Genomic DNA, 141,292 nt, shown 5'->3' on the forward strand with positions numbered 1-141,292 from the left:
ATATTTATTCTACAATCACTCCCCCCTCACACTCACTTTAAAAGGTTTTGTTCAACCCGGAACTCTGTGAATCATGATAAAAAATGGTATCAATGCTGATCAGTTCAAAATCCTTCCTGCTTCCCTTGAGCTAGGGACACTGTCTATGCAAAACATGAAAAACACTCCATGCCAATACATTTAGTAATACTAAAACTCTTTAGGAGTAAAAAGTATTTTGACAAAGAGATCAAGGCCTTTGTCAAATTATTTCTGTATTTCTATAACTCAGGACAGCAAATATGACAGCCACCACCCCACACCCCACACACACAGACAGACAAAGCCCTGCGTGCAATGTGGCAGAAACAAACAGGAAGTTGAGAAAGACCTCAACTCCACACAACAAAACTTCCTGTTCTTTCATTCAGCTCAGTCTGGACTGCCTGTTCATTTTATAACCTGCGGTAGACTTCATTTTAGTTGTATGTTTTTTGTTTTGTTTGCATTTAAAGCGTCGCACTCCTATGATTTCACGCTGAACCGAATGAGATTGCTACAAGACTGAAATAAAATGCTAAAACACAAACATCTGGGATCAGCAGCAGACCATGTGGAAATAGACACTGGGTAATAAAATCGTTAACCCAATCCATTTGTTCAAGAGCTGCAGCTGAACAAGACACGTACAGTAATTACTCTACGCAGGCTGTGATGGTTAGTAGATACATTAAGACCTGTAGCTTCCAAACAGCTTAGATTACATCACCCCTCAGGAAAGCAACAGGAAGACCTCCAGCCAATTACAGTGAGGCAGATGGATGTCCGAGATACCCAATCAAATCCCTTGCTTAGATCAGAGAGGAAGTTTAATCATTGAGCATGCTAGCCGTATCGCATTTAGTTAGCAGCAAACTCAAAAGCCACTAAGAAATGAACACCCTGTCTGTACACTGATTAGAAGAGAAACAAACATTTTGAATGATGAGACTGAAGGCTAGAATAAAGTTAATATTACTTTTGTGGCTGGAATTTACATGCAACAATTGAAGTATTTAACCGCTCACACACAGTTAATCAATTATCTTGTAACCTACCATGCAAGTTACAGATGAAAATCATTACAGATATTCAAATAGGCACCGACAGCCTTCCAAACATATACCACTCTGGATTCACGGCTTCCAAAAAAATGTCTTCTGCATCCATTTAAAAGATGTATTTTAAAACACAAACTCCTTATTACTTTTCGCTGAGGAGGGTTTGTATTAAAACTGTCCCACACATGTTCTAGACCAGAGAACTACTTTCCCGCAGTTCTGCTCAATATGCCACCCAAAGTAATACATCTTTTTTTTACCCTCAAGCATTTCATTCTGGCAAGAACATCCAAGTGACTAGAATATCCACTCACAAACTCACGTCCACTTTCCTACATGTGACACTAATGAAAATAGTTAGTCAAAGAATCCCTAGCATTACACCTAATCCTGATTCTTGCAAGAAATAAAAAAACAAGCAAAATCAGCATCGCTGTTCAATTAATTGGCATTAAAACCCAGACAGCAATGGGGCCTTCCACTTCACGGATCTATCCAACATAATTAAATTTACTGTAACTTACCAAATGGCACTGTTTTGGTAATCACAAATGGAATTGAAACTCCTGGAGAACTTTATTTTTTATTTATTTAATTTTTTACAGGCGGTTTTACAGATGAGCATAAATACTAAACATTTGTCTCCCACTGCTTGGAATAGAAACAGGCTTTCTGTTCACCAGAACTTTAATACACGTCACAGGTGTGCTTCTAGACACTATTCCCTTAGTGTTGAGTGGAGGGACGCATGCCAAAAACACATTTAAAAACACGTTCATTATAATGAGTTAAGTTGTTTGTACTCGTCAGTTCATGGAAACGTGTGGAACTTTCCGAAATGATTCGCTATTTTCAGAGTGACCGGTGCCTTGCTCCATCAAGTATGTAGGGGACTGCCACTCCAAATCTCACAGGAAATACAGGAACCGAAGTAAAAGGACCCACAGGGGAGGTATTTCAGCTTCCAAGAGTCATGCACTGCTTCTCATTCTGAAAGCTCCTCACCCCAACATCAGTGTGGTGTTTTCTGTTTTGCTTCTATAGTAATTTCAGTGTAATATGACATGTATTAAAACAACTGATTTGCAATTTTCTAGTAAAATAAAATAAAAAAAACTTTGTGTGCATGTGTAATTATATGTACAGGCAGCTGGCTCTTTGAGCTAAAACATAAAACCCTGAATACGTTTACACACACACACACACACACACACACACACACACACACACATATACACACATGCACATATATATCACACATGCATATTTGAAAGTGTTAAGGATAGCAAGACATTTTACAAGCCACAGTAGCTATTTTATCCCTAAAGCTGCATGGACTCATGAGTTTTGTGCATGCTGGCACGCTACCTTTCTGTATGTTAATTAAGGGCTGTTTCACAGCTGCTGTTAATTTCTGCATAAAAATGCTTTCAATTCAAGGTCACTGCTGTAGACCCACACAGTCACTGATGTGACTTGCTTTCACAGGATCACGTCCCTGGTTTTGTGTATATTTAAATCACGTACCAATTAATCATGTACCCTGTGCACAAACATGCAGTTATGGGTTAAAATGCTGTCGAGTCAACAAGATCGAGAAATTAATTTTTGAAGAACTGCCTGGTTTAAAACACTAAAATGCTATAAATGAATACAGACTTGTAGCAACCACAAACATTCAGCACTTAAACTTCAATCTACCCGTTGCCCGTGATGTGCTTTACATTTTTCAAAGTTTTAAGTTCTTCCCATCTATGCTGTGAACATTTATCAAGTTAAACTTAAATGCTACAAATGTATGCATGTGCAGAGACAGAAATAAGACTCCCGTTGCATTGCAGTTTGATCCATTCCTGGTTTTACTATGAGTCCAGTAAGGAACACCTAAGCTTATTACCCACACACCGGGGCTAATCAAGTTTGTATTAATCTGGAATGGATGAAAATGCTATGTAAATAAGAATCTCTACTGTGTGTTTGGGGTGAGGCTTAAAATGGAACAATACACAAAACTAATAGTGCAAATCATTAAAAAAAGAAAACAGATGTAGCAGCAAATTCTCATCTCGTTTCCCCTCAAGTCAACACTGCAGTGGTCTACTACTGGATAAAGAAGCAGGGCTATGTCTCGCTCTCAGGGCCAGCACGGAGACGCATGCCTGGGATTGTCTGGGAGGGGAAATGGACAGTCACTTTAAACAGTGTGTGAAAGTGCTGGTGGCCTCAACTGCGTGCAGGACATTACTGCGATTTAAATTTAGATCGGCAAACACTTGCCAGCAACTCAGACAGAACAGCAAGCGCTGCTTGCTGAATGACAAACAGAAAAACAGGCTTTAAAAATCGAGGTGATTACATTATCCAAGCCTCCAGTTCATGCACAAACGCATTTAAATAGTAATGATCTGTAAATCTCAAACACTACAACCAAGGTTAACTGGAAGTCTGGAGATTTTAAAAGATAACATTAAAACCAGAAGGCAAGCTGAAATAAAGTCGGAATCTGCCACAAAAAAAAAAAAAACTGCAAGAAAGCATAAGACAACTAGCATTAGATTAGATAGACAGGGCTCTATAGCGAATTAGAAGAGTGACGAATCCCTGCACATAGGTTCCAATGTCTCAAAGGACAGATCTAAATGCAGAATTGTGGCGTAAGGAATAAAAATATTCAAAATCAAAAAGCAAAATTAAGCTGTCTCAAAATTATCTTTAACACTTAAAATTGGTCTGTCTCTCTCTACAAAAGACAGCACAATACCTGTCTGGAACGATCACAAACCTTTTCAGAAATCGAATGTGCGCAGTAGATGGAAAATGTACTGGGCTGTATATTTTTTTCCAGTAAAGAATAGTAAAAAAAAAAGTAGAAAGGCATTGGTTGTGGAACCCAATTTTACCAAAAGTGAATGCTGCAGGCTGGCAGTGCTCGCATCATACTGAAAGATACACACATTCTGTAAAAGCACATTTCAGAGAGGGGGAGATAAACTACAAACAATGCCATTACAGGAATGACTCTGCGTGTGCTATAGCACATCCTGAATCTTTGCAATCTTGGGCCGAAACAGAAAATCTGACATGCGAAGTCATCTGACATGCAGAAGTTTCTTTCAGCCAATAAATGAAGCATTTCATAATGCTGGGAGAGATATTTATAAGCAAAGGTCATAGAACTAAAAACACATTGATTCCTTTATTTCTGTTTGTTTTATTACCAGTGAACAGTATTTCATGTTTTGTAACATCACGTTTCCTTAATGTAACTCTACAACTTGAAAAATTAAGTGCTTTAAACCAAATGAAATATTTCTAATGGTGACCTACATTTCAAAACCATGGGTTTTACATTTACAATGTCAAAAGGTGCTTGGCAGAAGACAAGCAGGAAATTCCACTCAACTCGCCCGTGATGGGATGTTTAAATAATAAAAAAACAACAGTGTAATCTTATTGTCTGTGGTTAAATAACCCGTATCCAGCCTACAGTCTGGGTGGAGTTCCGATGCCAGCATCATGCCAGTGACAGGAGAGAACACAATTTCAATAGAAAGCTAATTCAAGGAAAGAAAAGGGTACGACATTTATTTGGGCTTATTTTTTTTTCCTTTATGCTCAATTTGGTGACCAACAGATGTGAACCCACATGCAGGAGACCCATAAAAGAACTTCCCTTCACCAGTCAAAACACCAACCTTCTTCCTAAAGGTGCCACAACTGAGCCACTGGCAAGAGCAACATGTATGAACACCCATCCCAGATTCTCAAGTGGTGGCAAAAAATGTCCAAAGTATAATCACAACTGGACAAGCAGATCAAGAACAAATGCGATAAAAAAATAAGCAGACTCCTCTTAATAACTTGCATCCAAGCAAATCCTAACCAAGACTTAAAGCTGGAAAAGCACTCCCTCCTGATAAATGCGTAATTCTGAAGTGCACTTTTTTTTTTTTTCCTAACAGCCAAAAAAAGTAGACAATGGTTGTATTGTTTGGTACAACAGGCAGTTTCAGATCAGCACCTTAGTTGAAACCCTGATAAAATTTGAACAGTTTTCAATATGAAATTTGGAAAATTAAAACCAAACAAAACCGACATCAGGCGTTGTAACACGCTTTGTGATCATAATCTTGAAATAAGCCTATAATTTAAGCAACCCCCCCAGTGACTGACTTTGTACTCAGCAAGGATTATCAATGTTTAACATGACAAAAGAAATCGGATGTATATTTCATCTCAGTAAGCTTTGTCACTAAATTAACTGTTACTGTCTTCACGAATACATTTTAGGATGCCTATCAACTACCTGTTGGCAATACAAACTGTGTTGTGAGATGGGGCTATTGCAGGCATAACACTTATATATATATATATAATTGCAGGCCGATAACGTATATTGTGAATATATATATATAATATAAAAAACACACACACACACACACACACACACACACGTATACACACATGACACTACCAAATGTGTAGTGATTAACTCCACCAGTCTAGCTGGTGTACTTACAGTGAGATGTGTCGCTGCTCAATGTCCACTTTGGTCAGTTCTTCCTCTTCAATGTCAGACTCGCCCCCGGAGCTGCTGTCTGTTATGTCCGAGTCGAAGGCCTGCTCTGTTGCCCTCAGGTTAGCCGTCCCGCTCAGAGAGAGCCTCTCCAGTTCCGTGGGCACAGAGCCGCTCTTCAGGAAGTGGCTCAGTCCGTCGGAAGTGCTGCTTTCGCTGGCCGCTCGACGAAGGGCAGCCTCAGCTTTGCGGGTGAGCACGGCGGGGCTGCGCTGGCGAAGGGAGTCCAGACTGGGCAGCTTGCTGAAGCTAGTCTGCAGGAACCCACCCAGCTGCTGCTGAACGTGTCTCTCCACCTGCTTGGCCTGCACCACCTGCAGGCGTTTGCGCAGCCGCTGGACCCTGTTCTCGATCTCGCTTTGCCGGCTTTGGTTCAGCAGGGTCCTAGCGCGGATCTCAGCGTCCAAAGTGCTGAAGGGACTGGGGTCAGATGCAGGAATGGGTTTTACCTGGCTGTTGCCACTGCAACCCGCACTTTCCAAATCAACAGAACTCACTGTGGGGTCTGTGGATATCCCATTTCCCACATCTTCTACTTGCCCTACTGCGAGGTCCAATTGGTTTGCTGCAGCAGACTGATCAGAGTTATTTGCAGGCAAGTTCCCAGGTGGCTGCTCATCTGCAATACACCCTTTCAGAAGAGTGCAACTGGATGAACTGGCTTTGAAATCCCCAGAATCGGTCTCCTTGGAGGGACAGGCCTCAGTGTCGGGGGTAGCCGAGGGTCCGGGCTTGCTTCCATTGACCACAGCTGGAGCTGCAGGGCCCCGATCAGAGGTACTCATGGATCTGGCAAGTTTCTTAGCAAGACCATTCACTGGCCCTGGCTGGCTGCTGCCGCTCATCATTTTAAGGTTCTCTCCAGTAAACTCCAAAGCTTGGTGCTGCCTGGCGAGCAGCTCAGCCCGGATATCACTGCTGTTGAAGATGGTGGGCGGGGTCAGAAGAGAATGCGATTTAAGGACCTTCTGTTTAATAATGACTCCTTGCAGTATCCTAGACTCCTTGGTTGTGGCGACTGAAGTCACATCAGAACAGAGGTAAGAGGCCACCAGCGGCTGCAGTTTGCCCCGCTGCTGCTCCTCCTTCTTGGGGTTGCCCCGGAAGTCGAGGGCGCGCTCTTCCGCAGAAGAGACGATGGCCTTGTGCTTGCTGGTGCCGTTGCTGGAGATCAGGATGTTGCTGGCGTTGCTGTTGTTTTCCACGCTGCCCGGGGAGAAGGTGGAGGACGGGGAAGCCAGTTTGAAGCGGATGTGGTGAGCTTCGGCTGGCGCGTCGGTAAGAGCGGGAGCCATTGCAGCCATGCAGTGCAGAGAGACGGGCGCTGTGGCCTTTCCCAGTGCCGAGGCCAGCTCCACACCACTCACTCACTGCCTCAGCAGAGGACAGCCTGCAGATACAAAAACAAAAAAAAAATGAAGATTTAAAAAATGGCATTGTAATCGGCAATGTTTTTTTTTTTTTTTTTACCTACAAAAGATAAGTTAACAGATTTCTAGAGCAAAGCATGACAGTTCCCAACCTGGGAATGTTTTCACCTTAAAAATTAACAGTGCAAGCACTTTTGTAAAACTCCACATTGTTCACTGAAAAACATTTTTTGTTAAGCTATAATATCAACACACTGGTTTGCTTTTATAACTCACCATTTTAAAAACAATACAAATACTGCCAACTTGACTGAACAGTTTTCTAACCAAGGTTTAAACCCTCTGCAGATTTTCCACATCTCTGTGCGTAACTCTGTAGAGCCTCAAAGCAGCAGGTCGACAAAGCCTGTTTTCACAACAGCTAAAACAAACTGAACCTTTGTTCTTTGTGTTTGGTGTTATCTATGGCACCTGTTACCAACCTAACTGTATTTGTAAGTATTACCCTGGCCTTTAAAATCAACACCAAGACAATTAATTTTATTACAGGGGAAAGCTAAAAGAAATAATTCTGCAAATGTTGGTGCGTCTTAACAGGAACTCTTCAAATAAAAAAAAGTGGCCTGCTACACAATAAAGGCAGGGACATTGCTTATCAAACGCAGACGATAAGCCGATTCATTTGCATCGCACACTCACAGCGTTTGTGCTCTTTCTACTGCACAGCCTCCTCCTTCCATGCTGCTCTTTAAAGCTGGATTATTGTTTTCACATCCTGGCTGGACGGACTCCAGAAGTAACCAGTTTAAAAAAATAAAATAAAATACAACCAATACAGTAACCGCCCACTAGGCATTAAGCTGTACAAAACTACTGCAGGACCTGTAACGTGTGACAAAGCATTTTGCATTCCTGGGTCTCGTCTCAAAGCTCTTCAAGCACGGAGCAGGTTGCTAGCTAGCAACCCACCTATTTTTCTTTTGGTAGAAATCAGCTAGTTTAAATGATTAGGGCATAAACAATTCACCTTTATTTCCATTTTTTTTTCTATAGAATTAAAGAGTTTATCAGACAGCTTCTCAGAGTGCTTTGTCAAACTGGCCACTTTACTGCCATACCTGCAGGTACAGGTGTTTCCACTGACCCCCACCCGTCCGCAGTTGACACTACAGCTTCACCCACCTTAATCCCAGTGTACAAAGACTAAAGTCTAATGGGAAGTTCAGGTTTTCAGACAAAGGTGGGGTTATGTGTAATGAAACACAACCAGCTTCACAAACTGGAATTTGAGCAAGCACGACAGCCAACCTCACTGCTGACTGGCTAAAGCATTCTGTCTTGGCGAAAAAGAATAGTGCTCTATTGTTCCAAGGCACCGGGGGGGGGTCCAGTAATCTTCAGTGCACATGATAAAATATAAGGCTTGTCTTCTACTAGACAAAAAAAAAAAAAATGATCTAAAAGCTGGGTTTTGGGTGTTGAGTTGTCCCCATCCCATTACCCAAGATAACTCGTAACATCAATATATTTTCATTAGTGAAAACAATGCCTTTGCAGAACAGAGCGAAAATATAAAATTGGCCTGGATAGCGCATGCAGCATCTGACTTGTCTATCTTGAACATGCAATTCTGAAGCCTGACAAGTACAACAAAAACCATTCATAAACCCAGAAGCTGGCATTTTAAAAAACTCAGGCCTTAAACTAGGAAATACTTGCCTCTGTTAGAAGCGAATATGTATGAGACAGTCTTCTTGTTTGCACATTAGCAAGAGATATTACTGACTTTCTGAAATTAGAAAATTAGACTGAAGACCTAATATCAAACTGAAGACTAGGCCTACCTTTTCCACCAAAGCTAAAAATACGGTTAGATTACAAAACCAGTAATAATAAAAACACAACTGGACGCAATGCATTCATGCATAATTCTGAAACTTTATATACTTTAGTTTAGGTGCAAAAACTTAACAGGACCTTCAATGTTAATGCAGAACTTTATCTTTAATCAGAATGAGAATGAGCAGGTTATTCTTTCAAATGCAAGAAAGCAAGTGCTCCTGGAAAGCAACTTTTCCAAGCAGAAGGAACAAATAATCAGAGACTCATGTAAAATGAGCATTTCAAACCGTTACCTTGAAACCAAAAGACAAAGACAAAGGTGAACGTACCTCCTACATCCTCCTACCACAAATCTGTGACTGGGAAGCCATTTACAATACTTGCAGCCTTGTGTTTACCAAGCTAGCTACATTTAGTCATCCTTTATAAATGACTCAAGATTCATACTTTGGAAACTACGACAGTGTCCCTGCAAAGGGAGAAGGAAGGGCCTGATTTCTCAAAAAGCACTGCAAAAGTAAACAGCACATTGTAAACAGGATATTGAAGACTGCGCAAATCTTTACCTATCTGCAAATCTTTAATACAGAATATCAAGAAATCTAGGTAAAAAAAAATTGCTGGTTTTATTTTCATTACCAAGAACAATGAAAAAAAAAAAAAAGCAGATGCTTTATTTACAGCATTTATCTCTATATCAAATTCACAGAAGTTGAATTCTCATTGTAGTTTGGTGGTAACAGACTAGTCTACAAGCAAAGGTTCCTTGGTACTAAATAGCTCTGGCCTGGTGTTTATACTTGACTAGATCAAAGAGAACCTGGTATTCTTGATCAAGTTTTTGGCAGTGGAAGCCTGCCAGACACACACTGTTGTTGTGCTCTTTAGGCATGGTCACAACCTATTAGAGGGAACTGACTGACTGACCCCCCCCCCCCCACCCACTGACCCCCCCCCCCCCCCCCCCCCAAAATAACACATGCAGACCACTCTGGTATTGGGGCCTGATGAACTAAACCTCACTATTCCAACTGCCTCAGCCATAACAGGATTAAATAATGCCTAACAGTGATTCCATACAGAATATGACATTATCAGAGGGAAGGCCCAGTGGACTAGCAATCTCCAATGGAACTATACAGACTCAGCTGGAACGCTGTGCACCATGCAAATCGCCTGCCTTGGCTTATGTTTGTAGCACCATACCATGCAACATACAAGCACACATTTGCATGCCGCAGACACGTGGGGAACCATGTCTCCAGGCCTATTAGCAGGCGTGTTCAAATCTACCCACCCAGTGGCCTTGCTACTTCACTGGCAAAGAGGCTAGCATACCAGGGCCCATTGCTGGCAAAATTATGATACTGACTGGAAACCTAAATGTCTACATACAAAGCCTGAAGTGGCTGCTGCTCTTTAATTTCTGGTAGAAACCCCCACTATATTGCACCCTAATCAAGGGGCTTTATGCTATGTACTACTACTCTCCAGTGGAAGCTGATATTGTTTTTGCCTTAATAAAATCAGAACAGTTATATAAAAAAAAAAGGGGGCGAGCTGCATTGTTACACTTGTTTTATGTCCTACTACAATAATTTTATTTTATTTTTTCCTCTGCTGTATCAATTTGAGTCTTGGTCACTGGCTTTCACTGCAAATTGTCACAAGACCTACACACTAAATATGGTGGGCAATTCTGTTATTTTTTTACAAAAATAGGCAAATGTTTCACTTAGAAATTGTAGGTGCATAAACACAAACATGTATCATAATATTTCATAGGTATATTCAGTAAAGCATTATCTTGTCATGTGACCAGGGCAGGATTATTTGTATTGGGCTCCTAAATCTAGCTTCTAACTATGTAGGCCAGGAAATTATCTCTTCTGCAACAGACAACCACCCCAAAGCTAAACTAGTGGCAACAGCCAGCAGATTACACATCCAAAACAACGAGCCTGAACGCGTTTTTAAACAGTACTGTATATTAATACCACCAACTACTAAATGCACCCAAACTATTAAAATTCGTAGAGACTTTTATGGCTACTTTCAGACAATTGCATCACCCCACTGTTGAGATCACATGCCATGATGCAAGCATTTGTAATAAAAATAAGACTTTTTAAAAAGCACATTTTATGCCAGTTTTAATATGATTAAAAATAACACGTGTACCGAAAGAAACTCTATTCTACTCTATTATCTGTATACGTTTACTGCATAGCGTGCTTATATCGCCTCCACTTATACCCCGCCGAGATATATATTTTAGTAAATAAAAACATTAAACCCACACAAGGCGATTTCGTTGGCCGAAACCCTCAAATTGCGATTATGTAACTCATCTAGTTATGGAAAACGACAGTCGCCTCCACCCCCCCAAAATAAATCTGATTAGCCTTTATTTTTCCTAGATGTCAAAGTTAGATTCTTAAATGTCTCGATTCCAAACGTGCTCAGGAAACCGCGCTCGGGAAACAGTTTTGTTTCATTGTTACACACGGAGAGTCTTTCTGGACCAGGTAAATCACTTCGAAACTCCCACGTTATAATTCAGTTCAAAAAATGGCTCTATATCTGAATACACGCCTGCGGACCATTAAATATATGTTTGTATATCAATTTGAGGAAAAAGTGGCGCCGGAAAGGGACTGCGCCATTATGACAACCAAACCAACATTACACAATAGTAGAATTAAATGTTACAAGAAATAAAACAAAAACAAGTAAATAGGAATGCCTGTACATTTTAGCAAGTTAAATGATTCACCCTTTTTAGTGTTTCGGTATCCCTGGAGTTTGTTGAAAACAAACAATAGAAAAATAAACCACGCATAAGATTGCTTTAACTGCAATAGCATTAATTTAAATACCACACAAATGATTAGCGCTCCCGTCTGCCACAGCCCTATTACAATGTATTTAAATGTCACTGTTTACATACTGCCCTTTGACACAAATCTAAATAAATTGTTGAATACTTGATTTCAAAAGTAATCAATACAAAAAGCGCAAATATCTGCATGCTTTTTTAGTACACTGTATATAATATTATCCCTCGTTTTAAGAACCTGACAAGTTGCACCAACAATTTACAATTTTTGCATTTTACACTAAAATTACGCTAATCTTAAGGCCCACTCTGTCACCGTGAAGCTAAAACTACCAAAACAATTGCGACTATACAAAGACACACGTTTCATTTATTTCTATTTCATTTTAAATGTACTATTTTCTGCTGAGTTTAAAGTAACAAAGAAAAAGGAGGAACCTACCACGTGACGGGCGCAGAGTCCGGGAGAATTTCAGCAACAAATCCCCGCCGTTTGGAGAAAAATGAAAAGCAATAAGCCAAAATATGAGCAAATAAATCAATTTCAGGGTGAACACCCTTTTAACGGAATCCGGTTCGGGTGGGATCCGGTTTCCGGCGAACCCGGTCCGGGTTTTATCAGCCCCGTGTTTCTCTCGGAATCGCGAAATGGGCGAAACAACAACGAGACAGAAACGGGCTTAAATTATTTAGAACAATAAAGCGGGTCCTTTCTGCTCCGGCTCTGTCCGGGTTTCAATATTCTTAAACTCGCGTCTTTCTTTCTTTCTTTCCAGTAGGTTCCCGTCCGGCTCCGGTTGGCTTTTCCCGGTTAAACTGGTGTATTATTATTTTTTTTTTGTTGTTGTTTCAGAGAGAGCGACGCTCGGAAAATGGCGGCTCGTTCCTCTCCCTCCGATTTCTCTAGTCTGACAAAACAGGCAAGAAGAGTTGTAGAGCCGCGGCGGGAGACATTCCTCCCTCTCACCGCCAGAGCTGAGCTGAGGAGCCGCCAGTCCGAGCAATATCCACTAGAGGGGGCTTCGCGGCTGTGTGAAGCAAGGTTAGTGGAGGAGAGGTAGCGAGGAAACGGTGTGCTCTATGTTCGCCATGTTGGCTCTACTTGCACTGTAGTTTTATAGGCACTTCCAGCGAGTGCTAAACCAAAACGGCTTTAGTTTCACGACTCGGATCACCCTTCAGATTCCCACCACTAGAGGCAAAACTAATGATCTACTATAAAATAGTAAGGCATCGCCATTAAATGAAACAGCCCTCAACTACCATGTTGCAATGCAACTATTTCGCAGCGTGAGAGGTAGTTAAATAGTTTCCAGGCCTGACGTACAATCTCAGGACTGTAGTCTCACACTATAGGGCCGGGGAAAGCAAAACACCAACACTGCATCGTGACAATCGGAACACACAATGTTGAGGAGATAAAACTGAAGCAACAATGCGCCTTTCACACGACTGTATTTGGGAACTTGCACGAAACGTAAAGAACATTCTGGCAAACTCCCGCCAGAGGGAACTCGCTATCAGTACCGCAGTGTCACGTTGAGCCAAAGATATCAAGCAGATCAAGGAAAAATGGGAGTTGCTAGTTCATAGTAACCGAGCATGCTCGTAATACGCATTTATGTTGGTGTAAAGTAATCCACTCCTCCTTGTAGGACGGCAAACGTGTTTTGTCTGTCAGTCTATACTACGTACATGGAACTAATTATATTATTAACATACACCAGCATTCTCTTTTGTACAAATACCACCATGTGTACAACAAAAAATATGATATATGAAGAACGCTGGAGGGCAGAGTCGAGTAGATCATTTTTATGCGCTGCACGTTAGCCATTGCTCTGTGGCGTGCAATTTGTATGTGTTTGTCAAGGGTTTCCACCCTTCATTTTGTGTGGCGCAGTGCTTACATTACAGGCTCTTGAGCCTCCTCTAGCGGCGAGATACAGAACAAAGCTCCAGTAGAGAAAACACGTCGAGCTAACTGATATGTTACACAACTAGTGGTTACAATGAACAATTTAAACGCTCTTGTCTCCAACAACAGAAAAACAACTACGACTACAGTAGATTTGCATGCATTTAATTTAAGAGGTACACAGTAACATTTCCATGTTGTATTGTCTCAGCTATACATCTATGTACAATTTTAACAGTAGGTGATTTGTTGTTTGTATTTAAACGTTTTCAATTCCAGTACAGAAGTGATAACTGTCTGGTAACTTTACATCTTCAGGAAAGTTTGTTCTCTTGAATTAATCATAGAGAAACCAGCAACTTTAATTTGTGTAGTTGTAGACATGGACGCACCTGCCAACTGAACAACTCCCATCAGCCCGCTAACAAAACTGCCTTCTTGCCAATTGTGACTGGGACTCTCTCTCTCTCTCTCTCTCTCTCTCTCTCCTTTTTTTATTCCCCCCATTTGGAATTTCCAATTATGTTTTTTCTCCTCACCCCAGCGAGTCCCCACACAGCACAGACGTTCTGAAGGCGTGTGAGCATCCTCCGATCTCACAAGCCTAAAGCCAGAGCAGAGGTGGGCGGGCTACCGATCCCAGAGAACAGAGACCAACCCTGCCTCTTATCCACTCTGAATGTGCTCTGTGTCTGGCCAGTAGGGTTCGCTGTTGAGTGATGAGGAGAAACAATCCCTGCCGGTTTCACACCCCCCTCCCTGGGAGCGTCAGAGCCAGTGTGACGCCCCCCCTCAGGGGTCCCCAGCAAAGTTCAGCCTCTTTGCACAGCCTGAACGCGAACTGGCATCATCCAAGCTGTGCGACATCCTGCGCCCCCGCGGCAGCGCTGTAACTGGATGAGCCACTCAGGGACACTCTATTTGCAGAATTTATCTTGCAATTGGCAGTGGGTTTCAATTTTTTGTCCAATCCTTGTAACTGACCACAGCTGTATTCCTGCTGCACTAGCACACCGATGGTGCCTTTTTAGATGCCCCTCACTAACTGCCTCACTGGGGGGGGGGGGGGGGGGGGGGGGGGGGGGGGTGTTTGGGGGGGGGGGGGGGGGGGGGGGGGGGGGGGGGGGGGTCTGTTGTTGAACTAATTTCTAATAGCACAGGACTCAAGACCCTCTGTGTGGTACTTTTCCACTCCATACTAGAATCATATTTGAATCTGACAGCTCTTTCTGCCAAGAGACAGGGTGATCAAGGGTCATAATCACGCTATATAACCGATGTAAGAAAGCAGACTTATCCTGGCCAGTGAGTAATACCCACCACCAGTTAGCCTAGCTGGAGGAAGTTGAAGGTAGCGATGTGTGATAATGGCCTTCTTGCTTATCTTATGCAAGCCCTCAGAGTGAGCACTGACAGGAATTCTCTGTTCTTTAACCTTGATGCGCAGCGAGCGTGTACAGATGGGCCCCCTGCCTATTCATAGCTGGTTTGACTGAAGCACGGCTTCTATTCTGGTGTTGGTGCCAAACTGTGCTTAAGCAGTCAGTGTTTTGCAATGCATCCTACTGCAGTAATTACCGAGCAGCTAAAACCACAGCACCCCCTGGTGTTTTCAGGCTGCACAAACAGGCTGTATCATCTTGTCTAAAATTCATTCCCTAACTATTAGCATCTCAGGAGGGGGAATCCATACAGACACTTTAGACTACATTAGAAATTAAATGCATTTTTGTCCCCTTAATTGAGAAATTCGGTGATGCAAGCTGATATCCACCCCACGAGAGACCAGTGTGGCTGTGTACGAGAAGAGGAGGAATTAAAAATGACATCATTTCTATCCAATACAAGCTACCCAATACATGACACAAACCCATCAAACACAAAGACATTTCAGATGGCTGTAGAATCTACAGTGCTGTATAATATACTGACTATAATGCTGCATCAGATCTTACAGCACTGTATACTGACTAGAATGAAAATTCCACAGCTCTGCTTTTTATCCCTCTTACGATACTGGCTCTACCGAGACCTGTCCTGTATTTGTATCATTGCTAAATTAAAATTAAACTCTTGAATAGAACACTATGCAAGCTACTGTAGATTTGCCACACAGTTTTACCTCAGTGATCGGATGTTAACAACAGTGAAAAGCAGACAGATTACTGTTAACAATAACCTTTTACTTAAAAGCCATAACACTCAATCTATAGGTTTACTGCTTTTTAGACAGTTTTGTAGTACACATTATCACAAAATCTCACTCATTATTTGTAAATCCGGATTGTTTGGTCGGCTCTTACCTTCCCCTGATCAGCCTCTTTATTTAACTAGCCCGTCTAAGGGACTCAGGATTAAAATGAATTTAACTTAAGAAAAGGAAAATATGAATATAAAAGAAGTGAGGTTATTTTCACCTCATTAAAAGAAGTCATGCCTTGTGATTTCAACACAGTGGAAAATAGGAAAGAGATTTAGCATTCAAGAAATGTTTGAGTAGATTTATGAAAGTTGAGTAAGTTCCACTGATCCAATGTCAGTATATTCTTACCTAGGAACACAAGAGCGAACAGAGCCAGCACCTCCCCAGTTCAGGATCTTTTCCCACATATCCAGCTGCAGTAACCCCATTCTGTCAACTAATAATTCCTGGGGGGGGAAAAAAGGGGCACATTTTTACAAGCTATTATTAAATATCATTCAAATACAGCTGGTGCTCAATATATTGATGGAGGCTGTTTAACAAAAAGCAAGTCTCATCCAGCACAGTCACAGAGTTTGAGTGCTGTGCCAATCGAAGTTTATTTTCACAGTAATAAAGCCTTTAAATTAACACCTGTGTTTGCTTCACTAACTGAATCATGAGTTGAAATCCTGGTGGCTGATAGTAAGTGCTCAGTTGGCAGGTGCTTAAGTATCCAAGACGCCCATTTCCAACTAGTGCTGGGACTGATATTCAAATAAATACTGCTTGAAGTTTCATCTGTTCTGTGAATGACCAGGTTCGTATTCCGTCATAAAAGTGAATTTCTTAATGAGTCAATGATATCATGCAAAAAAAAAAAAAAACCAATGCTGAAATCAAAAATCTGAAATAAATAAACAAACACTCTACAGTAGAGCACTGTCTTTTTTAATTTAATAGGTCATTTTATGGGATAGAAGCTTTATTTTTATTACGGAGTCATTTGTTTTTACTGCAATACGATACAGATTATACTTTTGTTTTCCCCAATCAGATTTAAAATTAAATAACATCCAAACACCTCAATTTTGAAAGAATGTTCCTAAGTTGGTCCCAGCTCTATTTCCAAATCTCTCATAAATACTTACTGAACTTTTCATTTCCCTTCCATTTTCTGGATGCACCACTACAGAGCTCCCTTCTCATTGCTGGCCTGTCTGTTGGATACCCTCACACTTTCCTATCTGCTGTACTCCGTTAACATGTGCTGTGCTATCCTGCTGTAGGGCTGGTAAACAAGCGAGTAAAGAGATCTCCCAAAACCATGTAAACCGAATGCGATCAGGCTTGTATTCTTTCACTTCGATACCTAAAAACAGTTGTTTGTTTTTTTTTTAGGTGGAATAGTACAGAGAATTGTTATGGGTTCCTGTAGAAGCAATAAACCACCTGCTACAACAGCTGACATGCCAATTTGTTTTCAGCGGCAGTCTGATTTTCAAGACCTGCCTACCTGCTTTATAAACGATTGTATGTGTACATATGCAGCCACTGTAGTAAAGCTACATGTCTTTTTACAGTTTTATCTAGGGACCCTAATAATTTGTTTTCCTCCCTCACTAATATTTTACTTTAGTATCCTAGCTAGAGCAATTATTTTCCAGGGTTAAACACAAACATTACCTGGTGTCTTTTTGCATAATTCATTGAGAAGTGCTGACTACACACTCTGTTGCAACATTCAGGTTAGTTGACATTCCCTATAGGTAGTTTTAGCTTTAGAAACAAGCTTTACCCTTCATTAATTATGCCACAGTGAAGCATATAGGTAGGTTAATGGTATTTCCAGCAATAGGGTAACAAAAAATGACACCTTTTAAAAGGTGTGTAACAGCTCATTCAGTAAAAAGAAAACTTAAAAAGGGGTATTTCCTTGCCAATCATACCCTCCTCTCTTAAAAAGGCCTCTAAGGCTTAACATTTATTTGGAGTTGTCTCACTACAGAAGTTATAAATATGGTGCAAACTGTAAACAGCTTTGATAAACAAGCTCCCATTTTGTACAGTTAACAAAGATACAGTAGTATTCAGATATGTTAAAATCCTTACAACAGAACCAACAGAAACAATTAAATGCATATACAGTGTCTAAAAACACTTGTATAGCAATGCTAGCGAAACTTTTTAGCGAAAATCTTTGGAAGAAAACAGATGTACTGGTATATGATACTGTTGTTACTCCGATTAGCATTATGGAGCATTACGATTATTGATAAATACATTATTTTTCGACAATACTTTAAGGATTGAATCTATTTGAAAACCGCAGATTTGGGCTTTAGTTTTACAAAAAAAAAAAAAAAAAAAAAAAAAAAAAGCCATGTTTTCAGAACGGATATATTTGTAATAAAGCGTGAACTGTACACATACACTTAGGAGGTTTTAGATCTTGTCATTTTACTTTGGATTTTTCCTTGTAATTTCACATTGCACATTCATCGATACTGTAACTGCACTGTAAATAAAGGCGCGTTATGCGTTTTATCGAGCAGTCAAAACAGTAACTTGACTCTCCATTTACATTGTTTTGTAGTATTATTACGTAAACTGTATGTTACTAACCTGCAGTTATATTTACAAAGTGTGAATAATTCCTTTAAACCCCAGCCCCTTCTTTATTATACTGAATTTGAATGAATATACGCAACGGTAAACCACTCAGTTTCTCATAAGGGTTACAGTAACCAGGCACAGTATTTGGTCCACTGCCTCTATTTTTAAGTTCTAATAAACACAATTTTCATTTTTCGAATTCCATTTCAGAAATGCAATATTCACGTCTTACTTAATTTCCAACCTCGTTTCTAGCACTGAGAAGTTCAATTTCCCCAAGTTTTGACCGTTCATTCTTTCACTGTACTCTGCCTGTAAGATTGCCACTGGTGTGTCTGGCCTGTACATTGATATGCTTTCCTCAGTAATGCCTTCTAAACAACACGATGTATTTTGCATTTCAATGTAAATCACCATGCATATAATTCACCTGGTTTCTCTTGTTTACTTATTTATTCCTTATCAAAGTTTGTCTTCTTTGTGCACTGAGACCTTTATTTCCCCACTAGACTGAAAACCACTATTTTGGCCTGTTGAGTCTAATCAAAGCAAAGTGCCCAGTTTACAATGCCATGCAAATTCTACCTATTCAATTCAAAATAAACCCCATCTCTTCTACAGGTCTATCCATATGTTTAGTCGTATCACTTGTTTTTTTTTTTTTTTTTTTTTTTTTTTCTTCTCCCCAATATTTCTAATAAAACCTTATAATATCTAGGATTCTGCTGCCCATGTTTCAGACTTACCTGCACAACTCAACCAGCCTTGAATCGCAATCTCCCGCCCACTGCCCTTTGTGATTGGATAAGGAGGTGAATGGAGGCTATTTATTAGCTTGTACGGTTGTCAGTCGGTGCAGATGGGCGTGCAGCGGAAAGTGTATTCAATGGAAGTTTGCAGGACTTTACAGTTCTTTTTGTAAATAACCAGTCCCCAGAGGTACCGTTCGAAGCACTTGATTAGTAGCAGGCGTGGCTGCCTTTTAGGTTATGGCATCAGCATGACCTATTGTTGTTAAATATGTAAATATCCCATAAAGACGATCGTTATAATTAAGCTCAACTCCGATACAAGAACACAAAGCTTTGGTTGGTCCTAATATGTTATTGTCTGGCATTGTTTTTGTCATTGTAGAAACCATTTTCTGCAGAATGTTTTACATTTAACACTGATTTAAGATAAGCAATTATATATATATATATATATATATATATATATATATATATAGATAGATAGATAGATAGATAGATACACACAACATGTAAGAGATCATTTAATCTAGACAGTACATTTCTGATTACTTAACAATATTAGAATGCTTGACATTATTTTGCTACATCCTTTTTATTATTAATACGTAAATACATTTAAAGAAACATGATTTTTTTCAGAATGTAGCAAATATTATTTCTAGTGCTTATGAAGTCCCTTTGACTAAAAGATTAATTTAGAAAGGTAGTCTATAATAAAAAGTAAACACTAAAGTAATACATATATTTTACTTGACAACACCAGATCGTTTCGATTTTCTGTCCTGTTCCAATTTAGCTGTTTAATAGTTTAGCCTTCCCTCTTGGAAATCTATTTACCAGTCCATCAGTGTACCAGCTTGAAACACCCCTGCTACTACATGCAGCAGTAGGGGGTTATAAACCACATATAAACACATGCAGTTTAAGTATTATTACATTACATGAAGAATCTCAACAGACAGATTTGTGCATTAGTCATTTATTGGTAATACATTGGGAGCTTGCTTTCAGCATTTACTGCAGTCTTTAATTACTTTTTTTTTTTTTTAAATGAGCAATGGTAATGTTAGAAAAATAAGAACCAGACAACTTGAGAGTGCTTCAGAGACTCTGGATTGCATGAGTTAGTCGTGGCTTTCTAAAGTTAACAGGCATTTCCATAAAAAAAACAAACAGGAGTAAAGTACACCAGGATTAAACACTTGGAAACATCTTTCCTAGGTACACCTAACTAGATGCATTTATTGATTACAGATTCAAGCTAGAAACTTTACACACAACCCATAAGAATACATTCCAGTGAGAAGACAAATGCTTCTTCAAATGCCTTTGCCAGGTTCCAATAGTTTACTAATACTTACAGGTACAAAGTTCAATAGGAACCTTGGCTTGGACCGATGTCTTCTAGATTGTTTTTGCAATCTGTTAAGAGGAAGACAGCTGTGCCGACTACAGGATCTGTTGTACTGTGTGTACAAACCATATGTTCATTCGCAGCCCTCATTCCACTGTATATTATTGTCAATAGCGATTTTAAACAGAGGATAATAAATCACCCCTGGGGATAAATCTACAGTTTTGAAGGTATGGATATATAACCTTTTTAAGTCATTTTACAGGAGCTAATGAGTCAAAAACAAGAAACCACAACCTGCAGAAATCTAGGTTTTAACTACCAATGTTTTTTTTTTTTTTTAAATATAACCTTTTAATTAATTAAAATGCATATTTAATATTACACAATGGGGAGTATTTGAGTTACAGCAGTGAAACAGTAAGTGAAACATGGGAATATTATGTAACTTTTTTTTTTTTTTTACAGTACCAGAACTGGTCTTATAAATGTTTCCCGTAGTAAAAGCCTGGTAAAGTGCAATAAATTATAGTGAAAGCTAGGTAAAGCATATGCAAACCTTGTAAAGCCCAGATAACTATGATAAAGCATATTTAAAAACATTACAAACCACGGGAAGCTATGGTAAGTGTGCAGAATAACTCGTAAAGCAGAAAAAAATGCAAAATGACTGTAGAAGACTTTAATAACAGTGAGTGTACAATACAAGCTTTCTAGAATTTAGAAACAGTGAAAAGCTGCTTTTTCCCTTTGAAAGACAGTTTTCAATCTAAAAACTCAGCAGACTTTGATACAGGGCTTACAGAACTTAACCCCCTTGCAGACTCAAATCAGTGACCCGTTTACAAACACCTATCAGCTCCAGTACAGACCTGGTATTAAGTTGAAATCACAGAACACTAAAACAGCTATTTTATTCACTGCTTTCAATGGCTGTCCAATCCCCAAATTTATAAGCACCATGCGGTGTTGTACTTATTGTAGTTTTTGCAATACTGAAAGGGACACACCTTCATCTGGGCTGTATTACAATGTTTTTATTGCACGTACATATTGCATCAGTGTTCTCAGATGATCAACCACAATTAGTTGAGTTTTTCAGGGAAAACAAATATTTGCAGTGGCTTGACAGACATTGTAAAATGCAAAATAATGAATTGCCCCGTGATCGATGGTCAGGGAATCTTCCAAACAGTCTGTCTTCCAAAACTGTCCAACCTTTTTGTCCCAAAGAGCCATGCAGACAAGCAACTAGCTCATAGGAACCATTTCCATATGCCACTGGGACATGAAAGAGATTTCAAATCTGACTGATTTCTGTCAGCAGCAGATTGAGACCAAATCGATTCAAATTAGGACTCCCTCAGCCCGTTAGGATTGTGGGCTGGCAGAATTCCGTCTCTCCAACACGCACAGCTGGTGGAAATGACCTAATGAGTGTCCAAAGTGAAGGGTACATAGATCAGGGGTTGTGAATAAAGTATATTGTCAGGAAAATGTACATGCCTATACATGCATCTTTGACTTTTGTAGACTGAAGATGGACCCAACTTGTGCAGTCTGGTTTCATATATATCACAAACTAAAAAAATTATAAAATTTGAACACATCACACTGTAACCTTAAATAGGGTTTGTTTACTAAAAATAAAAGCAGACTACAGTAGAATAGAAAAAGTTTACTGGATAATTTTTTTTGCAAAGCATTTTAGTTTTATTGTATTTGAACGTTACTCTTTCAAGGATAACCATTTGTCCTAGGAATCTTTTCTATTAACAGCTTTACATAAGAGACTACATCTCGAATTGAATTTTGCCTGGTCCAATAGTTAGGTTGTCCTTGGCCATAGAGGAAGCCGTTTCCCAGACAGAATCTACTTTGATTACTGTACTAACCTTTTAAATGATGAATTCTTAGCTTTTATACGATCACAACTAACTAGTTACTGTAAATGTGTTTTCAAAGTTATACAAGATTTTGTTTCGACAACACAAATTAAGTGGTTAGACCATTTAATGTTGTGGTTCCAAGATTCGTTTTTAATAATGCTTCCTTTCTTCAAGTTACAGGACTTACTTAGTTTGGACAATTTTCTGCTAGCGCTCATTTGTTTGGTGCGCTGACATGTTTTATTGAATTTGACCAACATCAAGCAAAACAACAAGGCAGCTTAATTCTTGTTTTTGTGTCGGTGCGACTAGGCGCACCGCTTTTTGATGATCTATCAGTCTACTAATCTTTCTTTTATTTGCAGAGGGGTAGGGGTCCTTGCTTGAGAACTCTGTTGAATTAAAAGGTCTTCAGGAATGGCAAAACAGGGAAAACTAAAACTGGAAACAAAACTTTGCTGATTTTTTGCTTGAGAGAGAAATGGTGCAAACTGCACGCATCCTTGAGCCACGAGGAAGGAACGCAGTCAAAAATAAACTGCACAACAATTAAGAAAATGGTACTGAAGGCAATGAAACCTATTAAGAAATGCTTGCGTGTACATTGCTCATAGGTTAGCATTTAGAGTACTGCTGGTAATGCATATAGGAGTCAAACTGCCTTTTTACAATATTGAATACTAATGAAAAAGATCATCATGACAATACATCTTCACAACACAGATGTGAACTGTTCCAAACAATTTTTATTTGAAGCCTTTGTTCAAAGTAGTTTATTCTGTATTTTCACATCCTTAAAACAAATTGCAAATATATATTAAAAGAAATATTTTTCCTAAAGACTGTACAATTTTCAAAATAAGAAAAAAAAAAAGACACCACGTTACACTTGTAAAATCCAAACAGAGTTGTACATATCACATTCACACTGCACTTTCCATCCACTCACAGTTTGCCTTACACAGGAACCTTGCATTACATGAATGTCTTTACCATGTTCCAGCCACTTACAATGCTTGCATGGTTTCAAAACAGGACATTTGTTTTAAATACTGGCAGTTACGCAGAATTAAGCCTGGATTAAAAAACAAACAGCAGCACAATTTCAATGTGGGGAAAATGATCAGCAGACAAGTGAATGTAGGAAGAAAGATTATGGTTGCCTTTATATCGTTTTTAGAAATAGCAAACATTTTCATAACCTATAGCCACAATTTAAATAGTCTTCAAAACCTACGCAATTTTTAAGAGTGTAATCGTTAGCTTTGCGTTATAACAGTCTAATCCAAAAACCTTTTCTTTTGTCACATGCCGAATTTCAATTGATAAATCAGGCCATGAAGTGTTTCTGAAAGATGTAGAAATCCTCTTCAGTGCTGCATAACAATCAATGCGGCTCTCAAGACTACAATACAGAATAAAAATCTACCCAACAAGAAATCCTCAGCAAAATTATAACTTTCTTTCAACATCTCTCCTCCATTCCAACCGGTCCCTCAGCTGAAGATCAATAAAATATTGGACCAAGTATTGCAACCGAATGGATTGGAGGGGCCAATCCCAGCACTACATATAAGCATGTACATATGGAAGCATGCTGTTTGATATAAAAAAATTGTCACAAATGGCAAAGTTGTCATTCTGTGGATGAACCAACTGAGTATCACCAGATTTTGTTTGTAAATGCACCAGTGGTAATTATATATTAAGACACAGAAGTCATGTCCCATTAAGGAAGATCTGTTCGTCCAGCAGAAAAGCATAATAATTATATATATATATATATATATATATATATATATATATATATATATATATATATATATATATATATATATATACTAAGATTCTGAAGAGTTGGACAGCGTAAGATATAAATCGCAAGGCAAAATGCATACAAGTGTGTATGTAAGAGTATTGCCACATACAAAAAGGGATACTATTTTTACAGTGAACAGACAGCTTTACTGATTTAACTTTCTCTTGGAAAATGATGGCAATAGCTTAAATTAATTTTCTTGTTTTGTTTTTTTGGTCAACTCAAGTACTTGTAATGAAACAGAACAGAAGAGCCTTTTCCAGAAACAGTAGGTGACAACTACTTTGAAATTCACATCCTGTACCTTTTTATTTCTTATTAACTTCTTCCTGGTAAATAGATTGCCTGCATCCCTCTTTAGCCTTTTCTTTATTTCACTTCAGTAAGTGCAGTTTTAAAACAGCTTGGAAAAATAAGCAGCCTTTTTATTTCAACACATTGCTTTTTTGTAACAAACTACCTGATCACTTTATGATAAAGAAAAGTGGACTTCTAACAAATACTGGGTTTTTATTACCCCCCAAACCAGAAATTAATATATATATATATATATATATATATATATATGTGTGTGTACACACGCGTAAGCGCATATCAACTCTTGTTGCTTGAAACATTCAAATAATTATTTTTGAATCACATTAATAAAACCATCAATTTTAATTAAAGATTTTCAACAGATCAGGAGTAGGGGGGGGGGTGGTACGGTGGGTGACCATGTATCAAAGACAAAGTGGTCAGTTGCTTTGTATTGAAAAATTAATTAAAAAGGTACCCCTGTGTATGTATGTGTGTGTGTATAGTATTATATATATATATATATATAATATATATATATATATATATATATATATATATATTTCTCCCAATCAAAAGTACTCACTTTATGATGTGATTCAATAATAATGCGTTTTGATACAAAGTTGAAAAAGAGAATGAACATGTCTGTGTTACAAGCTTGTTGAAGCTAGCTCTCGAAGCCGGGGGGCCGGGGGGGGGGGAATAAAATAAATAAATAAATAAATAAAGGTGCAAGTGGGGGAGGGACAGGTGGTTCTGTATCAGCAGCAGTTTAAATTCTGAAATCACGCTGACTTAATACACCTCTTCACTTTCCAATGCGTGAAGCTGAGTGTTGTCTGCGTCGGTCATACTGCTTTCCTGCGACTCTTCAGCTTCAACTAGAAAAGACAAACAGATGACATCACTAGATGAGTCAGCAACATACAGACCCCCCCCCCCCTCCACAGACTAACAGTATAGCAAGTGAGCGTCAGGGTTTGAACACTGGACATGTCTAATTACAGTGCAGGACTGAAGAAATACAGAATTCCAACTGGAAGAGTGAAAAATGAATGTTGCATTTATTAAATGCAGGAGCATGAGACCCCCTTTTTAAACCGGAACCCTAGTGTCCTTGTAATGACTGTACACTTTTGAAGACATCTGCAATGAATGAAACTGGACAGTTGCCCAGGTATTATTGCTTCTTGAAAAAGCTGTTCATCAAGTGAATGTTAAAAATCAAGCTTATAAGTGTAATTCTTTATCAGTTTATTTTTAAAAGCAAGATGCGTTTGTGATATCAGTTATGTTTTATTGATCATATATTCCATGTGTTTGCCTATAAATCACTGCAGTCCAAACAAAAACAGGCTGTTTTGCAACATGCGTCTAAATGAAAGAGCACTCTATCACCGGTATGCACCAGATGTACTTACCCGACTCAAATGGGTAGGAATCCTCTTGAGTTACCGGTTCCTCGTCATCAGGAAGGTATCTTTTATCAATGGCCTCTTTGATTTGATTGTTTGCACCTTTCGGATCCAAATCCATGGCCCAGGAGAAATTCATCAGGGCCAAGTGTGTCTGACCCAGTTTCTTATAAACCTGAAAATATTGCAAACGGAAACATTCGAGAAGCACAGGACAAATCATTTGTATTTATACACTAAAACTTAGGTCGACCAAGTGTGTTTGTTCGGTGTTCTGGCCAATGTTTTATTTGTTTATTATTATTAAAATGTGCGCCTGAACTACTGCGTCTGTCTCCTTCCTGGTCTAATCACCATTGCTAATGACGCTGTCCTGTCAATTTCTCACAGCAACATTTCTTACCTTGCCTATTAAAAAGTAAACCAGTGATTCTTTTGGGACAATTTGTTTCAGTTCTTCGAGTTCTTGTAAAGCAGCCTGGAAAAAAAGAATATCATTTAGTGTACAAAGTGAAAGGCGCTAACATCAACATAAAATAACTCTAGTTCCAAAAGCTTCTCTTACCTTGTACTTTTCATTAGCAAACAGAATTGAGGCCCGGTGGAATTTGCATAGCGGGTTTTTAGGGTCAATACTAACGGCTTTGTTCAGAGTTTCTAAAGCATGTTCGGACTTCTTTAAAGCATGCTGCACCTGATAACACACAAACACACACACACAAAGCAAGTTATACAAACAGATTTAAAAGACAGTATTCAAAGATCATTTGCGACATATAGAGAAAATGAGCACGGTGGTTTGGAGTGTGGATCTGTATAGTACTAGTACAATCTAAGCTATCATTTTTGCTACGTTGGTGAAACCCAATAGTTTTTTAAAGCCTCAAATGTAGTCTCTCACAAGAATACTTGATGTCACAAAGTTAGGGTCTTCAATCCTTCTACTTTCATTGAATGCGTGGGTCAACATTTCCTTTGCCTTTTCTATTTTCAGTATATAAATGTAGCTTGCATTCTGAAGTATAAATGCTCGTGAAACTGTTATCTAAATGCATGTGGGCTTCATAAAAGGCATGCGGTCTGCATTTAATTAAATTACTTACCATTCCGAAATGACATAGCAGGACTGAACTTTGAGGGTTGATATCGAGCGCTTTTTTGAAATGAATTTCTGCCAGACTGAACTTTTCTTGCTTATAATAGATCATTCCCAGGCCATACCTATGGCAAAAAAAATAAAATGAGAAAATCAATAAATCTGGAAGCATTGCTTTAACATAACCTTCATCAGCTGAAAGCTAATTCTGATACCTCAAGCATGCACTTTAAGGTACAACTCAAAATATAAGCTGTATAACAGGCTAAAAAAACAGCTGTATGTTTAAACACAGTATCAGGCAAGCGGAAAAAATAAAATAAATACGCATTTACAAAGATACAACCTCAATTACGCACATGGAGGCTGCTTGCGATCGTCTGCAATCACAGAGCAATAGTTATGCGTGGCTTCTAATTTCCAGTTGTGATTACTCGCACCTGTTTTTCTCCCAATTTGTGAAATGTGGTATTGCTTGGCATGTTGAAAAATAGGGGGGGTCTGATCAGCATGTCTGATCTATCCCAGCTGGTACTGTTTGTTAGAATTGCTGAAACTGTAAAAGCTTCTCTTGGTATTCCTCAGGAAGCGAATGACGCTTCTTTGTATATGGCTGCCTGTATAACATGGACGATTCTATACCGGGCAGTAACGTTTTGGTTTGTCTTTTCTCGACAGTCAGTCGCGTTGCTGTTTGTGTATTCGGGCAGAGACTTCTTTTGTTGGTGATTAATACACGCATCACTATACTGTACTCTAACTGAAGATGCAGGCTATTTTTGAGAAGAAAAAGAGGAATACGGTATGTCCTTACCATGCATTATAGTGCCGCGAGTTAACACGAATGGCATTCCTGAAACAAGCCAAAGCCTTTTCTAGTTCTTCTGTGAGTACAAACTCGTGCCCAAGTAGTGTGTATGAGTATGCAAAGCCTGGGTCCACCTGGATTGCCCTCTGAAAGAACTTGATCGCAATATCATGCTCTCTCTGCAAACTGAAACAGTTACCAGCAACACACCAGGCCTAGAGAGAGACAGAGACAGAGAGAGAGAGAGATTAAAATTAAAACAAAACTGTCTACACAAATCCACACCTTTTCAGGGACACAAATCAAGCACATTTATTGGAATCGATCTGAACCAAACTGGTGACAAATTTCAACACCGAAAAAGATCCAGTGCGATCCGATTAAACTCAACATTGAGACTCATGTACTACTGATCTACAAATAAACAATGAGTCTTTTTAGATTGAAGGTGTTAACCCTTTTGCTTCAAGTTGCGTGGGAATAATACCTCTGGACAGTTTTTATCCATGTCTGTAAGGTCTTTAGACAGAGCTGACAAAGCAACATCTTTCTGAAGGTGCCAAAGTGTTGTTGAGTAAATCTCTATTCCTTCCACTCGGTAACTTTCTATGCGACGTACTTCTGAAAATATCCTCTCTGCCTTTAAGAAAAAATTGAATGGTTTTAAAAAAAAGAGGTTGTTCATTTTTCTTTATGCAAAATAAAGATTACTAATAATGTACAGAATTTACTGCATCTTTCATTGTATGCTGACATTATCATAATCTTACACCAACATGCAAATTCAGACCAGTAGAGAATCAACCGCTTCACACATGAAAATGGACAGATATGAGCGATTAACGAAACATTTTGTAGATGACATTTGATTTTAGCAATTTGATGATTTATAAACTCAGACTTCTTCCTAGACCACAATACTGTGCCATCCAGCACAGCAAGAAAAAAAATCCTAATCCCTTTACCTGCATGTACTCTGCAAGCTCAAAGTGTGCTCTCCCGATCTGACACAGTACCCAGCCTGTGTTGTAATGATGAGAGGGCAGCTGGCTCAGAATACCGATTGCTTCTTTACAGTTGTACGAACAAAGTGCTAAATAACCTTTCCCCATATCACGCAGGAGGTTCATTAACCCATCTGAAAGAGAATTTTACATTAAAAAAAACAGGAACTGCAATTATCCTCTTTTATATTCCAAATCTAGATACCATCAACTCTCATTAATATGAATTTAAAGGGACTAGCAAAAAATAATGGTCTTATCATTAATTCTTATCAGCCGTTTAAAATGCGTACTATTAATTTTTATTAAAGTTACAGTAACACTGAAATCAAATTTCAACTACAGTGCAATGAAAAAGTATTATACAGTTTATTGAAAATACAGCTGTAAGTGAACTTTTAAAGTATACATTGCAAATGAACTGCATTTGAAATCTGTATGTCCCATTCTGATCACAGGCATTCTTAATGCAATGCAATGTGTCCTCAACATCAGGGTACTGAGCAATATGCAAGATGCGCAAGCACTATGGCAACTCAATGCACCATATGATCAGTACTCAAAACAGCACAAACACATAACAGAGGTGCTTATCTGGATGCAAGGTAATACATTTCCCAATACCCTTCACACTCTTTTGCAATTTACAATAAGCGACTGTTGTCTCCACGTATAGAAACACCTCCTAAGAGAACACTTCGGCTTATGGAACACCCTTGTGGTGAAACTGAATTCCCATTGTGAATGCTCCACCTAAAGGAACAAGAACTTTGCTTAAAAATAACCTTTCTGGCACCGCTAGCGATATGTTGCTAACCGCTTAAAAACTGGTACAGTACTGTTTGGAAACCTGGCAACATCATCATCATCATCAAACTCAAATGTTTTTTTCAATCTTTTCAAAACAGACTTGTCATCGCGAGAGTAATCTAGAGCTGCTTCATTTACCTTTTGAAACATGCTAGTCCTGATGTGAAATTCCTGAATCTGAATCAACAGCTGTTGGGGTCTCTAAAATATTAGGCTTTTATTTGATTTTCGTAAAAAATTAACACTTAATTTCGATTTTTTAAAATTTTATTGTATTAAAAAAATATTATATATCACACACACAATAAACATAAATCCTCATTCCCAGATACATTTATTTGGTTTCTGCATCTGCCTTCCCAGTGTTCCGAACCGTTGACAGCATACTTCATGTAGCCTATCACCACTTCAGTAATGGATCTGTAGAACTGTCCCAGATAACCGACAAATAACTAGCAGCTGCCATTCTGGTTAACTGGGCTGGACACTAGGTCCTCGCAATAGCGTGCACACACTTGTGCCTGTTTACAATTTCTATAGGTTTTCACCTGATTTAATCCTTTTTCCTTATCCAGGTCACACATGCATTCAAAATCCCAATACGGTGGCGCCGCTTTGCAGGGGCGTCAAAAATGCTTTGAGCTTTAAAATCACAGAGGTGTTTACAGTGTGTAGTAATTATTATGCCTTATTTGGTAGTCTTTGCCTTCATCACTGTCACACAGTTATAATGATTACTTGATTTTTCATGCACTTTAAAATCGCCTATCTTAAAAAGTAGACAAACATGCCACACTGGACACAAACCTTGCAGTACATCTTATTTTCTGAAGGCATAGACTTACTGCAGCCAGTCACATTGTGAAAGCCATGTTACTGTGTGCTGCCTTTTTTCTCTGTCATATTCCTTGTGTTCGCAAATCATAATTTTGTGTGTTTACACGGACCACATGAAATTGTTGTTCTGATATGTTACATTAAGTCTTGTAATACGAATGTTAGCAAGCAATCATCCCTTAAATCTATACAGTTTTAAATACTTTAATATTTTACACTGATTAAAGATTGACCTACCAAATAAGTATGTTGTGTTGAAGCAATTGGGCTTTTTCAAAAAAGAAATACATAATTGAAAAATGAAACAATGTGAGGAAATGTCCGTATTTATCTCTCTTGTTCATTCTGAAACTTCAGTTAAATGAATAGCGTAAGTAAATCACATGGACAAAATTCAATGAAACACCGACGCATTCTATATGCGAAAGGAGGTTTCAGTTCTGAGTCACCGTTATGTAAGCATTACTAATGTTTGTTTACTACCACTGCTAAACCCCATTAGAAAATGGGCTTTTCCTGCAATTTTTTAAACGTAAGTTATAATTGTGAGAGTATATCTGTACACTTATTTTTAGGCACTCACCCACAGGACCACCAAGACACAGACATCAACTAGTTCTCACTGGTTTTAATTAGCCTCACGTTAGTTTCTAACCCTGATTGCGTTCAAGTGAATTCTTGTACTCATAATTACTTTAGAGCCACTGCTGCATTTCTAGCACCTGTAGGAGTGTTTTGTTAGTTTATTATTATAGTTTATTAACATACGCTTGGATTTACTGATTCATATCGTGATTGACCTTGAAATACTGCGACTGTCTTAGAGAACACTTCGCTTGCTACCCAAGGGGTGTTCTCTTGTATCAGGAAATTTGTTAAATCTGAGTTCGTTTTAGGAGAATTGACTGTATACCTTCATTAATCTATTCCAAAATTATCCCTTTGCCAATTTTTCTGCAACTTAATATTTTTTTTGTATGTGCAAATGCAAGGTTAAATTACTCCATATAAAACTAGATGCAAAATTTATGTTTCATAAATGTATTTTACAAATGCCACTGTAATTAAAAACAAACCTTACAGCGACCAAATAAATAGCAACAAAACACACCTTCATTTCTGCATGCGTTATACAGGAAAACAAACATGTTACCTGCAGCTGCTTTCTGAATGGTGAAGGCTTGTGTCTGAGGCATGACAATGCTGCCCTTCCCTTCAGAAATGGAAGAATCTAGTTTAAGAATCTCTATACTGTCGTTCATGTTAGACGGAGTTATCCCTCCTTTACTTGCTTTAGTCTTCGTTTTTCTGTTAGGGATTTTAGTTGGAAACTTCATTTTCAACTTTTTACTGTTCTCCTGTTGAAGAGGATATCGTTATTTTAGTTCAAACAGAATACATATTTTTCTATTTTGTACATTATCCAAATATTTCCAATTAACAGAAACCTTAGAACATAAATAACATTCACAATTTAAAACACTATCACTGAACACTTTACAGTGGCTTGTTTGTGTAAAGCTTCTATGCATTAAGGTTTTAAAGACAAAACATGCAACCCCAAGCAATACTGACTCTACCTTGGCAGTAGAACTGGCACTAGTAAATAGCCGAGAACTTCTCCTTGGCTGTATATTTGGAGGCGCAGCAATCGTTGGACTCAACACTTGAGGCGTGGTACTGAAAAAAAGACAAGGAACACTGAAATGGTTTACATTATCATCATCTAATCTTGCATTTTGCAACGAATGATGCAGCGAAATAAACAGAAATTCATCATGCACTGGATGTTTAGTCTGTTCCTGATAAGCATCATGTTAAAGCCACTGTTTTTATATTTGTTCTATAACACAATCTCATGTACTCCAGTGCTTTTATATGCAGAACCACCACCAGTATTTAATAGTTTAACTTCGGAGGGTAATACTAGACAGTCCTTCCCACCTACTGAATCTACAAAGCACAGGGAACTGACACCAGTGTCATACAACATCAGGAAAGATTTACAATGACAGCACAGAGTCACTGTAAAAGAAAAGGAGGCCCTGCAAGAAAGGAAACACCGCATAAAGTCATACAAATGTTCACCACATTTTACAGTGCCCACTGACCCCAAGCTTTCTGCTCTACTTTCAGCTCTTAGTCTTTATCCGTTCATTGCCTGGCTACCTTGAGTTTGTCTGATCTCTCTTCCCCGCTGAGCCTCTCTTTTCCCCTTCTCTCTCTGCTACTTCTCTCACAGTCACTCCAGCTGCTGATCCGAATCGGACCAGGCTGTAGAATCTTTCACAGCCCCTGTGAGTGTGGGAGAAGTGCAGGAGAAAACCAAATTGAGAAAGCTCTCCAAAGAAAACAAAAACTCAGATCCTGCTATACCAGTTTTTGATTGTGGGTAGCAACAGAACTTATCGAACAATAGCTCAGCGTACTAGTCATAACTGTATTTGCCATTCAGTTCATTAAAACCAGTCCTCTGCAAAAAACACCTTCACATTAAAAGGAGTCAGTACTGCGAGTTCAGCACATAGACTAGAATCTCATATCAAAACACAACAGATTAAAAAATAAATTAAAAAATCAGACCAATCGTTCCTAAGATAGGCGAACAGCATGTCAGATATTAGCACTGTACAAGTCGGTGAGCGTGACCTGCATCCCTGATTGTAGAACAGTACCTCAAATCAAATGACTCTGCAGTTACCAAGATATTACATTTTAAGCCAGTTATACATTCTTACCATGTAAAGCAATTTGTTTGTGGAGATAGATCTAATTCGTGCAAATTCTAGCTAGCAGTTCACTAGATCTAATCAGAGACCAGAACTCATCAGAATAAGGTCACTAGGTTCTAGATTCCAATATCTTGAGACCTTGTGCTAAGAAATATCCATTCCAATCTTCATCACAGTTCTATCGAGCAATCTAATGCACAGGGACTTCAGCTGCATCTCAGCCATGACCCACGGGAAAATAAAACAAAACTCACTCCACCAACCCCCCTCTAATAACCTTGCAATCTTCCTTCCTTGTGCAGAAGCTATGCATTAGTAGTTGGTGAATACACTTACCTCGTTTGCGGGGCTGTGCTCTGCGTCTGCATCAAAGGAATTGAGACAACATCTCTGCTGTTGCCACTCTGTGCAAACACAGATTTTGTTCCAACTTGGCTAATTCGGGCTACAGACTGGACAACAAAAGACGACTAGTTACCATTACTGTCCCAACTCTGAATCCAGCAAAAATAGAGCATGTATTCATTTTAGAAGAGTAAAATGGTGGTCATGTTACAGTGCAGCATAAAACAAAAGAGCACAAGTACTTTTATTATATCATTTAACTACCTTCTTTGCAGGGAGACCAGAAGAGGGGGGGTCCATTACCGATGACGTATTGGTGAAGTTTTGAAGATAGGACCCATCTCCTGGGCTGGGTTCTAGAGGCAAGATTCCAAAACTGCAGGAATCACACAAACATTAAAATTGAAGAGGTAATACAGTCAGCACTCACATATCCCACCCTATAAAATTTTGACTTCAGCGACAGTTTAAAGAGTGTGACGCGTATCTGATTATTTCATTTTGACTGGATATGTGGACTGTAATACAGTAGATACTGCTACAATAAGTACCAGATTTAAAAGTATGTAAAATTCCCCATTAACGACACAACAGTAAAATGAAATCTAAATGTTACCCATGCACAGAACTGCTTAAAACGTAAAAGGCAATGCAATTTAGCAAAAAATAAAAAAAATAGTTTTCAGAATTAACAGTATCCAAAGTGAGTATTCAAAATTGCAGAAAATAGTGCTCAGTAACTCGATAAGGCTCTGTCAGTTTACTTGCAAATGGAAATGCAACTAAAGATCACAGATTTAAAAAAACAAAAAAAAACAAAAAACAAACACATCACAGTATCTTAAACTGTTTTACATTACAGTAGCTGGTCTCGCTCGCTTTGTTGTTGCTGCATTTTCGTCATGTGAAACTGGAGGAAGCGCTGTGTTATAAAAGATTTGCATGTGTGGGAAAAAAAAACGTAGCCAGTGGCAGATAATAAAATAAATGATAGCATTGAAGAGATGGGCCTTGTATCAGTCGGAGATCGCATGTCACGGGTAAGTGCATTAATTTGTTGCATACATAATGGAGACTGATTGTATTCTTAATACAAGGATGGCAAAATGAATGTGATGGACGTGTATCTTAGTGTCGTATATCCGAGTGATGACTGCAGTTCATTTCACTAGCTAACCACAACATATACAATAAAATAAAATAAAATCTTGCTATTGCACGAACAATTCTTGGAGGTTACCTTGGAGTCAGTGGGTTAAGAGCAGCAGGTGCCCCTAGTAAACAGCGCACACTTTTTGGTTTGTTCTGTGCCTGTTTGGTACTTCCAGTTCCAAGGGGCACAGAGTCTGGGGAAATTACTGAAGGATCAATATAGGAAACCAAAGAATCCGTATTTAAGGATGAATACTTGGAATTAGAAGATTCTAGATTAAGTCTATTTAATTCCTTTAAAAACAGAGCGAGAGAGAGAGAGAGAGTCATAACAAAGAAAAATAATTGCTTCTTATGTGAAACATTTGTAGTAACACAGGTTGTTATAAAAAGCAGACATGTCCATTTATATATGATATAGTCTAATTAACTTGATCATTGCACTGAGTATATCAGGAATGACCCAAAACTATTGAATACATTCAATCACATTTAAATATAGCATAATTATGCTTACATAAAACAGATTAGTTATTAGTTAGTTCTTGGCCCCAATTATGACTGAAAGCCATTTTACATGTAATAAATTCGTATTAACCCTTATACTCGGACATGAGCAGATCTACTTAAAATTCCCTTCTATTGACAATACTATATAAACGTGTAGAGCATACTAAAGTGTCTTGTGGTGTTTCCATCAAGATTGTGTCAAGCTGCCTGTGGGGTATACAGTAAGTGGCAATATTCGGCTGGCAGCTGCTGAAATTCTGCAGAGATGTCAATTTAAACATCTGATCAGGGTCTGGCTTTTCACCTGTGAAGACAAGACAAAATCTCATTTAATAAATCACAAACATATGCCTTTGCTTCTATATTCAAAATGACAAACTTCTTCAAATTAAGTTACTGGAAATTCAGTGGAGAGACATACCAATTTCACACAAAGATTCAAACGGTGACCACAGAAAAGGATTTAATGTCAGGCTCTTTTGGTAGCATTCAGAGCCTTTGGGTAGTCGATCTGTTTTACTATTTAAAGAAAAAAAAAAGTCAAATTCATAACTTAGCAATCAAGAGAGTTATATTTCAAATAGGGGTGCACTGATTAATGTTTTCTTGGCCGAGAATGGTTGTCTGCTCATAATGGCCGATAACGATTTAATACCAATGATAACATCAGATAATGCAGGTAAGCTCTTGTAAACTGCTAGAACAAGACATGGGGCATATCTAAACTGTTTTAGAACTAGACGTACAAAAAATGGACATCGTTTACTTGTTGTATTTATGCCTGACAGCAATTTATACATTTGTTTTACAACCCCGTCATGCAAAAATAACATTGCATTTGTACTAGTAAAATACTGGTTGAAATATATGTTACAGCCACTTGCTGTCAAACATTGTGTATTATAGCTTCTACCTATACTGTACAGTTAAAGAAATGCAGCCTATGGCACAATGATCAATTTCTGCTTCAAAATGCGCCGAATACACCTGTAATCAGTGCAGATTAAGCAAGATCAAAAAAAATTACAAAAAGGTCATTTTGAAGTACACTGTGTAATAATAATAATAATAATAATAATAACAACTTAAACCATCAAAAAAGCATGAGAATTTATATTTTGTTTTACTCCGAGTTCATCATTGGGTTTAATGAAGCATCGTCTCTTCTGCTGCGCACAACTTAGCTGTCCTATTGCTGTCTTCAGATATTTTTTTAAAAATTCCAAACACTGCTCTTTTGAGACATATTTAACTCAAGTTGATGGCACGTTACACAGCACTGCAAAGGAAAACACTGACTCAGTGTTCTTGCATCATTAGTAAGCACGCCAAACCAAACATTAAATTCTGTCCTGGAAGAAATTCAATCATGAATATCGGTGTACATAAAATCAGCTAAAAATAATAAAATTCTGATAGCTGATTGTGGTTTTTCCTTATATTGGTGCACCCCTAATTTCAAATCCAGACTCAAACTATGACAGATACTTAATATCTCACCAGTAAATTTGCCCCAGTAAAGACAGTGTAAAACCAGCAGAGTCTCCAAACTCTGTAGCAATATCATCATGGCTCTTCTGTTTATTCAGGACTCCCCCCGTTAAAATCTGTTCTCCTTCTGCAAGTCTAAAAATACAGCAACAGAAAGCATTTTCAAGACAGAATACAAGCTTACACAATGACATCTAATGCCCAGCGGGAAAAGGACATATTTTTAATGGTTAGTCTAAAGATTACTGATGCAAAACTTGTAATCCAGTGATTAGTGATTTTAATTAACAATAAATGTGCAAGCCTATCTATCAATGACAAACACCTTAGGTCACTTAGGAATGACCCCATCACCCTATGGTTCAGTACGTTTGGTGTGTGAAAGCTACAAATGTTGCAGAGTACAAAAAGTACTGGGCTGAGACCACCCGACGGTCAATCTAATGAAGGAATTTGATGCATACGCATAATATTAATGGTTGTGAAAGTGAAGAGTATGATTACATGCATAACAAGTCCATAAATACATCAATATTACAGTACAGTCACCAATGAGAAAGGAAAACAATTTCAGTACACTTACTGTACAAGAACAGAATCATTACATTTCCAAGTGTACTCACACATCCAGCACAAATGCACTGTGAATATTTGCTTTGGGCAGAGCAGAGTCCCTCACACACCCATTGTGAACAAGCCCCTAAGTCAAGGTACAGGTCCTGAAACCCCTCCCTAGTATTCAAAATCTTGGTCTTACCTGCTTAGGTCCACACAGCACTTTGCAAGGAGGTATTTACATTGTGGAGTAGTGCAGCTGTGCCCCTTAAGAAGACGATATGCTTTGTATGCTTTTCCAGAGCGGTAATAACAAGTAGCCAATAGGAAAAGAGCTTCTTCCGAGTGCACTGTTAGGACACAGAACAGTAAAAAAAGATGCAAATACAGAATTTAGTAGAAGGAAATGGGTCTCTAAGTTACAACAGCCCACAAAATAACAAATGCATCAAACCTGAAATTAAATCACTGAGTGAACTGGACATATACCAAGATAACTGAGATTGTCTAATTTAAAAAAAAAAAAAAAGAAAATTGCATTTTCAAAAGTCATTGAATTGAGTTCCACATGTGATCTTTGGAGATACAAAGGCAAACAGAAAAGATGTACCTTTTAATTGTGCAAGTTCATTCTCATCAGCTCCTTGCCTTATATTAGGAGCACTATGGCCCTCTGACAAAATGTCTTACTGATTAGTTAATAGTCTTACAGCAATGTGTATTTCCATGCATTCTTTAGATTTATTTTTTTTATACATTTTTTAAAAATAGCCCGAAAATTAGCAATATGTGACTGAATAGGACAAATTCTAATATTGTATTAGTGGACACACAACAGCAGTCACTTCTTGTATAAACATACCTTCTGCATAGAGTATCTCTGCCAGCAGTATCCCGGTAAACATAATTATAGAGTTACAACTCAATCTAACAAAACAAGTGCAAACACAAATTCTTCACCTGGCAAAAAGTTTACGATTTAAAAATATAAAAATTTTGCAAAAATCATAAATGGCATTTAATAACTTACCTTCAAAAGCTGTATTTCTTCAAATAAAAGTATTTTAAAATATTTTTTTTAAAAACAAGGGTCCATTTCATATCCCCTACCATTTCTGTAGTCTAGAAAAAAAAAAAGTGGGTGGGTTGACCCAATCCAGTTTTCAATGCATTTTAAATATCTACACATACCTTCAGCATAGAGTCTTTCTGCCAGAAACACAGCATCCCGGTAAGCATAGTGGTTAAGTGCATTCCAAACAGCAGCCTACAAAGAAAATGTTAAGAAAATACGCACACGTTCCCAGCAAACATTATTATTAATCATTAATTGGTCATTTAGCAGATGCTTTTATCCAAAACGACTTACAGACTAAGGGGGGGGGGGGTGAACTATGCATCAACAACTGCTGCAGAGTCGCTTCCAATAGGACCTCTGTTTTACGTCTCACCCGAAGGACGGAGCACAAGGAGGTTAAGTGACTTGCTCAGGGTCACACGGTTAGTCAGCAGCTGAGCAGGGATTAGAACCGGGCACCTCCTGGTATCAACCACTTTTACTTAACCACTGGACCGCCAAGCCTGCCCATTAATAAAGATTATGCCAAATAAAAATTCTCTCTCACACCTAAAATGTACTAGAAACACCACTTAAGACATACCTCCTGTTTCTACACCGCTTCATTATGTAACGAGTGGAAAGTCTGTGCCATTCCCAATTTGTGATGTTATTTGCAGTGACTGATTCTATAAAAGACCATGAGGATATTAACCCCTAGCAAGAAAACAAAGCTAGAATTTAAAAGCCTCTAAAACAAATGAGTTGTAAAGGCAAACAAAACAAAAACCCGCGTCTGTCAGTTAGAGTGAAGAGACTAAGAATCAACTGAACAATTGTACTGAAACAGTATAGCACAGGTTACTATATATGCACCAAAAACTCAGTAAGAGACAGGATCAGTGTAAATGCCTTGGTAAATTTAAGGTGCAAGATTGTTGTTGTTTGTTTTTTTTTTGTCCCTTGCAAAACCATGCAACTTTTAACTGATCCAGGAAGATACTTCTTGTATACAGTAAGTTGTCAAACTGTACTTTGTTGTACAACACAGACCTGAAATGAAAATATCCACAGTAGCTACAGTACCAATCACTGTAAAGATATAAAGCATGTTTTGCTCAATGTTAAGTCACAGCTCAGCCTTCATATATGTAGGTTTGAACACAGAAAGATTTCATACAAACATTTTAAAAGTGATAATATTTTACTTAAATACTCAATTCTTCATAGAAAAAAAATTGATATAAAAGTACTGAAAAGTCGGGAATCCATACTGAAGTAATGAAATGGGCGGAGGGGTGAATATTTTGCCAAGTCAAGAAACTGGTGTGTTTTAGTAAACTACGACCGTAGTTTGAATGTTTTGTGATGCAATGCACAACGAAAAGACCCCAATTAAAACATTTTTTTATACTTTGAAGTTATATATAATTCCTCAAATGAGTAAATGAATTTCTGGAATGTCGACTCTCCGAGTGCAATGTGTGGTTATTACTATGAATACCAGTTTAGGTGTATTGCGATTCACAACCCCCTGGTAGTGAATAAATTCATTAACCATTGCTAAATAAGAGTTTCAAACAGAGCTGGAGTCAATACTTGACTATATAATCAATGCTTTTCAATTTTTTTTTCACAGTTCGTGTCTAATTGTATACAGAACTCTGCTGTTATCTTTATTAAAAGTGTACAGATATTAATGTTCATACTGTATGATTTCTCCAAACAAAGCAATGTCATACATAAACCTCACCCCATTGGTATATCTGCAGTTGTATCTGTCGTTGTATTCTATTACTTTTAATTTTGTTATAAAAAACGCATTAAAACAGTGGCTGCTTATTCGCTGTAGCATTAGGCCTCAGCTGTTTGCTTTCATACCCCGGACTCGGAGTAGCTGCACCTTCCAGCTAGCGAGCAGAAGTTTTTGAAAGGCGGGTTGCACGACAGGCGGCTGCGTTAATTAGAAATCACAACATTCACGTTGGCTTCACTCCGTTACCTGGACGGGTTCCTGCAGCACCGTCATTCTGGGATCAAGCGCCTTTCTCTCTCTCTCTCTCTCTCTCTCTCTCTCTCTCTCTCTCTCTCTCTCTCTCTCTCACTCACACTATACGCTCTCTTCTCTCTGTAACTCCTACCCTTACCGACAAAGCCGAGGCCCAGCGGAGATTGACGATCACTGTGGAATTCGAACGAAACGGACCGGACAGGTACGGAAGTACCCGAGCTCTTTGCATTTATACGGAAACAAACGTTTGACACCACTATGCTCGATCGCCACTGTCATTAGTTAATTAGTTGTGTGCGCTACATTGACGTAAGGCACTGTAGAAACATTGGAGATAATTATGGATCTTTTCACTAAACAGTGTATTAAGTTGTAAATGTCTAAGATGAGGAACAGTCGGGAACTGTTACGGTCACGTGCTTAGCAACGGTTGCGAAGAGGAAAACAATCCGCCATTCCTCATAGAGTCCCTATGTAAACGTTCTTCCTTGTTGCCAAAAACAATGGCCAGGTATTGCTGTATTGTGCAATGCCAGAACAACGCTTTGGCTGCAATCAATAAGAAGGAGTCCGACGTCGGCTGCCAGACCACGGTGGCAGCCGGCCTCAGAATATGCATACTGTAGCGTGCACGATATACGCTGCTTGTAAGTGAGCCGGCTGAGCTCAGACAAGTGGAGCAAGATGCACACAAACTACACACTGTACAGAAAGAAAAATACATCTCAGCAAAACCGTCCGGACCACTCAAACCTCTCATAATCGTGCACAGCACAGGCAACAGCAGCCACTGCAGAGGAAAACACAAGAGACCACACAAGTGCTTAAGGTTTGGAAAGCCACAGTTTCACTTGAAAGATTTTTTATCCTATTAAAAATGTGACATCAGGATAGGCCACTACCAGAGTGTATGACGTTCAAAACCAGTTCTACAGGAAGTGTAAGAACAATCGAGCTTTGAAGAAGATTGCATCTTTAGAGGAGTGCTTGAGGCCAAGATATGAGACTGGAAAACAACAGATCAAGATAAAGTGCAGTTTAAAAATGGACATGTGACCTCTATACGAGAGTCCATGTACAATGCACTTGACAAGAAGCAGAACATCCCAATAAGACTCACAGGCAAAGCACTGGGATGAAATGCTTTAAGTGTGCAAGGAATTTTCACCACTCCGATAACTAAGCAAGGAAGAATAATACAAGAAGACATCTAGGTTGTGTGTAATCTCTTCACGCCCGTATTGGGAAGAACAGCATTGAAAAACTCAAGCTGATTGCTCGAGTAGACAATGCCAATGGCTCAACAGATGTTCTGATATTTTCAACGTCTTGGTAGAGCTTGCAGACGACTACAACTAAAACCAGGAGCCGTGCCATATTCTCTAACTGTGCCAAGGAGAATTCCAGTTCCTGGGCGGCCTCTCTGGTCCCAAGATGCAAGGTTGCTGACTGTCCCAAAGATTTTAAAGCAAAAGACAGGTGGTAGAGCGTTCATAGGACCCCCGAACTCTGGAATGCTCTCCCTTGCTGTTATGTTACTCTCACCAAACTGAATAAATCCGTGCGCAGAGAGAAATCCGTTCTGCCTTCTGTATACCACACACTTGGCATCGTGGAGCACTTGAAAGCAGCATGTCAGACAGCGGACCACAATACAGCAGTTCCACCTTCAGCAGCTTTGCAAAAGCATGACTTCCAACATGTTACCAGTAGCCCACGACAGCCACAGGCGAATGGGGAGGCTGAAAGGGCAGTACAAACCGTGAAACAACTTCTCTCAGAAGCAAATTATCCTTATCAGGCACTAGATCAATATTAAGTAGATCAGGAAAGAAATGTCTATGTATTGATTTATGTAGGTTATTTATTTCAATATTTGTTAATGTTTTACTTTTACCAAAGATATAGGCTAACCTTCAACATAGCTAATTCTCAAAAATGAACCTTCCTTTTTGTCCAGTGGGGACCACAAATAGCGTTACTCATCTTCTAGTATGGAGAAGAACCGGTACTTCCTTGTGCCAATAGGGACCACAATGAGCGGTACACCGCCAGGAAACCAGTTTTTCAGAGATCAGATTCACAATCTGAGAATGAAGAGATGACTCAAAAAAAAAAAAAAAAAAAAACTGTTAATTGTCATTAAACTCGGATGTCCTGTAATATACATATGCTTGGATAAAAGTGCCGGGGGGAGGGGTCAGCAAAAAAAAGAAAAAAACGGGGTAAAAGGACAGTTTTACCTTACTTTGGCTACTTATTTATCTTACTGTATAATGGCTTTTACATACATTTCACCTGAGAGTGTTAGGAACTGCACACTGAAAGTGAGATTGTGCTGCTGACTGTACTGCGTCAATACCCACTTGGCTGGCGTGACGTTCCTGTTTATAACCACGCCATTTTAACAACACGTCATTGCACGCACTGCGTCGAGTGACTGCCTCTTTGTTCCTGCAGAAAGTGCAAATACACGGGCTGTGTGTAACTTTGAGGTTCAATTAAAACTGTAAAGACTAACAACGAGCATGGGGGTGAAAGTGCATGTGGAGTACTGGTAAGTATATAAATAATGCAGCGGTATATTGCTAAAATGTTGAAGATGAATGTAGTAATGCGGGCGAAACTGCAGCATCACGACGTGAGCCTGCTTGTAAGGGTTATATAACCAAGCTTAGCCAGAACTGCGGTCGCTGGGAACTGGCGTTCTCAACGTTTGACGACAGGCGGGCTGATGCAAATTACATCCAGTAGTATTGTCACCAGTCTTGTCTTTGGTTCCTACTGTTTAGCCGTGCTGCTGTTTACCCTGGCACTGACCGCTCGAGTGTGTTTCTCAGTTTTATCTGATTCCTGATCGTGCTGTTTGAATTGCTCTCGAATGCAAACGCGCAAATTCTGGAAGCAGGCAAAGCTTGCATAGCGATGTCTGGAAAACAGTACAGCAGACCGGAATGTGACGCCATTTCGGCTCCAATGTGCTGCCCGCATCACTGCCGCTGGAGCTATGATGGCGAAACATTGATTCGTTTTCGTAGGCTTGTTACAGGGTGGTACTAGGGTTTAACTGTTTTCAGTCACGGCTTGTAAAATAGAAATGGCGACACTTGCAGTTGCCTCGTCTTCAGTTTAAATACCGCAGTTTGAGAGTCTGAGATACGACAGCCTCTAACGCTCCCCACCGTCTTCCTCCCTCCGTCCTGCAGCGGCTCCTGAGGGTACGAGCCCCGCTATCAGGAGCTGGCCAGGGTGGTGATGGCTGAGTTTTCTGATGCGGACGTCTCTGGCACAGTCGGGAGATCAGGTAAATTCATTTTGAACTTGTTTGTTGAACGGAAATCAGTACGTGCCTGATCGGGAGAGGCTGTTTGGGTGTATCCTCTAAAACGCTATTGTGTTTTCGTTACAGCAGACTCCGTATCAGGCTACTGAAAAGCTGAAGACTTTGACTTGGCAGACAGTTATAAATAAAACGCGCTAAAATCTGTTTAATTTCAGGCAGCTTCGAAATAGAAATTAACGGGCAGCTTGTGTTCTCTAAGCTGGAGACCAGCGGATTCCCTTACGAGGACGATGTAAGTATTTCCACAGCTGTGGAATTCCTATTGGAGTATTCGAACGAAGAAAACTGGTACTGCCACCAGGGGGCAGAGAAGAGTGAAAATGGAAAATGGCTCACATTGGCTTGTTAAGAACAGCAAAATGCAGCATTTCCACAGGGACCCTCAGAAACTCGGACTATAACCAACCTATAAGTCTACAGTAACGCTTATACCTGATTAATGCTGGGTTCCCATTCTGAGTCTGTGCCATGGCTTAGTGTATTGGCAAACGGGCTGACTTCAAATTTTTGCAAGTAAAAGTATTGCAGATTCTAAGCACATTTTGTTTGTATTTTATTAACTATCTTGTGCTTGTATAGAATAGCCCTGGACGGTGCCCTGGTTTCAGGGCGGTGCTTGTGTAGAATAGCCCTGGACGGTGCCCTGGTTTCAGGGCGGTGCTTGTGTAGAATAGCCCTGGACGGTGCCCTGGTTTCAGGGCGGTGCTTGTGTAGAATAGCCCTGGATGGTGTCCTGGTTTCAGGGCGGTGCTTGTGTAGAATAGCCCTGGACGGTGCCCTGGTTTCAGGGCGGTGCCTCAGTTTTATTTCTCTGTTTGCAGATCATGGGAGCCATTCAGAGAGCCCACGACGGGGAACAGGTTGAGAAAATCACCAACAGCCGTCCTCCTTGTGTCATTCTGTAACTGGACAGACTCCCCAGGGTTGCATGTCAACACAGCAGCATCCAGACTCACTGCAGGGCAAGCCACAGGTTCAATGGATTCATCATCATCATCATCATGAGGGATTACCTGGGGGCTGCAGGCAGGGACATTTCAGTGCACTCTATGCCTGTTTGTGCATCAATTCTCTATTTGCCATCTTTGCTGCTCCCGGGCAATCCGACAAGATGAACCAATTAGAAACGAGAGCCGGCTTGCCGCTCTGTTCTCCTGTAGGGAGACACAGTGATGGACGGCTTTGCCCTCGAGCTGTGTATGCAAGCAGGGATGCCAACTTCTGAAGCTCAACCAGACCTGGGGTAAATATAGTTGTAGATATGGTTTGTGAAAAGTAACTGTTTGAAAATAATTAAATACAAACTGTAATTAAATACAGATTGCATTAAGTAACTTCTGAAAATATTTAAATGTGTAAAGTAGTTGAAACCCTTTCAACTCTTCATAAATCTCTAACTGTGACAAACAGCTGCCTAATTATTATCCTGCACTCTAAGCAGGTTGGGCCTTGTCCTTGCTAACCACTCAGTTATCTTTTGGAAGCTGCTCTATTTCAATTAGATTTAATTTGATCAATTAACTGAAATATTTGAATATTTTATTGCAGTGGGTAAATATTTGAACACAATGAAATATCTTTAACGTCTGGTTCTGAAGTTATTGAATTGAACATGTTTAGCATTTTCCTCGTTACAAATCCCTCCACATTTGTGGTAGTTGCAAGACTTGGTACATGATTATATATTTAGGGTAATAATTAGGTTTTAGTTTTTGATTATTCACATACTGTTTGGGAATAGTTGAATATATATATAGTTGAATAGTAGAATTTGAATATATATATATATATATATATATCATATATATATATATATATATATATAAGTATATTGAATGAGACTTTTATCAATATTTTATACCTAAAAAAAAGAGGCCTGCAAATTAAAAAAAAAAAAAAAAAAATTTCAAATAATATTTGACTTATTTGGGCAATTCCTATTTAAATATTTGAAAAGAACATTGATTTCTTCGAGCATATACATTTAAACTATTCTGAAATAAGCGGTATTTAAAATATCAGATACAGCTGTATTTGTCCCCGGTCTGAGTACAATGATAGGATGGGAGCAAAAAGTTACATTTTGAAAAGGAAAAGCAAAAAGAAATGTAAACCCAATCCAGAGTTGCCAATTGCTTGATAATATCTGCAACACTTTATTCTATTAGAATTCAAACCCTATAAAAGAGGAGGAGGAAACAGATTGCTAGCATCTCTGCTTGTATTAAGCCGTTTGTTCAGTTTATGGTGATTATGTGGCTTGTGATGCAGTGTTTGGTTTGACCGCTGTTCCATGGTAAACAGATTGCTAGCATCTCTGCTTGTATTAAGCCGTTTGTTCAGTTTATGGTGATTATGTGGCTTGTGATGCAGTGATTGGTTTGACCGCTGGAGGGCAGCCAAGTCCTCGGTGCGTTGAGATTGGAAGAGGGAGTTTTGCGCATCTTGCAGTTTCTAAGGCAGGAGTGATATCCCTGCAAACCCCTGGCCCATTTCCCCGGGGATTGCGAGCTCTTTATGACTATTTTAACTGAAAACCATAAAGTTGAAATATGAGACTGTGGATCTGGCTCTCCGTGACCGGAAACAGGCTAGGGGTTTGTGAAGCAGGCCTGCTCTGAACATTTTCATGTCGGCGTGAAATATTGTATGTGCAACCTAATTTAACCCATACGAGGCAAGTCATCACAGCCATGGTGGAGAGCAAGTGTGGTCCCAAGAATAATGTGTACAGATTCAGCAGTAACAAACACTGGCTGTTTCTGGAAGCTGTTAGACTGCATGCCTCATAAGAGGTAAACAGGAAGCCCTATGGGATGGGTTTTATATGGATATCCTAATCTAGAGATGTACATTTATTATTATTATTTTTTTGTTTCAAACATTTTGATTAAACGTTTGTGTTACAAAATGTGTTGTGTCCCTCCCTATAACGAGTGCCATTGCCTGTCTCCTTTTGAATTCACAGACAAAATGAATTGTGGTGGGCTTGAGTTCGGCTGTCTCTTGAATAAACACAAGGACCTAACAAACATAAAAAAGGCCATTTAATTTCCATCATCCAAGCTGTACAATTCTAAATGAGAAATGCAAGTAAGAAGTATTACTGACTGGCACTTGTAGTGTAAAATTACCAACCTCTCCCAATGGGAAACAGCAGACCGCTACAGGCCATTTGCTTTGAGAAGATTCATAACCGCATGAAGTGTGAGCAATACCATAAAACAATTAATTCCCAAAAGTGCTTGCAGCAGTAATTCATATTATCCACATTTTATAGTAAAAAAAAAAAAATTACAGGTATAAAATATACAGTTTTCTGTTTTTACAATTTGTTCAAATACATCGGAAATTTAGTAGTGACGCTCCAGAGCTCTCTTTGGTAACAAAAATTAGAAAATTTCCTCATGGTGCTCGGTGCCTCTGTCAGGTATACGTTACCTGGGCAAGGTGTTCAGTGCCATTTGAGCTACATAGTGTGCCTGTGTTTATTATTCATTCATTTATTTATTGATTGAGTTTTTATATGCGTGTGTATAAATACACAAGAAAGGCCTGGCCGTCCTTCAGTTGAAACGCCGCACGGCGCTGTCGGAGAAGTGTTTCAGAGATCTGTAGAAAGCAGAGGGAGTTTCCAATATTTGGGCAGAACCTCTTAGGTGACTTAAAGAAAGGCTAGCCCCAGGATGATGCTACATGGTGTGAAATGCTTTCAGGAACAGTGGATTTGTTTTCTGTTATACAGATGTGACTGGTCTAGTCTATAGTGGTAACGCCACTGGTTTGTAAAACAGTCGTAGCAATTAGCTGTGAGAAGGGGATTTTAGAGAATAATTTCCCTTTGGGCTGCCGCTGGGATATGTGACCCAGAAAGAAGCCTCTTGATTCTCCACTGGGGATGGTTCTGTTGTGTAATAAAGGTCTGTGTCACGGCAGTGCAGTCCCATTGTGACACAGTGCTGGATCGAATACCTTTCCTGCTCATCAGGTAAAGATTGATAACCAAGCATTTCGTTGCTCATAAAAGGCAGAAGAGTCAACATTACTCTGGCTACTATAGAGACTGAAAGCTGGACTGCGGCACTAAAAGAACAATGTGACACTTCCAGAGACTGCCAGTAAGTGATCTTTGTAAGCCAGGAGGTGCAGCATGCAGGACTGCCAGCTCATTCAATCACATTCAGTGAGCCCCTTCTCCTGGCCAGTCTGCTCCCCACCTGCACAGCCCTGCCCCTCCCTCCAGTCTGTTAGGAGCCAGGCTCCCTTGCCCCACTCCAGGGCTCTGCCAGCCCCAGGTATTCGGGGTTCTCTGCTGTGACGGTGGTGATGCTGTTTACCTGTGCAGGTGTGGGCCTGCCAGCATGGTCCATGTCCCAGTAGTAGGGGTTATCAAAGGCCGGGGAGGTGCTGCCAGGGGACCCCTGCGGGCTCAGGTATTCTGGGTTCTCCACTGCGCCCCTGAACCCGTTGGGCAGACGCTTGCCTGCTTCCCTCGAGGAGCTCTGCCGGGGCACAGGGCACGGCCGCTCCAGGGTCCAACTGCCCTGCCGTGCCTGAGCCAGATTGCTGGAACATGAGCTCCCGTTCGCCTCATTCATATACTCTGACAAAGACAAGCAAACAGCAAGTACTGAGAGCTGACAAGACACATACAGATAGACACAGACACGAATACAAAGAGATAGACTCAGATACATACAGACACAGACAGAGATAGACTCAGATACATACAGACACAGAGATAGACAGCAGACTTACCAGGCTGGGTGAGTGTGGAGGCAGGGTTGATGTAGCCGTCGATCTCCACGTCTCCCTCAGTGTCCAGCCCCAGGTTTAGTGTAGGGTCCTCACAGTACCGTTGCGATGTGCTGTTCTCTCTGCAGGGGGCGTTGTGGGGCAGTGGCCCTACTGCCCCATCTCCCTCCAGAAACACAGAGTCTGAGTACCCCCCTGCAGAGTGCTGGGAGACATTGCGGCCCAAAGAGGGGTACTGACTCCACCCCCCTGCTGACCCGGAGGGGTACTGGCCACGCCCACCACGAGGGAGTGTGGGGTACTGGCTCCGCCCCAGAGTGCTGACAGAGGCGTACAGGCTCCTTCCCCCTGACGGCCCCTCCCCCTCCAGAATGAGTTCATTGCTCTATGGAACAGGAAAGTCACCATTGGAGAGCTCTCACAAGTTTCCACACAGCATTAATTAAAGACACCTCTGAACTGGGCCGTAGACTGTTTATTCAGATTTTGCATTAGAAGCAGTCATGTCTCTGTGTTCTAGATCACTCCCACATTAGAGGTGATCATATCCCTCTGTTCTAGATCACGCCCACATTAGAGGTGATCATATCCCTCTGTGTTCTAGATCACTCCCACATTAGAGGTGATCATATCCCTCTGTTCTAGATCACGCCCACATTAGAGGTGATCATATCTCTCTGTGTTCTAGATCACTCCCACATTAGAGACGGACATATCCCTCTGTGTTCTAGATCACTCACCCCGTTCGATGGGACCCTGGTTCTCCTGCTGACAGACGGTTCTGTTCCGGTTCCGAAGAAGCCCGGCTGGGGGATGAGGTACTCCTCAGCATCCAGGAGCTCCTTGATGTTCTCCTCCTCCTCCAGCAGCGTGCGAAAAAACTTACTGTCCACCGGACTGGCCAGATTCATCTGCTCATCATTCTGAGAGAGCGAAAGTAGAAGAAAAGGTCGAGGGTCTAGGCTTGGACAAGCACTGCTGTAATCATCAATGCAATGTCAATGCTTACTACAATCCAGCTCTCTGCAACTCATGCTCAATTGCCCCCCCAGTCCCCCCCCCACCTGGATGACCACATATCGGGGCGGGTCTCGCGCCATGCCACTGAACTCTGTCACCAGCTCTCTGAACCTGGGCCGGCTCTCTGGGTCAATCATCCAGCCTGAAAACACAAACAGAGAGCCTAAGATTCACCTGGAGCTCAACTCAGACTAACCCAAAACACAGCAGGTCAGTTAAACACACAGCCAGGGAGTGGCCTTGCAAGGTGATACTGAGGTCCACTCACACTTCACCATGATCATGTAGACATTGATGGTGCAGATCAGGGGCTGGGGGAGGCGCTCCCCCCCCTCTAGGAGCTCTGGGATCTCTCGAGCTGGGATCAGGTCATATGGCTTCGCTCCGAAAGTCATTAGTTCCCAAACGGTGACCCCTGGAGAAACAGTCCATTGTAATGTTACTTTAATCACTATGGGAGTAACGTATTTCCCATTTTTAGCATTTTCCTATGCTAACACATAGAGCTATGATTAAAAGTTTTGCACTTCCTTATAGAACTCATTTTGTTTCATAAAGTCAAATGAAACCTCCAGAAGTAACATCTTGAATTACACACTGCTTTGTAGTTTTCCATATACATAACGAGAAAATGAAAAATCTCAAATGAAACACTGTACTACTATAATGGCTTCCAGTAGACTTTTGCGATATCATTTTGTAGTTTCTTTGATTATATGATGTTAAATAAAGTATCTAAATTATGATCAGATAGTTTTTATTTTTTAATTATGTCTCAATCCTAAAATTCTAGGTGATGCAGAACATTTAGCCACAGCTTCAGGTAACACTAGTGAAACAGCTCTAGTCAGTACACTGCATACCGTAACTCCAGACATCACTCTGGTGTGTAAACTTCCTGTGTAGAATCGACTCCAGAGCCATCCACTTTATTGGGACCTGCAGACAAAGAGGCAGGGATCAGTGGGCTGGCTCACAACACATTCTTCATCACTGACCAATCTCATTGCTTACAGGCTGCCTCGAACTGTGAAAATAAGCACCGGATACCACCAAGAGTAAAGGGTGTCCCCGTGTGGAGCCACACCTCTCTCGATCATTGTTCATCTTTGTTACTCGGTTCAGACATTGTCCCAGCTCGTACCTTCCCTCCGTCAGCGTGGTATACCGTCTCGTCAATATCCAGCAGTCGTGCGAGACCAAAATCGGTGATTTTCACGTGGTTGGGGTTTTTCACCAGCACATTGCGGGCTGCCAGGTCTCGGTGCACCAATCGCACTTCCTCCAGGTAACTCATCCCCTGGAAACACAAAGACTGACTGTGACTCCCCGGAGCCCTGATTCTTACAACACTCAACACATCAGATAGATATTTCTTTAGTGACCACTTAGAACCGACATGATCACTGTTCTCTCTCACAACCTCCCTGTGTGTGTGTGTGGTTCGTACCTTGGCGATCTGCACACACCAGTTGAGCAGGTACTGAGAGCCGATGTGGTCCTTGTTCTCTCTCACGTAGTCCAGAAGGCAGCCATAGGGCATGAGCTGAGTCACCAGCTGCACTGTGGAGGTGAGGCAGATCCCCAGCAAGCGGCACACGTAGGGACTGGCAACCCCCGCCATCACGTACGCCTCCTAGTGGACAGAGAGAGGGGTTACCACCTCATACATGCACACACACCCTCTCGCACACACCGCCTCGCTCTGCCACTCACATCCAGGATCTCCTTGTTGGCTTTGGGCGATGTGTTTTCCCGCAACACCTTGATAGCCACAGGGATCTTCACATGCTCTCCATCCGGAGCCCAGATTCCCTGCAGAGGAAAGGAGGAGATGAGAACCAGATGTTCTTACGCAACAGGGAACTCTGTTATACAGCATGGCTACACACAGCACAGCTACCCGTTACACAGCACAGCTACACACAGCATTCCACAGACTGTGCTCCAGCCTGACTGCAGCTCTCACCTTGTACACGGTCCCGAATGCCCCTGATCCCAACACTCGGACCTTCTTCAGCTCCGTCTCCTTCAGGATCCTCATCTGGGCCTGGTTTGGCAAGGCGCCGCTGGGGGTTAGGGGTTCCACCAGCTGATGAGACATGACATCGGGTCAGAACCAACCTCGGAGACCTGCACACTGATCAATACTAACCCCCCAAGCCCCCAACCCCCTTGTCCACTGTACCTCGTGCTCCTGCAGTAACCTCCTCAGAGTCTCCTTCCTCTTTAGATGTTTGCGTCTCCTCAGGTAGGTCACCAGCAGCGCCAGCAGGATGAGGAACAGCATGACCCCGCCCACTGCAGCAGCGATGGAAGTGCCTGGGCTGGAGAGGAGGAGAAGGTATGAAAACTGAAATCTGATTGCAGGAGGTATGAAAACTGAAATCTGATTGGAGGAGGTATGAAAACTGAAATCTGATTGGAGGAGGTATGAAAAGCCATCCGGGAGACAGAAGAGGGTCAAGACAGCTGGGTTCAGAGAGGCAAGGACAGGAAAAAAAAAAAGAAACTTCGTCAAACACAACCGCCAGAAATCAAAATGTCAAACAAATCTGAGCCACTTCAAAATTTGGATGACCAAAACCAGCATCAAAAGAACGAAAGGAACAACTTCCAGAAACTATGAAGGAATGAAACAGACTAACAGAAGTAGACTAGGTAAAATAGAGAAAACATCCACAGAGAAAGGATGGTTATTTTTCAAAACAATTACCTCCCAAAAGTAGACAAATCAAGACCTAAAACAAAATGGCTAACATGGTTTAAAAGATCAATAAAAAAATATCTAGAGAAAAGTCTCTTTACAGAATGATTAAAAGGGACCAAGAACAAAGTACACAGAAAGAGAACTTGGAACTGCAAACGCAAGTCAGAAAGGAAGATACAAAGGCCAAGAGAGAAATAGAAATGAACATTGCTAAGGAGCCTAAAACCAATTCTAAAAGGTGTTTCCAACATTACAACAGCAAGAGAACATTCAAAGAGGAAGTAAAATGTCTAAGCAATACAAATAGCAAAATCAGAAATAAATAGCAAATATATTAAATGATTACTTTTCACAAGTTTTTACAAGAGAGGATACGGACAACATGCCCCACATGTCAACCTGTTCCTATCCAGTTTTGACTATCCAGGCAGAAGTGTTAAAGGGACTACGAGCTCTTAAAATAAACAAATCCCCTGGGCCGGATGAGATCCTCCCAACAGTACTCAAAGAAATGAAAGAAGTTATTTACAAACCGCTAACCAAGATCATGCAACAGTCTCTTGACACAGGGGTTGTACAGACAGACTGGAGACTTGCAAATGTAATACCGATCCACAAAAAGGGAAACAAAACCGAACCAGGTAACTACAGACAAATAAGCCTGACTTCTATTATATGGAAACTTATGGAAACTATAATAAGATCCAAAATGGAAAATTACCTATATGGTAACAGTATCCTGGGAGACAGTCAGCATGGTTTTAGGAAAGGGAGATTGTGTCTAACTAACCTGTTTGACTATTTTGAGGATGCAACATAATAATGGATAATTGCAAAGCATATAACATGGTTTATTTAGATTTCCAGAAAGCTTTTGACAAAGTCCTGCATAAAAGGTTAATTCTCAAACTGAATGCAGTAGGGATCCAAGGAAATGCATGCACATGGATTAGGGAGTGGTTAGCATGTAGAAAACAGAAAGTACTGATTAGAGGAGAAACCTCAAAATGGAGTGTGGTAACCAGTAGAGTACCACAGGGATCAGTATTAGGTCCTCTGCTACCTAATCTACGTTAATGACTTAGATTCTGGTATAGTAAGCAAACTTGTTAAATCTGCAGATTACAAAGAAATAGGAGGAGAGGTGAACACCGTTGCAGCAGCAAAGGTCATTCAAAATGATCTAGACAAGATTCAGAACTGGGCAGACACATGGGAAATGACATTTAATACAGAGTAAGGTACTGTGAACTAAGCTTTAAAAATACAGCACTGCCATTGTACTGTGATTAACAGCAGACAGGAGTTCATAACAGAGGCTTGCCTCCTCTGAGGAAAAGAAACCTCTCTGAGCTCCTCTCAGCAGCCAGAATTGTTAATACAGGAATGTGGACTCTAGGGTTTGGGCTAAAGTGTCATTTTGTTTATTTACATTTTAGACAGGAATTTAGTTTTAGTTATATTTTTTATTATTATTGTCTTTTTCACTTTGAAATTTTGAGGAGGCGCTGCCTCCCTTCCCTCCTCCTCCTCCTCTGGTCTATGTGCTTTTACCCTGGTTTCTGGTTGATGGGGCAGCCCTTCTCATCCAGCATGGAGCACCTGTAGGGAGACAAGATGGAAAGCATAATAATTCACAAGCAAGTCATGGACAGAAACAAAACAAACTGCTACAGACATGAGTTACTTTTGGATTGTGTGTGTGTGTGTGTATGTGTGTGTGTGTATGGGTGTATATGCGGTATGTATTCATGCGTGTGTGTGTGTGCATGTGCGTGTGTATGGATGTGCATGGATGTGTGTGTGTGCGTGACTCACATATGAGTGCAGTTGCTCTCACAGGACTGGCACACGTTGTTCTCATTGGCATATTTCCAGATGGTGACGAAGTCCTCCCCCTTCACCCCGCTGGGACACTTCTCCACACAGGACAGCCCGTCCTGGAAGTGAGCACACTCTACACACTGGTGAGCACCCTGCCAAAAGAAAGGTCAGAGGTCAGGCTCTCCCCACAATGCACTCCCCCGCCTACCCCGTGCCAGGGCAGCCCCCAGGCTGCAGTCTTACCGGGCCAGTGCAGGTGTAGCTGTTGTTCTGCGGCAGACACTCCGAGTGGCAGGAAATACAGCGGGAGCCATTGACATGCTCCCGGATATCCCTGCACAGAACAAAAGCAAACCCTCATCAACGGCAGCGTCTAGGGCTTCTCTTACAGTCAGGGCAGTGCTTTAGTATTCTCTCCTCTTACCCCTCATGGACGTTACATGACTTGACGCACTCCAGTCCACGCAGGAAACCATCACAGGAAACGCACTGGCTGGGTCCTGGCCCCCAGCAGCTCCCATTGGTGCAAAGGTGGTGACACTCCCTCCCCTCTGCCGCTGTATAGAGGAACAATCCAAAATCAACCAATCAGAGAGCCACATGCAGATGAACCAGCGACAAGAGGCATGCTACAGGAGGAGCTTAGGAAGAGGAATTAGCTGACAGCACAGGTAGTGATGTAGAGGAAGCTGTCATACCACAGAGCTCAGCTGCTTTGTTCGCACTCTGGATGACCTCTGGCTTCCTGTTCTTGAAGATGGACTCCCAGGGGATTGTTGGAGTGTAGCACAGCCTGGGGTTCTGGTGGATCAGAACCAGACCGCCACTGACCTCCTTCAGTGAGCGAAGGCCCAGCGCCTCAATGTTCAAGTTCTGAATTCCCAGCGCAAACACACCTCTGGAGAGAGAGGGAGAGGGAGAGTGAGAGTGAGGGGGGCAGTGAGGGAAGAAGGGATGAGGAGAGATCAGAATGAATACAGAGTATCAAATCAAATTTAAAATGACTTCACCTGTATAACATGCGTCCACGAATCACAGCTAGGTTCGCAAAGACACTCAGATCGGTCCAGTTATCAGGCCAGGCTTCGATGTAAAGGAAACCTGAAAGTGAATCAGACAGCATGGAGACAGGGCCCTCAATAACACAGTGTGGAGACAGAGCCCCTCAATAACACAGTGTGGAGACATGGCCCCTACCTAAGACAGTGTGGAGATAGGGCCCTCAATAACACAGTGTGGAGACATGGCCCCTACCTAAGACAGTGTGGAGACAGGGCCCTCAATAACACAGTGTGGAGACACAGGGCCTCTCAGCTGTAGAATACACTATGTCTGGAGTAGGAAGCTCTTACCTGTGATCTCTGTGAGGCTCTTGAACACATTCAGTTTTGTCGGGTCCAGGGCTGATGTGTTTGTTGCTGGATCACTGAATACAATAAAAAGAAACATTAACGAACACGGCATTTGATTTATTTTCTCAGTAAGAATGAGGGTAGTGCTTGGAAGTCTCACCCCTGGAAAGTCTCGGGCAGGAAGGCCAGGTCTCCGAAGATCTTGGAGCATCTGGCGAAGAGCTCGATGTTGGAGGAGTTGACAGCGAGGACCCCTCTGAGGGACTTCATCCCGAGTCCATCACAGACTGAGGAGCACAGGAGTCAGCAAGGGAACACACTTATACACAATCACAGTGCAACCACATGCAAAAGGTGCTTACCTTTAGGACATGGGCCGTTGCACTTCTCACACTTCTGCTCCCCGTTCACTATCACCTCCTGAGTGTCAGGCTGGCAAACCAGAGTGCAGGAGCCCACAGTTGTGGCAAGATAGTTATCTGGAGTGAGATGAGAAAAAGTGAGTGAGAGAGGGGGTTAGCGTAACTGACAGAGGGGGTGGGATTAGAGAGAGTGAGAAGATATAGAATGAGAGAGGGGGTGAGCGTGACAGAGGGTGAGAGGGGGTGAGAGGTGAGAGGAGAGAGTGAGAAAGAGGGAGGAGAGGGAGTCAGAGGTGGGGTGAGGGGGTGAGAGGAGAGAGTGAGTGAGAGAGGGGGTGAGAGGTGAGAGAGTGAGAAGATAGAGAGTGAGAGAGGGGGTGAGAGGAGAGAGAGTGACAGCAGGGAAGAGTGAGAGGTTAAGAAAACAGAAATAAGAAAGGAGAGAGCAGGGACAGGAAGTGACACGTGGCAGACTCACATGGGCACTCAGTAACGCAGGTGGCTCCGAAGCTGTACTTCCTATACTTGTTGGGCTCTGATTGGTAGGTGACAGGGTTGTAGACGGTCAGGGGCGGGCAATTTTCCTTGCAGGTGCCGCTGTCATTGAAGTGTCGGCATGCCTGAGAGAGAAGCAGAGTAGGGCTCAGACACAACTACAGCAGCACAGCGTGGGGACAATCAGACACAACTACAGCAGCACAGCGTGGGGACAATCAGACACAACTACAGCAGCACAGCGTGGGGACAATCAGACACAACTACAGCAGCACAGCGTGGGGACAATCAGACACAACTACAGCAGCACAGCGTGGGGACAATCAGACACAACTACAGCAGCACAGCGTGGGGACAATCAGACACAACTACAGCAGCACAGCGTGGGGACAATCAGACACAACTACAGCAGCACAGCGTGTGTGAATGCAGGGAGGTCAGTGTGACACTGTGTGAATGCAGGGAGGTCAGTGTGACAGTGTGTGAATGCATGTGTGTGAATGCAGGGAGGTCAGTGTGACAGTGTGTGAATGCAGGGAGGTCAGTGTGACAGTGTGTGAATGCAGGGAGGTCAGTGTGACAGTGTGTGAATGCAGGGAGGTCAGTGTGACAGTGTGTGAATGCAGGGAGGTCAGTGTGACAGTGTGTGAATGCAGGGAGGTCAGTGTGACAGTGTGTGAATGCAGGGAGGTCAGTGTGACAGTGTGTGAATGCAGGGAGGTCAGTGTGACACTGTGTGAATGCAGGTGGTCAGTGTGACACTGTGTGAATGTGTGACATGTGTGAGGGAGGTCAGTGTGACAGTGTGTGAATGCAGGGAGGTCAGTGTGACAGTGTGTGAATGCATGGTCAGTGTGACAGTGTGTGAATGCAGGAGGTCAGTGTGACAGTGTGTGAATGCAGGGAGGTCAGTGTGACAGTGTGTGAATGCAGGGAGGTCAGTGTGACAGTGTGTGAATGCAGGGAGGTCAGTGTGACAGTGTGTGAATGCAGGGAGGTCAGTGTGACAGTGTGTGAATGCAGGGAGGTCAGTGTGACAGTGTGTGAATGCAGGGAGGTCAGTGTGACAGTGTGTGAATGCAGGGAGGTCAGTGTGACACTGTGTGAATGCAGGAGGTCAGTGTGACAGTGTGTGAATGCAGGAGGTCAGTGTGACAGTGTGTGAATGCAGGGAGGTCAGTGTGACAGTGTGTGAATGCAGGGAGGTCAGTGTGACAGTGTGTGAATGCAGGGAGGTCAGTGTGACAGTGTGTGAATGCAATGCAGGTCAGTGTGACAGTGTGTGAATGCAGGGAGGTCAGTGTGACAGTGTGTGAATGCAGGGAGGTCAGTGTGACAGTGTGTGAATGCAGGGAGGTCAGTGTGACAGTGTGTGAATGCAGGGAGGTCAGTGTGACAGTGTGTGAATGCAGGGAGGTCAGTGTGACAGTGTGTGAATGCAGGGAGGTCAGTGTGACAGTGTGTGAATGCAGGGAGGTGACAGTGTGTGACAGTGTGTGAATGCAGGGAGGTCAGTGTGACATGTGTGAATGCAGGGAGGTCAGTGTGACAGTGTGTGAATGCAGGGAGGTCAGTGTGACAGTGTGTGAATGCAGGGAGGTCAGTGTGACAGTGTGTGAATGCAGGGAGGTCAGTGTGACAGTGTGTGAATGCAGGGAGGTCAGTGTGACAGTGTGTGAATGCAGGGAGGTCAGTGTGACAGTGTGTGAATGCAGGGAGGTCAGTGTGACAGTGTGTGAATGCAGGGAGGTCAGTGTGACAGTGTGTGAATGCAGGGAGGTCAGTGTGACAGTGTGTGAATGCAGGGAGGTCAGTGTGACAGTGTGTGAATGCAGGGAGGTCAGTGTGACAGTGTGTGAATGCAGGGAGGTCAGTGTGACAGTGTGTGAATGCAGGGAGGTCAGTGTGACAGTGTGTGAATGCAGGGAGGTCAGTGTGACAGTGTGTGAATGCAGGGGTCAGGTCAGTGTGACAGTGTGTGAATGCAGGGAGGTCAGTGTGACAGTGTGTGAATGCAGGGGAGGTCAGTGTGACAGTGTGTGAATGCAGGGAGGTCAGTGTGACAGTGTGTGAATGCAGGGAGGTCAGTGTGACAGTGTGTGAATGCAGGGAGGTCAGTGTGACAGTGTGTGAATGCAGGTGAGGTCAGTGTGACAGTGTGTGAATGCAGGGAGGTCAGTGTGACAGTGTGTGAATGCAGGGAGGTCAGTGTGACAGTGTGTGAATGCAGGGAGGTCAGTGTGACAGTGTGTGAATGCAGGGAGGTCAGTGTGACAGTGTGTGAATGCAGGGAGGTCAGTGTGACAGTGTGTGAATGCAGGGAGGTCAGTGTGACAGTGTGTGAATGCAGGGAGGTCAGTGTGACAGTGTGTGAATGCAGGGAGGTCAGTGTGACAGTGTGTGAATGCAGGGAGGTCAGTGTGACAGTGTGTGAATGCAGGGAGGTCAGTGTGACAGTGTGTGAATGCAGGGAGGTCAGTGTGACAGTGTGTGAATGCAGGGAGGTCAGTGTGACAGTGTGTGAATGCAGGGAGGTCAGTGTGACAGTGTGAATGCAGGGAGGTCAGTGTGACAGTGTGTGAATGCAGGGAGGTCAGTGTGACAGTGTGTGAATGCAGGGAGGTCAGTGTGACAGTGTGTGAATGCAGGGAGGTCAGTGTGACAGTGTGTGAATGCAGGGAGGTCAGTGTGACAGTGTGTGAATGCAGGGAGGTCAGTGTGACAGTGTGTGAATGCAGGGAGGTCAGTGTGACAGTGTGTGAATGCAGGGAGGTCAGTGTGACAGTGTGTGAATGCAGGGAGGTCAGTGTGACAGTGTGTGAATGCAGGGAGGTCAGTGTGACAGTGTGTGAATGCAGGGAGGTCAGTGTGACAGTGTGTGAATGCAGGGAGGTCAGTGTGACAGTGTGTGAATGCAGGGAGGTCAGTGTGACAGTGTGTGAATGCAGGGAGGTCAGTGTGACAGTGTGTGAATGCAGGGAGGTCAGTGTGACAGTGTGTGAATGCAGGGAGGTCAGTGTGACAGTGTGTGCAATGAGTGTGTGAATGCAGGTGGTCAGTGTGACAGTGTGTGAATGCAGGGAGGTCAGTGTGACAGTGTGTGAATGCAGGTGTGAATGCAGGGAGGTCAGTGTGACAGTGTGTGAATGCAGGGAGGTCAGTGTGACAGTGTGTGAATGCAGGGAGGTCAGTGTGACAGTGTGTGAATGCAGGGAGGTCAGTGTGACAGTGTGTGAATGCAGGGAGGTCAGTGTGACAGTGTGTGAATGCAGGGAGGTCAGTGTGACAGTGTGTGAATGCAGGGAGGTCAGTGTGACAGTGTGTGAATGCAGGGAGGTCAGTGTGACAGTGTGTGAATGCAGGGAGGTCAGTGTGACAGTGTGTGAATGCAGGGAGGTCAGTGTGACAGTGTGTGAATGCAGGGAGGTCAGTGTGACAGTGTGTGAATGCAGGGAGGTCAGTGTGACAGTGTGTGAATGCAGGGAGGTCAGTGTGACAGTGTGTGAATGCAGGGAGGTCAGTGTGACAGTGTGTGAATGCAGGGAGGTCAGTGTGACAGTGTGTGAATGCAGGGAGGTCAGTGTGACAGTGTGTGAATGCAGGGAGGTCAGTGTGACAGTGTGTGAATGCAGGGAGGTCAGTGTGACAGTGTGTGAATGCAGGGAGGTCAGTGTGACAGTGTGTGAATGCAGGGAGGTCAGTGTGACAGTGTGTGAATGCAGGGAGGTCAGTGTGACAGTGTGTGAATGCAGGGAGGTCAGTGTGTGAATGCAAGGAGGTGTGTGAATGCAGGGAGGTCATGTGACAGTGTGTGAATGCAGGGAGGTCAGTGTGACAGTGTGTGAATGCAGGGAGGTCAGTGTGACAGTGTGTGAATGCAGGGAGGTCAGTGTGACAGTGTGTGAATGCAGGGAGGTCAGTGTGACAGTGTGTGAATGCAGGGAGGTCAGTGTGACAGTGTGGGTCTCTCGGTTTCGGTCTCTCTTACCAGGCAGTCAGTGTCTTTGGGTCCAGTGCAGCCGGCGGCACATTGCTGGTGGCAGCAGTCACTGGAAAGGGATCCCTTACAGCGCTGGCAGCCAGAGGCACACTGGTGAGTCACTGCAGAAGAAGGACAGGCACTGGCATTGATACAGCAGCGCATAAAACACGTAAAGCATTAACACCTATGCAATTTAGCTAAAATAAAACACATCTAACACACAGTGAATAAGACAGACATAAAGACTGTGAGACGTGCAGCTACACATGAGCACAGACATGTAGATAGAAATGTGCTCTCACAGAGACAGGCAGACTGTCACACACACTCAAAGACATACAGAGACAGGCAACCAGTCACACAGACACACAAGGACACGGGACTGAGGCAGGACACACTCACATGTCTGACAGTACTTCTCCCCATTCCCCCAGCAGGACTGATTACAGGCTGCAGAGCACGATGCACCTGAGGGAGAAAGAGAATTTTCTTGCATTCCCAACCTAACATTTCTTTATCTGTCCCCCCTCCCCCTGGGTGAGGGAATGGGGGGTACCCCCAGGGAGTGATGATGGGATGGGGGAGTGGGGGATGAGGGGAGTGAGGGGTCCCACTGAGGGGTTGGGGGGTGAGGGTGTGAGGGGATGGGGGATGAGGTGATGAGGGGGCGTGACCCCCTGAGGTGTCCGACTAGACACACTACGACATAGTACCAGTGTAACATAAATTAAACACGGACTAGGTCTTACAGAAAGGTAAATTGTCAGAGACCTATCGTGTCGACTCTTAAGGGTCTTTAGAAGTGGCGAGGAGCTGAGAATTCCCAGAAATCTTCACCGCTCCTAGCAGGATTTCTGTAGAACAGGATAAATAAATAATTCTACAGTATAATACACTGTCTCCCTTTCTCACTGGTTATCAGTCTATTCTCACCTTCCCTCCTCGGTCAGGCTCCTCATCCTCAGCTTTCTCAGCCACTGGAGACCTACCCACCCCCTCAGGGAGAGGAGAGAGGGGATTTGGGGGGGGGGGGGGGGGCGCAGAGGGGAGTCTCTCCCTCTCTCTAGAGAGGGCAGAGAGGGAGACAGAGAAGAGGGGGGTAGACGGGAGAGGGGACAGAGAGGGGGACAGAGGTGAGAGGGAAACAGAGAGGAGGGGCCATAGGGATAGGGGAGACAGAGAGTGGGCAGAGGGGAGAGGGGAGATGGAGAGGGACAGAAGGGGAGAGGGGAACAGAGAGGGGGGGCAGGCGGGCGGGGGGCTCCCCCCTGTCTCTCCCCTCCCCTCTCCCCTCCCCCTCTCCCTCCCCCCCCCTAGTCCGAGAAAGTACGCCTCGAAAGGACGTCAGGCTCTTCATGCGGAGCTCCTGCAGCCCCCTGTTGTTCAGCACTGCCAGGGCGAAGGTGTCCTGGTAGAGCTGAGTGCCACGGATGATGCGGAGATTCTCCAGAGGAATGAAATCGACGGCCGTGTCGGCGATGAGAACATAGCCCTGCACCTCCGTGATACCCTAGAGAGGGAGAGAGGGAGAGGGAGTGAGAGAGGGGAGCCAGACAGAGACATAGGGGAGAGAGAGATCAGTGATGCCATATAGAGAGAGAGAGAGAGAGAGAGAGAGGGCAGCAGTGCTTCTCCACTCTCCAGCTGCACAGGCAGTACTGCTCCCCTCACAAACCCAAATCCAAACCCAACCACACCTTGAGGAAGTCCAGGTCGAGCGCCCCCTGCAGGTGAGTGATCTCCAGGTTTCCCTGTACCACCTGGCAGCCAGTGTAGAGCTTCTTCAGAATCTCATACTGATTCTGCAGATTGGAGGGCAGAGCCAGCTTCATAAGAGTGCCCGTGCACACTGCAAGAGAGAGAGAGGAACATGGAGACAGAGGGAGGGAGGGTGGAGGGAGAGAGGGGGAGGGAGGGGGAGGTGGTGAATAAGGCAGTCTGAGAGAAATCTGTACACACACACAGTGCCCAGCCCCCGTGCTCGGGGGAGGTATTAATAAACCTTTGTCAGCTTTAATCGCTTCCTGATGACTTCCTGTGAGCGTGTAGTTCAAGTTCAAGCAGAAATAATACCGCATAACTTCCTGGCCCGCTTCCTGTGGTGGTGTAGCAATAGGTCTCACACACACCCCACCCACCCAACCCCCCCCCTCATAAATTTCCTGTGGGGGGGGGGGGTTGGGGATTGGTGAGAAGGGCGACGGCCGTTGCGACACCCCCCACCCCAAAACAAAAACGCTGTCCTCCTCTGTCACGCCCCCACTCCCAGTGGGGGGGTGGGTCAAATAACCAGTTTAGTAGGCGAGGTCCGCTCCAACACAATTTTATGTCTATAGCTCTGAGAGAATCTTACCCGATCGAGACTCTCTCCTCTCTCTCTCTCTCTCTCTCTCTCTCTCTCTCTCTCTCTCTCTCTCTCTCTCTCTCTTTCTCTCTCTCTCACACACACACACCCTCTTTCGGCACTCTTTGGATTACAATGCAGTGAAAGCTGCTCTAATAAACTCGTCTGAGGGACACATTCTGTAGATGACTGTACGTGGTATCATAGCAACAGGCCGCTGCTGAGGGCCTGCCTGGCAGATTAGAGAGTTAACCCCTCCCGCGTCTCTCCAGCAGAGGAGAGGGGCTGTGGTAATCAGGGTCGGGTTTGGGGGGCAGACAGAACCCTGATGCCCTGCAGGAAGGCCCACTCCACACCCCTTTGGCCTGTTAACTTGTACAGTGCCCGGGTTCTGGTGCCCACTCTGGCATCTTTTTTAATTACAATTTGTAAACTTTATTTTGTTAAGATGCCTGAAGCACATCAAATACTCAAAATGATTCCAAAGTTCCAGTTTATTCTCTTCATACTATAAACGTGTCTTTGCAATAACAAAACACTCACTCCTGCAGTTGGCCACACCCCTAATCTCTCCTTTTCGACATAAACACGCGCACTGATCCCTGCAATAACATAATCGCATAACAATCCAAAGGCTCTTGTTGTTTCCTGAGTTTCAGTTAAATCAGACTGGAGAGACAGACTTAACCTGTTAGACATGTCACACAGCAGTCTCCTCTGCTACAGACCTCTCCTGCCTGAAGTAATAGAGCATGATTACTCTGTAGATATCACACGCTTGCTCCCTGCTGTACTATCACACTCTTACTGTTTGCAGTACCCTAAATCACTCAATTCTCCACTGACCCACGACAGCGTCGTAGCGAGCCCTCATGGTGTGGTTAAGAACAGCCTGGGTAGCTTTTCCACTGCAGAGCAGAGCCGTGCTACTGACGTCACACGCAATGAAAGACAGCTGTTATTAATTATTGTTATTAATTAACTCAGTTTCCAAAAGATGTGCAAACAAATGGTGTTCAAAAATGAACTGACGTGGAGTGCAGGATGCGCCTGGAGGTCGCTGGTTCGAGTCCAGGCTATTCTATTGCTAACTGGAGATGGGAGCTCTCAGGGGTGGCGCACAATGAGGGGGTGGGGCTTAGGTCGGCCAGGGTGTCCTGGGCTCACCGCGCACCAGTGAAAAGAAGAGGTCGGCTGAGGGGACACACTTTGGAGGACAGCGAGTGTTCATCTTGACCACTCCCAAGTCAGCACGGGGGTGGCAACAGTGAGCTGAGCCTAAAAACAACTGGATATGCCAAACTGAAATGAAATAATTGCTGATTACTACATTTTATTAAAAAAAAATGAACAGACCGACGTGCAAGGATTTTCAGAGTCTTGCCTATGCATTGCCTTGGCCTCGTAGGGTGTAACTCAGAGTGCAGCTGTGGCCTCGGGGGGATGAGAAATCCTTTGTTTCTGCTTAATAAGCTGTTTTGAGGCGACATACAAACCATAATCAAACCAATTAAAACTGGTTCTAAAACCATTTGTTAAAAGTGACACACCATAACTTTAGGTCAGAGTCACGGAATGCCTAATAATACAGTATAGAAATGAAACACGTAGTTTGTTTCTGATAAACACGCGCCCTGTGTGGGGCGATGTCTGTACTACTGGAATTGCTGTGAAAGGATGGGACTGCATGCCCTGAAGGAAACAAATAATTTGTTGAGTTAAAAAGTTAGGTGCTAATTAATAATGGAGAGTTTTGTTCAGGACTATGCTGATAAATTAAAATATGTTACAGGCTACGATAAAATACATCTATTTTCTGTTAGAAGAACAATGTAAGGGAAGCGTAAATGTGTTATTGAAGCGTGCTGGTAATTCTGTAATGATTATAAGTGAAGCCAGAAGTGGTTTTATTTTGTCTCGATTGCATGAATTGGTAGCAAGCTTTAAAATTACAAATTGGTAATTTGAAGAGGAATGAAAGGAAATAGTGCCTGCACTTTTAAAATCAGAGGAGTGGGCTCTGACTCCAGCTAATGCTTCCTCAGCCTGTGGGTCAGTGTGCTGCTTCTGTCTCCATCCTACACACACCACGACCTTCTTAACCTGTTTCTATCACTCTCGACACACTTTCTTTTTCATTACCGGGCTCCATTTCTATAATAGTTCCTGACCTATTGAGCTGTACAATATTGTAGTTGATCTGTTCAATTGCATGCTGGTAGTAACTGCAACAAGAGTGGAGCACGCTTTTCTTTCTGCATGTGCTATTGTGCAACATGAACTTTTGAACACTTTTCTTTTCTACTTTCATTTTTTTTTTGTGCTCTGGGCATTTTGCCAAAAAGTAAAGATAAGGAGTTTTTATGTTTTAAGTGTATAATTGGACTGAATTTTCAAGGACAGGAGAGTCTGTCTTGGTTTTGGTTTTTATTTACTAGCAAAAGAAGCTGCAAAACATTCTGAATACATTTATGGGTACCACCTAGTGGTTGCGAACAAATATTTTATATTATGTCCACAACCAAAAGGGGGGGGGGGGGGGTTCTTTAAAAAAATGGAAACTTGAAGGTTCTTTTTCAAGTCTCGGGGCTCAGAGATGGCTGTTTGTATTTAAAAAAAAAAAAAGAGAGCTCCCACTGTGACTTGTGAGTGAGAGATCACTGATGTATCACTTTTGCTTTGCTTTGTTCCTCTTTGCATTTTGATTCTTGAATAAACTTTTAATTGACTTTACCTGAAGAAGATTCATTATTTTTGAGAAGAAATCAAACCTCTTACAAACGGTACAGCTGTATCTTGCTATAGTGGGAGGGTAGGATATATAGAAGGGTTTAAAAATATGATTTGCCAAAGATGTCCCGTTTCAGGATAGTTGTTGTTTTTTGTTTGGGTGCTTACCAGTTGTGTGTCTGGTACCGATGTGTTTTGTTTTACTATATTTTTGTAAATAAATTTAGAATATTGTTTTTTGTATTATTATTAATATAATATAGGTCAAGGATGAGAAATTTGGTTGAATTTTGTGTTTGAGTGTGTGAGTTAAGGGTACCGTACCCCCATTTGCTTCAGATAGTCAGAAATTCAGGCACAAACTTTCTCATTTCCGACACGCGGCTCCAGATCTTCCTGAACACTTATCTGCCCACAGAGAAACTAGAGCCTGCACTTCCTCAGCGTTCCAAGGCTGTACTTTTCTCTCATCACACGCGCTGCCCGCATTTTTGTTGTTTGTCTTTCTGGAGTGTACTGACTGATGAAAATCCTTCACCCCTGGCTCAGCTCGGCTTGCAGCCAGATTCAGATGTCTTGTGAGGTCAGAGTTTCACAGATTGGTTCTCGCTCGGCTTGACAAATCGCCAGTGGAGATCCACCCATACCCGTACTGTACCGAGCCCTCGCGGGTCGGCTGTGCCAGTGGAGATCCACCCATACCCATACCGTACCGTACCGAGCCTGCAATCCCCAGGGCCTTTACAGTAAACCCGATTTTCATTCGTTAACTAGTGTCACTTCACTACGCTTTTGCGCCAAACTAACTCTTAATGTCATGCCTATATGAATCAAAGAGAGGCTAGATGGTGAATCCCTGCTTTGAAGAACGGAAACAAGCTCAGCTACCATATAGGTTGGCTTGGTGAGAAAGTGCCTGTTGAAATACAATTATATACTTGCTTGCCCCTCCTGGTGTTTTGCCCCCCCCCCCCACTGCAAACACACAGTTCAGTGCCAGTGCCCCTGCCCTAACCTTGTCCTATCACAATCACAAGCACTTCTCTCAATATACATACAAATGTACGTGTAACATCAATCAATACATTACTTTTACTGGCGCCACAAATGCCAGTTTTTTTAGACAATACAGGCATTCCTAGTGCAAAGCCGCGTTACAGCAGCGTTGCTTACTCACAAGACGCGCTTTTAGTTTTCTGCCGCGGTTACTGCTGCTGTCACTCAAGCAGGATTTTAATCCAGCCTTTACTGCACATTTAAAATAAGTGATTCGATTAAAAACTAAACTCTCACATTACGATGAATTCAGCTTCACCGCTATACATTGTATCCAGCACCGCAACAACACGTTCACTATCTCACTGACGCATACATTATAGCCCCCCCAAGGTAAACCAGTGTGTAAAGTAAACAAAACTTCGTTAACAATTAAAACAAGCGCATTGTTGGATCTGTTTGTTCGTATGGTTCTAGGGCGCTAGCCATTCTTTCTTTCTCTCTCTTTCTCTCTCGGAGCTCGGGTCGCTGATGATCTAGATATCACAGCATAGTTCTCTTCTCTCTCTCTCTCTCTCTCTCTCTCTCTCTCTCTCTCTCTCTCTCTCTCTCTCTCTCTCTCTCTCTTTTCTTCTCTCTCTCTGTGCCCCTAAACTTTCAAAGTCACCCACCTTCTCTGCCGCGAGCGCCCGCAATCCCTGTCAGAAACGTCACAATCAGCACCAAACTTCTGGCAAACTCCATGGTTCCCGCACCGCTTCTCTACTGCATGATTTTTTCAGATTGATTCTTTTATGATTTTGTTTTGTTTTGTTTTTTTTTGGTTGTTGTTGTTGTTGTTCTGTTTGTTTGTTTTGTTTTTTCCCCAGCACTTTTCTTCTTTTCGTTTTAAATCCCAGCACTTCCTCGTCTCCTTGTGGTTCCCGGGAGGCGGGGAGCGCGGCGAGCTGTGCGCAGCGCCTGGGAGTGGCAGGCTGTCAAACTGCACAGACCTCACGTGTTTCAAAACAGGCGGTCCCGCAGAGCTTAAAACTGGAGCAAACTTTTACTGTCTAGCAAAACAACAACCAAAAAACACGTGTTTACATTCAGAGAGTTTACAAACAGAAAGACTTCGAGACACATTGTATTTTACACACTCCTTTACAGCACAGAGAGTGCCACTTGCTCCCTACATGCACTTATATTCATTGGAGCATATTCATGAAACATTATTCATCTTCTTCCTTCATTTTATCTCAAAATTATAGGCAGCGGGTTCATACAGCGTTCATGCCGAATACCAATTAAACGGAGTGCACGTCAACGGGTAGAAGTCGCACGACTCCCCTCGTCGTGGAGTCGCAGTTTCGGTGTCCCAGGCACGGGACAGACAGGGTTTGGAAACCAGGCCTAGCAATTATCGCTCCTGCTGCTTGTGTCTTTTCTTTACGGGTAAGGTGTCCAGACGTCCCGTTTTGGACAGGACAGTCCCACTTTTGGAACACTGGTCCCGTGTCCCCAGAACCTTTCTTGGGACGCTAATTAATCCGTTTTTTTTCCCACCAGAGCATCGTCACGCCGGTATCAGAATATTGTATTTGTAATATGTTATTACCACAGCTAAGTTATTACAGCACAATGACACTTGATGTGATTATAGGGAAGGTTGAAGGGGCAGAAGCATTAAAAAGCGGCTTTACAGCGCCGTGCAAATCTGGAAAATTACTGAACAGTGGACGTTCATATTTGCAACCAATCACAGATAAGTGCGGGCGGGTTTATCAATGCTGTTAAAACGAACTGGACGCTATCCTCGTCTGAATCATCTCTCTCGTTGCCCAGAGAGGTTAAACTAATGTAGTGTAACAATAATGGCTCATACAGGTACCATCTGTATTGTGTGGGAACGGTCGGTATGGTATATCTGTGTGCAAACGGCCTTGCAACGCCATGCCATGTTTACAACGCTGAGCACTGAAGCTTATGTGGTGTGCGCATCAAAACAGCCATTCATAACAATAGGATGGGCTGTGAATTATGACAATAGTTTTTGAAAACATATTTTCTATTGAAATAAGTTTATATTCACTTCCAGTTCGCCACAGGTGCACTCTAAGAAATGTTAGAGTGAATAATTACATTCACAGTTGAGTAAAACAAAAGAATAGGGTGCTCATTTAATGTTACCTTCTTTGAGAATGTCTGAATAAGCTGCCTTAGAGGCAGGATACATCTCTTTGTAATTTGGTGACCCTTTCGTTTTATTTCTGTCTTCTGTATTTTACAAGTAGTACATTTTATCCTGCAAAGTTTAAGAAAAAAAAAAGACAAAAATGAATGTTATATTTTGCATAGGTGTGATCATGAGGTCTTTTATAAGTATCTTACTTTATCACAGCTATTAGTTTAATAGAAGAAAGACAACACTTTGAGAAAAACATGTTTTATCTTCAGCAAAAGAGGCAAATGTCAGGGGGGCTCGAATTACTGGGGGGCTGGGGGGGGGGGGGGGGGGCAGGGGGGGGGGGGGGGGGGGGGGTCGATCCCTTTAAGTGTCTCCAAATAGTTTTAGTTCCCAATTTCCCTTTAACATGTTTTAAGCCAACAGGTATCCCTTAGAACAGAAAGGAACCTGTTAGATTCGTGTTAATTGTGTGAGGGCATTTCCTGCCTTGTCTGTGCAGTTTTTCAGTACCAATCAATGATAAAGAGAAAGCGTCTCCGTGCATTTTACATAATGCGTGTGCTTATAGGATGGAAGATTAAATAGTATTCCTTTTGTGAGTAAAGAAGTGACAACATTTCATTTGATCAGAAAAGGAATACGATGTAATCTTATTACAGCTTGATCCATGTCTCAGCCTATACTGTTGACTCAAAATAAAAACTCCAGCCAATATAAATATTTTGAAGTAACAGTTTAATAAACAGAAACATTGAGATATGTTTGGTTTACATGCAGGAAAGGCCTGGTTTGCAGATTGGACACTGGAGGATAGCATACAGATAGAGACAGAGCGAGATGAAAAGTGGAAATCAGAGAAAGAAGACAGAGTTTCTTAGGCAGAAAAGGGATTAGATTTGCAGCAGTAATCAGCAATAAAATAGAATCTCTGAATTTGATGTTATCGAATAGCTACTGTGTAATATAATAACTATACTTGTGTAGAAATGAAATTACAAACACAACAAGATTATTATTTCACATAAAAAAAAGGTTTTGGTAGTAAAAGATTCCACTCTGAGTATCACCAGGAGTCTCTGCAACCCTCAATCCCAATTTCAAAATGACTTCCAAACAGAAAGGCAATTATGATAAAGGAGATATAATAAGAGTTGGGAACGAAATATGTTTGGGTTTCAAAAGCATCAGATGGGCAGAGAATGCATTTTGTAAGCTGTGTAGAGAACACATCCAGCTTCTAACCTGGTACCCATCCAGCAAAGAGCTTCTAACCTGTTGAATCATGAAAGCAGTCAAGAGTACAAGAGAGTTAATGGCATATCCACTTCAAGGGCTCTGACAGTTGTGGGAGTTTCTAGGGCCAATGAAGAAGTCGGGCGAGCTGAAATCAAATTAGCTGTCATCGTGTCCTGTCACTGCGCTTCTGTGACCATCGACCACCTCGGTAAAGTTATATCAAGAAGTAACCTTGAAAAAAATCAAACTTCCTGTCTTACAGGCAACAGGGGAAGCTTTATTCAAAGATGTGAAAGAATGCATTGCGAGTAGTGGCCTCGAGTTATCAGACTGTACTGGTTTTGGAAGCAATGGCGCATCAGCTATGGTGGGAGAACACAACTCTGTTTGGTTGAGATTTGCTGCTGAAGCCCCGAATCGTATCCAGGTCAAATGTGTTTCACTAGCCCTCATGCACTTAACAAGCTCCCTGCAAAACTGGGCTTTCTGCTGGCTGAAATTCCTAAATGGTTCTCAAAGAGCTTGGCGCGACGAAAGTCATTCAAATCACTTTTCGACATCATGAATCCTGATGATGCCCTTCCTTTTGAAAAGCTGTCTACAACACGATGGCTGCTCAGGGGAAAAGTTATTTTTTAACATTCTCATGCACTGGGAAGAGCTAAAGGCTACCTATAGCCAGGGTGCTTGTTACAAGGCGCGTATAATCTTGGAGATGCTTTCTGATCCAGTCAGTTTCCTCTATTTCCATTTTTCCACTCACCAAAAAGTTTCAAAGACTCGGTGCATTTTTTCAAGCTACCAATGCTGACCCTGAGGAAATGTATAAGGAGCTCTCCACTCACAGTAAGAGCTTGCGCAGCAGCATTTATGATGAGTGTAGAAATCTTCTCCCTCCCTCAAGAGTAGATTTTGGAACAAAGTTTGAAGCTGAAGCCAAGAAGTATGTAGCAACTCATGAAAATTCAGCTCAAGCAAAAATTGAAGAAACCAAATTGTTAAACATTGCCTTGTGCACCCCTGGCCTAATGGACACCAGAGTCCACGGCTGGACATACTGTAGCTGTGGAGACAGGTGTCCCCTACAGAGTGTGTCTTCACTATAATTTGACACTTGTATTAAGAAGCTAAGGGGAAAAAATGTCCATGGTCTGATATGCTTATACTGCAGCTGTGGAAAATGGTTTTCCCATAGAAAGTGCGTCTTCTGGTGTTCGTGGAAATGTTAAATTCACACTGTCTACTGCTGATATTCCAGGAGGCATTTATAAACACTGCAAAGCCTGTAATGTGACTATTTTACTAAACAAGGAGAAACAATTTTCCACAGCTGCAATATAAGCACCTCCAGCCGTGAAAAATGGGTTGCCCTTGGTTTCATAATACAAGAGTCACATTATAGGCTATGCAGTGTTTATAAATGCTTGGTGGAAATACACAGACATAAACATGTTTCTCTTTAACAAAATGTTTTACCCTGACATACAAATAGAAATGTTAAGGAGGATCTACACTGAAAGCGAGCGATGCAAGCGGCCAGTCCGGTATTAAACGTTGCATAGTGTGGACGCTATCCGTATTTCGCACTTTTAAGCCGGTTTAAAGCAATAGTGTGGACAGGGCTTGAGGCAGGTCACGTGTTTTATTAACTCGCCTGCGCCGGCGATTCCATCAGGTGCGCATCATAACAAAGTTTTTTCAAATCGTATTACTTGAAATTTCATATAGTTAACCATATCTATTAAAATAATGCAATTCCGTGGTTACAGCGAAGTTTGCGCTCACCCGCATTCTTTAACGTTTAAAAGTTTGGTTAAGTTTCTGTCTCTCAAGTGTCCCGGAATTATGAGGCCAGTCGGCAACCCTAATTACAGTCCTCAAAACAGAAAATACTGGGATCACAGCAAAACAAAACTTTGACTACTATACTTGACATGTACCTTGCAAGGTGGCTCGGTGTTTGGAAAACGTTAAGCAGATTTCTCAACTATATAATTTAAGGTGGACACTGACGATGTGGATCTTTGCCTTTCGCATTGCCAACGTCTTCTCTCGCTGACTAACCAATGAGCAGAGATGGGCGGAGATTTATGACGCACGCCAAAATGAAATCAGAATGAAATCTCGGCCAATCAGCATGCAGCGATTAGACTGATGTTATTGGTGGCTAGTTGCAGCTAAGAGAAGCGGAAGCAGTATGAGAAAACAAAATGCAAAAAGAAACGAAGTGCTGAATGAAAGCGCGTTTGAGAAACGTTGCGTTAGTGGGCTGTGTGAGGGGATGAATGCTCCGCGTTGGATGAAATAAGTCCCAGTACAGGCATTAAAAAAGCATTAGAAGCAAGCACACCTCCCTAAACACAAACAGAAGCATCTGGGTTAATGGATCATAGAATGATTTGCCCTCAATACAATGGTACTTTAACTGCGACACACCTTTCATTGGGTTGCGTTTGTCTCACATTGGGAGGAGAAACATCACTGTCTGAAGTAGTCTGTAGGATCCTTATTATATACGCTTCCTTTGGGATATATTATCCACTTGTATGCGGAAGATGCTCAGCTATATTTGTCTTTCAAACCAGGTGAAACTTCTGCTGGGTCTGTTATAGTTTCTTGTCTTGCCGACATCAAGTGCTGGATGTCTGAATTTTTAAATACTGAATTCAGATAAAACTGAGGCTATGCTACTGAGCTCACAGAAAAAGCTAAATAATGCTGATTCACTTGGACCGGACATCTGCAGTCTCCCTTCAGAATGGAAACTGGGAACAAGAGATTTGGTATATTTGACCTTTATCGTTCTTTTGTGACTCATATTAGGAACATTAATAAATCATATTTTTATCATCTGAGCAATACTGCCAAACTGAGACCTATGATCTGTGTACCGAATGCTGAAAGCCGGGTGCAGGCCTGCTGCATTGTCTCGTTCAGAATGCTTGAACTCGAGTTGAACCCCTCCACCCCCACACCTCTGTCTCCAGGTTTATAAATTACTAGCATTGGCTCCCAATTCTTGGGTTCGATTTCACTGCTTAGACTGGACTCGGTTCTAAAGTCTGAATTCGGGTTGGAAGCAAATTACATCATTAAATGTTAATCAAAAATGTTGTAGGGGGCAGGAACAGACTATAGCTGGTTAAATAGGGCAGAGTTGCGACCTTAGCATCTACAACGTCACTTCAGCAACTTGGAGAACAACAGAGAATGCTTTCTAATCTCAGTTAGACACGCACTGGTAAAATCAGCTCCATTCTATACAATGCAGAACTAACTGAATTTAACGTTTTGTTTTGTTTATGGACTTCGCGATAGGTGTCGACTAATACCCACAACAAATCGACAATAACAATCAACAGATTTGTTACAGACTTTCTAACAAGTCTGGCTTAAACAGTTGTGACTGTTATTAAATTAAACCCTTGTAAATAAATAAATAAATAAATAGATTAAAAAACCACGAAAAATGCTTAACATGCGAAATGAAGTAGCAGCGCAGTTTGCATTGCCCTTTCGCTTCAGGCTTCATCGCTGCCTTTCTCTTATCTACTTTGACATCACGTGATTTCCCATGCCCAGAGCTCTTTTCTCTGTTCTGCACACCAATCTGCCATGTCCTGCGTGAAACAGCTGCGGGAGAATTGATCGATTCATCTTTTGATCAATCATTTGACAATTTGACTGTAATGCCGTGAGCAGCGAATGCACGAAGTATTTCCTGCCAAACTAGCGTGATAACTCTGGAAAGCAAGACCAGTTCGAGTGCACTCGAGTCGACTCGAGTTGGCTGTCCATGGAAACGAGAAAAGTGAACACATCACCCCCGTGTTGGCCTTGCACCGCCTCTCTGTGCTATTTAGAGTTCATTTCATTATTCTGCTTTGAACTTACAAAGCCTTGACTGGACTGGAGCCTGTTTATTTATAGGGACTGCTGACCCCGTGCATTCCTAATCGCAATCTTAGATCACAGAATGCAGGATTGTTGGCAATCCCCAAGGATAATAAAATAAAAACGAGAGGAAGGGCTTTTTTGTTATAAATCTCTGAAATTATGGAACAGTTTGTCCATTTTTTGTCAGGGAAGCTGGACTTGAACGACTTTTAAATCTAGATTAAAAAAAAAAAAAAACCTTTTTTTTTTTTAATGAACATTTTATACAATATTGAATGGTTTATCTGTTTTTTGTAAAGTGCTCTGGGATCCATGGGATGTAAGGTGCTATAGAAATGTGACTTTTATTGAACTGCATTGTATTGGTATATATATATATATAAAATGCGCTCAGGGTTCCACCTTGCAGAAGAAATGGAACAGTGCAGCACGGAATGTTGTTCGTGCGGAACTGTGTATTCAGAGCGTGCGGGGGAGCAGGTTCGCTGACACATAGGAAGTAGCGGGTACAGAAGCCCCAGCCCTTGTTATGCTGGGTGATTCCCGTGTAATTCAGGATTGAAGTCGGTCCACAGGCGAGCTGCTGTTAGGGGTTTGGATGGCTTGATCACCCTGCCCCTGCCCGTGCCCTGTTCTGTTCGTGTCTCCACCGCGCTGAGGATGCGGCTAGCCGGAGCCCGATGCTGGGTAAACGCTTTCCCCGCAGCCTGCCTGCTCCCGGGGGTTCTGGCTTGCTGTCTTCTGCTGGCCCCTGTCTCTGGGTCCCAGGGCGATAAGGAGCCTTTTTACCGGGACTGCGTGAAGGAGTGTGTCCGAGCCAACTGCACCGGACCTCCGCTCGGAGGCTTCCTGTCCGCGCAGCCACGCTACATGACATTGACAGGTATAATAGTAACTCTCCCATTGCAGAGACCTGCATAATAACAGCACATTACTGGTCAGCTGTGCGGTATACTTTGTGCCTCATAGTTACGTTGTATCAGGATGTAATCCATTTCACAAGAATGCACCGACAGCATTAGTATATTGATATTAATGTTTATATGATCTTCCATGCATTTGTAATATGTTTCCTTTAGTTCTACATAGCGTTTGTGAATGGGGCTTATTCTGGTCCTTTCTGATCATTCAGCCTTGTCAGAGATGTAAGTTAACACTTACTAGTACTGCTACACTTTGTTTAGTCGCCGGTCAATGCAAGGAAAGACACAGCTGGCACTGTTTCGCAAACCGCATAGAAATAAAACGCATTAACACGCAAACTGTTTTCTGTTTTGGAGCGTGTTGTTTTGCTTGTTGCCCTGGGCAACAGTGGCGACTCCAGGATTCTGGAAGAGGGGAGGCGAAGAGGTAACAGAGGGTTATTTATTATTATTATTATTATTATTATTATTATTATTATTATTATTATATTAAAGGGAAACCTGTTGAAGACAAATTAAGCTCTAAAAGTTACCTGGTGCGCCACTCCAGTAGTTATTTTTCATAATGTGACCACAGTGAGCATGCCTGGCTAAGGCACTGCCACAGTAAGAATGGCAAAATCAGAAAGACGCTCAGCGCCCGTTTGGTTTCGCTGATGTGTCTTTAGACACTTCATGCATGAAAAGGCACGCCCTGCAGCAGCACTGGATGGAGGGATGCTATTGTCAGTGACACGCAGTTTGTACAGCTCTTGGAAAGCGATCTTGTGTCTAGGCAGTAGTGAATCAACATTTGTGTGCTCTTCAGAGCTGACTTTCAGATGAACCCCAAGTCTGGTAAGTAAGTTGATAGGGTTGCCTCTTCACTAGTTGCATGTTCTGTAACAGTCCTTGAAATGGGCCGGAGGTAGACGTAATCTTTTTTGGTTTTGGTTGCATTTCTCTAACCCTAGAATTAACTTCCTTCCACAGTGTTTCCAATTCCAAAGTCTCCCTTAGTTTCCATTCACAGTGCTATCTCCCAGCATACACATAGAGGCTAAACTGCATTCAGGATCGTGTAGGTAGTTAGACACTGGTTTCAGATCTTTCAGAACTCTTGACAATGAGGCCAAACAGAAGACAAGTGTAGTTAAGCTGTAAAAGGAGACCTTGTGCTTCCAGCTCCCTTACACTGCCTGTGGAAAGTTGGGACAGCAACTTCGTAACAGGTGTGAAGTTTTTCTTCATTGCATTGCATCAGGTAAGCGCTTTAGCTCAGTCACACTTTTGTCAGTTCGCCTTCTCTGTCGCCTTTGAATTTATAAACTTGAGATTGAGTTCTCTATTTCCTGTGAGGACAGGACTTGTAGATTCGAATCACTTCTGTCTATATCATCTTCTTCAATACTTATGTCTTTGTCAGTTTGTGTGGCTGGTGCATTTGATGCTGTGGTAACAGCACCTTGTTCCTCATCTGATTTTTTTGGGGTCTGTCTTGAAAAAGTCATGAATCAGGCACTTCGCTGTTTGTTACTTGCATACAGTATACAGTACCAGTCAAAAGTTTGAGTACACTTGCTGGAAACTAGGTTTTTTTTCATAATTGACAATGTTTTACTTCGTATACGTTTCTGTAAACACTTGAAAATGAAAACACATGTTACATTATACAAAATAAAACATAACGAGTATCAAAGCAATGTTCAAGAAAACTGAAAATTGTCTCTAAATCTTGGATTCCTCAAAATAGCCACCCTTTGCCTTAATAACAGCTCACAAACACGAGGCATTCGGTTAACAAGTTTCAGCAGGAAATCACCCGACATGCCTTCCCAGCTCTTCTGCAGCAATTCCCAAAGATGTAGGACACTTGTGGGTAGCTTTGCTTTGACTCTTCTGTCCAGTTCGTCCCATACAAGTTCTATGGGATTGAGGTCTGGAGACTGGGCAGGCCAGGTCATTAGATTGAGTTGTCCTTCACTTTCCTTCTTAGCCAGATAGTTTTTGCACAACTTTGAGGTGTGTTTCCAGTCATTATCTTGCTGAAGAATGAAGGACTGCCCAACTAGCCGTAATCCTGATGGAATGGCATGCCTCTGAAGTATGCTATGATAGCCATGCTGGTTGAGCTTGCCATGGACTTGGTAAAGATCACAAACTCTGTCACCAGCAAAGCAACCCCACACAATGACACTGCCTCCTCCATGCTTAAACACATGCAGAACTCATGCGCTCACCCTCTCTGCGTCTTACAAATACTCGGCGGTTGGACCCAGATGTTACAGACTGTCTTTTTTCTTTGCTTAACTGAGCGTATTTTGCCATTTTCTGCTCCCTTACATTCAGGAATGATAAACTTGTGCCTATGCTACCTATATTTATAGTAATCATGGACCCTCACCTGTTACAATAATTGGTGACAAAATGTTAATTAGGTAACATGCTAGTTAACTCAGAGAACATCTAACAAAGACACTTTTATACTTAGGCCAGACTTTTAACTGACTTGGACTTCAGACTGAAATCCCCTTGCCTTGGGTGACCATTTCATTGAAATTGACAAGATTTACATTTTCATTTAAAAATTTAATTTTTGAATGCAATTCACTTATGATTATCAGCTTATATAATACACGTATCATATAATGAAATATTAACTGTTTATAGACAAGTTTATACAGTTAGAAGCATAGATAATCATGAAAAACCTGGTTTCAAGCAGGTGTACTCATACTTTTGACTGTTATTGTATGTGCAGCTTTGTTTAAAACTAAAATTTTCCCAGTAAAACTGCCTGTACTTGCTTTGAAATCTTCCTCCCCTTTCTGAATACATGTGTTTGTACAGTAATCTTGCCTGCTCCAGGAACAGCACGCTGCTTATGTAGGTGCGACGATGTGTTTGCATGGCATGCGTGATTGAGTGATCGCATACTTCCGAGTGAAAATGGGGGTTCGGTAGAGCGGTCAGTTTGTAACTCTTGGGTTCTACAATACATGAAATGCAAAGCAGTCTCACACAGTCTTTCCCTTAGCTGTTCACTTCACTTCTTCCTCTCTCTGTCCTTAAACTTCTCTGTCTATTGTACTCTGCAATAAAAAACAGTGTGTGTGTGTGTGTGTGTGTGTGTGTGTGTGTGTGTATGTGTGTATGCATGTATGTATGTTACGGGCAAACCCTCAAACTGGGCAATTAGCAGATTGCCCGAGCACAAATATCTTTCATTCTAGGTTTTGCCCAGGCAGATCTAGGCGTGCCCACAATTGCCCGATCAGAGTCTGAAATGAATCTCAGAGATGTCTGATTTGATGTTTTCAGGGGACAGAGACAGAGCTATGATTTAAGAGCTTGTTTGACCCGCCTACCTGAGTAGCGACTCACTCACTTACTCAATAAGGAAATACATACATTAGGAAATGCACATGTGATAAAACAGTTTCGAATTGAATACAGGGTTTGCCAGGCCAGGTCCTGCAGGGCCGGTGTCCTTCCTGGTTTTTGTTCCAACTGTACCCTGGATTACTTAGTTGGACACATTAAGCTTCTAATAAGCACTTAGTTGGTCCATTTCAGTAATTTAGGGTACAGTTGGAACAAAAACCAGGAGGGACACCGGCCCTGCAGGACCAGGATTGGAGACCCCTGGTTTGATAGTATAGGAACCTTTCTTACTGCAGTTGGTACGATTTGTAGTTTCGTTTATTTCACGCAAGTGTTCATGGTTCAACCAAATGCTGTGAGCACTGACAATGACTGAGCAGCTTTCACATCTTCTTAATATGTACTCCAATTGGCTGTAAAGGTAACAGGGCTAACCATAGATTGGATAATGCTTTGCTGGGCGGATTTTTCTTGTGTACTACTGCCTAGTAACTGAAGATGTGGTATTCTGGGAGACGTAGTTTTTAGTGGATATATAGGGGAGGCGGACGTATTTCAAGGGTGGTGCCCGCCACCCCTGGTCTCTCCATGGCGTCGCCACTGCTGGACAACGAGCCTGGGCTTTCTGGAACCTTTTGGTGACACAGAGGTTCCACAGGGTGGGCACCGCTAGGGGGCAGGATAGTACATGTTAAAAAACACTTACAGCCAGCACTCAGATATACATTACCCATCAGTCACGTTTTACTGCCCTTGTATTAAGATTAAAATTCAGTCTGTCTTATACAATGCAATAGAATGCAGTACAGTAGTTACATGTAAAGCACCTCGGAGTCTGAATTGCTCTTGATTGTTAGCGGCGTGTGTTCCAGGCTGGACTTGCCAAGATGACTGCCGGTACCTCTGCATGTGGATCACAGTGGGCCTGTACCTCGCAGAGGGATACAGAGTGCCTCAATTCCATGGGAAGGTGAGTCCAGTTCACATAGCAACGGGCATGATCTGACGATGATGTCGCTTTGACGATGATGTCGCTCCTCTCTCTCTGCAGTGGCCCTTCACCCGGTTCCTGTGCTTCGAGGAGCCTGTCTCAGCTCTGGCCTCGCTGCTCAACGGACTGGCCTGTCTGGTCATGCTGATCCGTTACCGCAGTGCAGTGCCCAGGCAGTCCCCCATGTACTATACCTGCTGTGCATTCTCCATGGTGAGTGAAAGTGAGCCTGTCTCTGTAATCACATGCAGATAAACAAGCAGTCCCACCTCCTCATTGTGTCTCCTCTGCAGGTGTCTCTAAATGCTTGGTTCTGGTCGATGGTGTTTCATACGCGGGACACCTACCTGACTGAGGTACAGTAACACACCTGCCTGCCTGAGGTACAGTAACACACCTGCCTGCCTGAGGTACAGTAACACACCTGCCTGCCTGAGGTACAGTAACACACCTGCCTGACTGAGGTACAGTAACACACCTGCCTGACTGAGGTGCAGTAACACACCTGCCTGACTGAGGTACAGTAACACACCTGCACAGTACATCAGGTACAGTAACTCTGCAGCTGCACACTGACGCTCCTCTCGTTCTGTTTCTCAGTGTGTGTGTGTGTGTGTGTGTGTGTGTGTGTGTGTGTGTGTGTGTGTGTGAGCGCTCTCTGCAGCTGCATGCTGTTTAGTGTACACTGGAAACCAACACAGATTGAAAACAAGTTCTGTTCCCCGTTTTAAAACAAAACCCAGACTGCGAGGACTAGGGCTGCAGTCCAGCGATTCTCGCCATTTTCTCTGGATTATTATTCATGAAATTCAAATAACTAACCCAGCGTGTCTTTTTTTCTCCCAGAAAATGGATTACTTCTGTGCATCGGCTGTGATCCTGTACTCCGTCTACCTGTGCTGTGTGAGGTAGGCTCACCCCTCAGGCTCATTCTCCTACACGTTTTTGTGAAGGCAGTAGTGATGAACCAAACCCTAACCCTTCCCCTGACCCTCGCCCTCACCCTCACCCACCCCCTGCTTGTGAATAGAGGTGAAGAATAATCCACTCTGAAGAATCTGTATAATCAGACAGGCAACGCTGAGTGGATTGGTCTTCCTGATCTGCGCAGTGTGAGGGCTGAAGGACAGTGCTGTCTCAATGATACAGGACAAAAGGTGCTACAGGAATGGGAATCACCCTCTTACCCCCTCACCCCCTCTCCCCTCTCCCTGCTCTCTCCCCCTCTGTGCCCCCCCCTCGCCACCCTCTCTCCAGGACCCTCGGACTCCAGCGCCCTGATCTCTCTAGTTGTTTCGGGGTGCTGCTGATTCTCATGTTTGCATCTCACGTTTCCTACCTGACCTTCGTCAACTTCGACTACGGATACAACATGGCCGCCAACACTGCCATCGGTAAGTTTACTCTGTGTATGTGTGTGTCTGCCTGCCTGCCTGTCTGTGTGGCTGTCTATCTGCCTGCGTGTGTGCAAGTCTGTCTTTCTGTCTGCCTGCTTGCCTGCCTGCGTGTCTGTCTGTCTGTCTGTCTTTCTGTATGTCTGTCTGCTGTGTGTCTGTCTGCCTGCGTGTGTGTCTGCCTGCTTGTCTGTCTGTATGCCTGCCTGCCTGTGTGCATGTCTGCCTGCCTGCCTGCATGTCTGCCTGCCTGCCTGCCTGTGTGCATGTCTGTCTGCCTGCCTGCCTGCCTGTGTGTCTGTCTGCCTGCCTGCCTGCATGTGTGTCTGTCTGTCTGCCTGCCTGCCTGCCTGTGGTGTCTGTCGTACAGATGGACGTACACCTGCATGCACTGCGGTGTCTGGAATGCACGTGCGCCTGCCTGCATGACGTGTCTGCCAGCCGGACGGCTGTCTGCCGTGGGTCAGTCGGACTGACGACGGCCTGCAGGTGTGTCTGTCTGTACTCCCGAACACACAAGACCCTGCATGTGTGTCTGTCTGCCTGCCTGCCTGCATGTGTGTCTGTCTGCCTGCCTGCCTGCATGTGTGTCTGTCTGTCTCCCTGCCTGCATGTGTCTGTCTGTCTCCCTGCCTGCGTGTGTGTGTGTCTGTCTGCCTGCCTGCCTGTGTGTGTGTGTGTGCTTCATTACCCCCTGCTCTCCTCTCCTGTTTCGCAGGCTGCTCTCAGTATTTCCTCTCTGCTCTCAGTATTACCCCTCTCCTCTCTGCTCTCAGTATTACCCCTCTCCTCTCTGCTCTCAGTATTACCCCTCTCCTCTCTGCTCTCAGTATTACCCCTCTCCTCTCTGCTCTCAGTATTACCCCTCTCCTCTCTGCTCTCAGTATTAACCCTCTGCTCTCTGCTGTCAGGTATAATTAACCTGCTGTGGTGGCTCGCCTGGTGTTATGGGAACCGGCGCACTCTGCCGTACTGGTGGAAGTGTGCCGCGGTGGTACTGCTACTTCACGGCCTGGCGCTGCTCGAGCTCCTCGACTTCCCGCCGCTCCTCTGGGTCCTCGACGCTCATGCCATCTGGCATCTCAGCACTGTGCCCGTGCACTTCCTGTTCTACAGGTACACTTCCTGTCAGTGCCTGCTTTGACAGCAGGTGTATTTTATACTGACAGGTATTGACACATGCCTCTATTCAATGAAACCAGCCATACCCTGGGAGTCTGACTCTCTCTCTCTCTCTGTGTCTCTCTCAGTTTCCTCATCGATGACAGCCTACACCTTCTCAACACGCAGAAACGAGGCCTGAAACTGGACTAAGGGGTCATCTGACCAATCAGGAACAGAAGCTCAACTGGAGTGGTCATCATATGACTGATCACCCTCCAATTGGGGCCTGCAGCTCCAGGAAGGGGCGGGGCACAGTTCTGCACTTTCTTGCTTGTAAAATTCTCTGTTTATTTTTTGTTATCTATTTTTTTCTTTTTTTTTTTATGATGATGATTTTGTGCTGCATTCACTGATTGTTTGCCTTGATCAGACAGGCAGTGTCCCCAGTCAGCCAGCCAGCCTCAGCTCCAGAACCTCCCCGAATGCTGGTGAGATTCAGACCCGCTGGTTCACCAGCTCTGTAAGGGAGTGGTGAGTTGCAGCCAGCCCTGTAACTGAGCTCTGGGGGGAGAGGCTGGTCTGAGGGATGCTGTCTGTCTTTCTCTTCTGTCTGATACCATATTTGTTGCTGCTTTTCAAAATATCTATTTTTTTTATAATTTGTATTATTTCTGTTTGCCAAATATCTGTTCATTCTTCACCTTTGCTGCCTTTTGTTTCTTTTCACTTGGTCTCAGAGGGACCAATGCTGAAGTATTCACAACAATGAAATCCCTGTATTCTGATCATCGCCTGCTCTGAAATATTTCTGCTCTTCATTTGGAGTTGACAAAAACAGTCCTAAGTGCTGGAGAGGGTGATAGTGAGAGTGGAGAATGCCTGGGTGTGAGAGAGGGAGGAATGGACTGAGTGAGAATACATGTCTGCACTCTTTGAGAGCTCTGTGTGAGAGAGTAGGGAGAGTGATAGTAGCGTCTTTGCTCTGAGAGCTCTGTGTGAGAGAGTAGGGAGCGTGATAGTAGCGTCTCTGCTCTGAGAGCTCTGTGTGTGAGAGAGTAGGGAGAGTGATAGTAGCGTCTCTGCTCTGAGAGCTCTGTGTGTGAGAGAGTAGGGAGAGTGATAGTAGCGTCTCTGCTCTGAGAGCTCTGTGTGTGAGAGAGTAGGGAGAGTGATAGTAGCGTCTCTGCTCTGAGAGCTCTGTGTGAGAGAGAGTAGGGAGAGTGATAGTAGCGTCTCTGCTCTGAGAGCTCTGTGTGAGAGAGAGTAGGGAGAGTGATAGTAGCGTCTCTGCTCTGAGAGCTCTGTGTGTGAGAGAGTAGGGAGAGTGATAGTAGCGTCTCTGCTCTGAGAGCTCTGTGTGAGAGAGTAGGGAGAGTGATAGTAGCGTCTCTGCTCTGAGAGCTCTGTGTGAGAGAGAGTAGGGAGCGTGATAGTAGCGTCTCTGCTCTGAGAGCTCTGTGTGTGAGAGAGTAGGGAGAGTGATAGTAGCGTCTCTGCTCTGAGAGCTCTGTGTGTGTGAGAGAGTAGGGAGAGTGATAGTAGCGTCTTTGCTCTGAGAGCTCTGTGTGAGAGAGTAGGGAGCGAGATAGGAGCGTCTCTGCTCTGAGAGCTCTGTGTGAGAGAGCAGGGAGAGTGGTAGTAGCGTCTCTGCTCTGAGAGCTCTGTGTGTGAGAGAGTAGGGAGAGTGATAGTAGCGTCTCTGCTCTGAGAGCTCTGTGTGAGAGAGAGTAGGGAGAGTGATAGTAGCGTCTCTGCTCTGAGAGCTCTGTGTGAGAGAGAGTAGGGAGAGTGATAGTAGCGTCTCTGCTCTGAGAGCTCTGTGTGTGAGAGAGTAGGGAGAGTGATAGTAGCGTCTCTGCTCTGAGAGCTCTGTGTGTGAGAGAGTAGGGAGAGTGATAGTAGCGTCTCTGCTCTGACAGCTCTGTGTGAGAGAGAGTAAGGAGAGTGATAGTAGCGTCTCTGCTCTGAGAGCTCTGTGTGTGAGAGAGTAGGGAGAGTGATAGTAGCGTCTCTGCTCTGAGAGCTCTGTGTGAGAGAGCAGGGAGAGTGGTAGTAGCGTCTCTGCTCTGAGAGCTCTGTGTGTGAGAGAGTAGGGAGAGTGATAGTAGCGTCTCTGCTCTGAGAGCTCTGTGTGAGAGAGAGTAGGGAGAGTGATAGTAGCGTCTCTGCTCTGAGAGGTCTGTGTGAGAGAGTGGGGAGAGTGATAGTAGCGTCTCTGCTCTGAGATGTCTGTGTGTGAGAGAGTAGGGAGAATGATAGTAGCGTCTCTGCTCTGAGAGCTCTGTGTGAGAGAGAGTAGGGAGAGTGTTGTCTACGTGTTGCTGTTTCAGCTCTCTGGTGTTCCACAGAGCCCCTCAGTGTGAATACAGATCCTGCAGCGCTTCGCTCGTGTGCCTTTGTGACTGTGCCATTCTTCCCCTGGACTGCAGCAAATAGCCTCCCCGCACACAGTATTCCTTTCCTCTGAGTCCAGGACTTCAAACCTATTCACTGTACTGCACTGGGGTAGAGCGTGTGGGTGTGGTGCTGATCGCTCTCAACAGGGAGTCTTTGCGTAGAAAAACACTGACAAAATGCATGGATTTCAACATTGTGTTTGCGATTCATAACTGTAGTTGCTAAGGTCCTATAGGGGAGCCCGGACTCCTGTAGTGTCTATAGGGGGGGTATATGGACCCCACCGCACCCACCTTTATTGGACATGTGCCTGCTTCCCTCCTGCAGATTTATTTTTGTATTGCAAATTAATAGTCAATAGCGTGTTTCCTGCTTGTAATGAAGAACTTTGATTTTGTAAAACAAGGCTGTTGTCCTGGTTCAAGCACTTAGTGTGTACTTTCAGTTTGCACAACAGCTTTGGGAGGGGGGGGGGGTTGGCTTTTATTATTATGACTTTTTATCTTTATTATTTTTTCATTTTTTGGGGGGGGTTGTTTTTATAATTCATGCTCCTCCACACTGATTCATTTTTGACGGTGGGCTGGTAGAATAATTAACCTTGCAGAGAGCCACGGCTCGTTGATGGGTGAAGCGTACTTTCACATTCATACAGGGGTATTAATAACAATGCCAGATGGTGTGGGCACTGGACTTCACTTTCTTACAAAAGGGAATCATGGAAAACAGATGATTTACTGTGGAGGCTTACTTTGTAAACATGCAATAATAAAGGAAAGAGGGATTGGAAATGCTTGTCGTGTGTCTCAGTCTGTCCGGTGAGTGTGTCTGCAAACCCCACTCCCCCCAATTCTGAAATTCATCTGCGGTGCTGAGAGAGGGAGAGAGGCTGCGTTCTTCACTGTTCTCTGCACTGGAATTATGAAAAGACATTTTGAGACAATGCTAAAATGTAATCATTTTATTTAGCGGGGGATGTACAGCACATATGCACAGATACAGAGGCATTTTAATAAAGGACAGTTTGATTTTATGTAAGGCACAATGTATTAATCTGATTTGGATTCTTCACACAGTTCAGAGCTATAACATGTCATTGGTAGTAACTCCCTGCAGATGGCAGCATTACACACGCAATTAAAAGCCCATCGGAAAAACAAACCAACACTTAGCTGTATAAGACTAAACATTACCAAGAACCCTCCTGTTCTCCATCTCTGTCATTCCCATTTCCCCTCTTCTCTCCTACTTCCCCTCTTCTCCATCTGTCCACTCACCTCTCCTCCATCTCTCCACTCTCCTCACCCACTCCCCCTCCATCTCTCAGCTCACCTCTCCCACTCCCCCTCCTCCATCTCTGCTCACCTCCCTCTCTACATTTTCTTGGCCTTGACGAAGAATATGCCTGCCACGTCATCGACCCCCACCTTCATGCTGGGCGGCAGTGTGTACGTGTGGAAGGTGAGGATCTGGAAGCCGCAGTGCTGCAGGCTGCTGCTCACGAAGGGCTGGTCCACAGGCACCACGGGGATGCGCACTCCCTCCCCGGCCAGGTAGAAGGACTCATCTAGAGCCCCAATCAGCAGGCAGTGCCCTCCAGGCCGCAGAAGGGAGCTCACGTTCCTCAGCGCCTGCTGGAAACTCTCCCTGTCTGGGCTCACAGCCTCCAGGCAGAAGCAGGACAGCAGGCAGTCTGCCGGTTCGGCCAGGACTCGGGGGTGCAGTGGGTTTGAGCAATGCACGTCCACCGGGATCACCTGACTCGCCACCGAGCGCAGTCGAGCCGCCTTGGCAGGCCAGGCAGAGCTGCTGAAGGTGGGGGGTGGGGGAGAGGGCAGGAGTTAGTCTGAGAGCACACATAACCACATCTGTTTACCCTCCCCCTGTATCAAACCCACCACACAGGTGCTGTGCTGTATGCATCTCTTTTACTCCAGCTGACACACACTGTGTTCTATTGCCCCATCTCTCGCTCTTACCCCTTGCCCTCCAGCTCACACGCATGTTGGATGTAGGGGGTCCAGTCGAAGGCATCTGCCTCATTGCGGAGCCAGCGCTGGAGCTCCTGCCGGTTCACCTCCAGGTAATCTGTCAGGATGATCTCCGGGAAGAACTCGCAGGCGCTGAGCAGCTGATACACTGTGGGGCCTGAGCCGATATCAATGAGAGTGCGGCCCGAGATATCACCTGGAGAAGGGGGGAGAGGCTGAGCAACCACACTGATCTCAGGGCCTGTGACACTCATACAGTGACACACTCACTCTCACTCGCACAGAAACAAAGTGACACACTCACACAGTGACACTCACACAGAAACACAGTGACACATTCACTCTCACTCACACAGTGACACTCACACAGTGACTCTCACTCGCACAGAAACACAGTGACACACTCACTCTCACTCACACAGAAACACAGTGACACACTCACACAGTGACACTCACACAGTGACACTCACTCTCACTCGCACAGAAACACAGTGACACACTCACACAGTGACACTCACACAGAAACACAGTGACACACTCACTCTCACTCACACGGAAACACAGTGACACACTCACACAGTGACACTCACTCTCACTCACACAGAAACACAGTGACACACTCACACAGTGACACTCACACAAAAACACAGTGACACACTCACTCTCACTCACACAGAAACACAGTGACACACTCATACAGAAACACAGTGACACACTCACACAGAAACACAGTGACACACACTCTCACTCGCACAGAAACACAGTGACACACTCACACAGTGACACTCACATTCGTACAGTAGCACACTCACACAATGACACACACATTCTCATTTGCACAGAAACACAGTGACACACTCACACAGTGACACTCACTCTCACTCACACAGAAACACAGTGACACACTCACACAGTGACACTCACTCTCACTCGCACAGAAACAGTGACACACTCACACAGTGACACTCACATTCGTACAGTAGCACACTCACATTCTCACTTGCACAGAAACACAGTGAAATACAAACACAGTGACACTCACTCTCACTCGCACAGAAACACAGTGACACTCACACAGAAACACAGTGACACACTCACACAGTGATACACTCACTCTCACTCATACAGAAACACAGTGACACACTCACACAGTGACACTCACTCTCACTCATACAGAAACACAGTGACACACTCACACAGTGACACTGACACACTCACACAGTGACACTCACACACTCGCACACACACACACACTCACAGTGACACTCACACAAAAACACACTCACAGTCACTTGCACAGAAACACAGTGACATACAAACACTCACACAGTGACACTCACACTCGCACACACACACACACACACACACTCACTCACACAGAAACACAGTGACATACACACACATTCTCACTCGTTCAGAAACACAGTGACATACACACACACACACTCTCACTCGTACAGAAACACAGTGACATACACACACTCGCACAATAACACACACTCTCTCACAGTTACACACGCAGTAACACTCACTCTCACAGACACTCTCACAGTGACACACTCACACAGTGACCCACACAGTGACACACACTCTCTCACAGTGACACAAACATTCTCTCTCTCTCTCTCTCTCTCTCTCTCTCTCTCTCTCTCTCTCTCTCTCTCACAGTCCCTACCCTGGCTGAAGGCTTCTCGCAGGCATTTCAGTTTCCAGGGCACGATGCTGTCTGGTCGGGAGAAGTCAGCCCGGGGAGGGGTGTAGTTATTCTCCAGGTAGGCTCGCGGGTCGAACTTCTGATAGCTCTCCCTGATCGCTGACCCTCTCGCCTGCGCATCTGTCTGACTGCCCGCCTGGCGTTCCTGTGTCTCCCGGTCCCTCTGTCCCTGTCTCTCCATCTCTTGGTCTGTGTGTGTCGTTGTTTCTCTCTCCGTCTCTTAGGGATGTGCCGGGGAGCTGCTGGTATTTATACTGTGGCTTATGTCTGGGGGCTGTCTACAGCAGGTCCAGCTCCCTGCTGTCTTTATCTTTCTCTGTTTCTCCCTATTTTCTCAGATAGAATCTTCCTTCCCACCCTCAGGCAGCCTAACAAACTGAAACGATTCCCTTTCTTCACTCTCAGATCAGAGTTGGGCTGCAGTGCAGTAATCTGATATTATTCTGATGGTCTCCGTGCCTCAAAGCTACTTTTAATTGGAGCTCCATTAGATTGCTATATGAAGCCAGCGGACATTATTCCATCTCACTGTATCTTAATCTCTTATCACACTAGCAGCCCAGTCTATCTCCGGCACCACTCACAAATGCACAAAGCCTCTTTACCCTCCATTGAATCTGAATGACGGGAAAGCACCAGAGTAAACCTAAAGCCTGATTGGACCTGAGCAGAATAGTTCACTCACATGTACTTTTAACTTTTTACATAGTCCAGTCATTCGTATTTTAAACACTCAAACAATAAAATCAAACCTCAGAAACCTCTCTGACACAACGGCCGCCTACAATGTGTGAACGCTGGTCCACTGTCCTACAATCAACTTTCTCTTTCAGGAGTGCTAAAAGAATCATCTGGTAATCCTTTTACTGGATAAAAGTACTGTACTCAATCTGCCAGAGGAGGGCGATGCAGCACATGAGTTCTGTCTGTTAGTGTCAAAGACTCTGCAACTGCTCCACCAGGATACTTCAAAGAAATGAAACTCGCTCACTGCCTGGCACACACATTGACTATTATCCAATAAACTGGAATAGTAACAGGACGACAAGGACATTCGTTTCATTATTTCCCTGCTGGCTCCCATCGCAGCACAGTGGAGCGGTTCAGATAGGATCTCTGTGATAATGCTAGAGGGGCTCCTCTCAGCACTCTGCTCTGGCTCGGTGCTCAGTCTAACACAGTTTACTCTGATAAATGAAAACCAGAGCAGGACCCTAACACAGTTACAGGGCCCACTCACCCCTGCTGTCCATCACACTGTCAGCCTCTGAGAGATCGAGAGATAGAGCAAAGAGGCAGAGGGAGGAGGAGGAGGAGAGGGAGGAGAGGGAGAAGGAGATAGGGAGGAGAGAGAGAAGGAGGAGAAGGGTGAGGAGAAGGAGGGGAGAAGGAGAGGGGGAAGGGTGGGGAGAAGGAGAGGGGGAAGAGAGGTTGAAGGAGACGGAGAAGGAGAGGGTGAAGGAGGAGGTGAAGGAGAGAGAGAAGGATGGGTGAAGGAGAGGAGAAGGAGAGGGAGAAGGAGGAGGTGAAGGAGGAGAAGGAGAGAGAGGAAGGGAGAATGACAGGGAGAAGGAGGTGAAGGAGAAGGAGAGAGAGGAGGGGAGAATGACAGGGAGAAGGAGGTGAAGGAGGAGAACGAGAGAGGAGGGGAGAATGACAGGGAGAAGGAGAAGAAGGGGGTGAAGGAGTAGAAGAATAAGAGGGAGAAGGACAGGGTGAAGGAGTAGGAGGAGGTGAAGGAGAGACCAGATGGTGTGTGTGCTCATTACCAGAATTCCAGAGTGTGGTTGTCATTTGAGCACGACAGCAGGGTTACATCATAGCATTCTGGGTAGGGTTTCACAGCAGCCGGGGGTCTCCATGACGACGGGCCTTTTGGGTCACATTTGGGTCACACTGGGTCAATCAGGTCCCCTTCAGAACCCCCCTCCCCCCCCACACACACACACACACAGCTGATCACATCATGAGACTGAGACTTACCAAATCAAAGAGAGCCGCAATCTTTCCCATTGATTAACACTCTTTGTCTGTATTAATTATGTAGCTGCCGCCTCCCTAACCCTACTGGTATTATCACTGCACCCACTACAGCCCTAGGACTGAGGACAGCGATAGAGGATTACATCTAACCCAACACCTGCTGCGAGGCTAATAACCCAGCCAGCACCGATCGAACCCCAGGGAGGGCTAAACCCCTAATCTCTCAGAAGTGTCTGTGTCCTTGTGTGTCCTCTAATCTGCGGGACTCCACAGGGATAGTGGCTGGCATTCAGAGCACTATTCCTTGGCCGGGCCTGGCTCTGCCCTGCTCTTTAAAGACCCTCTCCCGATGCAAATGAATTCACTCGATATTACCTGTAAAACAACTGCGGTCGAAACACAGCGCTGTTGCAGACTAAATAAATCTTCGTGATCTGCTCATGGGCAGTCAGCACAGCGCCAATACAGATTTAATGGGACTTAAATGCTATCGAGACATCCAGGAGCCAGCTGAGAGCCGGCAGCAAAGCCACGCCTCTTCCATCAGTGAGCAGCAGGTCACCTAGTAACTGGACTGCTTGTGGAAAAACAAACAGTTCAGAAAGAAGGGTGTGCAGCCAACACCTCTCATCAGCACCCCACTATAGAGCTGTGGACAAAAGTTTTCCATCATCTAGAGTTTTAGGCGTAATAAAAAAGAAACAAACTATATGAACATAATTTAGGTATTTAACGTCCTGTAATCAAAGAAACTACAGAATAGTATTGCAAAAGTCTACCGGAAGCCACAAGAGTAGTAAAGGAGATTTTGGAATGTCACATTTTTCAATTGTCAGTATTTTGTTAAGTATATGGGAAACTACAAAGCGGTGTGCAATTCAATATGTTATGCATTTTTCAGCAGGTTTTATTCAACGTTATGAAGCAGTTCATTCTAGCAGTGTAATAAATAACCCTTATTTCAGTATCAGTGTTTCAGCAGTCAGGTCAGGGGGTCAGCATGGCTGTGAATTCTTCGTTCCCTCTCAGTAATGTGATCCTGTGACGGCAAACTGTAGGTGGAAACAGTTCTGACAGTTTACCTCCCTGAAATCAGAGCGTGGAATCGGCCAAGCAGCTGCGCAGAGAAACGATTCCCATCAGGACTGTCAGCGCTGGCCTCTGTAACAACCTGGAGCTGGACAGCAGAAGCTCCATCTTCGATCATACACTGGCGCATTGGGGTACCAATGGGAGAGAGAGAATGCAATGCACTGCACTATCGCAAACAGCAGTGCTATCCCCCCCCCCACCACAATGCATATCACTTACTGATTGATATTTTCTTTGTAAATAACCTCAGAGAGGGGATTATAGTTGGCATTCCTGAGTGGATACAAGTTTCCTCATTTGCGGCCAGCATTTGTTTTTCCCTTTTCATGGAATGGCACTTTTATCCGCTGCAATCGTGGCATGTCACACCTCTGTGCCACTTGAGCAATGGAGTGGAAACAGAGTCCCGGTGCCAGAATGCAAGAGAACAGCCTGCTAACACAGCGCTGCCAGGACCACACAATAATCCACAGCAAGGACGGCTTACAACCTGGGTTTGGGGTGAGCTTTTGTTTTTGGTAAGAAGATCCGGCAGCATTTCCGTGACCTCCGAACAGAAACAACAGCAAAGCTCCAAAAAACAAAGAACAGAACGAAAGACAGCAAGTAAACAAGGCTGAGGTGTCTGAATACAGCTGTGGCATGACCTAGAATTTTAGGATTGAGACATTAAAAAATATATATAATATATATATATATATATATATATATATATATATTATATATATATATATATATATATATTATATGAATATAATTTAGATATTTTATTTAACATAATGTAATCAAAGAAACTACAAAATGATATCTCAAAAGTCTACCAGAAGCCATAATTTCATGTTAGATTTTGATGTCACATTTTAAAATGTCAGTTTTGCGTTAAGTATATGGAAAGTGGTGTGTAATTCAATATGTTAATGTAATATTGTTCAGCAGGCTTCATTCAACTTTATGAAGCAAAATGTGTTCATTCTATAGAGTGATGCTAGACTTTTGGCCACAGCTGTCCAGACTGCCTGTGTGTACCTCACCTATGCAGGCGCTGGGTATTATGAAGCGGACGGGTCTCTCTGATCAGAACTCATTATCTACCTCCATACAAGCTGCCTGCTGCTTTCTAAATCAGCATTGGCTGAACAGTGTTGATAACTCCAAACAAATGTTTTCAATACATATACAGAAACAACTGGGGATCACAATCCATTTCTCTTTTAAGAGCTGCAACAACAGCTTTGAGAACCTTCTAGTTCCAGGGAAGCATGTAGTGGCTGCTGGGAAGGCTGGGGCTCATGCTAACACAGTGCCCCTCTTGCCAGCCCCTGAGACCTGCCCATCCAGCTCCACCTGCTTCTGTTTTGGGGAAGGCTTTCAGTAATCTGTTGAGTGTAAGCCAGCCGGCTGCCTGCCGCCAGTGTAGAACAGCGCTGCCAGCCGCTGACAGGTGCTTGAGCAGAGAAACACAAGCAGGAATGTAGAGGAAATAGGACTGGTAGGGGTCACACTCACATTACACAGACCTCCTCGCCCAACTCTCCTGGAACCCCCCCCCCCCCCCCCCCCCCTCTCTCTCTGGGCAGTCTCGGTGCGCAGTGGGAACGGGGTCTTCCTAACAAATTCCAATCACAAGCAAACAGGAGCAAGACCATTTAGTGTCAGTTGAAAATTTTAATACAATATTTACAGAAGCAAAAAATGCACTTAAAATCAATGTTACAATGCCACACGTTTGGTTTCAGTGATTACATTTGTTCAAACGCTATACATTCAATATCCTTCGACATGCTCGTTATCTAGTTACATTGCAAACATTTCCTGTAAACCCCACACTGCTACCCGTTAGAAAACAGCTTTCTAAAGCACCCTCAGCGTCACCTATCTGACTCCAGCTCCTGCCTTGTCGCCTGTGAGACCTGCCTCATTGCCCTCTGTCTCTCTCTCTCTCTCTCTCTCTCTCTCTCTCTCTCTCTCTCTCTCTCTCTCTCTCTCTCTCTCTCTCTCTCTCTCTCTCTCTCTCTCTCTCTTCCCTATTTGATCACAGTGAGCAGCTTACAACACAAAGCCATGTGCAGTATAACAAAGCTCCATATTTCAACAGCAATCTGGGGCATGTCCTGTAATTGATGCGCCGGGCTGCAGATAAACCCAGAGGGTTCCAGCGCTGTATTTATATCTAGAGGGCTCTGCAAGGGCTGGATGCCACCCAGTTGGCATTAATTAGGAAGCGTTTAAGAAGCTGATGGCTGTGGATCACAGGCCAGCTTGCATTGTTCTGGCAGCACCTTCCTAAACCCACTGGAAATGATTATCGTCTTCCACGAGGCGCAAGCACAACTCCAAGGAGAGTTAATTGCGACCTTTGAAAAACTGCAGGATCAGACCAATGTTTTTTTCCCCCACAGCGCCCCTAGAAAGGGTCCTTATACAGGTAATTGAGTCGCATTAATTCAGCAGCGAAGCTGTGAATACAATGAGACCCAAACCGTTCAGGTTGCCTTCTAGCTCAGGGTTAGCAAACTGTGCAGTATACAGTGTGAGTGTTAGCAGCATGGCAACAACGACATGAACACCTTTCTGTCTTTTAAACTCCCACCCTGGCAGTGCCTTCCAAGTGTCTCTGCAGCCCTCCCTGGCTGCCCTCCCTCACCCCCCCAGGAGAAGCCTGGCTGCCCCTCCCTCAGCCCCCAGGGCTGGCTGCCTCCCCTCACCCCCTCTGTGCCTCCTGGGACATCGACCTGCCCAGCGAACAGGGCAGCTTGGTGAAGTCCATCCTGAACGGCTGTGAGAGCGGCGGCAGGTCCCTGGTGATGTCACTGATCTCTCTCTTGGTCGGACAGGCTCCATCGAGAGTGGGACTATCCCGGGCCAGCTGCTCTGCCCTCCGCTTTCCGCTCAGCTCGGCTGGGGTGAAGAGGGGCAGCGGCAGCACGTTGCGGTACGGCAGCTGGTACTCCGTCATCGGCCCGCCCAGCGTGCCCAGTCTGAGCAGCCCACTGGGTGACCTCTGGAGCATACTGCTCACCTGGTGCTGGCGGTGGAAACTCTCCTTCCGAGCATCGTTCACCTCTCGCACCGAACACCTGGGAGAGAGAGGGAGAAGGACTATGAGAGGAGTGAAAGGGTGTGTGAGAGAGAAACAAACAGCACGAGTAAAACAGCGAGGGTCTCAGCATGGATCCCAGATAATAAGCAGGAAGGCTTGTTTCGACTCACCTGTCCTCGGGCTGGGTGCTCAGGACCAGATCCTGCCACTCTGCTGTGTAGCTCTCCTTCTTGCCTGGGTTCGCCTCCTTCACTGTGCAGCCCAGCTCCGCTGCAGTCACACTGCCAGCTTTCTTCACCACGACTGAGCGTCCGTGCATCCTGTCTGTCTGTTGCTATGTCTGTCTGTCTGACTGCGTGCGTATCTCTGGTCCCTCAGGATCTCTCAGTGCTGTCTGTCTGTCTGTCTGTCTGTGTATCTGGCAGCTTACTTCTTGCAGGCCTCTTTGTGTATCTCTCAGTCAGTCTGTCTGTCTGTCTCAGTCTCCCTCTCTCTGAGAGTGTCTCCAGTAGCTGTGGCGATGTGCTGCTCTCTCAGCTCTGTCTCTGGTTTATATAACCCTGCTGTTTCTATTTCAGGCTCTGCTGTAACTCTCTATATCCACACAGCAGACTCACTGTTCTGTTACCTGACACCCCAGCACAGCTTGTACTGGGGACACTGCCGACAACACTATTGGGAATGATGACATTATGAGGTGGCTAACCAGCGCAGGAGTGACCTACAGGAGTGACCAGCGCAGGAGTGACCAGCGCAGGAGTGACCAGAGCAGGAGTGACCTACAGAAGTGACCAGAGCAGGAGTGACCAGCGCAGGAGTGACCTACAGGAGTGACCAGAGCAGGAGTGGCCAGCGCAGGAGTGACCAGAGCAGGAGTGACCAGCAGGAGTGACCAGCGCAGGAGTGACCAGCGCAGGAGTGACCAGCGCAGGAGTGACCAGAGCAGGAGTGACCAGCACAGGAGTGACCAGCGCAGGAGTGACCAGAGCAGAAGTGACCTACAGGAGTGACCAGCGCAGGAGTGACCAGCGCAGGAGTGACCAGCGCAGGGGTGACCAGAGCAGGAGTGACCTACAGGAGTGACCAGAGCAGGAGTGACCAGCAACTGCCTCTTTGTATAGAGGCCTGGACATTGAGGCATTGATCAGCAACACGAAACTCCAGATTCAGGCACAGAAGAGGCCTTTGTAATTATTTAACAGAAATGGCAAATCGCTTTTTCTCTCAGTCTCACTTTTTGGAATCCAGGAGAAATACGTCTAGGTTTCTAAGCAGAGTTTTATCTAAGGAAAGTAATTCTCTGAATTCAGCTGCCTAATTTAGGTTGAAACACTTTTCAACCATTTTCCATGCACTGTACTTCGTTATAAAAACAGAGCGCTCCCTGACCGCTCAGAGCGTACCGCCGCTCTTTCACGCCAGGACAATTCCTCATACGTGGGAATACAACACGACAGCTGTGGTCAAACGTTTTGCATCCCTCTATAGAATGAACTCCTTTAGCTTCAGAAAGTCGAATGAAAGCTGTTGAATAATCTTACGTTAACATATTGAATTATGCACCACTTTGTAGTTTTCCATATCCTTAACGAAAAATTGAAAAAGGTGACATTTCAAAATCTAACATGAAATTCTGTACTACTGTTATGGCTTCCGGTAGACTTTTGCGATATCATTCTGTAGTTTATTTGATTACAATATGTTAATATGAACATCTAAATGATGTTATTATAGATATATAGTATATATATTTATATATATATATATATATATATATATATATATATATATGAGTGAATGAGTTAAGCTGTATCCTCTATTTAATAAAATATCTACTTTTCATTTTGTTTTGTTTAGAATAATGTTCCTCTGACAGAGAGAGTAATACCTGCAGGCCTGCACACTCACCCTGTTATGACATTAGCATGATTTTATGTGTGTGTGTGTGGATCATTTACTGACAGTAATGCTATTAATACAGCTGGATTAGGAGTCAGGATAGCTGAATCAGCCGAGGACTGGAAACCATTCCCTGGGCTCCCAGAGCCCTTCCTGGCATGTAACTGGAAGCAGACTGACCATTGTACTGTACTGAAACACATCGAATCACTCTCTCTCACAGCCGCCTGATTGTTTTAGGGTTTCTCGCTCATTGCTCAGTTTGACATTCCTAGAGCTTGTTGCCAAAGCCCCAGCCTTTTCCGTTAAGGAAAAAAACATCCCACTTCAAAGATTGCTTGCTGGATAGTTATTTGAAAAGCTCTAGTACTTCTGCAGTGGAACCAGAGTTAAATAAAGATGTGTTAGGAGTGCTGGGAAGGGGAATCTCATTCCTCCTCGGACTGACCACGGGACCCTCCTACAAACAAGATGCTGTGAATCCACCTCCACAATCTCTCTACTCTATATATTGGATTGAAGGCATTATATATATATATATATATATATATATATATATATATATATATATATATATATATATATATATATATGGACCCTTCAGTCAATGCCTGCAAAAGTCAATTTATTTTATAATGCATAGGCGATTTTATCAATGTTAGGGCAGGGCAACTTCTTGAACTCTATAAAGTTCACACAAACCGTTTTCAAATTTCTCAAAATGTGATGAAGTATTGGTGACCGAAGAGGATATATATCGGGGCTGGTCATGGCTTTGCTTTTCTGAAGTTCAGGGGTTCCTTGTGAGTGAGTCAGAGGGCTGATTCAGATCTGCTGTGCCTGCCTGACTCAGACGCCTGGAATGGGATCCTGTTGCTTTGGGACCTATCTCATCTGCAGCGCACCAGGGCCAGCGTTAATAAGTAGCAAAGACAGCATATCGCATAGCAGGCGAGTGTGAGAATTCAGCTTCAGTCACAATGTCCCGGCCGCAATGAGAGCCAGTCACAATGCACGCCAGTGTGTTAGGGGTGACCTGCACACAGCATCTTTAAAGCTAAGCGTTATTCCGTTTAAAAGCCATAACCATTTCAGTTGTCGTCTAATGTGTAAAAGTGAATGTTCTGTTACTGCCCTCCAGTGGTTGTTTGAAGAGTTACACATGTTTTTCTTTCAGCGGTCCTCGAAGTAATTTGTAAACGGACATAAATGTGTCCACCCTGGCTGTTTCATGTGGTGGCGATGGTGATACAGTGACTGTCACATCCCGGGCGATTCCAGAACATTCTTCACGGAAAACGTAGCTTCGCGTAAGTACGTGCTTGTGAACACACAACCTATTTTTAGACTGGAAGATGACGAACTCAAGCATTTATTTAATTTGGTTCCTGCAGCCAAGAGTCACCACTCGCGTTGCTGGATTTGTAGCACCGTTGCAAAGAGATCTGTTTGAAACTCCAGCAGCTCTAACTGCACAGCTGCCTTGTTGCACTAAAGCGGTTGAAGACTGGAAACCAGTTCCCTCACATTGTGTTGGACACAGATGCGAAAGAGGAGAGTCCAACTGCAAAATGTGTGTGAAGCGACTGTGAAATGTACTTTCCAGCTCGGCGATAGGCTCTGTGCACATCGGTCCCGAACTGCGCTTGCTGATTTTCACTTACACGCAGCAAATGCGGAAAATGCAAGTCTTTGTTGTTTACATCCTCGGGTCAAAGCGTATCAGCCCACATCCTGGGGTGGGTCACTGGGACCCGGGTTAACCTGGGCATGATGGTCTGGCTTCATGGGCACGGCATTGAGGACCACTGTTTAACAGTTGATAAGGATATGGATGTGTCTGGACTACAGCAACAGGTCCATACTCAAGTGAATAGGAGATTGAAATGATCCCAAATTCGACATTGTATTAACTTTTATTTATTTTCTTTAAGCGGTGAATTGACATCACTATGACTTTTATTATATGCAAACTTATGGAAACTATAATAAGATCCAAAATGGAAAATTATCTATATGGTAACAGTATCCCGGGAGACAGTCCGCATGGTTTTAGGAAAGGGAGACTGTGTCTAGCTAACCTGCTTGATTTTTTTGAGGGTGCAACATCGATAATGGATAATTGCAAAGCATCTAACATGGTTTATTTAGATTTCCAGAAAGCTTTTGTCAAAGTCCCGCATAAAAGATTAATTCTCAAACTGAACGCAGCAGGGATTGAAGGAAACGCATGCACATGGATTAGGGAGTGGTTAACATGTAGAAAACAGAAAGTACTGATTAGAGGAAAAACCTCAGAATGAAGTGTGGTAACCAGCGGTGTACCACAGGGATCAGTATTAGGTCCTCTGCTATTCCTAATCTACATTAATGATTTAGATTCTGGTATAGTAAGCAAACTTGTTAAATTTGCAGACGACACAAAAGTAGGAGGAGTGGCAAACACTGTTGCAGCAGCAAAGGTCATTCAAAATGATCTAGACAAGATTCAGAACTGGGCAGACACATGGCAAAGGACATTTAATAGAGAAAAGTGTAAGGTACTGCACGCAGGAAATAAAAATGTACATTATAAATATCATATGGGAGATATTGAAATTGAAGAAGGAATCTTTGAAAAAGACCTAGGAGTTTTTGTTGACTCAGAAATGTCTTCATCTAGACAATATGGGGAAGCTATAAAAAGGCCAACAAGATGCTCCGGATATATTGTGAATAGTGTTGAATTTAAATCAAGGGAAGTAATGTTAAAACTGTACAATGCACTAGTAAGACCTCATCTTGAATATTGTGTTCAGTTCTGGTCACCTCACTACAAAAAGGATATTGCTGCTCTAGAAAGAGTGCAAAGAAGAGCGACCAGAATTATTCCGGGTTTAAAAGGCACCTCATATGCAGACAGGCTAAAAGAATTGAATCTATTCAGTCTTGACCCAAGGGATTTTTTCGATCTGAAAAAAGAAACAAGGACCAGGGGTCACAAATGGAGATTAGACAAAGGGGCATTCAGAACAGAAAATAGGAGGCACTTTTTTACACAGAGAATTGTGAGGGTCTGGAATCAACTCCCCAGTAATGTTGTTGAAGCTGACACCCTGGGATCCTTCAAGAAGCTGCTTGATGAGATTCTGGGATCAATAAGCTACTAACAACCAAACGAGCAAGATGGGCCGAATAGCCTCTCGTTTGTAAACTTTCTTATGTTCTTAAGCAGATGCAAATTCACTGTCGGAGTGCAAGGGCAGCTCTGCCGCGTACAATGCAAAATCACACGCTTCAATGGGCTCATTTAGCTTCAGATCAAACTGGCAAAATAAATGTTTATTTTATGAAAACCCAGATTTATTTTTTCAGATTTAATTGCTGACCGGTAATATTTTTCAGATGTGTCTCTTAGGTAAATGTTGAATCACAAAGTGTTTTAAAAATGTATGTTTTGCATGTATTTCACTGGTTTATTGGTTGACTCGTCAAATGTAAAAACATTTTTTATATTTAGGAATGTTTTTTCAAGATTAAATTGTTGTATTGATTTTAAATGTTGAATTTGTGATACGTGTTTTCAACATTTATAAATTATATTTCAATGTACAAATGTTAAACTTAAATTTTTTTTATTTTTTTTAACATGTACGTGTTTATTTAAATCTGCACTGTTTGTTGTTAAATCTAGGAAGAAATACATGACTTGCATCAACTGTGAGAAAACACTTAAATATTAGTGCTGTTTTTTTTTTTTTTTTTTTTTATTACACTTGGCGCCCGGCGTTTCGTCTCTCTTCACTGCAGTTTCACTGACACACTCGCCACTTCAAACATCATTTCTCCGGTTCTACAAGTCCGAGAATGATCGTCAACGGCTCATTTGAAAGGTAAGAGCATAAGAACATAAGAAAGTTTACAAACGAGAGGAGGCCATTCGCCCCATCTTGCTCGTTTGGTTGTTAGTAGCTTATTATTCCCAATATCTCATCAAGCAGCTTCTTGAAGGATCCCAGGGTGTCAGCTTCAAGAACTTGCATTAATTAGCTACCCATTACACATTTATTTATCCCTAAAACAAAACAAAAAAACCATCCAACCTGCCATGTCGCTATTTGCTCATCACTGTCTACCAGTAACACAAAGTAAACCATGCTGCAGCATTCTGCATATTACTGTACAGTGTGAAAAAAGTACAATATTATTTTTAATTAAGTGATTTTAGCGCATTTATTTTATTATTATTAGGCTACTGTATGCTTAGTACACATGTAAGAGAACATGAAACACACAGAAACATTGCCGTAGAATATTTCACCGTGTGTTGACAGTTCTCAGTGAAATTAACTTTCTGTCTTGGTTTTCCAGAGGCAGATTGGTGAAGTATGGTATCAAAGTTCATTGATCCTGCTGCTTTCACTCCACTGAGCGGAGAGCTGAAACATTCAGTCGTGACACATAACAGTCAAGAATGATTGGAGGTTTTTTTTTTTTTTTTTTTTTGTAATCTTTTCCTTCTGTTTTTAACATCCTGATTTGAGTTTCTTTTGGAGGTTCAGGAAGTCCGGCAGGTTTGATTTCTGATGGTTTAAATTCGTATAATTATAACAGGCGTTATGACAATAATAATACACATCATGATAGAGGCGAGACAAAACGCTTGTCAAACTAAAGTCATGATTGTTGGAAAGTACAACTAAATGTGTCAATTACAGAATGTCTAATTGGCAGATTTGTATAATTGTATGTCGAGATCAGTCAATAGCTTTCAGCTTTACGAAGAACTGGGGGAGGACAGAAGCCAATAGGGAGCGAGAAGAGACGGGACTAAGGGAACAGGATACAAGCAGGAAAAAACGGGCAATCTGAGAAGTTTCCCTGTGCTGCACGCATACTTCAGTGCAAACGAAACGATACAAGTCCTAATAGCTGCTTGAGTAGGACAGCCGACACAGAAATAGTACCTTTACTCTTATTTGCAATTTCAGTTGTGTGTGTGTCAGGCCCCCCTCTGACGGAGGACGGTTTGAAAGCAAATCACAAGACACTCTCTTTAAAAGGTCCTTTAATAAATCCAGCAGTTTGAGCTCCCAGGCACGTCACACAAGCACAGAGTTATTACAATTCTCTGAGCCAACAGTCTTCAGACTAACTGGAGATTCAGAAAGCACAGTAGCTATGTGAAGTCACCTGCTGCTACAGCAAGTGTCCCTGTATTCACGGCTGGATTGCTATGCTGTTCATGGAATATTAGATTATTAGAAACGCAACATTTCCTTTCTCCCCACTCTCCACCTGCGGCCTCTCTATGTCTGTATCCAGTTTTACTCCCTCTTTTCTAGCACCCCCATCCCCCACTTGTTCGTCATTCCAGAGAGTTGGACATGAAGACGTCATCGTCCATCTCTACACTTCCGCCCTCTAGCTCCTCCTCTTCCTCCCCAGGTGTCAGCTGATTGGTCTGTGCCACCAGGATGGGCGTGGTGTTCTCTGGCTCCGCCTCCCCCTCGTCCTGTGGCGACTCCTCTTTCGGGTAGTAAAGCCTGGCTTTTCCAACGAAATCTTCAGCAGCGTCCAGAATTAACAAGCGATCCTGCGGAGCAGAAAAAGGGATTGAAGCCCCAAAACCATCTCCTCCCGTCCAGTACCAATCCACTGGAACTGCATTATTAATACTACCCTAGATCAGCATGAAGTGGCTGCTCTGAACGAGAGTCCTGTATAAAACACACAACACTGACCCTCACTGTGACAGCATCTGCACTAACTGTTACAGGGATGCTGCCGATGGCAGTAATCAGTTACTGACAAGGCTATTCACCAGCACGAAGAGGTATCTCTCTGGCGGGGCGTCCTTGCTATCGAAGACGGAGGTCTGGTGATGCAGTGTGTTCAGCAGGGCGCGGGTGGCGGCTGGGTGGCGCAGGCTGGCGTAGGAGCAGTTTGAGGAGACAGCGAGGAGAGACTCCGCCTCTGCATGGAACCCTGGTGAGAGAGAGAGAGAGAGGCCCACATGTGCTCACTGCATTCTCCCTCCCTCTCCCAGTCACACGGCACACTCCCTCCCTCCCTCAGGTCACAGTGCACACACCCTCCCTCCCTCTCCCAGTCACACTGCACACTCCCTCCCTCAGGTCACAGTGCACACACCCTCCCTCCCTCTCCCAGTCACACTGCACACTCCCTCCCTCAGGTCACAGTGCACACACCCTCCCTCCCTCTCCCAGTCACACTGCACACTCCCTCCCTCAGGTCAGTGCACACACCCTACCTCTGTCCCTCTCCCAGTCACACTGCACACTCCCCCCCCTCCCTCCCTCAGGTCACAGTGCATACACCCTCCCTCTGTCCCTCTCCCAGTCACAGTACACACTCCCTCCATCAGGTCACAGTGCACACACTCTCCCTCTGTCCCTCTCCCAGTGCACAGTGCACACTCCCTCCATCAGGTCACAGTGCACACACTCTCCCTCTGTCCCTCTCCCAGTCACAGTGCACACTCTCCCTCTGTCCCTCTCCCAGTCACAGTGCACACTCTCCCTCTGTCCCTCTCCCAGTCACAGTGCACACTCTCCCTCTGTCCCTCTCCCAGTCACACTGCACACTCCCTCCCTCCCTCAGGTCACAGTGCACACTCTCCCTCTGTCCCTCTCCCAGTCACAGTTTGCCCATACACTCAACAGAACCGCAGTTTCACTCAACACTATTTGTATCGTATTTGAAAGGGCTAACAAGTGTACCAATTCATTACAAATTCAGACAATCTGGTATTATTATAAAGCAGTAGTATGCACACGGCACTAGACATGCAGCTATTTATATTAAAAGACAAATAAACACTTATTTTCATAACCAGTTTCATACACTAATACACACGATTAAAACGCTGTCATTATTATTAATCCTATGCGTAACACTCCCCCTCTCATATATTGAATGGACTGGCCCAGATTCAGCTCGTCTCGCTGCCCTCTTGCAGCCAGTGAGAGCAAATGAAACTGAGGATTTAAGTAGCAGAGGCCCAGATTCAGCTCGTCTCGCGTGCCCTCTTGCAGCCAGTGAGAGCAAATGAAACTGAGGATTTAAGTTCATCTGTTTGCCAAAAAAAAAAAAAAAAAAAAAACACAAACAGGTGTGAAGCCACAGCTCCCCTTCTGTTCGTTTCAATAAACTTTTAGCTTATTTTACCTACTTGATTTCTGATATATGGGTCAAAAAAATAAGAACTTCTCCATTATTACATATAAATGTAAAATGTTGACACCTCAGCACAGCGTTGGTACGGGTTCCCTTCACCTCTCTACATTATTATTCACACCTGGTGTTCCAGACCAGGCACGCGATATTCAAACTTTTTCATTATTTATCTCTCAAGGGTTTATTTGTATTGGTTACACACATATAAACCTATCTCTGTATATTATTAGGAGCAGAACAGTTAAATATTCTACACTCCCTCGCATCACAGTGCTCACTCCCTCCCTCCCTCGCATCACAGTGCTCACTCCCTCCCTCCCTCGCATCACAGTGCTCACTCCCTCCCTCGCGTCACAGAGCTCACTCCCTCCCTCGCGTCACAGTGCTCCCTTCCTCTGTCCCTCACGTCACAGTGCTCACTCCCTCCCTCCCTCCCTCGCGTCACAGTGCTCACTCCCTCCCTCGCGTCACAGTGCTCACTCCCTCCCTCGCGTCACAGTGCTCACTCCCTCTCTCCGTCCCTCGCGTCACAGTGCTCACTCCCTCCCTCCCTCGCATCACAGTGCTCCCTCCCTCGCGTCACAGTGCTCACTCCCTCCCTCCCTCGCATCACAGTGCTCACTCCCTCCCTCGCGTCACAGTGCTCACTCCCTCTCTCCGTCCCTCGCGTCACAGTGCTCACTCCCTCCCTCCCTCGTCACAGTGCTCACTCCCTCTCTCCGTCCCTCGCGTCACAGTGCTCACTCCCTCCCTCCCTCGCATCACAGTGCTCCCTCCCTCGCGTCACAGTGCTCACTCCCTCCCTCCCTCCCTCGCATCACAGTGCTCACTCCCTCTCTCCGTCCCTCGCGTCACAGTGCTCACTCCCTCCCTCGCATCACAGTGCTCACTCCCTCTCTCCGTCCCTCACGTCACAGTGCTCACTCCCTCCCTCCCTCGCGTCACAGTGCTCACTCCCTCCCTCGCGTCACAGTGCTCACTCCCTCTCTCCGTCCCTCGCGTCACAGTGCTCACTCCCTCCCTCCCGTCACAGTGCTCCCTTCCTCTGTCCCTCACGTCACAGTGCTCACTCCCTCCCTCCCTCGCATCACAGTGCTCACTCCCTCTCTCCGTCCCTCGCGTCACAGTGCTCACTCCCTCCCTCCCTCGCGTCACAGTGCTCCCTCCCTCCCTCCCTCACATCACAGTGCTCACTCCCTCCCTCCCTCGCATCATAGTGCTCACTCCCTCGCGTCACAGTGCTCACTCCCGTCACAGTCGCGTCACTGCTCACTCCCTCCCTCGCATCACAGTGCTCACTCCCTCGCGTCACAGTGCTCACTCCCTCCCTCGCGTCACAGTGCTCACTCCCTCTCTCCGTCCCTCGCGTCACAGTGCTCACTCCCTCCCTCCCTCGCATCACAGTGCTCACTCCCTCCCTCACCCAGATTCTCGAGGATCATTTTCCAGCGCTCTTTCACATCTCTCCGCACCTGCCTCTTGCCGTGGATATCGATACTGAGTCGCCGGTACCCCTAGAGGGAGAGAAGAACACAGCACAATAACAGCAGGTTCAACACCACACGCAGATAACCAGCAGGTTCAGTGCAGCTGCACACTGACAGTCTGCTCTCTGTACCTCCCCCTGCGACCCTGGAGCACACTGGCCATGCTCACAGACCAAATACCGGCGTTGTACTGTTTTCAGTTACACAGTAAAAAGTGGTAGCACCACACTGCACTAAGAAAGCAAGGAAGCGCTCATTCAAATCTGGTAAATTATGCTGTTTTCGGTCTTTCACATCTTTCTAAAAATTGAATTTATCATATTTTCCAGTCTTTTACATAGTTGTTAATGTAATTTATCATACTTTTCCACCATTAAGAAAATAGTATGCAAATTCTTAACAAATGCATACATTAGGTCTCGTGGACTGCTCATTTTGTCTTGTTCCTCATGAATTGTTTTTTCTTTTTAGAGAAATCGACTGTCCGTTTCAAGTTTTCAAAAAAAAAAAGTATAATTAATGGTAAACGTACCCGTTTGGAAATAGGAAAACACCCAACAGATCGCAATTGATTGCACTGTACCAAAATCTGACAGCATGCCACTTTCAATGTGACAAGTATCGCTTTCTGACATTACATGGGTCAAGTTTGGGTTTGTGTACCGCATTCTGACGACGTACCACTAACACTACACCGGTCAGAAACAGTACAATTGTTAAATAGCCACTGTTTTGCGATTGTATCACTTTATTTGTTTATTTATAAAACTGCATTGTGTGCCAATAGCAGCAGAGTTGGCCTAATTTATTAAGTTGTGTGTTTGCGTCTTTCAAAAATAAAATAGCTCATATGGATTATTTGTTTAATCAGTCTGATTATGTGTTTATCACGTTGAGATGGTAATGCTAATAGCAGCTGATCTGTTTTTTAAATCTGGTTTTGAACATTTAACATGTTTTAAGATGACACTATAAAAAAAAAAACAATGAGTTATGATCTGCAATACACCCAATGTTTAATTTTTAAACTATTATTTTGTTACTTTATCTGAGGGCGTGTGAGCATCCTCCCATCTCACAAGCCTACTGATCCTGGAGAACCGAGACCAGCCCTGCCTCTTATCCACTCTGAATGTGCTCTGTGTCTGGCCAGTAGGGTTCGCTGTTGAGTGATGAGGAGAAGCAATCCCTGCCGGTTTCACATCCCCCTCCCCGGGAGCGTCCGAGCCAGTGTGACTCATCCTGCACTTTTATTTTATAACATTTTTTTGTGCCCTTCCGTCTCTAACAGTGCCTTGCATTTTATGAAAAACGTTTACCATGGGGGGGGGACTGAACAATTATACAGTACTGGTAAGAAATTAAAGTTACTTTCACCTCTTTCCTTGCAATCTTTACAATGACCGACGGTAGCGCACTGTTAACACTATAACTAGTAGTAGCAGAATCATTTCCACATGCCGTTCCTACAGATCACTGTCAGCTGCAGTAAGCAGCACCATTCTGTGGAGAGCCGTGATATTGCATCAGTGCCGTTCGTGCTGAATGAGAGGTGGCAGCCTGTTTGTAATGACAGAGCTGCCTGCGAGGTCAGGGCCCTGGTCTTGACTCTGACCTGGGACCCACGACGTGTCTTAGCCCGGCGCTGCAGCAGGTTGTACAGGTTACGGTCGTCATCGCGCTCCATGTGAGATTTATCTAGAGGCTCGCTCCAAAGATTCGTCTCCTCGGCTCGCCGGCGCTTCGCTTCTCGGTCGAAATACTGCAGAGTCTCGCTGTGAGAGAGAGAGAGGGTGAAAGACACAAACTATGCAAGGCAGTGAGAGACAGACAGAGATAGACACTCACTCACTATGAAACACAAAAACTGAGAGACAGGAGACGATGCCAGAGGGTGTGAGACGGAGACACAGAGGGTGTGAGACAGAGACACTGCAGGAGAGACGATGAGAAACAAAGAGCTTTAGCTACACAGTGATCTGAGGTGAAATCTTTTACAAGGGAGACCCAGCAGCTGACAGGAAAAGGGAGTGTGGCTCTACTGAATTCTTTAATTTCCTTTCCTTCGTCTCTTTCAGATCGATTAATAAAAGAAAAACCCATACAGATCATATTGATAAATACCTGAGTATGGGACTCTTCTCTTCCGGCTCATTGTCTTCACAGCAGCAGCAACAAAATCGGACAAGGCGTCCGAGGCTGGCCCCCATCCCAATGACCCTGTCCCGTCAGCGCAGTGAGAATGGAGTTCGCCTGGTCCCAAGCTGGGGGTAAGATGGGTCTGAGCTCGGAGAGATGCTGTGGCACCAGAGAGGCACAAACACAGAGACACTCCTATGTTAAGTTAGCAAGTCAGTCATGGTGCAGTCATGTGAAGTGTGTGAAATGCTGATTATGAAATGCGAGGGGATAACAAGCTCTGAGGATTTATTTTCCCAATAGGTCTTTATTCTTCAACTGATGAAATAAAAATCATTTAGACGCACCGCGTGAAGTTGAATTTTTACTAGGGGGTACCCCGCAGAGTTATTTTTTTTTTTTTTTTTTTTTAAGGGGTTCACTCAGATGGAAAGCACAACTTTGAATAAATGATACAAAGCAAATGCATGCTTTTGTTGCATCCCTCAAAGCAAAGTGTATTGGAAACACACCACAAAAAAGCATGCAGCGTAACAAGTACCAATGTAGAGTCACTTTCCTGATGGTTGCATGAAAAATCCTTTCAAGAACATCAGAGAAGCGGTTCTCAAGATATGTCCGATCCTTGCTGTAACGGGTGTTGTGCGTAAAGGGTTACTTTGCAGCATTGCGTGCGCTTGGCAGGGCACCCCCTGAACTCTGTGCTGTAGCACCCCAAGGGCATTCTTCTGAATCTGGGCATTGTGTCCTGCACGCGGAGAGCTGGGGGAGGGCTGGCTGAAGCTATTCCTGCTCCCTCTAGAGCTGGGGGCTGAAGAGCCACAATGACTGCCTTTGTACCGACAGGGACTGAACAGCACTGCTTCTCTAAGAGGGGACAGCAAATGAGAGCAGGACAGGCCCCAGAGCAGCTTCTCATGTGTTTCTCTTACAGTTTCTAGACCTTTTATTGACCATCCCTGAATAGAGATGAGTAAGTGAATCACCATCATCTTCCCTGAGATTATTAACAAACTTAAATAACAGTGAATTTACCTGCATTGTAGTTCTCTTCATCCAAGAACACTGGTGCACATACTAAATCATTTTCTTGTTTATAACCTACTGGAAGGTTTTAAATACTATATTAAAAATCAGCAGGACCACAGCAGTCAAACATGGTATAAAAGTCTTATAAACGGTAATGGGGAAACGTAACGTGAAGCCATAGTATATTTAATTATTAAAACTCATGTAAATGCAAATACAAACACATTGGTTCCTGTTCTGAAACTCAGTTTGACACAAAAAGCACCTCCAAAAACTATTCTGTATTAATGGTAAGTATTAGCTTACTGAAATCAAATCAAAAGGGTCTCTTTGTAAGAATCTCAACGAGGCAGTCATGATCTGCAATGCTGGGGCTCCTGGTGTCTGGATGCTGATCGGATAAAGAGAACACTTCATGATATATGAAACACAAGTCTTAAATTTACTTCCTTTACACTAGTAGACATTGTGCTGGACGGGTTCTGTGGAACCAGCCCTACAGCCTAAAGAAATTCATCTTTACAGAGTATGAAATGTTCAGGAGGTTTAGCTATTCAGACTGTTCAAGTACTCAGTTGTTGCCAGCACCTATCCCCAGTGAAGCACTCAGACTCCTGCCTGGAATAAAAACCCAACCCAGACAAGCACAGTAAAAACTTCAGGACCATATACAGTAATAAGTATCATTAACAGAAACAAATTTCAATCAAAACACAGGCTGTTAATCAGTAAAGCCCATTTTATCACTTCAGATTGATGAGGCAAGAGCAGATACATTGATCTTCGATAATCCAGTGCCGATTGACAGGAGTTCTACACGCACTGCAGAAAGCCCGCTAGACTCTCAGTGGTGTGGGGTAGATCAGAATCCAGCACAAGGCAGAGAAATTTAGAGTTGAAACCCTCAGACACAGAGTTCAGAGTCCATCTTCGGCAGAAAATTGTACTGTCATGATCACAGCCACTGATTTTACAGATAAGTGTTCCCAGATCAAGTCTCAGGAATATTCCAGGATAGAGACTGGTTGCATGATCCAACTAGCCCAAACATTCAGGAAAGCAAAGCTGCAACTACAATGACTGTCCCAGATGGAAATCCCAATCAGATAACAGGCAGGTCCCAGCTCTGTCCACCATGACACTATGTGTGCGTGCCGTTTACAAATCTCATTAGAAGTTAAAACATTGAGAGCTTGTGATAATATAGGACCGATGGTAAAGGGTTGTAAAAGCATTATTTCTCAGCGGGCATGGTACAGTCTGTAAAAAACAGCGGTGCAATCTGAATTCTCTGTCCCCTGAATCGCATGTCGACAGTGCTGTAGAACTGAACAACCTCTAGACAGTAATACATTCACAAAGGCACAGTGCAGCCAGGTCACACCTGGTCAAGCTGATCTGATAAGACCCGTGTGTGTGTGTGTGTGTGTGTGTGTGTGTGTGTGTGTGTGTGTGTGTGTGTGTGTGTGTAGTCCTTTCTAGGGTCAGGAATTCCTCAGGGTCCAAGTTAGAGGCTGGACTCCTGAGCGGAATCCCAAAAAACCCCAAAAAAACACTTGATCCAAGAAGGAGGAGGAGGAGGAGGAGGGACTGAAGAGGTTTGTTGCCCCCCCCATCCAGTCCAGTATAATGGCACAGAAATGTTAGTAGCCGTATGTCCCACCAGCCTGTAGGGGCGCTCTGTCCTGTGGAATGTGACGGAGCAGACAGTCAGGCAGGGAGGCCACCGGACTAGCGCAGTGCTGGGCAGATCTCACTGATCCGCTGTCGCAGGTGAGACACAAACTCAAACATGGTGGCAGCCAGGCTCTGGTGAATGAGGTACCGTGGCAAACGACCCTGAGAGACAGAGAGGGAGAGAGAAGGGTTTTGGAACCTGTGTTTCTCAGGGTTAACTTTAATTTAATTGCTTTCTAGTTGGCATGTCGGACAGCTATTACTGTAAGATTGAAATTTAAAAAGTAAATGCAGTTAACCTGAAGTGGACTGACTAATTTAAAAAAGACTGAGCCAATCCACCAACTGCTAACAACCGCAAAATCACTGGCTGGCACAGTTACAAGGCAGAGGAGACACAGACAGACCTTGAGGTCAGTGTTGAGGATCCAGATGAAGGTGCACACGGCTGGGTTGCTGCTGGACTTCAGAACCACGAAGCCGCCTGGGCCGTTCTCACCCCTGAGACAGAGAGAGAGGGAGGAGGAGAGAGTGAGCCATGCGCACTGGCAGTGAATCCAGCAGAAACACTACAGCGGAGAGTCTCCCACCTGACGTAGCGGCTGTGCAAAGGCTTTGCCTCGTGATTGGTTGCGATGCCCGAGGAGATGTAGCGGTCCCGCCTCCTTTCCACCCGACGCACGTTCACAAAGTCCCTGCGAGAAACAGAGCGATTAACACTGGCGCTGCACTGCAGGGTAACACAGCAAGTCTTTTCTTGTTTTGCGCGGGGAGTTTACCTGGGAGAGACGACACCCCCTGCTGCTCCAGCGGACACATCATAGGAGACCAGGGTGTTGTCATCGACACGCTGCAGGACCTGGGGAGCGGAGGGGCAACACGGGTTAGGGGTGCCACAGCTACACAGCACTCTGCCTCACAATACTGAACACAGCCACCTGGGGCCGGAGGCGACAGCAGCCCAGCAACAGCATTCTGAACACAGCTATACACAGCCCTGGACCTGCTCCTTACCTGACAGGCCGCAATGGTTCTGTTCCACTGCACCATCTTCTCTGGCTGGAGAATGACTTCCTGATACACCAGTTCTGCAGGGCACTGCATGAAGGCCTGGGAGACAAATACAGCATGAGCTGCTTCACAAGATACAGAGAGAAAGAGAGAACTGAACAGTACAGGCAGCCCCAGTACCTTGAGGATGAAGGTCTTGCCATGGAAAGGGATCTCCAGCGTGTACACAGAGTCTCCCAGCACCTGCAGCGATTAAACACAGTCACTTACAGGACTGCACTGCAGCGCAGCACAGCGCTCATTGTTATAATATTGACTTAACTTTGTTTATTCATGACAAAATATGTACAGAACAATCATTGCAAATCACTGACAGTAATAAAGCCTCCCCTCCCCCCTACACAGTTCAGAGACTGAGGAACACATTCAACAGTATACTGTACAGGTCAGAGACTGAGGAACACATTCAACAGTATACTGTACAGGTCAGACTGAGGGTCACATTCAACAGTATAATGTACAGGCCAGACTGAGGGTCACATTCAACAGTATAATGTACAGGTCAGACTGAGGGTCACATTCAACAGTATACTGTACAGGTCAGAGACTGAGGGTCACATTCAACAGTATACTGTACAGGTCAGAGACTGAGGGACACATTCAACAGTATACTGTACTGTACTACACAGCGGTGACGACTCACATTGTTTTTTTCAAACTTCCAGTTTTCCTCCTGAGCCAGGATCTGATCGACAACAGCCATTGCTTCCTTGCCCAGCCGCACAAACTCCCTCTCCTGGAACACGAGCAGCATTGTTACAGACAAGCAGACAAACACAGCAGAGTCTGATGAAGCTCGTCGTGAAACCGGCAGAGGCTCCAACTGCCCTGAAATGGGAGTCCTGTGACCCCCCCCCCCATGACCCCTCACCTGTGATGTAACAGCTTTCCGCCCATTCCCCTCCTCGTCCAGCTCATCCCCAGAGCCTGCAGAGGAACACAAACAGTGGGTCAATCACACAGCAAGTCGGGCTGGGCCGGGTCGCTCTGCAAGAGGGTCTTGTGCTGCCTTACCTGCCAGGGACTCTGGTGGCGAGTAGAACTGCCCTTCGGACAGCACGCTGGGGCAGAGGATAAGGGGTTCTCGCGCTGCTGCGGCTCGGATAGCTGCCAGGTACACTGCGGGGGGGAGGCAATGGTCAATCTCACACAGTGCATACCTCACAGACACGCTGCACACACAGTGCATGCGCACAGACACACGCTGCACACACACAGTGCATGCGCACAGACACACACTGCACACCTCACAGACACACGCTGCACGCGCACAGACACACGCTGCACACACAGTGCACAGACACACGCTGCACACACACAGTGCATGCGCACAGACACACACTGCACACACAGTGCACAGCGCACAGACACACACTGCACACACAGTGCACACCTCACAGACACATGCTGCACACACACAGTGCATGCGCACAGACACACGCTGCACACACACTGCACACCTCACAGACACACGCTGCACACACAGTGCATACCTCACAGACACACGCTGCACACACACAGTGCACGCGCACAGACACACGCTGCACACACACAGTGCACGCGCACAGACACACGCTGCACACACACAGTGCACGCGCACAGACATGCTGCACACACACAGTGCACACCTCAGACACACGCTGCACACACACAGTGCACACCTCACAGACACACGCACACACTGCATACTCACTGTGCTCATCCTCAGCCTCTTGCGTTAACACCTTGAAGTCGAGGAACCAGGTCTCCAGCCAGGCGATCACGAAGGAGGTGATGGGTAGCACGTAACCCAAGGCATCCTTGGAGAGTAGCTAAAAGAGACGTGCACCTGTAATACCTGCGATCGCAGAATCAAACCACAGTCTGTGTGCGCGTGCGTGTGTGTGTGTATATATATATATATATATATATATATATATATATATATATATATATATATATATACACACACACACACACATACAGTGCCTTGCCAAAGTATTCAGACCCCTGACCAATTCTCTCATATTACTGAATTACAAATAGTACATTGAAATTTGGCAGGTTATACTGTACACACATCCTTCAACAATCACGGGTTGAGCAGTTACAAAACTGAAAGAACGCCAAGAAAAAGCAGAAGTAATAATTGGCAATGACTTCATATCTGTGATGCAACAAAATATAACATATGCACATCAGGAGTTGAACTCAGCTCAAAGAGTGGGAGGAAAAAACAGGCAGCAGCTATTTTTTATATTTGAATAACTCAAGGTACTGCTTATTACAGCTGTACTCTTAGTATGTCAATTAAATTTACACGCACGTTCCAAACTGCATTTAAACAAACAGTTTCTTAAAGTATGTTATAATTTTGGGGTCACAGGGAACCTTTTGTGTATCTTGAAGAATTTAGTGAACCCGTCAAGCTACAGGATCAGCCTGTTAATCACTAAATGATTGTGTTCAGTGTTAAATGAAAACAAAATCCTACACCCTATATTCTACTCGGTGTGTTTTGTACGACGGGGAGGGGCTCAAGTAGATTAAAATGGAAAAGCAGATTTTTCTAGCATTTTGTCCCTTGGACAAGAAGTTTTTTCTTTCAAAAACTGCACACCCGACACCCGAGTGTATTAAACATGAACGTGAAAAAGTTGTAGTAAAAATAGAGAAATCAAAAGGTATGCATGTGTGTGTGTGTGTGTGTGTGTGTGTGTGTCAGGGAGACAGAGTCGTCCTAAACTGTGACTTACATTGGAAATGATGACTTTAGCAATGAGGAAGGAACTGGTTACCAGTGTGGTGATCTGGGAACGCGAAAGAGAGAGACAGAGCAATGCACCAGTTAGTAAAACTAAAGTCAAGAGCAATCCACACAGGCCAGCAGTGTCCAGAGTTAACCATTTCCACCCTGGATGCACCTGTGGCTGTCATATACAGAATACCACTCGGTCGCTAGGCACGATCTTTCACTGCAATGGGTTTCAATGGGGCGCTCTGCACACGGAAGGAAGGGGTACAAGGTTCTCTTACCGCAATGACCCACCAGTGCCGTAGCCTCAGAATGGCATAGCCCAACTGCAACAAGAGGAACCGGAAGAGAGCGAGAGCCTGAGTGTGAGAGAGAGAGAGAGAGAGAGATATTACACACTGCCATCTAGTGGTAAGAAAGAGGCAAAAATAAATGAAGAAACCAGCCAGGAAGTTAATGAGTTAATCATGTTAGTATTATTAGACACATAAAACTGTGTTACTCGACAGTAAGAGACGGGAATTCTGAAAAAGACGGGAAATTGTGCCCCGTGTTCTGACAGGCTTTCCAGCACACACTGCTGAACTGCTACAGTAGGGTGGTTCACTTCAGACAACACGTGGAATCATGGGAGGCAACGATCACACGAGCACGACCTCCTACATCACATCACACTAGCACGACCTCCTACGTCAGCGCACGAGCACGACCTCCTACATCATCGCACGAGCACGTCCTCCTACGTCAGCGCACGAGCACGTCCTCCTACATCATCGCACGAGCACGACCTCCTACAATCTCTCATGCTCACAATAGTAGCCTGTCTTTTTAAGGTACACCTTGTCCCTTTAGGGGTTCTGTAGTAATGAGATCATTGAAAGGAGACAACTAATATGTTACACAAGCATTTTCCAACTAATCAATCCATTAACTTTATAGATCTTTCTTATCCACAGTGACTCATGTAAAGGATATCTAATTAGGCTGTTTCAGAGAACCTTTGAATCCTCAGCAACCCACTGCCCTGTCTAGTGGTGATTACACATGTTGTCTGACGTGAACCCACCTACTGTAGCAGTGAAGGAGTGTGTGCTGGAAAGCCTTGTCAGAACACGGGTCAGGAAGCCTGACAATGACACTGGAAGGCTGATTAAAACATGACATTTATATGCAATGGAAAACAGATCCCTCGATTTTAGACTGCAGTGCTCTCTGTATATCAAAGGGAGTTTTTGGTTTGTTATTTAAATTTTTGGTGCAACTTATTTGTGCAAGAAAAATCCTCACCATTACCATACTAACTACAGACTATAATCAATAGCTGAAAATGTTGTTATCGTCCAATCCTACCGCACACGTGAAGAAATATTAAAATAACTCGCTAAATACTTTATCAATTTTTTTTGGTTCCAAAAAAGGCACTCCTAGCTACTGGGTACTATCCGTCTGCCCATTGTGGTTTTATTTTACAGCAAAAATATTTTAATAAAAAAAATACTCATTTGTGAAAAATAATTCACGATTCTGTAACTTAACTTCTGCAAGGATTTTTACGAAGCTTGGGTAAAAGAATTCTCCGTCACACGGACACGGAACATATGAAATGCCGCCCAAATCCGTTCTGAAACATACCCCTCTAAAAAGAGTTTAAACCAGGCTCTGCCAGCCACTGCTACCTAGAACAGCGTTATCACACCGTTATAATTGCATGGCTTCATTCATCACAACGACAGCAAACTTACAAATATATCGAAGAAGGACGTCTTGAAGTTGTAGTGAACAACCTCCAGATCCAGGCTCTCCCAGATGCTGTTCCTGACCTGGAAGAGAAAGGGAAAAGCTGCAGAGTTAAGTGTGGGAGAGACGCAGCAGAGGTCATGCAGCAGCTACCTCAGCAGGGATACAGGAACTGTACTGGAGTGGCACAGCCCCCACACAGCACTGCACTGCACAGCCTGCACTGCACAGCCCCAGAGCACTGCACTACACTGCACAGCCCCAGAGCACTGCACTATACAGACCCATACAGAGCACTGCACAGCCCCTACATCTGCAGAATGACATCAAGTCAAATCCCTGTGTCAAATGAATGAACTCATGTGGTAAGCTCCCCAATGGGATGATTCTTAAGCATATTTTTTCATCTACTTGACACTCCTATGGGTTTACCTCACACTCTGTATACCTCAGAGACAGGCACACTCAACCTCACAAACAGCACTACCCAAAGGCAGGCAAGCAGACAGACGGGCAGCCAGGCAGACAGACAGACAGACAGAGGCAGGCAGAGAGGCAGACAGAGAGGCAGGAGACTCACGTTGAGTTCGATGATCCAGAGCAGCGAGACAAAGAGCAGGTCAAACGTGACGAAGAGACAAAAAGTGCGACGCACATCGGAGATGGTCCTGCGTTCCCCCGGGCCGAAGTACTGGGAGGGGAGAGAGAGGGACTGGGAGTGGGAGAAGGAGGCAATCGTGGGGAGGCTGCGCTCCAGAACCCCATTCTCCAAATCCCCCTGCATCGTGAATACAGAGTGTTCACTGACACGGGCTAGAGGGAGGAGAGAGAGAGGGAGCGAGTGAGACTGCACTCTACACCTCCACTAACCTTACAAGTGGAGGAGATTTCACATGCATACCCATAGAAGCACTTTCATAAACCAAGGATGTACAGAGCACAGGATAATCCTACAACTTCAAAACATCTGCCAGATACTCCTGTATGCCTTTAACACAAGCAGTCCTTCCCTCTCCAATGGGAGCTGCACGCCGGCAGTGAGAACCTTCGTATTTTGTTCATTTTCCTTGAAACTGCGCCGAGACAGTCATTTGACGCACAAGCATGGATCAGAAAATCTGTCACACCGGCCTCTCTCTTTCATTGGATAAACATTAAGCACCTCAAAATTAAGAGCCCCAAACATCAATATTTAATAAAACACACAGTGAGCGGTAAGCGACTTCTATCTTTAACACGGCTAGTAATTACACTGCGTTACATGTTAACCCGGTTAGTAATATATATTAGTAGCATTTCAATGTCCTGTTACTATACTTAGTGTTTCAGAAAATGAACCGCAATTCTACCGAAAAACTAGGCTAGGTCTAATACATTAAAACAAACAAAGTCAACACTGCTTTTGATAGACCTGAAAAAAGAAACATATATATATATATATATATATATATATATATATATATATATATATATATATATATGAGAGAGAGAAAGAGACTCACAAAAGACACAGTGTTATTAATGCGCACTCACTTAATTTCCTGTTACAGGTCCAAATTTAACGAAATGATCTTAAGGAAAGGACCTGATGCTTTTTCGAGTTCGAGTTCTATTACTCAAAGAGTAAACAGAGCCAACGAAGTATTGCTCAACTTACACAAAAGCACGAAACAAGCCGGACTTTCGCGTTACTCGCACCAGTAATACAGAAACAGAAACTACTTGTATAGCGAAACGAAATGAAATCAAGCTCTCCGCCCCGAGTGATGCGCTGCCGGCTCTGTGCTCGATCAGTGTTGAGACTCAAAACTCACCCCTCGCCAGCCATTCCCTCCCTTCAGCTTCCGCAGACCACTCTAAGCCGGAACTGAACCTTATCTTTTCCGGTTACCTGGCTATAGTCTTTCTTTCTTTCTTTCTTTCTTTCTTTCTTTCTTTATGTGTTTGTTCGTTCGTTTGCTTGTTTATTTTTAATCAACTGTTATATCGTTTTAAAGAAAACAAAACAAAATATAAACGTTCAACACAAACATCTAAAGAAGACCAAAAAGAGCGAATAGAACTTTCCTTTCCACTCAGAAATATAACACAGCCCCCAAAAGCGGAAATATTGACAACTAGCGCCATCTAGTGCTGGATACAACGCAGAACACACACACACACACATATAATGTATAGCCTTTTATTAAATAAAATGTGTATTTATAAAGAGCACACAAGTAAAAAGAGAAAAGACGAAACTATGAAGATTCCTTATAATACTGTAGCATTGTCGATTAACGCAGGCAGGCGCATCAATCCACAAATCAGCCTCAAATCAGCCCCGGGCTTGCTCACCAGGCTACAGTCCGGCGAGTGCTTGCCAGGGTGCCTGCGCCCACTGCTGACACCGCTGTGGCAATGTCAAGGAGGAAAACACCAGGCAAGTTCTCAAGGGTTACATTCATTTTCATTTCTCTAACAAGTCGAATTGAAAAGAAGCAGCAGCCGTGAACACGACTGGAATGCGACTTGTCAGAGAAATAAAAATGAATGTAACCCTAATGAAAAGGGGGTGAAGAAAAATGCAATCCTGTCAGTCAGCACATTTCATTTCAAGCGTTTTAAAATACATTAAAATAAAACCAAGTGTTGTTTGAAATGCATTGTTGATCCGTTTATACTCGTTTATAGCGGTAGCGCTGGAAGTGCTGGGAGCTCCAAGCGGGACGGTTCAGCGCTGGCAGCAGTGAAATAATCAGACAGACCAAGCTTGAATTTGAGAAAGGCACTAAAAGCACTGTTTATTAGCCCCAAAAATACTGACCCTGAGCAGCGCCGGTTTTAGCTCTAATATAACCCAGTCGGGTTCAACTAAGGTCTCCCCTAATTAGTATGCTAGCACCCAATCGCCATCTAACTGACTCACCAAACCTCAGTTGTGCACAGCCGGCACCAATCATACCTCACTAATACACTGCAATGCAAGGGTTATCTTACACACTGACGATTAAGTAAAGAGCACTGTTTTAAGTACATTTAGTCATTCTTTACATTGAAACAAATGCATGCAGTTAACTATAGGGCACACGCGTTTTGTATCAATAACTGGAACTAAACAGTTTGTGTCATTATCTAAAAAAAGGCATGACTTGTCGACTGATGAGAGCTATCAGTTAGTCATTGCGCTTGGGCTTTTTTTTTTTTTAAATAAAAATTTGGTGACGTTGGTGTTTTGTAACTGTTAAGACCGCCCACACAGACTGCACAAAACGTGACAATAAGCGAGTGGGTTTTGAAAAATCGTGATAATTAACGGGGTATGATATTAAATGTGGTGATAAAAAAATCTCTCTCTCTCTCTCTCTCTCTCTCTCTCTCTCTCTCTCGGTGATGGTGCGCAGTCTGTTACAGCATCTCTTCTCTCTCCGTTCGCTCTGTCTCTTCCTTGGGTGGGGCTGTCTTTGGGTCAGGCTCTTCTTGTCTTCTGACCTCTGAGCCCTGCGAGGCCTGGCCCTTGTGGCCTGCGCTGACCTCGGTCTCAGAGTCAGGCTGGGTCTCTGTGGAGGAACAGGGAAATGGCGCCTGCTTACATAGATTCATTTTAACAATGGAGCCCACTATAATGGCTCTGCAGCGCACCCATAGTTCACATCATAATCAACAAAACCAGTTGAGTACGATATACTGACCTGCAGGGCTGGCTGTATCCCGCTCAGAGTCTGAGGAGCTCTCCTCTCCCTCCCTCTCCTCCTCTTCACCCTCCTCCTCCTCCCTCTCCCCTTCCCCTTTCCCCATGGGGGGGTCGGCACCTAGAGACTGCAGGTGAAGCTGGGCCATCCTCTGAACAGCTGCCAAGAGAGAGAGAGGGTGGGGTGAGGGGGAGAGGAAGGGAGGGAGAGAGAGACAGAGAGAGATAGGGAGGGAGAGAGGAAGGGAGGGAAAGAGGAAGGGAGGGACTCAGAGAGGGAGGGAGGGAGGGAGGGAGGTACAGAGTCAGAACACAGAGTATGATGGTTCCATGTTGTTTATAATCTATAAAAAAGGGGGAGGGGCATAAAAACTGCTCAGTTTTCGCTGGCACGTCTAGAGCAGCCCGGCTGTGTCAGTCCTGTGGCTTGTTGTTTGCAGCAGTACTGACTCAGCCCTGTCTCTCAGGTCACCTTGTCCTCCTCCACTGAGCTGACAGGGAGCCGTGACAGGCAGGAGCGCTCACACACTCACCGCACCTGAATAACTAAACATGAAGGAGAATATCATACAGACTGTGTGTGTATCAGTGTGTGTGTCAGTGTGTCAGTGTGTGTGTGTGTGTGTGTGTGTGTGTGTGTGTGTGTGTGTGTGTGTGTGTGTGTGTGTGTGTGTGTGTGTGTGTGTGTGTGTGTGTGTGTGTGTGTGTGTGTGTGTGTGTGTGTGTGTGTGTGTGTGTGTGTGTGCGCGTGTGAGTGTGTGTGTGTGTGTCAGTGTGTGTGTGTCAGTGTGTGTGTGTGTGTGTGTGTGTGTCAGTGTGTGTGTGTGTGTGTCAGTGTGTGTCAGTGTGTGTGTGTGTCAGTGTATGTGCGTGTCAGTGTGTGTGTGTGTCAGTGTATGTGCGTGTCAGTGTGTGTGTGTGTCAGTGTATGTGCGTGTCAGTGTGTGTGTGTGTGTGTGTGTGTGTGTGTGTGTGTGTGTGTGTGTGTGTGTGTGTGTGTGTGTGTGTGTGTGTGTGTGTGTGTGTGTGTGTGTCAGTGTGTGTGTATCAGTGTGTGTGTGTGTCAGTGTGTGTGCGTGTCAGTGTGTGTGTGTGTGTGTGTGTGTGTATCAGTGTGTGTGTGTGTCAGTGTGTGTGCGTGTCAGTGTGTGTGTGTGTAGAAGGGACCTGACTGTGCTCTTGCTGGGTAATGAGTTTGCTGGCAAGTCCGCTCTCTATTCCAGGAAGCCACGCTGCACAGACTCACAATCAGCAGATTAGAGAGGGCCAGGACAGCAGCAATCAGACTCATCACTCTCACTCTTTCCTCTCACTCTCATTCTCCTCTCACTCTCACTCTCACTCTCTTTCCCATTCTCACTCTTCTCTCACTCACATTCTCACTCTACTTTCTCTCTCCACAGATCAACACAGCCCTCTTCCTCTCTCCACAGATCAACACAGCCCTCTCTCTCCACAGATCAACACAGCCCTCTCTCTCCACAGATCAACACAGCCCTCTCTCTCCACAGATCAACACAGCCCTCTCTCTTCACAGAACAACACAGCCCTCTCTCTCCCTCCACAGATCAACACAGCCCTCTTCCTCTCTCCACAGATCAACACAGCCCTCTCTCTCCACAGATCAACACAGCCCTCTCTCTCCACAGATCAACACAGCCCTCTCTCTCCACAGAACAACACAGCCCTCTCTCTCCACAGATCAACACAGCCCTCTTCCTCTCTCCACAGATCAACACAGCCCTCTCTCTCCCTCCACAGATCAACACAGCCCTCTCCCTCTCTCCACAGATCAACACAGCCCTCTCTCTCCACAGATCAACACAGCCCTCTCTCTCCACAGATCAACACAGCCCTCTTCCTCTCTCCACAGATCAACACAGCCCTCTCTCTCCACAGATCAACACAGCCCTCTCCCTCCACAGACCAACACAGCCCTCTCCCTCCACAGATCAACACAGCCCTCTTCCTCCACAGATCAACACAGCCCTCTCTCTCCACAGATCAACATAGGCCTCTTCCTCTCTCCACAGATCAACACAGCCCTCTCTCCCCCTCCACAGATCAAAACAGCCCTCTCTCTCCACAGATCAACACAGCCCTCTCTCTTCACAGAACAACACAGCCCTCTCTCTCCACAGAACAACAAAGCCTTCTCTCTTCACAGAACAACACAGCCCTCTCTCTCCACAGATCAACACAGCCCTCTTCCTCTCTCCACAGATCAACACAGCCCTCTCTCTCCACAGATCAACACAGCCCTCTCTCTCCACAGATCAACACAGCGCTCTCTCTCCACAGATCAACACAGCCCTCTCTCTCCACAGATCAACACAGCCTTCTTCCTCTCTCCACAGATCAACACAGCCCTCTCTTTCCCTCCACAGATCACTGGAGAGACCCAGGAATCATAGGGCTGATCGGGGAGATGAAATCTCTTTACTGAGAAATGATTTCCAGAGCTGGACAACTCAATTAAGAGATAGCATCTCATGCGAGTTTGTGAGGTGAGTGAGTGAGTGTGAGTGAGTGAGTGAGTGAGTGAGTGAGTGAGTGAGTGAGTGAGTGAGTGTGAATGAGTGTGAGTGTGAGTGAGTGAGTGAATGTGAGTGTGAGTGAGTGAGTGAGTGTGAGTGAATGAGTGAGTGAGTGAGAGTTCTATCATAAACAGATGTCCATCAGCTTTATGTATAACAGACAGAGACCCTACACCGATCAGTCCAGCACCCCTGCCCAGCACACAGTATCTCTGCCCTGGGTCTGTAGCCCTACCTTTCAGCGAGGGCGGACGGTACACACAGGGGTTTGGTCGTTTGGGTTTCAGGACCCCGTTCTCCCCCAGCACCCACTGGTGAGACAAACAGGGAGACAAAGAATAGCGGTTACAATCTAGCATGGGAACAAATCAGCAATAGTGGCAATTACTCTCTCACTCTCACACTCACTCTCACACTCTCACACTCTCACACTCTCTCACTCTCACACTCTCTCTCACACTCTCTCACTCTCACACTCTCACTCTCACACTCTCTCGCTCTCATACTCTCATACTCTCACTCTCACACTCTCGCACTCTCGCACTCTCACGCTCTCATACTCACACTCTCACACTCACACACTCTCACACACTCTCACTCTCATACTCTCACTCTCACTCTCACACTCTCACACTCTTCCGCTCTCATACTCTCACTCTCACACTCTCACACTCTCTCACTCTCACACTCTCACAATCTCACGCTCACACTCTCTCACTCTCACACTCTCACACTTTCACTCTCATACTCTCACACATTCTCACACTCACACTCTCTCACTCTCCTCTCACACTTGTGCAGTCTCACACTCATGCACTCTCTCACACTCTTAATCACACTCTCACTCTCCCAACTTCACTCACACACTCTCAATCTCATTCACTCACTCTCACAATCTCAATCCCATCAGTCTGACTCTCTCACACTCACTCTCTCTCAATCTCACTCACACTCATTCTTATACTTACTCTCTCACTAACTCTCACACTCACTCTCTCACATTCTCAATCTCAGCATCAGTCTCACTCTCTCACTCTCATTCTCACTCACTCTCACTCCCACACTCACTATCTCACTGTCACTCACTCTCTCTCATCCTCCTCTCGCTCTTACCCTCTCACACTCACTCACTCTCGCTCTCCCTCTCCCTCTCTCTTACCTGGTGTGTGGAGCTCTCTTCTTCGGGGGGCGAGTTCTCTGACACTCTGAACAGGGTGGCTGGGGTTGGCCTTCGCCTGCGGATCTGAAACAAACCACAAAAAGGGCTTGTTAACAGAGGGAGCCACAGGGGGCGGGGGGGCGTGGGCGCAGAGGCCGCAGGGTCAACACCCCAGACTGGTCCCCATTTTTGTTGTGCCGCATTTACAAAGTTTAGAAGATGAAGCTCAGAAGACAAGCACACTAGAACACAGACACACACTGATACACACTTGCAGGCGCTCACGCGCACACACACACACACACACACACACACTGTCACACGAACGGTCTCCTTGCCGGTTTGTTTTGGAGGGGGGGGGAGTCATGAGGTGAAGGAGTGTGGCTCCACTGATTAGAAGTGGAAATTCAAACAGTGCACTGCTGAAGGTCACCTTCTAACTCCCTTTCCCCTCCCCCTCCTCCTCCTCCTCCTCCTCCTCCTCCTCTCTCTCTCTCTGTCTCTCTCTCTCCAGCCCTATCTCACCCTCCACTCAGTGGAACTGCTTTGTGTTTGATAATGAAGACGGCTGTGTCTAATACAGTAATCGAGCTCCATTGTGTACCAGCGAGGACTCGAACCTCCCTCAGGGATCCTCCCACACACTTGGCTGTGTTGAACAATGTGCAATAAACCCTGCCCTGATATTGAGCAGGTGTGAGATCAACAACTCTCAGTGTCTCCGACCGCCCTGCTAACTGCCTGGGGAGTTTGTGTAACTCCACCACTGCACTAAGATCAAATGATATGCCTACTTTTAAATCCATTGTCTCCGAACCTTAAGAAATGGCCTCTTCACGACACCTTTTTAAATCACTCATTAAATACCGACATAAAATAAAATGCTGTCTTATTGTCTTTATGATTAAGTGTTTCTGTCCCATTTTGAATGATTTCTCTCTTTTTGCCATTGGTTTTATAATGTGGTTATTTCTTGCCAGGACCCCCTTGTGAATGAGATGCTTATCTCAAGGGTTCTATCCTGGGTAGATAAAATACATTTGAAATTTGATTTTCACAGACAGCTTCTTCCTTCTCTGTTGTACTTTACTGTAAAGAAGGTCTTTCGCAGCATGGCTCCTGCTGAACTTGCAGCAGTGGGGGGTTAAAGGTGACATTTTCAAGCTGTAGTGCAGCTCGGGGAACTAAACAGGTCATAAGCACTTCAGAAAAGGGTCTGGAAGCTGTTCAAAGTGCTGTTCCCTTTCCAGGACCCTCTGTGCAATGAGGGTGCGGTGTGATCAGATGCTCAATTAAACCAAGGACAGAGTAAACTAGTTCCACTCGCTCCAGGGAACAGGGGCCCCGCAGGGAGAGGCAGTGTGAGGGAGGGAGGCGAGAGAATAACACAGAACAGGCAGTGGGGGGTTATTAGAGGTTATGAACCAAGAAAGAAAGAAAGACAGAAAGAAAGAAAGAATTCATAAATCCACAGATACGAAACACTGTGCTCTGATTAACAATGCTGTCACAAATCAGATAACCATGACACACACTTTATAATGCCTTCCCCTCTCCCCACTCCTCTCCCCTCCCCAATCCTCTCTCCCCACTCCCCTCTCTCCACTCCCATCTCATCTCTCCACTCCCCTATCCCCACTCCTCTCCCCACTCATCACTCCCCACTCCTCTCTACTCTCTCTCCACCCCTCTCCCCACTCTCCTCTCCCAACTCCATAGTACAGGGGCACAGGAGCACAGGGGCATAGGGGCACAGGAGCACAGGAGCACAGGGGCACAGGAGCACAGGGGCACAGGGGCACAGGAGCACAGGGGCACAGGGGCACAGGAGCACAGGGGCACAGGGGCACAGGAGCACAGGGGCACAGGGGCACAAGGGCACAGGGGCACAGGGGCACAGGAGCACAAGGGCACAGGGGCACAGGGGCACAGGGGCACAGGAGCACATGGGCACAGGGGCACAGGAGCACAGGGGCACAGGGGCACAAGGGCACAGGGGCACAGGGGCACAGGAGCACAAGGGCACAGGGGCACAGGGGCACAGGGGCACAGGGGCACAGGGGCACAGGGGCACAGGGGCACAGGGGCACAGGAGCACAGGAGCACAGGGGCACAGGGGCACAGGAGCACAGGAGCACAGGAGCACAGGGGCACAGGGGCACAGGAGCACAGGGGCACAGGGGCACAGGAGCAGACTCATTGAGAATTTTACTCCACAGTGGAAACCTACACTGTAGTAGCAAAAAGCAACTGATCCGCTTTGTTTAAAAGCTGTAAGAGAAAATATTACAGTGCTGGCAAAAGTGCAACCCTAATTCCACAGACAATACTATACTGGTACGAGTACTGGCCAGTAGTTTACAACAAATGGTTACACTTTCTAATAAGTGTCAGCGATTCAAATATAGCTGTGTCTGACCTAATAAGCTTCCTACTGAATTCATACGAAGGCAGCATCAGTTATTCATGGTTAAATTATGTTAGTGGTTAATTATGAATTGTTTACTGCATTTAATTTTAACAGTAAGCACTACACTTGTGTGCATGTAATTAACTGCAAACTCTTACTGAAAAGTGTTTCCCAATACACTGCCTCTGCTCTGTAATGCGTAACGTGATAAGACATACGAAACAGACTGAACCTGATTAACTGCTTGCTCCAGAATCCGCTGCACGCATCTTGCTGTTCAGCTTCGTTAAAGAAGGAAGCAGGGCTCCCAGCTAGTGAGGGGCTCACACCTTACGCTCTTACGCTAGGCTTCAGAGTATTCGACTCCAGAGCAGAGCCTCTCTGAAGAGACAGGGGTCTCCTGTTCTCCAGAAACCTCGCCTTTGCAATCCCTCTGTCAGTCATGCCGCTGCGCTTGCAGCAATAGAAGGTTATAAAGGGTATCTTCAAAGTTACATTCCAAGACAGGCTAGCAAGGCAAACCTTCTTGAAATCTGTCACTGTATCTATAAACCCACATGGACTTCAATCTGCCATAACTATACATCCCAGCCTTGTCTTCAGCCTATTTCTGAAGCTGCTTGGGGCTCCATCTCATCTGAGAGAGGATACTCCAACTCCTCACAGTCCCGTCTCACCCAGTCCCTCTCCCCCAGACCAGTCTCCCCAGTCTCTCTCTGCCAGACACGTCTCCCCCAGTCCCTCTCCCCCAGTCCCTATCCCCCAGTCCCTCTCCCCCAGTCCCTCTCCCCCAGTCCTTCTCTCCCAGTCCCTCTCCCCCAGTCCCTCTCTCCCAGTCCCTCTCTCCCAGTCCCTCTCTCCCAGTCCCTCTCTCCCAGTCCCTCTCCCCCAGTCCCTCTCCCCCAGTCCCTCTCCCCCAGTCCCTCTCTCCCAGTCCCTCTCCCCCAGTCCCTATCCCCCAGTCCCTCTCTCCCAGTCCCTATCCCCCAGTCCCTCTCTCCCAGTCCCTATCCCCCAGTCCCTCTCTCCCAGTCCCTCTCTCCCAGACCCTGGTTCTGCTCTCACCATCTCCACGGCGTGCAGGTCCAGTTGGCTCGGTATCGTCACTGGCACTGAGAATTGGATCTTCTTCCTGTCTTTGGAGTCCATTTTGTCCTGCCTGGGGAGTAGGGGCTCTGTCCGTCTGTCTGTCTGTGCCACGTGAGTCCTGGGAGTCCCTGGTTCAATGTGACTGAGATATCGAAGGTTGTTAATTCTCTCTCTCTCTCTCTCTCTCTCTCTCTCTCTCTCTCTCTCTCCAGCTTAGCCTCTCTTCTCTCTCACAGCCAGCAGGAAACTGGCTTGCCTCTCAACAGGAGAGAGAGAGAGAGAGAGAGAGAGAGAGAGAGAGAGAGAGAGAGAGAGAGAGAGAGGAAGAGGGAGGGATCGAGAGAGAGAGAATGAGAGCAAGGAAGAGGGAGGAATCAAGAGAGAGAGAGAGGGAGAGGGAGGGAGAGAGAGAGGGAAAGTGGGAGAGAGCAAGAGGGAGTGGGAGGGAGAGAGAGGGAGATTGGGAGAGAGCAAGAGGGAGTGGGAGGGAGAGCGAGAGAGATTGGGAAAGAGGGTTAGAGATCTGAAACAAAAACACATTGGAAATGTGAAAAAATGCCAAGGTATCAAAAGTGCCCAGCTAGTTAAAGTAGAGATATCAAAAACCCAAGCTAAGTTTCAAGAAACCATTAGGGCAACCTTGCTCAGCACAAAGCAAACAGACACAGCTGTAGAAGCAGAGGGGGACAAGTCCCTTGAGCATGTGTTCAGCGAAAGTGTCATTCATATCAACTACATTGTCATGTTCAAAATGTGTTTGTTACACATAAATAAAATACACTGATTTTGTTAAAGTTTGCAATATAAACCGTGTGTGGGAATCGAACCCAAGACAAGCTTCCGATGCTGGCGCTCTAGCTTTCATGCCACACAGTTTTTCCATTTTCCATTTGCAAGTGTACATCAGTAAAGTCACAGCTGATCCATCCATGTAATATAGTGTAATGTTTTCATGCTTGGTCACACCACAGTTTCTCATTCAAGTTCAGCGCTGGACTGTCTCCCGTCCCCAGGCTCATGCACCCCCGGCTCATCAACCAATCACATCCATGATCTGCAACCCCCGAAAACAGCAACACACATTCTCTCCTCTCATTCACTCACTCCCCTGTCCCATGCTAAGGGCGTGACTCGCTCCCCTTACAATACATGCAATATATACAAAAAAGACAGACAAGACAAACTGAACAGACAACAAGTCCTGCAACAACGCAATTGTCCGGGTCGTTACAATATATTTAATTTGAAAGTAAAACTATATGAAAGCGTGACGACCTTTATGTACAAAAATCTTCACTAATACACAATTGAACAAGACCTGCTGAGTATTTATTTTTGTTTCATAAGGAATTAAAAGACAGTGTTTATATCTAATTGTGAAAAAGAAAGTAATATCAAGATAGATAAAGAAATATCAACGCATTGATTTATGTATATATTTATTTCAATATTTCGTAATGTTTTACTTTTACCAAATATATAGACTTCAGCATAGCTAATTATCCAAAAAATGTACTTTCCTTTTTGTTCAGTGGGGACCAAAAAATAGCGTTACTCTCATCAACCAGTATTGAGAGAAACCTTACTTCCTTGCGCCAATAGGGACCACAATGAGAGTTACACTGCCAACACTTCTCAGAGCTCAGGATCAGAATCTCAGGACGATGATGAAGAATGACTCAAATCTTCAACTTTCAAAATACTTCTTGTTTTTCTCAACTATTCGTGTACCACTGACAGGATATAATACAACACGCTTGCAAACTGAAGGTTAGAGTTGCAAATCTCATGCATGCCAATATAGTTATATTTTAAAAAATCATCGATTTATATATAAAAAAAGAGATTTTTGTGCATGCAAATGTTCCATTTTAAAACAGAAATAAATATTTTAATATACATGATACAGACATCACAATAAGTGCGTTACCCAATGTATTTCCATGTTGACAAAATATGTTAACTGTCATTGAACTCAGAGGTCCTGTAATATACATAAGCCTGGTGATACAAGTGCCTGGGGTCTGTAAAAAAAAAAAACGAAAAACAAAGGTCATGTTTATCTTACTTTGACATCTTATTTCTCTTCTGGCTGATTTACTTTTGCTGCGCCAATACCTTGAAAACACATAAACTATCCTTGCTGTATAGAAAGTCTCTGGCAGTTCTCGCGCTTCGCTGATAACTTGGAGTGAGGATCTACCATTCCTCTCAATATAATCACAAGTCTGATAGATCATACTGGAACCGCTCCTGCAGCAGGTAACCAAGACAACCTTAAAAAGGGGGGGGGGGGGGGAGGGGGGGGGGGGGGGGGAGGTCCGCACAAGGGAGGTCTCAGGGGGGGGGGGGGATAAAGTCAAACCCCACACACGACACTTCGTCTTACCGACGCACTAGTGACTTCTGGAGGAGATCAATGCGGTCCTACAATTTCTTGACCCCCAGTTAAATTATTTCTAAGCCAATTTAATATTTTATTATTTCACTGTGAAGCAGAAGCAGCGTGAATAATTGATAGAGCTCCAGGGGTAGCGGATGCTGGTCTGGGTGGGGGGGCAGCAATTAAACTGGGGGTCACAGCCTCCATTCCTCTTCCAGATTCCTAATGAGTCATTTAGCAGACGCTTTTATCCAAGCCGACTTAGACTACAGGGTGAACTCTGCATCACAACTGCTGCTGTACCTCCTATAGTTACACCACTGGACCAGCAACCCTCCTATAGATAAACCACTGGATTAGCAACCCCCTATAGATACACCACTGGACCAGCAACCCTCCTATAGATACACCACTGGATTAGCAACCCCCTATAGATACACCACTGGACCAGCAATCATCCTATAGATACACCACTGGATTAGCAACCCCATATAGATAAACCACTGGATTAGCAACCCCCTATAGATACACCACTGGATTAGCAACCCCCTATAGATACACCACTGGATTAACAACCCCCTATAGATAAACTCTACAAATTTAATGAAAGATGCATTTATTATAACTGGACATTTTGACTGAATCCCCCTTCACAGTGTGCTGTTGTCACTACAAGTGTATCTAGTGCTTTTAGGAGAGGCTGGCCTTCATCTGGAATTCCAGATGCATTATTACCTGTATGTTGCTTGGATGGTATTTAGCTGCAACAAATCACAAAGCTGGAGAATTTCTTCTCCCTGGTGTTTAAGGTCGGCTGAGTCTGGTCTTCTGTCCCGCCCAAAGTTTAAGACAAAAAGAAAAGGAGAGGGAGCTTTCAGTTACACTGCTCCTGGACTGTGGAATAAACTACCATCTGACATTAGAGATGCAGTCACGCCATATTTATAAATCAAGATTAAAAACTCACTTTTTTTAGATGAGCATTTTATACAAAATGTTAAGTGTTAAGTGTTAAGTGTTAAGGGGGGGCGGCACGGGCGCAGAGACACGCGTTCGATCCCCGGCCGGCGCCCGACGCGCAAATTCCATCAAAATTAGCACTACTAGTAATTGTAATAATTGTTGTTGCATATGTACACGAAAACATACAAACAACAATAAAAGACGAATTCATAACAACCGTATACTAAATGACAATGATGTATATATAGAAAATATAATAACGTGCAGTGCAGCAAATAGAAAATGCATGTATTTCTAAATACATATTAAAACGTCAATAACAATATGGAAAGCCCTTGGATAGAAAGAATTTTTATAGAAAATGACATATTGCTAATTCCTTTCTATGATAATTTTTTTTTTCAAATGCAATGAAGCGACACAATGTGCCTAGAAAAATAAGAACGTCTTTTATTGATACATACTTTACACGTCCGTGCATAAAAAAAAGAGAAACCAGACATGAAAAATGCAGTAAATTCACACCGCAGGAGATCACAGACTACACGAACAGTACATTTGCATGATTGAAAATTAAAGGCATGTCTTTTAGGACAAATATGTATACAGTTTGAAGAGGTACATGTCTGCATGTGTAATGAATTGTGTAAGAATCAAACCTGCACAAATAAACAATCCTAGGAATTAATCATGGATAATACAGAAACATTCCCCTCAGAAAGCCCGCCAATACACACGCTAACAAAAACAAAAGAAATACATTAATAAACGTTCATTCAAACGTTTAATCCAAACAAACGTCGCAGCGAATTGCTATTTTTGTTTTCCTTTTTAAATAAATGAACACAAAGCACAATACTCGTTTAAAAATATGTATTAATAATTCATAGTAATAACAATAATTAAAATAATAAATAAAATACAAAAGTCGAGTAGATTTACTGTTACGCTACCATTAAATCATACTAATTCGTGGCAATATAGTCTTGTTATTCGTCAAAAAAAAATACACGAATACAGTAAAAGACGGGGTATACATCGCTTAAAAAGTTGGAAAAATATCATTTTCATATTAATAAAACACTGCCCAAATGTCCAAACTCGCCTCTCTGGCTCTGCAAGCAGTGCAGAATAACCGCTGTTTTAATCGCCTCCCCTTACAATGCTGAAACAAATGTTGGGACAGGCTCGCGATTTGATTGGCCGCCTGTGAATGTTGGAACAAGCTCCTCGCAACATGATTGGCCCCACTGCATGCTGGAACAAGCTCCTTTCGATTTGATTGGCCCCAATGTTGGAACAAGTGTTCTTGTGTGTAGACCTGGGTGATCAAGCATGGATATGAAGACCTGTGTCTGACAGCAGAGAAGACAAGGAGCTCTAGGCATTGTCATTCCTTTGTTGCAGCTCTAAGGAAAAGTTTAATCATTCTTCAAAGGTACACGGAAGTGCTACATTTTGATTGATAAACTTTCACAATGTTTTTTTGCAGAAAAATGATAGCGGGAATATAACTTCTCAAATATCTGAAAGTGATGAATTCCTGTCACTTCATCAACAGTGTCTCACTTCATTCCAAACAATGGTTCATACACTGCCAAAGTAATGCTTCTGGATAATCTTTCACAAGTCTGACAGCTGCTCCAGATTTACCGCCCAGCATTACAGAGGCTTAATGTGAGGCAAGCAGATCACATACTTTTTTTGAGAGATCGTAACGTGAAAGAGTTGAAAAGTTCAACTCAATAGAGGAAGACTGTTACAGGTTCTTCTGAATCACAAAGACATGCCCTAATGTAGATGATTAAATGGACGTTTTACTGGCTGTAGTAGATTCATGAGTCAGAATTGCTATAGCACTTGCCACAAGCTTTTCTTTCCCCCATTTCACCGAGCAATATTAGCAGCTGACTTCTCAGCATGCAGTACGTGTGTCCCATGTGAAGCTCATTTAAACTGTAAATCCACGTCAGCGGGCAAACCGGTAAACGATGTTGCTATCCTGTAAACAGTCTGAAACACTTCATCAGTTATTTCATATTGATCTTTATTTTTCATTTCAGCAGCACAATTTTCCATTTGTTTTTCTTTTGACCTGCCGCGTTATTCTCTCAGCTCCCTTGCGTGGCACAGAATTATTGTGTTTAAATATCGTTTTCTTTAAAGACAGCTGCTGGTTTCGCTGAGATTTCTACTGTATGAGCGTCCAGTGGTCTGTCCTACCGGAAGCATATTCTTGCATCGCGGAGTTCAAGAATCTTAAAATAGCGTCTTTCGCCTGCTCTTATTTAATAATTATATATATATATATATATAATATATATATATATATATATAATATATATATTTATATATATATATTATGATATAATATCTATATATTCTTATATTACATATGTATGTGAACAATCGAAATAAAAGACAGCCGTTGTTCAGCGGGTGGTTTAAGACGTATCCTATTTACGGTATAACGCTTTCTTTTCTTCAATGGAAAAGACACCAGCTGCAAAGATGGGAAATGATTCTGCGAAAGAAAGACCGCTCTTGTCCAGTATAAGAAGGGGGCATTTCACACGGCTGTTACCTTCACGGTTATTGTATTTACTTTGAGAATTCACTGATGGTGAAAAATGTCTTTAAAAGTAGCAATAAAAAAAACTAATATCCTACAACTGAGCATGAACTGTGTTTATTAAACTGTATTTATTTGTTTATTTGTTTTTATGGTTTCAATATTTAGAAACATATGTTGCTATTTTTTCTGCTTTAATACATATCGCGTTTCATCGTGAAATATATTTAAATAAGCCTTTCATTTAACTCAGTAATTGAATGTTTTATTGAATAAGGTCAATCTTCACATGAAGCAAATATGTTTGTTTTTAGTTAACTCAAAAACTTCTTTTAAAACTACTGTTAAAACTTTGAGTCACAATTGCTATATACGAACATTTTGTTTCCTTCAATGTAAGATTCATGTGCCCAAATATAGTTCAGCTAATGGTGTATGGGGTCGATTGTAACACGTGTTACAACTGACCCCAACCCAGGGAGCCATTCTTAAACCTCGAGTTCCAGCAACAAACAACAAAACAAAGAGCAAACACTTGGGTCAATGATAAGAACACAGTGATAAGTTACACAAAGAAAACTGGGGGGGGGGGGTGGAATGGGGGGGGGGGTATCTCTAGAGATACCCTCTCCCAGGTCTCCCCTGCTGTATCTCTAGAGATACCCTCTCCTGGTCTCCCCCGTTGTATCTCTAGAGATACCCTCTCCCCGGTCTCCCTCGCTGTATCTCTAGAGATACCCTCTCCCCGGTCTCCCTCGCTGTATCTCTAGAGATACCCTCTCCCAGGTCTCCCCTGCTGTATCTCTAGAGATACCCTTTCCTGCTCCCCCGCTGTACAGAGATACCCTCTCCCCGGTCTCCCTCGCTGTATCTCTAGAGATACCCTCTCCCCAGTCTCCCCCGCAGTATCTCTAGAGATACCCTCTCCCCGGTCATGTATCTCTAGAGAGACCCTCTCCCCGATGGCACTCTAGCTTGCTTCTGATTGGAGAAATTCAAGGTGTTACAACCGTCCCCGGTCTCCCCCGCTGTATCTCTAGAGATACCCTCTCCCCGGTCTCCCCCGCTGTATCTCTAGAGATACCCTCTCCTGGTCCCCCCCGCTGTATCTCTGGAGATACCCTCTCCCCGGTCTCCCCCGCTGTATCTCTAGAGATACCCTCTCCCCGGTCTCCCCCGCTGTATCTCTAGAGATACCCTCTCCCCGGTCTCCCCCGCTGTATCTCTAGAGATACTCTTCTCATCCTCGTCCAATTTCACGACTGCATGTAGGCCAAACAAAGGGAACGACTGTTTGTTTGTTTCAATTCAAGCCCTGGGTATCAACACCTTGTGAAGCAAATGTCTTAATGTGAGGTATCGTGAAATGAAGAGGTTTTAAAAGTGTCAGAAACACTCAGTACTCTGGTGCTTCCCACCCACCCTTCACTCATCCAGCCCACACCACAACACCGCGTTCATTTCAAAGCCGAACGCTTTCTGAATATCCAGGGGCTGAGATCCGTCGCAGAATCCCAATTCCGACAGCATGAAGAATGTTTTGCAGTTGAAGTGGATACCTAATTAACATATTCATGTCTTCATTAAACGGGTACATGACGGTACCTGCTTTATTATTGTGTTCTATTAAATAGATTTTAATATTGTAAAATAATACTGCTCCCTTTTAGTCCCACCTGTCCATTGATTGAACCCCCGAGATGACGTGACACTGTCTTTTGCGTCATTAACAGTGGTTTCTCATTTAAATACCGAATAGCTATTCCGACGCCTTTTATGTAAACTGCGCCCATTCCACCTGTCGGAAAACAGCAGAACAGATTTTCGTTTTATGATGGACGCGATTTTAGGGATATGATTCGGGTTAAACCAGACGGAGACGGCGAGTTTGGGACTGACGGAAGACACTTGAAATTCAGGGCCCCTGTGTCTGTAATATAACAGTATAGTGAGTGTCCTCACTCTCACACCCACTAACCCTACCGCAGACTCGTCAACTCCCGATTATAGCGTGTGCTTTGGGTGACCTCTAGCGGCCGAACAATGAAACTAACAAACATACGCAGGCTGGAGTACTATATCTAAGTGTTGCCATTTTGGCGCAGTAAAATTAAGTATAATGTAATACACAACGGGTTCAGATCAGGTTTTCCTTTTTGTTTTGTGAAGTCAGTAATGATGGCCTGACTTCTTCACAGATCTACCGTGGAGTCAAACTGTCAAACTGTTATACGACTTGAAGAGAACAGGACCGCGATGTGATTACAAACCGATACAATGTTTTTGAAGTTCTGTGAAAATCAAGCGACACAGAACTGCAATACCTATTTTCGTCAGCAGGTGTCACCGCTACGCTGGAATTGAAGCAGACTTGCTGGATTGGACTGCCGGGAGAGATTTTATATACACATTTACAGCTTAACTGAACATAAGCTTATATATTTTTTTTTTTATTATTTATTTATTATTTATTATTATTATTATTATTAGTATTTATTTATTTTAATAAATTTTATGCGAATGCCAGACATGTTAAAATATTTCATAATATAAATGTAGCACGCTTATATTAATTCATTATTTTATATATATCCGGATAAGTTAACGCATACTACCAAAATGGATTTAGTATATGCATACTTACCAAGTTTCTAAAACCTTCTAAGGTACATTTTCTTTTATTTGAAAGGATTTTATATAGTCGTCGTCGTTGTTTTTAGGCATTGGAAAAAAATATGAAACCCTTTGATATTTAAATGTAATACGTAAAGAATAATCATTGCCATTGTGTTGCACAGCGGGACAGCCCATTGCAGCCTGCCTGAGAACCGCCAAAACACTGGACCAATACATCTAGGTTTTCAATTGTTAAAAAAGAACGAAACAAAACAAACCGGTTGAATCCAGGCAGTTGCGGTGCGAGTTTGTGACTGAGGAATATAAAACTAAGCCCCTCTCAACCTAACCTACCTATGTGTCAACCGAATTTTTGGAAGGTAAATATGCATAGTAAATACCACGGCCCTGAACATCAAAGCTTTTCCGACCGCTTTTGTGCGGGTGAAAAAAAAGTCTAAAATGGCCAGGAAGGATGAGAACAGTCGCTGAACCCGAATTCCGACAGCATGAGGACGTTATTAAGAGTAAATACGTAAGTAAAGTCCACCGTACCTAATTACTCCCCCCCCCCCCCCCCATAATTATTCTTTTATTTTTTCCCAATTAAATGCCTATACATAAAGGTCCGACCGACCGGCTGACCCGATTTGTCAACAGCAGACTGCCGTGCTATCGCAATTGAACGTGCATATCGATATACTATCTACTTCCCCCCCCCCCCCCCCCCCCCCCCCCCCCCCCCCCCACCCCCCCCCCTCCCCCCCCACCCCCCACCCCCCCATAAATCTAAAGTATCTAAAAAATCCTACTGGAGGTGGGGACCTATTTCAAACAGACTGCGTGCTATATCTATATCTATATCTATATCTGTTGATTGATTGAGTAGTATTGTATACTTGCTTTATATATCAAATATACTGCGATGAGGCACAACTGAAATGCAACAGTTTTACGTTTTTACATCACTAGCTATTTGGTCAGTTGAGCATAATATCGCCATTTAACAGTGATTGCAGAAGGCAATACATTGTATTGTTCGGAGTATTAGACCTGCCATGGGGATAATTAAGAAATCACTTTTTTTCCCATCAGTCAAAGTGTATTTCCATAAACGGCTTTGAGTGAAGATTCGCCTGCCGTTTTCTCTCGGTCTGATGAAGGCGGCAGGCTCTGGTATATTCCGAAAATAATGACGTTGTCATAGCGGAATCTGCCTGTTATAATATAGCCATCCCAAAATGACGTGATTTGTAATACCGGCTAAGAACAGCGGTGATGGGATAGCCATTCGAAAAGACGTGATTTTAATTAACGCAAGAACAGCGAAAGATAGGACCATGCCCGGCTTGAGTAATGAAGATCGCCTGGTTGCTATCGGTATGATTGAAGGCGGCCTGCCTGTGAGAGAAGTTGTCCGGGGAATGAGATGTTCTGTATCTAATCCAGAGAAACCAGGAAACCGGCTCCGTGAGGGACAGGCCACGTCCTGGAAGGCAGAGGGTCACCACACCGGCCCAGGACTGTCACATCGGACTGATCCATCACCGAATCGTTTTCAGACGATTATACCCGTCATACCCGAAGCTAATTGTCATGTTTTCATTTTGACAGTGTGTCACGTTTCTTACTGAAAACTTATCATGATTCTTTGATCTGTATTTGTGTTCACATTTTCTGTGATTTTGTTTGCTATCTGTGTTTATTAAATATTTGATTAAATCCATTGGACAGTGTTGCGTTTCTTTTGTGCATCAGTATATATATATATATATAACTTGGCCTACTTAGTAGCCTAGAGAGTGAACACAGAATAGATCATGGTGCCGCATTGACAAGTTATGATACTTGCAGGAGGACAGTCAGTTCTCTTTAATACGAATTTCAAGGGACCAGCAACACATTTAGTATTATACCACTAATTTGTATTACAGTATCATAAGCAGCCTATAAGCCAAATGTATAGTGCCAGTTTCTATTTAAGTTAGTCACTGCAGTGCTGAACTGTGCACAATTACAAAACACATGCACATTAATAGAACTGGTGTGTGTCCTGTTCCTATACAGATGCTCAGAATGAGCTGGAGGGGTTAGCGGCACATGTGTGCAGTCTATTGCTCCAACACGTTGGGGAAACCAGAAATGTCACAGAAATATGTTTTCAAGGCTTGTAAGTGCACCCTGATTTTAAGGGGAAATAGGTATTTGGGTGTTCGCCTCAAAAATTGCATTGAGCACAACTGACGAGAAAAGCAGACTGGGAAATGTAACGGCTGCCTCAGTCCGGTGAAAGGACCACGAGGCAAGCTAACGCAGGGTGCTTAACAGGGACACGGCAAAAGGTATAATAAAACACATAATGATGTGTTTTTCGGGGAAAACAGCAGCCTCTCTGCATCGCAGTGATAGTTTTGTGTGTGTGTTTCAGTTTTTCACTTTGCAATTTCCTAATGGTCATGAGATGGAGCCAGTTTGCCCTGTATCCAGTATCGTGTTCAGACTGGAATTCTGAAACAGACTGTTTTCCTTCCTCTTTAGGATATTTTAGAAGCAGACTTTATTTTTGACAAACCCGAGGTGGAGCTGCACGTTTATTTTGGGGTTGTCTGGTTTACTTACAACTTATTCTCCAAATAAATGTGCTGTAGTTTTCTGCTGAGCCACCAATAATTAATTTAATTCAGAATTAAAGAACTGATATCTAGAATTGCCTGATTATTAGCTGTTAGTTTATAGGGCTATTTACACATGATAAACCAATCTTTCTCTTTAACAAATCATAAGGAATGTGCAGACATACATATATATATATATATATATATATATATCTATATTATATATATATATATATATATATATATTATATATATATATATTGTTGGTAAGCTTTTGTAAATAATTGGGTGGTAAGGTATTGGTCTCCACAAAGCCCTGTGGCACATTGTGATTGACGGGGATGAAAGACATTGTAAATGTCTAACTTCAAGTCCCATTTTTACAGAGAGAGGGAGAGATATTACTGTCACTCCTACAGCAATCTCAGCCCCATCAATTAAACATCAAACAGCATTGAGCAGCGAGGGTACTGGGAATGTTGTCTTTATAGACAGGTGGCTTGTTAATCTCAGTTTTACATGAAAACATAAATTGAAGAAAAGGAAAGCAGTCACTGTGGACAGGGGGGGAGAGCACATGAGGGAGAGAGTGAGGGGGAACAAGAGAGAGGGGCAGAGCTCCCAGAGCTGAGGGGGAAACAGAGGGAGAGGAGCATCGAGAGCGTGGGGGTGGGGGCGAGGGGGGCGAGGGAGAGGGGGGCACCCCTCTCAGCGATCGCTCCTCTCCCCCTGGGGGGGGGAGTGGGGGGGGGGGGGGGGGGGGGGGGGGGGGTGTTTCTGCCACCGAGCACATCCAGGAGCGAGGCCCAATGAGAGGGGGCTCGTGGGAGGGTGAGAACAGCTGACACATCCATCAGAGCTGGCAAATTGGCACAGGCACCCTGGGTGATTTAGCTGTAACTCCCTCCCCTTACCAAGACACACAGTGACCCCCACATCCACACACCAGCCTCTAGCCCCAACTCCACACACACACACCACACCCACACCTCCACACACACACACACACACACACACACACCAGCCATTACACCCACCTCCACACACACACACACCAGCCCTAACCCCCACCTCCACACAGACACACACCAGCCATTACACCCACCTCCACACAGACACACACCAGCCATTACACCCACCTCCACACAGACAACACACACCAGCCCTTACCCACACCTCCACACACACACACACATCAGCCCTTACCCACACCTCCACACAGACACACACCAGCCATTACACCCACCTCCACACACACACACCAGCCCTTACCCACACCTCCACACACACACACACCAGCCATTACACACACCTCCACACAGACACACACCAGCCCTTACACACACCTCCACACAGACACACACCAGCCCTTACCCACACCTCCACACAGACACACACCAGCCCTTACCCACACCTCCACACAGACACACACCAGCCATTACACACACCTCCACAAACACACACCAGCCCCATTACACACACCTCCACACAGACACACACCAGCCCTTACCCACACCTCCACACAGACACACACCAGCCATTACACACACCTCCACACAGACACACACCAGCCATTACACACACCTCCACACAGACACACACCAGCCATTACACACACCTCCACACACACACACACCAGCCCAACACCACATCTCTCACCACCTCACACCGCACACACACACAAGCACAATCCTTTTTACACTTGGCACCCCCATCACACACCAGGTAGTCTCGACCCACAAACTCCCACACAACACCAAACACCAGCCCTTAACCACACCTCCACACACACACACCACACCTCCACACAGACACACACTCAGCCATTACACACACCTCCACACACACACACACATCAGCCATTACACCCACCTCCACACACACACACCAGCCCTTACCCACACCTCCACACAGACACACACCAGCCATTACCCACACCTCCACACAGACACACACCAGCCATTACACCCACCTCCACACAGACACACACATCAGCCCTTACCCACACCTCCACACAGACACACACCAGCCCTTACCCACACCTCCACACACACACACCAGCCATTACCCACACCTCCACACAGACACACACCAGCCCTTACCCACACCTCCACACAGACACACACCAGCCCTTACCCACACCTCCACACAGACACACACCAGCCATTACACCCACCTCCACACAGACACACACCAGCCATTACACCCACCTCCACACAGACACACACCAGCCATTACACACACCTCCACACAGACACACACCAGCCATTACACCCACCTCCACACAGACACACACCAGCCCTTACCCACACCTCCACACAGACACACACCAGCCCTTACCCACACCTCCACACAGACACACACCAGCCCTTACACACACCTCCACACAGACACACACCAGCCATTACACCCACCTCCACACAGACACACACCAGCCATTACACCCACCTCCACACAGACACACACCAGCCCTTACCCACACCTCCACACAGACACACACCAGCCATTACCCACACCTCCACACAGACACACACCAGCCCTTACCCACACCTCCACACAGACACACACCAGCCCTTACCCACACCTCCACACACACACACACCAGCCCTTACCCACACCTCCACACAGACACACACCAGCCCTTACCCACACCTCCACACAGACACACACCAGCCCTTACCCACACCTCCACACACACACACCAGCCCTTACACACACACACACACACCAGCCCTTACCCACACCTCCACACACACACACACATCAGCCCTTACCCACACCTCCACACAGACACACACCAGCCCTTACCCACACCTCCACACAGACACACACCAGCCATTACACCCACCTCCACACAGACACACACCAGCCCTTACCCACACCTCCACACAGACACACACCAGCCCTTACCCACACCTCCACACAGACACACACCAGCCATTACACCCACCTCCACACACACACACACCAGCCATTACCCACACCTCCACACAGACACACACCAGCCATTACACCCACCTCCACACAGACACACACCAGCCATTACACCCACCTCCACACAGACACACACCAGCCATTACCCACACCTCCACACAGACACACACCAGCCCTTACCCACACCTCCACACAGACACACACCAGCCCTTACCCACACCTCCACACACACACACCAGCCCTTACCCACACCTCCACACAGACACACACCACCCTTACCCACACCTCCACACACACACACACCAGCCATTACAACACCTCCACACAGACACACACCACATTACACCACCTCCACACAGACACACACACATTGCAACCCCTGCATGCACACACACACACACATTGCAACCCCTGCACACACACACACATCGCAACCCCTGCACACACACACACACACATTGCAACCCTTTCACACACACACACACATTGCAACCCCTGCACGCACACACACACATTGCAACCCCTGCACACACACACACACATTGCAACCCCTGCACGCACACACACATTGCAACCCCTACACACACACACACACACACACAACCCCTGCACACACACACACCCGTTTGCAACCCTTGTGTTTACAACGTTGCAACTCCTGCCACGCACAACACACATTGCAACCGTTGCACGCACCCACACACACATTGCAACCACGTGGGTACACACATTGCAACCTACACACACACACACACACACACACACACACACACACACACACGTTTGCTCCTTCCCCTATAACTCGTTTGCTAGAGTCACAGGGAAAAGTTTGGTTTGAGCTGAAAATGTATTTTTATTTTTCTCTACTAGTTATTTTTCTGGGCGCGTGGATTGAAAGTCAAAATCCCACGTGACTGCAAACCGGACCTGTTGGGTATTTTTGTCGGTGTTACACGCTTTCATTTTTTTCAAACGCAATGGCTGATCAAGAACGAGGTAGTAATCGGAATCCGGAATAAATTAAGAAATTGTTAACTGTATGGGCTGACGAGGAGGTGAATTCACAAACAGAAGGGACGGTGCGTGATGATGTAATTTATGGGCGAATCACCGTTGCCATGAAAACTATCTGTTGACTGACAGGTTTGAAAGTTGTAATCCCATGATCCCTTTGGCCGTGGCAAAGGATTATGACGGTATTATAGATTGACATAGATTGCGCAATTTTGTGCTGCGTGAATGGGTATTTTTTAAAAAAAATTGTGTGCGAAACTGGGGCTTTAGACTGACCCCTTACCAAAAGCTAAATTTAACCCTATTATGTGAAGCCATGCAGTAATCCCAAGCATTAAACATTAAACATTCTACCCCCCCCCCCCCCCCCCCCCCAAAAAAAAAAAAATAGCGAGTCTGGTGTCACAAAATGTCTGAGGTTACCACACACCCTCCTCCCTCCCTCCCTCGCTTGCTGACCCCCACAGCTGTGCCTTTGCAGAGCCTGCTTCACCTGCTCTCCTCCTCGTGGCTGTCTAAGAGGGTGTGAATGAGCGTTTTGTGGGGGTGTGGGGGTATCAGTAATTAATGAGCCCAGGGGGGAATTATGGGGGGGGAGGGGGGGGGGGGGGCAATGACTGGCATGTGCCAAAGAACACAGGATAAACAGAGAAATGCAGGGGATTGTGCACTGCAGGACACACTTACTGCAGGAGCACTGCTATCCATCAAAGAGTATTTCACCGGGCCAGCCTGGGACATGCCTGCTGAGCACCACTCTCCCCCAAACCAGGAGGCATTCCACTCAAACCGTCTCTACAGATAATATTCAAAA

At 44.3% G+C, this 141,292-nt stretch overlaps 11 protein-coding genes across 16 annotated transcripts in view; 2 read left to right on the forward strand and 9 right to left on the reverse strand.

The window, feature by feature from the left end:
- The window catches only part of LOC121324668 (KAT8 regulatory NSL complex subunit 1-like), a 40,541-nt gene extending 24,260 nt beyond the window's left edge, over positions 1-16,281 (reverse strand). Inside the window, exons 1-2 of one of the 2 annotated variants that reach the window (XM_041266777.1) lie at positions 16,176-16,281; positions 5,599-7,045 (exon numbers count right to left, since the gene is read on the reverse strand). In XM_041266777.1, the coding sequence (XP_041122711.1) occupies positions 5,599-6,959 (1,361 nt within the window). In that variant the 5' untranslated portion in view covers positions 6,960-7,045; positions 16,176-16,281. Of the gene's footprint in view, positions 1-5,598; positions 7,046-12,148; positions 12,796-16,175 lie in introns of those variants that run through there. The other variant, XM_041266776.1, reaches the window with a different exon arrangement.
- An 8,940-nt stretch (positions 16,282-25,221) lies between these two features.
- Positions 25,222-40,457, reverse strand: LOC121324587 (cell division cycle protein 27 homolog). 2 transcript variants are annotated; one of them, XM_041266650.1, is made up of 20 exons: positions 40,351-40,457; positions 38,483-38,558; positions 37,494-37,641; positions 36,746-36,871; positions 35,667-35,764; positions 35,410-35,549; positions 34,824-35,029; positions 33,848-33,959; positions 33,575-33,690; positions 32,676-32,801; positions 32,087-32,186; positions 31,660-31,864; positions 28,821-28,993; positions 28,343-28,495; positions 27,862-28,070; positions 27,055-27,172; positions 26,517-26,645; positions 26,355-26,429; positions 25,958-26,126; positions 25,222-25,417 (listed from the first exon to the last, which is right to left on the reverse strand). In XM_041266650.1, exons 1-20 carry the CDS (start codon positions 40,375-40,377, stop codon positions 25,332-25,334), a joined length of 2,592 nt encoding a protein of 863 aa, XP_041122584.1. In that variant the 5' UTR covers positions 40,378-40,457; the 3' UTR covers positions 25,222-25,331. The 2 variants fall into 2 exon arrangements, with proteins under 2 accessions (XP_041122584.1, XP_041122585.1); XM_041266651.1 differs by lacking the exon at positions 32,676-32,801 and having other exon boundaries at positions 40,351-40,456.
- A 2,203-nt stretch (positions 40,458-42,660) lies between these two features.
- selenow2a (selenoprotein W, 2a) lies at positions 42,661-45,455 on the forward strand. The gene is made up of 4 exons (XM_041266652.1): positions 42,661-42,916; positions 43,566-43,663; positions 43,858-43,934; positions 44,524-45,455. The coding sequence occupies exons 1-4, from the start codon at positions 42,888-42,890 to the stop codon at positions 44,605-44,607; spliced, it is 288 nt and encodes a 95-aa protein (XP_041122586.1). The 5' UTR covers positions 42,661-42,887; the 3' UTR covers positions 44,608-45,455.
- A 1,282-nt stretch (positions 45,456-46,737) lies between these two features.
- On the reverse strand, positions 46,738-60,709 carry LOC121324586 (receptor tyrosine-protein kinase erbB-2-like). The gene is made up of 23 exons (XM_041266649.1): positions 60,605-60,709; positions 60,209-60,321; positions 56,204-56,345; positions 55,726-55,842; positions 55,524-55,650; positions 55,364-55,437; positions 55,022-55,112; positions 54,710-54,909; positions 54,436-54,568; positions 54,255-54,345; positions 54,006-54,163; positions 53,742-53,789; positions 51,666-51,804; positions 51,447-51,569; positions 51,194-51,292; positions 50,928-51,113; positions 50,622-50,777; positions 50,341-50,416; positions 49,746-49,892; positions 49,522-49,619; positions 49,198-49,380; positions 48,461-48,842; positions 46,738-48,305 (listed from the first exon to the last, which is right to left on the reverse strand). Exons 1-23 carry the CDS (start codon positions 60,696-60,698, stop codon positions 47,950-47,952), a joined length of 3,333 nt encoding a protein of 1,110 aa, XP_041122583.1. The 5' UTR covers positions 60,699-60,709; the 3' UTR covers positions 46,738-47,949.
- A 7-nt stretch (positions 60,710-60,716) lies between these two features.
- Positions 60,717-67,230, reverse strand: LOC121324903 (receptor tyrosine-protein kinase erbB-2-like). The gene is made up of 4 exons (XM_041267104.1): positions 66,944-67,230; positions 61,900-62,051; positions 61,533-61,712; positions 60,717-60,815 (listed from the first exon to the last, which is right to left on the reverse strand). The coding sequence occupies exons 1-4, from the start codon at positions 67,014-67,016 to the stop codon at positions 60,717-60,719; spliced, it is 504 nt and encodes a 167-aa protein (XP_041123038.1). The 5' UTR covers positions 67,017-67,230.
- A 6,815-nt stretch (positions 67,231-74,045) lies between these two features.
- Positions 74,046-84,535, forward strand: pgap3 (post-GPI attachment to proteins phospholipase 3). 2 transcript variants are annotated; one of them, XM_041266092.1, is made up of 8 exons: positions 74,046-74,455; positions 78,716-78,828; positions 78,910-79,062; positions 79,143-79,205; positions 79,696-79,757; positions 80,107-80,243; positions 81,155-81,359; positions 81,494-84,535. In XM_041266092.1, the coding sequence occupies exons 1-8, from the start codon at positions 74,233-74,235 to the stop codon at positions 81,555-81,557; spliced, it is 1,020 nt and encodes a 339-aa protein (XP_041122026.1). In that variant the 5' UTR covers positions 74,046-74,232; the 3' UTR covers positions 81,558-84,535. The 2 variants fall into 2 exon arrangements, with proteins under 2 accessions (XP_041122026.1, XP_041122027.1); XM_041266093.1 differs by having other exon boundaries at positions 74,047-74,455; positions 78,731-78,828.
- A 575-nt stretch (positions 84,536-85,110) lies between these two features.
- LOC121324706 (phenylethanolamine N-methyltransferase) lies at positions 85,111-89,948 on the reverse strand. Its single transcript, XM_041266827.1, has 4 exons — positions 89,808-89,948; positions 87,411-87,688; positions 85,724-85,931; positions 85,111-85,553 (listed from the first exon to the last, which is right to left on the reverse strand). Exons 2-4 carry the CDS (start codon positions 87,628-87,630, stop codon positions 85,118-85,120), a joined length of 864 nt encoding a protein of 287 aa, XP_041122761.1. The 5' UTR covers positions 87,631-87,688; positions 89,808-89,948; the 3' UTR covers positions 85,111-85,117.
- A 2,226-nt stretch (positions 89,949-92,174) lies between these two features.
- Positions 92,175-94,108, reverse strand: LOC121324828 (titin-cap (telethonin)). Its single transcript, XM_041267040.1, has 2 exons — positions 93,735-94,108; positions 92,175-93,601 (listed from the first exon to the last, which is right to left on the reverse strand). The coding sequence occupies exons 1-2, from the start codon at positions 93,881-93,883 to the stop codon at positions 93,226-93,228; spliced, it is 525 nt and encodes a 174-aa protein (XP_041122974.1). The 5' UTR covers positions 93,884-94,108; the 3' UTR covers positions 92,175-93,225.
- Positions 94,109-99,463: 5,355 nt separating this feature from the next.
- mreg (melanoregulin) lies at positions 99,464-106,339 on the reverse strand. Its single transcript, XM_041265880.1, has 5 exons — positions 106,254-106,339; positions 105,745-105,904; positions 104,066-104,156; positions 101,267-101,430; positions 99,464-101,038 (listed from the first exon to the last, which is right to left on the reverse strand). Exons 1-5 carry the CDS (start codon positions 106,337-106,339, stop codon positions 100,811-100,813), a joined length of 729 nt encoding a protein of 242 aa, XP_041121814.1. The 3' UTR covers positions 99,464-100,810.
- Positions 106,340-107,467: 1,128 nt separating this feature from the next.
- Positions 107,468-116,467, reverse strand: stard3 (StAR-related lipid transfer (START) domain containing 3). Of its 3 annotated transcripts, none has more exons than XM_041265877.1 (15): positions 116,331-116,467; positions 115,097-115,329; positions 114,522-114,599; positions 113,061-113,138; positions 112,781-112,834; positions 111,739-111,856; positions 111,060-111,164; positions 110,917-110,972; positions 110,689-110,781; positions 110,166-110,228; positions 109,989-110,084; positions 109,754-109,833; positions 109,565-109,669; positions 109,382-109,475; positions 107,468-109,136 (listed from the first exon to the last, which is right to left on the reverse strand). In XM_041265877.1, exons 2-15 carry the CDS (start codon positions 115,298-115,300, stop codon positions 109,029-109,031), a joined length of 1,332 nt encoding a protein of 443 aa, XP_041121811.1. In that variant the 5' UTR covers positions 115,301-115,329; positions 116,331-116,467; the 3' UTR covers positions 107,468-109,028. The 3 variants fall into 3 exon arrangements, with proteins under 3 accessions (XP_041121811.1, XP_041121812.1, XP_041121813.1); XM_041265878.1 differs by lacking the exon at positions 116,331-116,467 and adding an exon at positions 116,174-116,298; XM_041265879.1 differs by lacking the exon at positions 116,331-116,467 and adding an exon at positions 116,050-116,144.
- Positions 116,468-117,705: 1,238 nt separating this feature from the next.
- ppp1r1b (protein phosphatase 1, regulatory (inhibitor) subunit 1B) lies at positions 117,706-125,667 on the reverse strand. Its single transcript, XM_041265881.1, has 5 exons — positions 125,358-125,667; positions 121,883-121,966; positions 120,959-121,034; positions 118,188-118,346; positions 117,706-118,055 (listed from the first exon to the last, which is right to left on the reverse strand). The coding sequence occupies exons 1-5, from the start codon at positions 125,439-125,441 to the stop codon at positions 117,904-117,906; spliced, it is 555 nt and encodes a 184-aa protein (XP_041121815.1). The 5' UTR covers positions 125,442-125,667; the 3' UTR covers positions 117,706-117,903.
- Between the last annotated feature and the right edge of the window lie 15,625 nt (positions 125,668-141,292).

Source organism: Polyodon spathula, chromosome 12 (assembly GCF_017654505.1).
Source record: "Polyodon spathula isolate WHYD16114869_AA chromosome 12, ASM1765450v1, whole genome shotgun sequence".
Lineage (NCBI taxonomy): Eukaryota > Metazoa > Chordata > Actinopteri > Acipenseriformes > Polyodontidae > Polyodon > Polyodon spathula.

Excerpts from the sequence above, each read along its gene's own strand:
- LOC121324587 (XM_041266650.1), bottom strand. The coding sequence starts at position 40,377 with ATGACGGTGCTGCAGGAACCCGTCCAG. Across the intron at positions 28,071-28,342 it reads TGGATAAAAACTGTCCAGAG|GCCTGGTGTGTTGCTGGTAA; the intron begins GTATTATTCCCA and ends GTCTCTCTCTAG. Across the intron at positions 26,646-27,054 it reads TGCTATGTCATTTCGGAATG|GTGCAGCATGCTTTAAAGAA; the intron begins GTAAGTAATTTA and ends GTGTGTTATCAG.
- LOC121324586 (XM_041266649.1), bottom strand. The coding sequence starts at position 60,698 with ATGCAAGAAAATTCTCTTTCTCCCTCAGGTGCATCGTGCTCTGCAGCC. Across the intron at positions 54,910-55,021 it reads CGTGGACGCATGTTATACAG|AGGTGTGTTTGCGCTGGGAA; the intron begins GTGAAGTCATTT and ends CTCTCTCTCCAG. Across the intron at positions 48,843-49,197 it reads CCAGGGTCCCATCGAACGGG|AGCAATGAACTCATTCTGGA; the intron begins GTGAGTGATCTA and ends CCTGTTCCATAG.
- LOC121324903 (XM_041267104.1), bottom strand. The coding sequence starts at position 67,016 with ATGGAGTTTGCCAGAAGTTTGGTGCTGATTGTGACGTTTCTGACAGGG. Across the intron at positions 61,713-61,899 it reads TCGACCTGGACTTCCTCAAG|GGTATCACGGAGGTGCAGGG; the intron begins GTGTGGTTGGGT and ends CTCCCTCTCTAG. Across the intron at positions 60,816-61,532 it reads GCCTGACGTCCTTTCGAGGC|TGGGACCCCTCACTCCCCTC; the intron begins GTACTTTCTCGG and ends CCAACCCCTCAG.
- pgap3 (XM_041266092.1), top strand. The coding sequence starts at position 74,233 with ATGCGGCTAGCCGGAGCCCGATGCTGGGTAAACGCTTTCCCCGCAGCC. Across the intron at positions 79,063-79,142 it reads CCTGCTGTGCATTCTCCATG|GTGTCTCTAAATGCTTGGTT; the intron begins GTGAGTGAAAGT and ends TCTCCTCTGCAG. Across the intron at positions 80,244-81,154 it reads GGCCGCCAACACTGCCATCG|GTATAATTAACCTGCTGTGG; the intron begins GTAAGTTTACTC and ends CTCTGCTGTCAG.
- LOC121324706 (XM_041266827.1), bottom strand. The coding sequence starts at position 87,630 with ATGGAGAGACAGGGACAGAGGGACCGGGAGACACAGGAACGCCAGGCG. Across the intron at positions 85,932-87,410 it reads GCGAGAAGCCTTCAGCCAGG|GTGATATCTCGGGCCGCACT; the intron begins GTAGGGACTGTG and ends CCCCTTCTCCAG. Across the intron at positions 85,554-85,723 it reads TGTGAGCTGGAGGGCAAGGG|CAGCTCTGCCTGGCCTGCCA; the intron begins GTAAGAGCGAGA and ends CCCCACCTTCAG.
- LOC121324828 (XM_041267040.1), bottom strand. The coding sequence starts at position 93,883 with ATGCACGGACGCTCAGTCGTGGTGAAGAAAGCTGGCAGTGTGACTGCA. Across the intron at positions 93,602-93,734 it reads AGCACCCAGCCCGAGGACAG|GTGTTCGGTGCGAGAGGTGA; the intron begins GTGAGTCGAAAC and ends TCTCTCTCCCAG.
- mreg (XM_041265880.1), bottom strand. The coding sequence starts at position 106,339 with ATGGGGGCCAGCCTCGGACGCCTTGTCCGATTTTGTTGCTGCTGCTGT. Across the intron at positions 105,905-106,253 it reads GAGAAGAGTCCCATACTCAG|CGAGACTCTGCAGTATTTCG; the intron begins GTATTTATCAAT and ends TCTCTCTCACAG. Across the intron at positions 101,431-104,065 it reads AATGATCCTCGAGAATCTGG|GGTTCCATGCAGAGGCGGAG; the intron begins GTGAGGGAGGGA and ends CTCTCTCACCAG.
- stard3 (XM_041265877.1), bottom strand. The coding sequence starts at position 115,300 with ATGCAGGGGGATTTGGAGAATGGGGTTCTGGAGCGCAGCCTCCCCACG. Across the intron at positions 111,857-112,780 it reads CTAAAGTCATCATTTCCAAT|CTACTCTCCAAGGATGCCTT; the intron begins GTAAGTCACAGT and ends CGTCTCTTTTAG. Across the intron at positions 109,137-109,381 it reads TCCTCAACACTGACCTCAAG|GGTCGTTTGCCACGGTACCT; the intron begins GTCTGTCTGTGT and ends TCTGTCTCTCAG.
- ppp1r1b (XM_041265881.1), bottom strand. The coding sequence starts at position 125,441 with ATGGACTCCAAAGACAGGAAGAAGATCCAATTCTCAGTGCCAGTGACG. Across the intron at positions 121,967-125,357 it reads ACCTGCACGCCGTGGAGATG|ATCCGCAGGCGAAGGCCAAC; the intron begins GTGAGAGCAGAA and ends GGTTTGTTTCAG. Across the intron at positions 121,035-121,882 it reads AAGAGAGCTCCACACACCAG|TGGGTGCTGGGGGAGAACGG; the intron begins GTAAGAGAGAGG and ends TTGTCTCACCAG.